The sequence below is a fragment of the Lethenteron reissneri genome, chromosome 24 (genome assembly GCF_015708825.2).
Source record: "Lethenteron reissneri isolate LAM-NWPU_2019-01 chromosome 24, ASM1570882v1, whole genome shotgun sequence".
Classification (NCBI taxonomy): Eukaryota; Metazoa; Chordata; class Hyperoartia; order Petromyzontiformes; family Petromyzontidae; genus Lethenteron; species Lethenteron reissneri.
In genome coordinates, this window is record NC_083802.1 from 6,191,795 (window position 1) to 6,335,973 (window position 144,179).

The following is a 144,179-nucleotide window of genomic DNA, read 5'->3' on the forward strand; positions in this document are numbered from 1 at the left end:
GAGCGGGAAACCTCTGACCTTTGACCTGGAAACGTTGGCCAATAGCAACTATTCCTGGGGGGTCCTTTGTGCGTGGTGAGAAGATGGACCTGCTGTTTAGTGAACAGCTGACCAGGTTTGTAGGGTAATGTTTCAAAGCGCAAAATTGCACGGTGCACAACCATAGTTATACCCACTATGTGGCGAGATGTTAACTATCTCGCCTGGTATGAAGGAGGTCGTGGGTTCGATCCCAACCCCGACGATGCCTATATATTTGGGGTGTGCATGTTCTCCAGATGCTCGCATGGATTTTCCTCCAGGTCCTCCATTTTCCCTCCACATTTAGAAGCAGCTGTTTAAAGTATTTGGCTGCTATAAATTTCTACGCGATTAACCACTTCGTTGAGCTATCATTTGTGGCCAGGTCGCTTCTGAAAAAGAGCAATATAGCTCAGTGGGCATTACCTGGTAAAATACAAACTTGTTTAGTTTAGTTTTCAATTATTAAAGATTCGCATTTTGTATTTTTACTAAAGTAATGCCAATAATGATACGCCTACTTCAGCATTTTCTTGCTGTGGTTGTTCCACCTGATGAAGATTGCTTGTGTTGCGATCGAAATGTCGTGATTTGTTTTATTTTATTTTATTTCTCCCTACGTGACTTTACCTAAAGAACCAAAGAGTAATGATACAGAGCTTTCTGAATGCACTAACTGCTCGTTGAAGGCCTGCCCCACATCGTGTTGCTTATGGGTGGTTGCTTTCCCATACTTCACCATTGTGGCCGGTGCCGGTTGGTGAATGGGGTTGTGCGGGCCAAGTTCACCGCAGATGTTAGCCAGGGTTGGGTTTCTGCCAGGGTTCATAGCTCTGTGTGCCAACGAATACGCAAGCACATTATGCAATTTGCAAATACAAGCACGGAGTTACTTGTGGACATTGTGTATGCTTTATTACGGGTGTTTTTGAAGTGCATACATTACAACTTCATAGGCCTATGATGATTTGCACCGCTGTGACTTAATACATTTTCCTAATTTTGGGCTCATTATTTAATTAATAATATATTTTTTACATTGTGGTTGAATGTAGCACCTCCTAGTGGCTGCAGGAGTCACGAAAAATACTTACATGCAACATTTACATAAAATAATGCATTTTAATACGGACATTTCAATGAATGTTTTTTTTGTGTGTAGAAATACATATGAATTAATGTGTGTCGCTGCAGCCCAATAATGAGAGATGCGATCACATAGTACGTGGGGTTGGACGGACGTCTGCACATCTGCTCTCTCCAGTATAACTACTTTACATAGTGGGAAAAGTAGAAAATAAGCGGAAAAAATAAGCAATTGGAATATTTGATGTGGAATGCTATCGCAAATAAACTCCAGCTTGGATCGTTACCAACAAGACGATCACTAAAAAATGCTCTAGAGGAGTCGTACAACCATAGCTGCCACTGCTATCCTGTGGCCTGAAATAAAAAATATAGCTGTAGATGACCGACGTATGAACTTATTATGTATTTTTATTATAGTGCGCTGCTACTGCTATTGTTAATCCGGCTGTTATAGATTGACTTATGCAGCTAGCGAAGGATGCTGGGTTCAGTGATGTGTGTTGTGTGTGTCGCTATTGTAAACTTTTAATCGCATTTGTTGGGAAAACTGTTACGTTGTTTACATATCATTGTTTTAGTAAGTTTTAGAGGGGCTTGGTTTGGCCCGATGTTTTGATTTAGTATAGATTCATTTTGATCTGTATTGTATTATGATTGTCATAGGGATCAAACATCGAAATGGAATTTTGTGCACTTTTTGTACGCAGCATGGACAGGTTGTGCTTTTTCTGTAGGAATGTATTTTTTACGTATGTGATGTTTAGATTTGTTTACAATTAATTTTATGTGTTTCTTGTAATTTTGATGTTTGTTGCGGTTGAACCCAAATCAAGAGCCAAATGGCTCACAGGGTAAATCCTAATAAATGAAACTGAAACTGAAATGTGCAAACCTATTCATACACAGTACTGTGTCATTATTCGTAGAGGATGCCCTGTTCAATAATCTACTATTGTAGCAAAAAATCATAAACTGCCCATCTAAATTGAATGTCACTAATTTCAAAGCACTACGTTGTCAGCAGTGGTTAGCCTATGGTGAGAATAATCCTTGCCATAGAAATATGGATTTTTCTACCAGTGTCTCAAGGCACCATATGGAGTTGAGCACCACTGCCGCATGCTTGTCTGAGCAGAGGGCCACTTTGACGCCTCGACTCGACTTTACAACCTTGTCTTCAACAAGTCCTCGGAACCTTCCCCCTCTATCAACGGTGTGCGAGACGACTGTTTGGCAGAACTGTTTTCATGCGCCATCCCACCAAACATTCCAAACCCTACGATTTTGCACGCGCCCCCGCGGCTATTCAATCGTGACAGGTGTATATGTTACAAACGTGGACATTTAAGCTGTCACCGGCCATAAAGTGAATTTCCCGGCGAGCCATCAGGGCCGATACATCACAAGCGCCTGCCGCGCCCCCCACAAAACTCCCCTCCGCCCCCCTCGCCTGCAAGCTTTTGGGCCACCCCCCCCCGTCTCCACCTCCTCCCAGTTGCGAGTCAGACAGCCCTGGGGATGGTCGCCACAGAAACGGGCCGAAAATCGAGACGGCCAGACAGATTAGGCCGCTTAGTGAGTCGGGGATGTGACACACTGAGTGAACATGACCTCCTGACCCCAGACTCAAAAAGGGTCCTTTTACTGCCTCCTTTTTTCTTTACTTCCTGATCCGTTCCGAGCACAGTGGTGGGTCAGCGGGAACTCGCCGGCGAAACCTTCTCATTTCAGTTCAACAACTCAACGCAAAACCTTTGAAATCACTGGGGCTACAGCTTATTCTTCGGCAGGCCTTTGTTGAAGTCTACAGTGTTTTCAAGATCTTTAAAGTGTGTACAGTACCTCTCAAAAGGCATTTAGATCAACCGCATAAGTACAGCGCTTGTATCGTGAAGGCATAGCTCGAAACATTTTATCCTGCCGTTCTTAAAAAAATATATAAGAATTTTCAACTATTTTACGTAAAAAAAAAATACGCGTTATTCATCACGTGCAGTTGTAACGATGGTCCAGTATAACAATGAAAAACACGTTTCTTTTACAAAGTTTGTAAGTTTGAAAGTTTGTTAAAATATTACTGAATAATTGAATGCCCCTCAGTATATAAAATATCAGTTTTTAGGTTTTATCACGTAATTAGTATTTTATTTAGTTGGTTCACTGGCGAAGAGTAGACTCACAATTGGAGGGCTGAAAAAATTAAGTTTGATTGAAGGTCAATTATTTTAAATAAGTCCGGTACTGCTCTGTGCGAGTAGTCCTTAGCGAGACTTCCCCTCCACCGTGGTAATGTGGGATTTCTACCACTCAGGCAGGACCTCCAGCTGAGAAGTGCTGCCCCATTATTGTTAGTTGTTTGAGGAGGGAAACACTTTGTAGAATGATAGAATAATGCAGCTCCTTGTCACTAGCAATTACGAGTATCGGGTGGAGTTCTGGCCCAGTGGTTAGCACACTGCACGGTGAACCCCATGACCTAAGTTCGAATCCTGACCACAGTCAACATCAGTGGTGATATCTGAACCAGTGCTGGGCCCTGATTCACCAAACTGGTACTGACCAGCACGGCGATTGCCATACAAACCCCTTCATTGGCATCCCTACATTAGCACCTCCGATTAGCATGGTTGGCTACGTACGGCATGCGAAAGAAGTTGAACAATACATACCTGAATGGAATGGCGTGGAATTATTTAATTTCATAGAACAGTATTGGAGATGTTTTACCCATGAAGCCCTTTGACACATTCTGACAGTTCAGTTCCCACACCCTTATAGTGGGTCGTGCCACAATATCCACTGCTGTGAGACGTACATCTATGAGTCAGTGAGATATTTTGTAAAGTGTGAGTTGTGTTCTGATGTCATACACAAAAAAACAACATTTGAACATATGCACACACTAAACGCTCGTCCTTGCTGATGTTGCTAATGGGTTTCTTCGCGTTGTTGAGGATAGCAGCGATTTCAGATCTAGAAACGTCTGCCTGGATGTGTCCCAAACCTTTGAGGGCTACGTCACCCTGGGCAATTATATCATCCACGGGGATGTGTTTCTGGGTGACTGTGAAATTCAACTCTTTGGCTAGTACCGAATTTAGGCCGTCGGAAAATGAGGGTGTTACTATGATTGATGACAATCTTGTTAACATCTCACTTTTTAACGTGTGGCTCTGGCTTCTTTTTTGACAGGAGGTTGAATTTATCGATCAAGTTAACTTTACATTTGGTTGACATTGAAGTAGCAGAGGAGACTGTCATGTTATCTACATGGTCCCAATCAGAAATGGACTTCTTATCTGTTAATTTTAAGTGTGATTGTAAGAGAGTCTTGTCCAAATTATCAAGTTCAAATCGGAGCAATGTTATTCTCTCTGAGATTAGTGATAGGCTATCTTTGACCAATATCCGTTTAGCCTTTGTCAGCTGTTATTTACGACTCTCTGTGTCTCTCTCTATGCCTCTCTCTTAGATCTCTCATGCTCACCTGTCCTTTGCATTGCACTCTCATGCTCACATGCCCTTTGGATTGCACTCTCATACTCACAGGCCCTTTGGTTTGCCCCCATTGGGTTGCACTCCCTCGTCAAGGAGGCCGCTCTCCTTCTATCTTACAGTTACATGCTAATTTCTCACATTAACATCACTAGCCCCGGCCACTTCTTTATGACCCTTGGGCTACACCCATTTCAAACCTTTTAAAACAGTTTGCCTCAGCAGCAGATAGACCATGCTTTCCCACCTGATGACGGACGCTTGTTTTGCGCCCGAAACATTGTGATTTATTTTATTTTATAGCTACGTGACTTTTCCGAAAGAACCAAAGAGTATATTAAATTTGTATAAATAAACATACAGACTAAAATAAAAAACCTACTGTAAAAAGTTACATATTTACTGTATTCATAATCAACGTTTTTGGGTTTAGATCGCGTTATTTATAAATGTGTCGTAACCCTCCACCACCCGACACGGCCAATCAGTAAAAAAGTGTCACGTTGACAAAAGACAAATAGTTCACTGCTTTAGCCCACCGGTGTGTTGAAGCGTGAAACCACAACATTTACAATTTGAGTACGACGTTTCGCTGGTAATTGCATCCAGCATCATCGGGCGAATTGCCGAATTGCCCAAAAACGTTGATTATGAATAATATTGGTCGCGAAAGCCTACGTGTTATATTTACTGTACCCTACTTACCACTCCAATATCGAAGACTCTGCACGGGGTAATGTACCGAGTCGTACCACGCTCTTTTTTCAACAACTTGTGTTTAACAATCACCGGACTGATACAGGTTTAGCCGGAGCGGCCCGGCACTGCCAGATAATGTTGGAAGCCGGATAATAGATGATCAACTGTAAATTAGTCCCCGCCATAGGAACGTAGAATTCCCACAACTAGCTCGCAATTAGGAATTGAGATAAGCACCATCTCATGCTTGTTTTAGTTTGGTATCATACTGACTTTTGCTTATATATAAATTTGGTCCCATTCTGCATTTATGGTGAAAAAAATAAGCAAGTTTGGCGCAATTTCGGCGCAATTTCCTGCCCTTAAAAATGTCAGCATAAAATTGCAACTTTGACCACAATCTCCAGCTGCAATACTTCGACAGGTGGCCTGGGGATACATTGGATGGCTGCCAATGAATCTGTCAAAGTGTGCAGCTTAAATGCACAACACCCGGCTTAAAAAGTGCAAAGCGCACAAGACAGCTTAACGCAACTCGTAGTTTGCAAAAATTCAAACTGAACGGCGAGATATCGATAGCGATGTTTGCCACACAATTCAAAGGCCATTGAGTGACGTTTGGTCAGACCTACTCTCCTGGTGCCACACCTGCCATTATTTATCACAATCTTGTTCTGAAATTTAGGCGAACAAAAAAAACTTGCCGTCTTCTAGATGAGGATTACCAGCTCTTGTCATCAACGTGCGTTTAACAGCCCACTTGTATTAACGACGAGTGACAGATCGCCGTCCCCATCCGTCCATCAGCTGAACCCTTTCAGCTTGGTTCTGGTGATAACGGTCTCTCTTCCTGTGCCTCATTGCTCATTCCCAATGTGCCGTGTGACAGATGCCCTCATTGCAGAGAGTTGAACTTCGCCTTCTCAAGAGCAGCGTGGCACTTGGGAGCTCAGCAGAGGGGCAGGGCTCATTAGGGAGAGTTGCCTTGCCATTTGGGTCCAATGACGGGTATCTATTTGCCAAGACACGCCATGCATCAGCGCTGATTACCATCTCACCCTTGCAAAGACCTCTTGCTTGGCAGGATGTCCGGTTAGGGTCATCACCTTGATTTATTTGTGAAACTAAATTACTTTTGACAGCCTTGGAAACACAACATTCGTGCAGACGAGCAGCCACAATGCTAGGTGTATAACTATTGCCGTAATTTTCCTTCAAGGCGTAAACAAAAACGTGATTATGAGAGCCGCGAGAGTGATTGGTAATTTCAGATGGGGTCTTGCGTCGCACTCTCTTGTTACAAAAGTGTTTACGACCTTAGAGGCTGACACACTGCAACGAGATTATAACCAAAATGATCATCAATTGCCACGGTGAATCTACTGCTGGATGAAGGCCTTCCCATGCTACCCATCACCTCTCGCAACCGCGAGCTGTAACAATCCACCTTACACCGGCACACGAGCCAAATCTCATCGCTCCATCTCCCTGGCGGACGTGTTCAATTCTTTAGGACGCCATTTCGTTCGTCATTGTTCTCGACCATCTCTTCTCGCGACGTTTCCCACCCAAGCTGTATCTCGATGTAATTCCAAGCATGCAACTTTTTGTGTTTTTTTGCGTACAACCAGTATAAAGCTTATGAAACATTGATGTCCAAATAAAGTATATAACTACAGAATGTGTTTTCTAAAATTTTTGTTAAGCACGAACACTTAATATTCGTGTCTACACATATTGCACAGTCGAAGTCTATGCTCCCATAATAATGTCACTTATTTACATGAAATGATACAGACAATAAATATAAAACATTTTTTCAGACATTGGAATTTCGGGCCCAATTTCATCTCAAGTAGCACGGTGGGCGACATACGGTGCGAAAAACTTTAAATATACATACATTGTAAATTAAATTAATGTAATAATTATAATAGTTATAAACATCAATCGTCGATAATAGAGGTTTTTGGGTTAATACGCGTAAATTTACACGATTTAACCCAAAAACCTCTATTATGGATGATTTAGTTATGAAAACCTACGTGTTAAACTGATCAATCACTGAATATTTTTTTTTACGTAAAGTTTTAAAAGTAATAACATATTTTTACGTCATTTAAAAACATGTAATTCCATAGTTTAAGCAAAAGGGACATCAAATGATGGCACTTTTGTTAATTATAGGAAGCGAAGTCACAATCCTCCAACGTGAAGTTTTCGGATCAATCCGAATACATTTTTTTTTTGATCATCCAAAAAATCTTGCCCGATTTTTTCCCCTCATCCCTAAAGGCGCCACGGTGGCGAGATGTTAACTACCTTGCCTGGTATACAGGAGTTCGTTTGGATTGGGATCGAACCTCGTGGTACAGAGGAGTTTCTCCCCGTGGTCGTGTCGATTTTTCTCCAAGTCTTCCAGTTGTTTTCCTCCACATTTAGAATCGTGCGTTTAAAGTATTTGACTGTTCTAAATTCCCACGTGATAAGCCACTGCGTTGAGCTATCATTTGTGGCCAGGTAGATTCTCAGTGGGCCTTGCCTGTTTAAAATGAAAATAGCAGTAATAGCTACTAACCAATCCTGCCAGCTTAAAACATCACTCAACGATGTCACACAAAAAAATAAGAATTACATTTTAATCCTGTAAATAGAATAGCCATTTTTGTTTCGTAAAACGTGCAGTTTCTTTTTATTTTATTTTGTGATATACAGTAAGGTCTTATCATGTGACTAATTTGGCTTGGGCATGCCCACCAATCAATCCACTCGTACTTGTGAATGTGTTGTGATTACACGAACACGTTCCCCCCCCCCGCCCCCACAATTTGGAGACTCGGTAAATCTTCATCAGCTTGTGCTTCGAACGAAGCAATCGAAGGGACTGCCTTTGCCCCATGTTCAGAAGATTTCCATTACACACTGCGTATGCTTATTGTGCAGTGCTTGAAGGCATATTTTTGGTTACCATTAAAGACTCGATCCGCCCCACCGCATCTGGCTAACGTGCATAGGTTGTAGGTTTTTTTTTCTCTCTGCATACGGCAATGCCCCATATGTATACATTTTGTTCTGCCTTTCAATAGAAGCCTTCGCTATTCCCATGGCTAATTCATACCCCTCCCCCAACTCTCTCCTCTGCCTTCCCACCCTCCCCCCCTCAAAAGCGTCTGTAAAGCAGCTACAATCGCCGTTTCACCGCATGCAGAAAAAATGTGGGGGAAAAGGTGCTTTTATAAGCTCAATTTTGAACGAACGATGGCCAACCTCGAGGCAAGTGGTCCCACAGGGGCGATCGGGTTTCAATGCCAATGAACCGTGGCTCCTCCAAGACGACAACTCTCCTCCTCCCTCTCTCCGAGTCTTCCCTTGCCACACTTTGATGCCACCTGGTGACTGCATTTCAGCACAGCATGCAGTAAGAATATCTGCGTCAAGTTTACAACCTGAACAGCGGCGGTTAGTACGTGAGTAGGCATGTTTTCGATGACAAAGTGCATATAAGAAAATCACTTTTAAAAAAATCAAGCTCTGGAATTATGGCAGGATTTGTTTTATTCATAATCGGCTGTATGCTGTAGCTCTCCGATGTGTGCTTTTTGAATTGTGCCGCGTGTGTGTTTTTTCGCCACCGATGTCCGACGTTTCGCTCCACGTCCAGGGACCGAAGAAGAAGCTGCCGGCACACGAAGCGCGCGGTACAACCCGATACAGAAAAAAAAATGTCACAGAAGAGCTTCACCGGCACGGCCACGAAATCCAACGCGAGTTTGGGGGGGTGGCACGTTTTTGTTTTGTATTGGAGCAAACACATGCCACCCCTATTCACGCGCTGTCGGTAGGAAGGCGTCACACAAAGCGTCATCGCCAACAATCGCATTCCCAGCCAAGCCGAGCAGCAACAACAGAAAGATGACACGAAAACACAACAACAGCAACAACGCGACAAAAGGAGCCAAAACGAAACGGCGGCGTGTCTGCCACTCAATCGGCTCTTGTTGTGGACATTTAGAGGGGCGCGAAGGCGGCGTTTTTGTACGGCCACCCGTGGGAGTTCTTTGTGAGCTCCTCTCCGCCGCCGCACTGCCTGACCCTCCTGTGTGCGCCGGCCGAGGGCACGGGCGGCCGCCAGTCACAGCCACGAGAATGACGGCTCAATGTGCCCCGGGCCCCCCCCCACCACCCCCCCCCCCACCACCCACCCAGGCGTCAGCTGCAGGGGCTACCCGCCCGGGAGTCTCGGGACCACAGACGGACATCGCGAGCAACGTGCGTCATTTTAGCTGACAAGTAAAAAAGAATTTTTTTTTGGTGAAATGAATTAATGGGATTAATTATGCGGGTCTATCGGGCACGCTTCGAATCACACCAGAGGCACAGAAAGGGTGAGCACTGACGTGGCCAACGCACGTACACAGGTTAGGGATGTCCTGTTTGACTCAGGACGATGGTGGATGGTAGTGAGTGCATCTGCGTGGATATCTGCTCTGTGGGGATGGAGTGATGTGATTCGCTCGCGTGCTAGATATTTAGTCCTATATTATAATTGGTTCTTTACCCTTCTATCTGGCAACAAAACTGACACCTTTTTGCAAGGAGTCATGTTTGCATAGACCGCAATACCTGCAGTCATAATACAAACAAAAGAACATAACTCTGATAATGTGCACTGTCCCTGAAGTTGATTGGTCCACACCCGAGACAGCTTTCCTTCGAGCCTAGTCTCATATGGGTTGGACCAGATGACGCCAAAAGGCGCACAACTCAAGGACAATGCACCATCAGAGTATGAGAGCTCGGGGCAAGCATCTACACTATGGGGACCTCATTTGCCAGTAAAAATAGTGTAGATGCTTGCCCCGAGCTCTCATACTCTGATGGTGCATTGTCCTTGAGTTGTGCGCCTTTTGGCGTCATCTGGTCCAACCCATATGAGACTAGGCTCGAAGGAAAGCTGTCTCGGGTGTGGACCAATCAACTTCAGGGACAGTGCACATTATCAGAGTTATGTTCTTTTGTTTGTATTATGACTGCAGGTATTGCGGTCTATGCAAACATGACTCCTTGCAAAAAGGTGTCAGTTTTGTTGCCAGATAGAAGGGTAAAGAACCAATTATCATATTTTTACTGGCAAATGAGGTCCCCATAGTGTAGTCCTATATTTTTACACAAATGTATACAGTACGTAACAGGGAGGAGGACCCTTGCCCATGAAATGCTGGCAGTTTACCAGCATCGGTTTAAGCAACACTGACTGCTGCTGAGACAATGAATTTATTTAACCAATGCACTAATAGGCTGTATGGTTTATGGGATGTTTAAAAAAAATCCCACTTGTGTTTACCATGGAGAGCCAAATGGGACGGTGTATTATCAACGTATTTAAATTTTCTCCAGAATAATTTAATATGGGCCTGGAGATCTAAGTTGACTCCCAATGGGAATTTCCTTTTGTAAAGTTGGCTTTGAGAGTCGAGTGATATATTCAGAGCTGGGCTCTTCACCCGTTATCAGTTCCATTACACGATTAATTGGAAAACACACAAAAATTTGGCCGAAAAGTTCTCACTGCTCTTCCCATGTGTGCCCTCTGCCGTAGGACGAGAGGTGATGGGGCAAGGCATGCTGATGTTTTTGTCACCATCAGCTGTGTCATACTGGGCCTGACTTGTGGGGATTTCTTGTCTTTAAGGCAGGATATTGTGGCTGATACTGTTCTTAAAGGGGCCTGAATAATTATACAACAAGTAGGTAGTTGATGACAATTTCCAGTCGATTTAATCAACTTCATCGTTGAGTCTCTCCAACTCCAAATCTATCCAAAGCTCCACCCAGCCTTGATGAATATCACGCATAACACACGAATTGTTATTATTCGAAAGCCTGATTCGATTCACTTTATTAAAAACTATTGCACAACTGGAATCATCACCCAATTATAACGCACTTGCCATGTACGGCACCCCACACATACAAACGCCACCAACAGCCGGCTGTACTGACAATTGTAGTGAAGTATGGTAAAACAACCCCCACGAACAACACGGTATGGTCGGGGCATTCCTCCAGCAGTGGATTGACAAATGGCTGTAAATTATTGTTTGTTATTTTTTACGGTTTTAATTTACAGCGTTAGAATTGTCTTACAAATGAAGATGTCATCTTAATAGGTAATGGAACATGATGAAGCAAAGTGAAAGTGAGCCGAATGGCGTTAGCACTCACTATACATTACACACCTCACCGTGCTACGTTTTATCGCATTGTTTATTTATACCTGGACTTACCATGGGTGCTGAATCTTGCATTTCAAAGCACATTGCCGCAAAGCTAAATCGCCAGGTGCGATTACAATAAAAAAAATACAATTTGCATTTGGTAGTAAACAAGAACCAAATGATCTCAAAACTACATAGAAATTAAGCTTCAGTCCTACAGAGATATTACGCTTGCATAAGAGACCAATTGAAATCAAGATTCCTGTTACATGTACGATTATTTAAAAAAGTACCTTTGAAGCACCATTGCAAAATAAAAAGTACGTGCTTATTTCAGTAGGCGCATAGTAGTAGACATTGTAAAGCCACCTCAACATGTTTTGTTTTTACTTTGTAATTCGATCACAATTAATGGCCTCACACTACGACATTCTCTACACCTGTGCATCTTGTGTTTAACTCATTTCAACCGCCTCTCCATTCACTTTCTTTTTGCCAGAATGCTTTTTTCTGAAATATAACACAAGGGGAAGTCACATACACGGTTATTAATTTGCTGCTTAAGCGTTATGCATCAGTAAAAACAAGTTTGTTTATTAAATCCAAAAATTGAACGCATTTAAAGTTATTACTAAGTTTACATTTAAATTCACGAGGATGTTAAGACCAACATTAAATACAATTTCACAAGAACTGTTTAACATGGCAGACGGTGTATACTTTACATATCATCATCACTTGACATTTACACGGTCCCTCCCATGCATTACATCTCCAGGTACCATGTAGCAGGGGACCCCCAGTGGCAGCTGTCTCCGTGTGGCGGCACACGGTGTACAGAGCACTGGCCAGCCAGTGAGCATGAATCTGCCATTAGCGTGGGGTGATGTTATGTTATGCGGCTTCCCAATGTATAACATTTGGATCATATTTGCACCATATACTATACAGTACTCTGATCCTTATATTTCATTCAGCCAGGTCTTAGTACTCAGCAGTTAAGCCGATCTTGCCTGATGGGTGGTCATGAAGGAAAAGCCAAATTTTTTATGAAACTTACAACAGGAACACTTCGTTTTGAGTGTGGCTGTCTGAACTTTAAAGTAGATTCAATAATCTATGTCATCGTAACGTATGTCATCCTCACACTAGAGATTATCATTCAAAAATAACCTATAATGCTTTCTATTTATTCATTCATTCATTAAAAAACAAATTCTGGAGGCCAAACAGGGCCAAGGGTGGGACGGATAACGTATTGATTGTGTGTGATGTCAGTCAGTACACTCTGAGGATACAGTGTCAATGCAACTCGGTGGCACGGCTCAGCTTCTGCGGTAAAAAAACAACCTGGCATCTGCTAAGCCATGCCAGGCTGGCTCGGCACAACCACAATAGAGGTGAATGAGTCCAGACGAGAGAATGTTCTTACCTTTGCAAGAAGAATACAGTTAAGGTGGCGGCCACCGTAGCTGCAAACATACAGCCCAGGACAATCCCAGTGACAGCTCCTGATGCAAAACAATTCCAGCGTGAACGCAATGGAATTCGCGAGTCAGTTTGGTACAATGCGCATTATGTTATCTGTCTCGCCTGGTATGCAGGAGGGTCGTGGGTTCGATCCCGACCCTGATGCCAGCTGTCAATTTGGAGTTTACATTTTCTCCCCGTGGTGGCATGGATTTTTATACGGGCACTCCAGGGTTTCCCTCCACATTTAGAAACATGCGTTTCGATGATTTGGGCTGCTATACATTTCCACGTGATAAGCCACTTCGTTGCGCTATCATTTGTGTCCAGGTCGCTTCTGGAAAAGAGCTACACAGCTCAGTGGGCATTACCTGGTAAAATAAAAATATATAGTTGAACAGTTTACATATATTAATCCCACCACCATCAAATAACGTTGTGAACTACTTCATAAACAAAGTGTGCCGTGTCGTGTAAAGCGGAGATTCAAGACATTACATGCCAGTCGTATTTGTCATGGCTGAATATAACTTCTACGTGTACGGCAAGTCTTCTACAGTATTTACGTTGCTCCTATTTACTTTGTTTCAGGGACGTATCCCTCAAGTAAATGAAGAACTTGCCGTATATTTTTAAAAAAAACGCTTCTTAGCTCGATGAGCCGTACCCTAAAAAGACTGATTGCCCGATCTATGTGCAACACAAGTTAATTGTCTCATGCAGGTATCCTTTTAAAAAGTAGTCAAGTAGTGTGTACTAATGTAACGTAGCACAGCGTGGGGCTTCCATATTTTTTAAAAAGGTAAATTTTTTATGAAAAACAAACGCGATGCAAACGATCCACCAAGTAATGTGCATGACGCAAAAACACCTTGCCACCATCTTCATAAACACTGCCCCACAATTGTACAATAGCTTACGTTTCATGAGGTAAAGTCAAGTCCAATTGCCCACACCCCACCTCTCTCTGATTTTAAATCACCACATTAAGACGCAACTTAAACTGTGAGCTAAATTCATTTGTGAGCAGAGCAGCACGTACAGTGTATGCAATGTAAGCAGGCCCAACACCTGGCATTTTAAGATGCGATTCAGAGCATTGTGAAGAGTGTTCTTGATTGGGAGGTGGGAAGGGGGAGAGCTGCCATACCAAATACCAAAACAGTTGAGAACCATTACCGAGTTCTTCCCGTGAGGTGGCAGTGGTTGAAGTGAAAAAAATTAACCCGTAAAAACAAAGTTTTTCACTATAAATCCTTTATATGCGTGGCGGCTAGAGTCCTCTCGTCCTCTGCCTTGAGATGGCTGCCACCTTTTGGGTCAGATGATTGCCTGCCACCATTAAGCAATTGGTAATTAAATAAAACAAAAATTCCTAAAATGTTGAAAATTTTGGAGAAAAAAAATTCACGAAAATAAATTGTCACGCACAACGAGGCTGTGTGCAAAATGTCAGCTCGAATGGATCACGGGAAGTGGGTTAAAAAACGACCGAAAGATGTGCACGGTCGTAAGCGCGCAAGCAAGCAAGCAAGTGAACTTAATATAAAGGATTTAAAAAGCCCCACCCTGGATTTTCGCACGTGGAGCAAAACAACAACGAACACGGGGCAGAGTTGTTGTCTTTTTCTTCTTCTGTTTCTTCACCACACGGGGACATCGCAACACGAGGACACCTGCTCTTTGTCAGCTGGCCGTGGGTGGGCCCTCACAATCGAGTCGTCAATGAGGCGCGGGCGGTAATCCGAAGCCGGGAGCTTGTGTCAATGTATTGCCAGAAAGGGTAAAAACTATTCTTGTTTTTTTTTCATACTTTGACACCGGCAAAAAGGGTCCCGTTTTTTGTTGGCTTGTGTCAATATTTGCGGTTTGATGGGCGTATGTTGGTTGGGCCCACGTGGCTTTGACGGCGAGAGCTGAGTGGCACCATTATTTACACAGGGCCCACCATGGGTCTCTTACACCTCTCCCCTCCCTCCCGCTTCGAACGTGCACACAATTAACGAGGATTTTGTTCTGCTCACGACATGGCCGTCAACGTTGAAGCATTTGCTTTTCACTCATACGCAGAGTTAGAATGACTCTGACAAAATGTAAGAGTACAAAAAATAAACCGTAATGATATACAATTCGGAAGGATTGCATGTAGCTGCATCTGAAAATGCATTTCAATAAATTACTTGAAAATCAGAGTTTGGAGGGGGGTCAACTCAAACCTTTACACCTTCCAGGTCAATAAAATAGGAACTACTTTGTGGAAAGTCAACAGTGGTTGTTATTTTGTTCACGGGTTTTGTTTGCTTTAATCGCACACGTGATATTTCCCAGTTCATCCTCTTGTTGTGCAATTTGCCTTTTGTAACCCTGATCTCCCAAAAAAAAAGAGATGTGTCGTCTCAGTGGTCTCTCATCAGGCTGAAAATAAATGTACTGTATCTCTCTCTTTCTGTTCAGATATTTGTCACCAATGTTGGCGTTGAGGAGGAATGGAACTCAGGCAGCCAGGTTCAGAGAGCAGAGCGCTAACCACTACACCACCCACTCCCCAACAATGACTACAACAACAACAGACACCATTCGCCAATAAGCTGCAGTGATGTCACCATGGCGCTTGGGCCAGGCTAGGTGCACTTTGAGGCCACGTGACGTTTCAAAAGGCTCGCTGGCAGGAGGTCACAGGACACAGCCAGGTGCCATGGGTTGACTGACTGAGACGAGTGGCAGATGCACCACCTGTGCCCCCCTACTGTGCCAACTTGGCACAGCTGGCACAACGACTACATGTCACACTACCACACGTAGATGACACGTTCGTCATCTGGTCACATGGCCGACCAGCTCTGAACCAATTCCTGAACCACATCAATTCCATACACCCAGCCATCAAATTCACCATGGAGGTGGAACAGGATGGCAAGTTACCATTCTTGGATGTTTTAATTGAAAAGAGACCAGATGGCTCAATGGGACACTGTCTACAGGAAAGCCACCCATACGGATGCCTACCTAAAACCTGACTCCCACCACCATCCATCCCAGAAGAGTTCCCTCATCAAAACTTTACACCATAGAGCTAGATGTATTTACGACCGTCATAACCTAGCCAGTGAACTGGAACACGTACACCAAGCTCTCAAGATTAATGGATATTCAGACCACGCACTCCGTAAAACCATCACCTTGCCATACATAGCAGGGGTCACTAAAACAATTTCCAAAATCATGAGTAAACACAAGATCCAGGTTCGATTTAACACAGTACATAAAATTCGTGATCTGATCCCATCTGTGAAGGATGTGATCCCTGACATGCAATACCCCGGCGTCTACAAACTAAGCTGTGTCTGCGGCAGTAGTTACATTGGGGAAACTAAGCGACATGTCTCGGACCGTTTTCGTGAACATAAGGCAGATCTGAAACACTGCAGGTCCAATACCTCAGCCGTGGCTGATCATTGTTTCAATGCGGTGGGCTCACACGAAATTGATTTTTCTAAGACGAAGGTACTTTGCAAGCCCACTGGCTCTCAACAAAGATTCGTTCAAGAAGCCATCCATATATATAGACACAGACACAATTTCAACCGAGAAGATGGGTACAAACAGCAATCACTGGAAGGACGTTATTAACCAGTTTAAGTCATAACTGGCTGTGATGTTTCCATCCTACCACCTTCCGATGTTAGTAGTTATTTTCGACTCTCTGGTTTTACATTAACAGGTTAATTGTCTCACTAACACAGCCACCGTCGCTCGTGTCCTCGATCTGGCGGTGGCTCTGCGATCTTACATTGACATGCTAATCTCTTACATTGACATGCTAATCTCTTACATTGACATGCTAATCTCTTACATTGACATGCTAATCTCTCACAATACAATGGCCACCTGCGTGCCTTCGTCGTCATGGAGGTAGCTCTTCGATCTTACATCAACATGCAAATTTATCACATTAACATCACGAGCCCAGGCGACTTCGTTTATGACCCTTGGGCTACACCCATTTCAAACCTTTAAAACAGCATGCTTCAGCACCTTTCCCGCTCGATTTTCTCCTGATGACGGTTGCTTGCATTGCGATCGAAACGTCGTAGTTTTTTGTTATTTTTGTGATTTTCTTTTAACCTATCTACGTGACTTTAGCAAAAGACCCAAGAATATGAATTCCTGCAGTCACGAAAGCTTTAAGTCAATACACTCACATAGTCTGGTCATACACGTGTGAATATAAGACGTGCCAGGGTTAACGTTAACGAATTGGAGTGTCACGTATTTTCATCAGATTTAGAGGCATGCATACGATAGAGTCCAAGTGACCCTGGAGGGGTGTGGGCATTTTAATAAACTCTCTGCCACGCCGGGAGATCGAGCGGCGAGACCTCTGGATTGCAAGTCCATTGCGCTGACCAACTTACCAACCACGGCAGCGACCACGGATTTCTTTTTACGATCAGATGCTCGGTTATTCGGCACTTTGCTTTGATCATCATGTCGTTTTTTGTCTTTTTCTTCACTGCTTTGTGTGCCTCCCCTCCCCCCATCTCTCCATACGACGGGAGTACACGATCTGCAGGTGACAGTGAGCGCTCACAGCTGCCAAGAGAGGATCCCCCTCGAGCGAGGAATTTAAATGCTGCATGGAAATTTAGGGCCACGAATTTGGCTGCGACGCTGGGCACGCGGTGGCGGTGGTGGAGGTGGTGGGGGGGGGGGGCGGTGGGGGCGGTGGGGGGGCGGTGGGGGTGGGGGGCGGTGGGGGTGGGGGGGGCGGTGGGGGCGGTGGGGGGGTGGGGGTGGGGGGCGGTGGGGGCGGTGTGGGTGGGGGGCGGTGGGGGGGCGGTGGGGGCGGTGGGGGGGTGGGGGTGGGCGGTGGGGGTGGGGGGCGGTGGGGGGGTGGCAACTCTCGCGATGCTTTTGAATGCCTTTGTTGAAGCAGACGGCGCAAGTTGAAGCAACGCAACGCCCCCTAATTTGTGAGTGCCTGCGCGCATTCCCATTGTGTGGGCTCGAAACGCGTTGTTGACCTTCGCGAAAAAAAGTGAATTTTTTTTTCGCAGACGGAGGGTAGACTCGCCTTGAGACACGAGGTGCTTGACGTTTCATTGGGAAAACACAGGCATTGTCTAGCAACTTGCCTTCAACTTTAATTGGGCCGGGCATGTCACGTTGCCGTGAATACTATTAAGCAATGTAATAACCCGTAACTTATACTCTCATTTGCATTTTCCATGCACTCTATGCCAAACTGACTGCTGTTCAGCTACGCGCGAACGTAACAGAAATGCCAACGCCTCCACTCACCAAGCACCCGTGCATAACGCAGCGTTGCCTAACATCTGGCTTTGTGAAAAACCCTGCGCATTTTACGTCCAATTAAAACCACGCGTGGGACAGTTTCTTAAAAAATTAACCCGTAAAAACAAAGTTTTTCACTATAAATCCTTTATATGCGTGTTCAATGGGACACAACCCAGCCCACATTGGTCTTTGAAACGGGCGGCTAGAGTCCTCTCGTCCTCTGGCTTGAGATGGCTGCCACCTATGGGTCAGATGATTGCCTGCCACCATTAAGCAATTGGTAATTAAATATTTAAAAAAATTTCACGAAAATAAATTGTCACGCACAACGAGTCTGTGTGCAAAATGTCAGCTCGATTGGATCACGGGAAGTGGGTTAAAAAACGACCGAAAGATTTGCACGGTCGTAAGCGCGCAAGCAAGCAAGCAAGTGAACTTAATAAAAAGGATTTAAAAAAAGCAGTCAGCCATGCTTTTGTTGATGATCAAGAAAATACCATGAAGTACAATCACGTGCCTTTGAGCAAATAACCCAGAACGCCACCGATCTCATCAGATCTGGGAAACTAAGCAACATTGAGCCTGGATAGCGCTTGAATGGGTGGCCATCACTCATCGCTGCGTTTGAGTTTCAGCCATCCGTTATTTAAGAAGCTATGTTCTCAGTTTTTAGCAAGTAGATGGTCTCAGCCTGGTCACTGTTGACTTCACAATAAAACAAAGAGATATCGATGCCACGTCATATTTGACCTCGCATTTTCTTTGGCTACAATCAAGCTCGAACAGTGAAAAACATGTTTTGATCGTCATGCAGCAAACACAAATCGGACAGCAGTGTGTGTGAAAGTGCAGCCCCTGCTGCGCATTACAGTGTTTCTCTAACTTTCTTTGCCAGACGACTACCCAGCCGATTAAAATGTTCTATTTTACCAGGTAAGGCCCACTGAGCTGTATAGCTCTTTTTCAGAAGCGACCTGGCCACAAATGATAGTTCAACGAAGTGGCTACTCATGTGGAAATGTAGAGCAGCCAAATGCTCTAGGCGCTTGTTTCTAGATGTGGAGGTAAAAACCGGAGGACCCGAAGAAAAATCCACACCACCACGGGGAGAGAGACACGGAAAACTCCAAATATACAGGCACCAGGGTCGGGATCGAACCCACAACCTCCTCCATACCACCCAGCCCATCCCACTCCTGGTGACAAAACGCATTCACATCTCTCTAAATACCGATAATACAAAATGATTCATATTACCGTAAAAAATATTTTTTTTAAATGATGATATAAGTTTTTTAGGGAGGGAGGGAGGGGGCATTTCGATTTTATGGTTCGGTTTATTTTTACCAAAATTAAGATTTTACCAGGGTAGTTTACCCAACTTCATTTTAAAATAAATTATTATGAATAAAAAATAGTTTAATGTCCGAAATAAAATGTATGAACATTGTCATTATTGTCCACATCAACCTGCGTTTGCATCACAGCCTCGCGGACCACCTGGAGGACCGTCGCAGACCACACTCTGAGAACCACTGCTGTTAAGTTTGTTGTCTTTCCTCCCGCACTACGATTATCACGGTTGGCTGCATACGGTGTGAAATAAGTTCAACATACGTACAAAGGAAAAAAAAGCTGTTCCAAGGGTTTTTTTTCTCTCCCCGAGAAATCCATTCTTAGGCTCACGTGGTACACACTGCACTGTGAGATTTTCCCAAGGCATACATGCCGTATTAGATGTTGTTGCTGATAGCGAACTTATAATAGAATTAAAATGAAAACATCAAGTACCTGTGTCCAATCCAGAAGGGGCCGACGAAGCAGCTGATTTCTCCAGCATGGTTTTCGTCGCTGAAACGCCCACACACAGTCACAATCAGGACTCTGATTAACGCACGTAAGCAGACACACTGCGCTGCAACACTTGGGCCTGCAATGTTTAAGAATGACCCATATCGCTAAGTGGCAATGTTAACGAGTTGCTATTGGTGTTTTTACTCATATGCAGTAGTCAGGTCAACGTATTTCTACTCATCTCCCCTGCTGGGACGGAGCCTGCAAGCAAAACTTCACATTTCTATGCCATGGTCAGTCGTTCCCACGAAGCGGTAATAATTATATCAATCCTTGCTTAGATGGTAGTAGGTTGAGTCAACTTGTGAATGGAATTTGAACTCGTACATTTTGAGTCAAATAATCTAACCACAACTTCATCCAGACTTTGGTGATTATTAATAGAAAACGCGTTGCTTTATGGCCTCATGTTTTTGCAGAGATAGAATGAATACGGGGGCTATAAGTACATAAAGTGAGATGGGTGGTTCAGGGGGCAAAGGTAATTTGTATTTAGCTCGTCAGCACCTCCACGATCACGTATTCATCAGCACTGAGCTCTGTTGTGGATAACACTTTAAAAGTAATGGAGATTTGCCACCTTGATCTGAATCTGTTAAAAAAATGACAAACTAAACTATATTTATTTGACCAGCTGAGGCCCACTGAGCTACTGTATATAGCTCTTTTTCAGAAGCAGCCTGGACAAAAAGAATAGCCCAATGAAGTGGCTTATCATGTGGACATTTATAGCAGCCAAATACTCGGAACGCATGTTGATTCTAAATGTGGAGAGAAAAACCGGGGGTCCTGGAAAAAAAATCCACGCGACCACGGTTAGAACATGCAAACTCTAAATATACAGGAGGTGTAAGGGTTGGGATCGAACCCACGACCTCCTGTATACCAGGTGAGGGAGTTAACATCTAGCCATCGTGACACCTCAATCTGGCCAGGGAGTGCTGTGGCAGAGTGTTTTGGAAGGTGACAGTTACAAATACCTATCAAGTTCTGTTCAAATCCAGCCAGTAAACTGCTCAGGACATGGCCTAGCAGTTGTTGCAGAGGTTTTACGATTAGAATTCGTGCCATCCGCTGCACAGTTCACGTCAAAGATCCCCTTACATTATTCGCAAGAGTAGACTATTGTGTGCTGGCGGCATGGTCCGAATTTCTGTCAAATTAAAACAATTACTCGCAAATCACTCAATTGCGATTATACGTCGCAATCATTGTCGCCTCCTGTGAAACTTCGGCACAATCCTGAAAAAAGAGTCCGACTCGGCGAGGCTTTGCTGGGTAAGCAAGCGTAATTAAATACAAAAGTACAATAAGAGGAATTATAACTACAAGAAAAATGTAACACAAATATGTGGAGAAGCAACAATGGTCACCGTGTGGACAAACCCATTGTGCTTGTCATGTGGATAGGGAATTGCCATGACTGGATAAGGAGCAATTGCCAACAAGGAGCACTGGACAATGCTCAGTGTCTTTCACTCATATTCTTGAATAGAAATTAAAAGCAAAAAACCCACGACATTTCGATCGGAACACGTGCTTTTTTTTTCGTTTTTCTTTTCTTTCCACCTGAAGAAGACCGCTTGTGTGGCGATCGAAACGTCGTGGGTTTTTTTGCTTTGAATCTTGATTTTTGTTTTCTATCTACGTGAAAGAACCAATGATATGAATCCCTGCAGTCACGAAAATTTTAGGTCTGTCTTTCACTCGTTTACCGAAAGGCACTACATCGAAACAAAGATGCGATAAGAATCGTCTCGGTGGTAGGTAGATGTTGCACCACAAGACAATGAAGGATGGTGACGGTTTGGGCAGGCCTTCACTCAGCAGTGGATAGATCATGGCTGATGATAATGATTACGACGACAATCTAGCTTCCATTATAGACCCGCTGCTCTTATAAATCCGACTACTTGAAATCTGTGAAAAAAGAGCGTTATAGCTCATCGGATTCCTCCAGTATGAATACATATTCTGATTCTGAACCTATCCCACTGGGAAAAGTCATCTCCAGCTTCAACAAAGGCCACCATCTATTTATTCTGATGACACTCAGCTCGACGTGTCCATTTTACTTCAGACCCACCCCTCACTGTCCATTTTCACTTCCAGCCTTGACGCAGCCTCGTCTTGCATTGCGTCAAACCTTCTCAAGCGAAGCACATCCCCAGTGTGAAGCCCTCACCAGCAACAATTGTTGTGTCTCGATTTAAAGCGTTCGTGAATGCAGGGATTCATCTTCTTGGTTCTTTCGGTAAAGTCACGTTGTGGCCGAAACGTCGTGAGAATTATTTTATTATGTTTTATTTTTATTATTTTATTATTTCCATTCTACGTGACTTTACCGGAAGAACCAAGAAGAAGAATTCTTGTGTCTGTAAAAGACTGCAGTTTGAGAGGGAAGGCACTCTGAACCATCACGCTGGTGGACAGGATGCACAACCATCAAGTCGTCATTGATACTGAACTCTGATTCTTGTTCCCCCATCTCCAAACTTCGTAGGTTCCCCGAGCTCTACCTGTATGACATCTCCCACACCCGTGAATTCCTCGCTCCAGTTGCTGCTGAGATCCCTATCCACATGCCTTCGTCACTTCTCGACTGGACTTCTGAAACTCTGTTCCACTTTGGCGTCACCGCGTAACCCTCCCATCCAAATAATCTGTTACAAAAAAATGTATTTTAATCATGAAAACTGGACCAGTTTTTTTTGTCTTCCCGAGTTTCATCGGCAGTCAAGTGTAATGTTCCACCAAGAGACTAATGCGTTCGTAAAGTGGCGTCTAGCTCTGTGATTGGGGAATGAACCTTATGGTGGTACCCATAAGGGGTACCATAGCACCTCGGCTCTCGCACAATGTCCGTGATGCAGTCATTTTTAGTGTGTTGATGGTCGGCGATGCGGCAATCGACTCATCTCGACGAGCTGTACACGATGCACCACCACTACGGTGCGTACCGCGAGCGTTCAGGGTTTCAGCGCAATCGTTCTCGCTGCGTTTCGACAGCGCGGAGTGGCACTGATTTCGGATTGATTGGTTACCCCAGTCGCGGAGTGAAGTACACCCCTGGAAAAAATATTGTCCCATAAATAAAATATTTAATTGTCTCGGACATTTTTTACCCCGGGTACCGCCATAAGGATCAAATGTACATCTTGAATGCGAGTTCTACTCCGCACCCACGGTTGCCTCACCTATTGGCACAGACATTGGAAAGAGTGAACAACCATAACGTTTAATGATTAAGCATTACGATCACGCCACGGTTTGAGCAACGTGTGTGTAGATATGGGCAAAGCCATTGGCAAGCTTAACCGGTTCACAGCGTGTCGTTGAAAAGCCATGACAAAGGTTTTAAGAAGCCCTGCTCCTTCGTCTGGACAGACTGGTCCTTGCCATAGTAATGTAGAATTTCCGCCACTGGTTCTGGGCCACCTATGAAGAAGAGTGCACGCTCACGCTCATATAAGCAGGGAGACTCTGACTTCAATTCTAAACAACCTATTATATTGCTAATACTGTGTGCTAAAATAAGTCAATGTTCATCATCATTATGAGTAGCCATGGTCAATCCACTGCTGGATAAATGCATCCCCAAACCTCCACTCTCTCTTCATCCTGCAATGTAATAATCCACCTAGCACCTATTTTTATTCTTAGGTTTTTTTCGGTAAAGTCACGTAGGTAAAAATTTTAAATTAATAAAAGTAAAATAAAAATCACGACGTTTCGGAGGCAACACAAGCTTCCGTCTTCAGGTGGAACAGTCACAGCATGATAGCTGTATCAAGTGAGAGAAATTCCAAGAAAACCGTATTTTTGTATATATACTGGTTGAGGGTGGGAGGAGCCAAGGTAGGCCCTGAATATTATTTTTGTGAGGTTCGGTGCGGCTGAAGCACCGGATTTCATTGCTCCATATAAACTAAACTAAAAAATGTTTTACCAGTTCAGGCCCACTGAGCTGCGTAGCTCTTTTTCAGAAGCGACCTGGCCACAAATGATAGCCCAACGAAGTGGCTTATCACGTGAAAATGTATAGCAGCCAAAGACTCTAAATGCATGTTTCTAAAAGTTGAGGGGAAAAAAAAACGGAGGATCCGGAGAAAAAACCACGGCACCATGGGTATAAAAACATGCAAACTCCAAATATACAGCAGGCGTCAGGGTCGGGATCGAACCCACGTCCTCTTTCATACCAGGGAAGGCAGATAACATCTCGCCACCCTGGTGGATGTCCTCTTGGACGCGTTCAATTCCTTGGCTGCTACTTTAGCACTATTCTTAACCATCGTTTGTAGCCGCGTGTCTTGCCCAAGCCCATTTACTCTTCTGAATGGTTTGAATTGTGTCTTCAACCTGCCTATGTACAATCGACTCCATCACTACATTCAAGTCACAACTAAAAACACATCTCTGTACGCTTGCATACAACACCTAACTTCCAGCCACAATTATCTTTAATGTTTTTAATGTTTATGGGTTTCATGATGCGACGAATGCGCTTTGGGTGGCACATTTGTGTTAGAAAGGTGCCACGTGTTAACCAAAAAGAAATTTACATTCTAGATTTGAGGCTTTCGTGACTGCAAGGATTCATATTCTTAAGTTTTTTCGGTAAAGTCACGTAGGTAAAAAATAAAAATTAATTAAAGTAAAATAAAAATAAAATAAAAATCACGACGTTTCGGAGGCAACACAAGCTTCCGTCTTCAGGTGGAACCGTCACAGCACGATAGCTGTATCAAGTGAGTCACGATAGCTGTATCAAGTGATTTTTATTTTATTTTACTTTGTATTAATTTTCATTTTTTACCTACGTGACTTTACCGAAAAAAACCTACGAATAATAGAAATTGACATGCCTCGACTATGATCTCGAATTGACGCGTTGTTCCTCTTTCTATCTCTCCGTCTAATTCAAAGATTGCATCTCCCCACGCTTCTTTGCACACTTATCGTTTAAGTGCTGTTGCTCCATTGCTATTGTTAACGACCGCGTTTCTGGACCATATGTCATGGGCGGGCAGTGTGCACCGATTAAAAATTACCATATTTTAAAGTAATAAGCCCTAATTGACCATTAAATCCGTGAATAAAGTGCACTCGTCATCTAAGAACACACAAAGCACGCCGAATGGAGATGCACACTCACGTGACTTTTTTCTGCAATGTTTGCTGTCTTTTCTTAGATTTCTGTTTGCAATTAGTCACATATTCACTTTAAGATGTTTTTTGTTCATTTTTTTGTTTTTTGTTTGTTGCGGTTGCACCCGATTCAAGAGCCGAATGGCTCACAGGGCTATACCTAATACATGAACTTGAACTTGTATGCTGCCACTCGAAATGTGCGTGTGTTTTTTTTTAACGCTCTTTTGCAGTAATACGCAGGGTTCTCTCTCTGGCGGTGATTGCGTTGCGTGTTTATCTATATATCTAACATATATATGTCAACATTTTTTTTGCAGCGTTTGCTGCCGTGCTGTGATGGCTCGCGTGGCAGCGATCATCCCGCGTCGGTGCCCATCTCTCTCGCCAGACGAGCCCCCCCCCCCCCCCCCCTAATAAACGGCACGCTCCTTGGGCTCACAAAGGCGCGCACAGCGTGACGGCCTCGCGGTTAATTACGATCACGCGCGCTTATCTCCGAATGCACTTCACTGATGGGGGAATTTTGAATGTGATGAATAAATGATTTGCATCTGCATACATTCTGGCGTCTGCGTAGAAACTTCGCCACCCGCTGCGTTCAGCCCAGCGCAATGTCAAAAACAAAATACGGTGGCGGTGGCGGCGGCTTGGGGGGGCATTGCACACGTTTTCATCTCGCGACGCGGGTGTTTTCTGCTCTGAATTATCGTTACTTTATTGCTCTGCTCTCTTTCTACTTCCATGTTTTTTTGTTTGTTCATTCTGTTGACAGAGGTCACTCGTGCGAATGAGGCTTATCCTGCTGGTCCCTTGAGTTTTCAGCTGGGTAAACAGATGCACGTTTCAATTGCCACAGAAGAAATGAGTGCAGATTCCCAAGCAAGCTAATCTGGCTCTGGCCTAACGCTGTCTCGCTCAACATTACCTTCGCATTGCGAATAAATAATCAGTGAAACACCTGCACGTGTCACCTTCACTCGGGAACACATTCCTGCGGAGGGAGCTGGTAGGAACGTTGGGTTGCTCGGTCAATGGCCAGGGTCAACGGCGGCGTGGTGTATTCCGCAAATTTGCCCGACTGTGAGGGCGGGCACAAGCCGGCGTGAGTAGGTGAAACGTTGAGTTTTATAAGGGCACCACGGGGTGACCAGCCCCTCCCCACCCAGCCCCACCCCTCCCACCCCCCACCCAGCCCCACCCTCCCCACTCAGCCCCTCCCCTCCCCACCCAGCCCCTCCCCACCCTCCCCTCCCCACCCAGCCCCACACTCCCCTCCCCACCCAGCCCCTCCCTCCCCACCCAGCCCCTCCCTGCACGATGGACGGACGGACACAATAATCCCCTGTGGGCTGGTGGAAGCAGTAGATTTCCTACCAGTAAAACCTGAGATGGAGTGTGTGGATGATACACATTGGGGCAATGGTCGGGCCTATTGCATTTCAGACTTTGGCCTTTCCTCAGGGCGCACGTGGAAATGTGGAGGACGGAATATTGTGAATAACAGTGGAATACAGAACCTTCACAATGCGGTGCATCAGACACAGTCACGCTTAAACATATCATATGGCTTGTGAATATTGTGTCTGCCAACGGCAGTCAAATTCAAGTGAAATTGTCTCCGTGGCCGAATGGCAGTTTAATTACTCCCGCGGAGGTTTAAGTGCTTGTGTTGTATAGCTCTCTGATTGATTGCAGAGTACGTTTTTCGGGACGTTTTTCTGCACGTGCCGTGAGCTTCTTTAGGAGCTCAAGAACCTCCAGGAACGGACGAAGCTCCTCGCATGTGGTTGCGAAACGTAGGGCGTCATTCCGGACAACTCAAGGTACAACCAGAAAATGCATCGAAGAACATTTTCCATTGCTGGTTCAAATTACACTTTGCTTCGATATCAACTAAGTCTCTCCATAGCACAACAGCTGTGGAAGCCCCAACCAAATGTTATTGGTTATATAATAAGCCAACACTTTGCTGGTGAAATCGCATGGTTCATGCCCTCCCACCACCAAGAATTAACCGGTTCTGAAAGCAGAAACACAAGGCGGGAATTTTCCATACATAAACCTCCACATTCGTGCCAACAAGCGACCGCTGCAAGCGTCTCTTGACAAGACGTTTTCGAAAATGAAACCCACGTACGTGTGAACATGTGCCACGTGACGTGTGCGGTGCAGACGTGTGGCCTCCTACGTAACGTTACGAAAGGAGACATCGCAAGACTGATCAATGGCACGAAAAATGTGGAGTTTACAGCACTGGCTAAGGGCCACTAACAGAAGGGTCAACTGCTATCACTGTTGGCATACTGATTGCCAGTACTTCCAACGCTTGCTTCTTTGCTAATTGACCCCCCTTTGGCGAAATGTTGCCATCAATTACAATGGGGTGACCCCGCACAGCTGTCCCGGCCGTGGTAGATGCAGTGCGGTGCGTCTGAACGGATGAACCTTATCCGAGCGAGAAGGTGAGGGGAAGAGACGGGAATACCTTCTGGGGTGGAAGCTGCCGGAAGCAAGGCTAATTATTTAATCACGCGGCCCTTCACGATCTCCCTGCTGGAAGAGAGGGTCAACTGTTTGGGAAAAGGCCCCGGATTGAACAAATTATTGCTGGCGATGTACGTGCGCACGTAGAGCCTGTTTTTTTTTATCCACTGCTGGATGACGGCCGCCGCTCGCGTTGAGGGCTGCGAGAGATATTTGACCATACCTCACCTGCGCTGGTCAGCTTGGGTTTGGCGAAGGTGGGCGAAGTGCAGAGGACCGATGTATTTTCCTGCACCGCGGTCTTCTGCTCACAACGTCTCCTACACCTGACTTCTTTTTGTGAATGCCGGTCACCATCGATGCACTATCCAGGCTCAGACCTGCTTGACTTCCGAAATCTGACGAGATCGGGCGCATTCTGGGTGATGTAGTTTCTGAAGGACGCTGATGGAAAAACAAAGCCAGCTTTGTCCAAGTTAAGTATTTGTCTGTGAAATCAAAGTCAAGCGTTGGATTGTTGTAGGTTCATCTTCTTGGTTCTTTCGGTAAAGTCACGTAGAAGGGAAGTAATAAAATAATAAAAATAAAACATAATAAAACAATTCTCACGACGTTTCGGCCACAACGCAAGCAGCCGTCCTCAGGTGAAAACCAGGTCCGTCGAGGCGACAGAGTCTGTTGTAGGTTGTAGTTTTTCATTGGAAAATTCACATTCTAATGGTCGGCCGGGGAAGTCTTCCCATAGGATGGTCAATGTTCACATCCCACAGAGCCATTAACCCAGTGGGGTTTATTTAGTCCTCTGGTGGCAATGAGCATATAGTGGAAATTCCACATCCATATGGCACGCCCAGTCTATCCGCGGACCAGCCACTGTTGACTTCCCCACAAAGCCCCAGTCTGGTTTATTGATTTCAGAGGTAAAATCAGCTGAATGTGTGTGTGCATCGAGTACTTCTAATAATGTAATGGCAATTACTACTCATAAGTACATTGTATGTGGAATCTAAATACAGGAGCAGCTCTGGATGTCATACAGAGTGACACGTATCAACAGCAACAGACGGTCGCCGCATTATCGCATCGCGCGCTTTCGAATGCGCTTCTGTGGCCGTCTGGAGCACTCTTCCTTCAGATATTCGGAAGCCACTGGAGTTCTGCACTTTTAAGTCAAAATTGAAAACTCATTTCTTTACAACTGCTTTTTGTGTTTAGTTTGTCGTCCTTCCCCCGACACCTCCGATTAGCGCGGTTGGTCGCATACGGTGCGAAAGAAGTTCAACATACAGACACACAAGCAAGCAAAACAAGCCGAAATGAATCTCACAACAGCGAGGGTAACCCAGCAACACAGCAGCAGCAGCAGCAGGCTGAGCAGCGGAGCATCGCACCGCCTACCAGCTGTCACGACCATCACAACCCACAACGTTGACGGCAAATCTTAGCGACACACACTCAAGGAATTCAATCACGTCCTGCTGGAATGTTTTTCCCTGCAAAAACGTTGTTTCTTGCTCGAATCAAACGGAACATTTCTTTGTTATCAATTCAATCGCGTTCTACTGTTTTACGTTTTTCCTCGACCTTTGTTAATTTCGAAACGCGTGACGAGGGAGACGTCGCATGGAAATGCCCGTGGAGCACGCGGCCACGTGACGCCACAGACGCTGTCCTCGCCCGTGATCCCCGCATTGCTGTCAATTAGGGGCCGTCCATAAATGACGTCACGCGACCTCCCCCTCCCCTCTCGTCGCACGGCGTCACAAAAAGTCAGACCATCCCTCAAATATGACGTCACAAAGCTCTGCCCCCTCCCCTCTCCCCCAAAACCATATTTCCATTTTGAAAAGAAAACATGCTTCAAATCCCTTTAAACTATTGTCATTGTAGCGCGTATGTAATGTGGCGCTGCACTCTGATGTTGTCGGAGAAAACATTTATTAAAAAGTATATTTAATAAAGTAGAACGTGTTGTCTATATTTATTTAAAGTTGCGCATTTTGATGTGACGTCCCATTTCTCAACCCCCCCCCCCCCCCTCGTCACACATCGTCACAAATGTCTGACCCCCCCCCCAGGTGCGTGACGTCATTTATGGACGGCCCCATAGCCAGTAAGGGTTAAGAAGGGATAATGCACTGCATTGTAGTGTGGCTTAACGTTGTAAATGTTTGCAATACGCGTTGATGTGTTAATATCGTCTGATGAGACATTCCAGAAATAGTATGCTAATGGCCCGCTCCCTAATCCGCTACCAGCAAATCGGTGTCCGCTACAAAATTATTTAGCATGTAACGAACTGGAGCTTTTGTCTTGAATAAATGTGACAAAAATGTCTGGCTGGCTAGCCCCTTCCCAGTCAATGTGGGATGAGGTCTTTAGCAGAGTGCTCGCCACGCTGTGAAAGGTTCACGAGGTCAAATCCTCGGTAGTGCTTAGCTCAGCCCATCATCCTTCTATTGGTGATCCTGAGCTCGTGGTGGAAATTCCACATTTCCATGGCAAGGGCCAGCCCCTTCGTAAAATGACCTTTGTTTACTTTTCACAAAGTTGCACTTATGTTAGTGAACGCAAAGTTGAGGAGACCCCGAACTCTGATTTAGATTTGTAACATAGCAAATGCGAGTCAATCGGTCTAACAACAGTGCCACTCAGATGGATAGGGGCATTATCTCCATATATATACAAGGCAAAGTTGTGATTATGTGTGTCTGTTCAAAATGTTTAGCGTACTTTCCGACATGCAACTAACTTGAAATTTGCCATGTGGGTACTTTCCAGACTGTACACCATGTGAAAAATTATAAAAATACACTTTTTTAGGGGGGGTGGGGGAGCTCAATAATGCATATATTTTTTGCACGGAAAGTGAGCTGTGACGCCAAATCTGTCACGTGACCCGCGCACGTGGAAGCGTAACGCATTGTAGTGTAGCGGGTAGCGCTACGCTGCGCTACGCTGCGCTACGAACCCGGCGACCCGAGTTCGATTCCCGCTCACAGCCACCACCGGTGACGATTATTTGAACCGGTCCTGGGCCTCCCCAGGTCCACTCAGCCTCAAACGAGTAACTGGTGTGGTGTGTGAACATCGCCACTGGGGAGACAAAGGCGGCTGGGTGTGGTGAATCCAAGTCCCGGGCGACGCCGGGTAGTACAGCTCATTATTATTATTATAAATATATACGATTCTTACCATGAAAGCAAAAATGTACAGCCCTTGGTAAACCCACCGCTGAATGAAGGCTTCCTCATGAAGCGCCTGTCATTGGGGATATTTTAAGGTCGTGCCCATCACACACAAAGCGCTCGCCACAAATGAACCACAATACTTTGCCGATCTCGTCAAGGAGCATAAACAATCACGCAAACTCCGGTCACTTCATCGCGCGCTTTTAGATGTTGGTTACGTACGGTGCAAAATACGTTCAAGATACATTCATACAATACATAGGCAGAGAGCTAGATTTGTGTGGTTCTAGGACTTTGGTTCATGCTGGTGCCTTGTGTATATTAATGCGAATGTTGCTTTGAGGCACTTTCTCCCAGCTGGGGATTTGGCCAACTGTACAATAGCAGCACATTCAGTCTAAACTTAGAGCCGCACTGATTATCCTGGCTCATACCCAGCTCATTACCAAGCGATATTCCATGCGGACCCTCCGTTAAGCTTCACCCGTGTAGTCAAACAGCTGTACATTTCTTTATCGTTTGCCCAATGCTATAGGCTTGATGTAACGTGTTGTTGCGAGTGCTTGTATTCCCGTCCGCCTCGCTTGTTATGCATACTGTATCACCTCGTTATTCTATGTTCCGGAGATGAATAGCAAATTTCACGGATAATGATATTTGCTCACGAAAACCGATCGTTTTAATCAATTACCGCAAATAAAAACATAAATAAGCTATTAAATACATAATAGCACGAACAAAAAATAATAATAAATATAACGTCAATATAAATAAATATTAAGGTATTAAATAGTACTTTATACATGAACTTCACCTCTGAATAGCACGGTTGGCTCTGTATGGTGTGAAAGAAGTTCAACATATAAACATGCTGCACTTGATCGCATTCTCTCCCATCACTTGATCTCATCACTCTCTCTCTCTCTCTCGATGCAGTCGTGGCAGAGTTCCAGATGCGATTCGCGGGCAGCCGAAATCGCGGAGAGCAATTTCGCGAATATGGAGAGAAATTGCCGCATCTCAGTTGAGACGTTTAATCCATTCGCATTGGCCATTGCCTCCTCATTGCTCTCTCGCGTTTACCGGAACGCCCAGGCAGTCTCTCCTCGCCAACCTCTGTGGTGTAGTATGGGATTTGCATGCCACACACACAGACACACAGTGCCGCTCGTCCCGATTCATGACTGCGTCGTCTGTGTACAACCAGGGTCAATCCAACGTACGTATGTTGAACTTCTGTTGCACCGTTCAAAGACAACCGAACTAGTCGGAGGTTGAACCAGAGTGGTGCTGAGCCAGTATTGGAGATTCCACTTTTCTATCGTGGGTGTCAGTCTTCTCCATAGGACTACTATTGTTAATTTTACACAAAATATTCAAATAAAACATTATTCTTACCTCCAATCATGCCCCCCCCACCCCAGTTTGTGCCCAATTGTGCCCTCACCCAGTAGTCAAAATCGAGAACGGTTTACGGAAACAGATATCACATAACTACCTCTGAGATCCATTCAAATGATCTTTGAGCCGCATGGTAGAGGCAGCACTTTCCTATCCGTTCTGGGAAAGTTGCATGGCAGTCACTCCATTATATATATGTAGTGACATAAGAAGGGAGGGGCTGCTGGGGGCTCTGGGACCCTGGGCGGGCCAGGCGCTTAAGCCTCTTGGCGCCAGGCGCCGAGTTCCCAGGCGGGTCAGACGCTTAAGCCTCTTGGCGTCAGGCGTTGGGTTCTCGGGTGGCCCAGGCGCTTAAGCCGCTTGGCGCCGCCAAAGGGGGGGGGGGCTGTGTGTGCTCTGTGGGATATCTGGGGGTGCACACGGCCCCACCCCTCGTTGGGGACTGGGCATAAAAGGGGAGCTCCCTGGACGATCAGGGCCAGTCGTAACTCAAAACCCAAGACCCAAGACCAGCCATCTGAGGACCCTGAGACGCTGTGAGAGCCAGTGGTGGGACTCTGGAACTCCCGACTCTACGACCTTGTGAGGGTGAGTTCCAGAGCGTAGCCAGAGTAGAGTATCTAGGCTGTGTACCTAGGCTGTGTACCTAGGCTGTAACAGAGTATCAGGACTGTTGGAGAGTTGGAGTGTTGGACTGTTGGAGAGTTGGACTGTTGGATTGTAATAAAGAAGTTACCTCTACAAGTGTCTCCGGAACCCGTTACATATATGTAGAGGTGATACGCGCTGGGATTAGGGATCGTATGCACAGTGCGTGATGATTGGCTGTGTAGGTGGTGACGCGCGCTGACGGTGGAGGATCAGGGGTCAGCGCGGGGTCGTGGGTTACGGGGTACCGATTGGCTGTGGGCCGGTGACGCGCTGAGAGGGAGTGATCAGGTGGCAGCGCAGTGTGATTGGTGGAGTAATGTTAACACGCGCTGGGGAAAGCGGATCGTAGAGAGAGTGCGTCGTGATTGGTTCATTAAGGAACGACGCTCACGTCGACGCCGCATCAGCTCCGTCTCTCGTGAGCAGGGGCTATAAAAGGGGATGCACACAGGCGTAAGGGCAGTGTGTAACCAGCGAAGAATGAAGACGGGGATGAAGACCTAGAGCCCTGCGGTACCTAGCCCCGCTGTCCTAAGGGGACCGGGACTCTGTGTAACCCAGAGGCGAGTGTAGTGTGTGTAGCCATAGGTCTACACGAGCCGAATGTATTGTGTGTAGCCAGGGCATAGGGTCTACACGAGTCGAGTGTATTGTGTAGCCAGAGGCATAGGGCTTACACGAGTCGAGTGTAGTGTGTGTAGCCAGAGGCATAGGGCTTACACGAGTCGAGTGTAGTGTGTGTAGCCAGAGGCATAGGGTCTACACGAGTCAAGTGTATCGGGTGTAGCCAGAGGCCTAGAGTTTACACGAGATTAGTGGAGTGTGTCACGGAAGAAGGAAGACCACACGTTGTATTGTGACACGTAAAGATTTAATAAAAGTGTGTTACCCGTCAAGAAGTTCCTGCCGTCAATTCCCATACTTCAACTGGCGTCAGAAGTGAAACGGTCCTCCAAGCATGGATACAAGGAGGAGCCGTCGGACCCACGGGATTGACCACGGGGACAACCTCGACGACGCGGGCCAGCGGGCATCAGGGGGTGAGGAAGAGGAGCTGCCCACGGGGCAGGATCCACCGACGGCGCCGGACGAGCGACGGGGGACTGACACCGTGCTTCGCGAGGCACACTCCCGTCTGGCGGAGCTGCTGCTCGCCGCCGCGTCCATCTTGGCGGAGATCAGCTCGTCGGGAGGAGCGGGGACGGCGGCCGACGTGCTACAGGGTCGCCCTGCAGATTCCCGCCAAAACGATTTGGCGATTCCCGCCATTTCATCCGCTCCAACTTTTGGCGGGAACGGCCATCACCACGTGGCAGCGGTTCTCCATGCGCGCCCGCTGACGTCACCAACGCGCGCGGCGGACCGCCATCACACACCCGCCGATGGGGCCGCCATCTTACACACCGACGGGGGGGCAGAGAGGAAGCACGAGGAGGAGGACGACTTTATCTTTCAGCAGCGCCTTCCCACGTTGTCAGCATTCAAGGCGGAAGGCGGGGATTGGAGCCAATTTCAGCGCAGATTTTTGGCGCATCAAGAGATGTCCGCCTGGTCCGACGCTACGGCACTGCGGGCACTGCCTGCCATGCTGGACGACAACGCGCTCGCGGCCTTCACGTCCGCACGCAGGTCGGACCGCTCCACGCTCAAGGATGCGCTGGCTCTCATGGCAAAGTCTACGGTCCTCCCTCGGCGTGCCGCCATCATTTCTACGCAAGACGGAAGGCGGACACGGAGACCGTGCTCGCCTACCGCACGGCGTTGCTCGCTCTCGCTGACGCCGCGTTCCCTCGTATGGACGAGGAGGGCCAAGATGCGATGGTTTTGGAGCAGCTGCTCAAGTTGGCGCAGGACCTGGGGGTCCCCATCAACACGGCCGACGAGACCGATATTTCTTCATTACGGGTCGCCACGAGCATGCAAGCGCACGAGGTCCTTCAACGAAAGCAGGGGGTCGTCTGCAACGCTGCCGTGGCCTCAACTCCGGGTCCAGTTGACACCGTGCCCCAAGTCGTCAGCCCACGAGAGGACGCGTTCATCGCGGGACGAGCGGGGGACTGGAGGTCGGGGGGTCGTTCGCCTCTGCGAGCGGCCCGCAAGCTGGAGCAACCGAGATCTCCGACTACTGTCATCACCTGCTATAACTGCGGCCTTCGTGGCCACGTGGCCTCCGGTTGCCGCGCCCCACGTCAGCGCGCCATGGGACCTCGGCTGGACGACGACCAAGGCCCCAAGTCATCACTGCAAACCCCGGTGTTTCGGAACTGACTGCTGCCGACCACCGGCGGCCGGATCTTCACGGCGGGGCCGGTCCTTCCAGGCCCGATCCGTGCCGTCTAGAGCTGCCGGAGACACCGGACGGTCGCCAACGTCCCGTTCCATACGACGGACCGGCCAGACGGACTCGCGCTAGGTCGCGCTACTTTGTGTAACCTACCACGTGCGGAGTCGAGGCAGCCGGAGCGCCTCGGCACTGCGTGGGTCACAGTGACACTTGGCGCGTTCGTTTTACGGTGTTCGCTTTTATTGTGTTGTTCGTCGGGCTGTATATTGCTTCGTATTTAAGGTTGTGTTATGTTGTTGTTGTTGTGTTACGGGGCACACTGGGATGTGGAGTTCTTTATTACTGCGTTGCGTTATGTTGTGTTGTAGGTTAACAGCCGGGCCGGCTGCAAGCTATGTGGGAGGGGGTGATGTAGAGGTGATACGCGCTGGGATTAGGGATCGTATGCACAGTGCGTGATGATTGGCTGTGTAGGTGGTGACGCGCGCTGACGGTGGAGGATCAGGGGTCAGCGCGGGGTCGTGGGTTACGGGGTACCGATTGGCTGTGGGCCGGTGACGCGCTGAGAGGGAGTGATCAGGTGGCAGCGCAGTGTGATTGGTGGAGTAATGTTAACACGCGCTGGGGAAAGCGGATCGTAGAGAGAGTGCGTCGTGATTGGTTCATTAAGGAACGACGCTCACGTCGACGCCGCATCAGCTCCGTCTCTCGTGAGCAGGGGCTATAAAAGGGGATGCACACAGGCGTAAGGGCAGTGTGTAACCAGCGAAGAATGAAGACGGGGATGAAGACCTAGAGCCCTGCGGTACCTAGCCCCGCTGTCCTAAGGGGACCGGGACTCTGTGTAACCCAGAGGCGAGTGTAGTGTGTGTAGCCATAGGTCTACACGAGCCGAATGTATTGTGTGTAGCCAGGGCATAGGGTCTACACGAGTCGAGTGTATTGTGTAGCCAGAGGCATAGGGCTTACACGAGTCGAGTGTAGTGTGTGTAGCCAGAGGCATAGGGCTTACACGAGTCGAGTGTAGTGTGTGTAGCCAGAGGCATAGGGTCTACACGAGTCAAGTGTATCGGGTGTAGCCAGAGGCCTAGAGTTTACACGAGATTAGTGGAGTGTGTCACGGAAGAAGGAAGACCACACGTTGTATTGTGACACGTAAAGATTTAATAAAAGTGTGTTACCCGTCAAGAAGTTCCTGCCGTCAATTCCCATACTTCATATACATTAAATATTTAAAAGTCTCAGAGCTGGAATTTGGCCAAATCAAGTGAAGAACCAAATGTAATGTGGTGGGTTTTATTTGCACAATTATTGGTGTCTAGGCTGAAAACATCAACTCACTAAACGTGAGAACCATGTTTTAAGTCATGGGTGTCTGTCTGGATTTTTAACCCCAGAGTCTCAATCGTGTCGGCTCAGTGATCTCACTTCTGACCCACCTGGCCATCAAAGGACAAGAACAATTTTTCACCGAAAGTTGATGACTTTAGTTCACCCCAACCTGGTTTCAAACTCGAGTATTCATTCTCAGGTGCTTGGAAGGTTTAGGTGCTCTGTTATCAGTGCTGCCAATTCCGTGGTGGGTCACCCTCCTGGGTGCAGAGGCATTCCACCTCTTGTATCTATAATTTGCATGTGAGTGGGTTAAATCAGTCAGGTTTGTCTCGTATAATTGATTGTCCGGCTGCTTCTATAATCAGTTCGTCACGCGATTAATTAGTTTCATGGGTAAGAGAAAGCATCCCACAAAAAAGAACACAATCAGGTTGATACAAAAAAATACACATAATTGCGTATCTAGACCAACCTGCAGTTTTTTTGGTTTTTAGATCTGCAAAGTATAAGCGGAACAAGATTAAGCAATTACGTGGTCATGAATAAGTAAATGCAGTCCTCGCTCAATGCGTGCGACGAACGAATTTGCGCTCACTTCATTCATCACGCCTGGCTCGTGGTGGCGGCGGTTTGCAAAACCTGGAACGGGTGGTCCGCTTGTGTGTGGGACCGGACCACATTGGGGCCCCTCTCAGAAAACTGATTGAGACGATGAAGACGTCTTCACTGCGATCACTTACGGAAAGATGGAAAAAAAACTGGCAGAAAGAGGAGGACTAACAGCTCACACAGGGCGGTGTCCATTGAATCGATCTAAGTTTTACTATTTAACGGTGTGCTTGCTACCCAATGTTTGGTGATAGAAAACATTGTACATATCAACTGCCTCCGAATGTTTCAGTGTTTGCAAAGTGCCATATTACAAGGTGATTTATACAGATATAAGTTATTCAGAACGTTATGGTTACCCTCTCACTCTATATTGATATGCATCTCCTGAATAAAGTGACTCAGAGAGAATGGGTGCTGACAGGACTTGTGCTAACAGAGGCAAGCAGGGCAATGTTCTTCAATAATATTATGGAAGGTCAAATTGAAGAGGTGGATCCTCTGAGGTGGGTCTGATGTAGATGGATTGACATTGCAGTGTCGGAGGCACTGCAGGTGATTATCACAAAATAGAGAGATGCACCAACGACGTGAAGAATAAGTAAGCGTGGCTGCCGACGTTTGGATCGAAGAAGAAAAGAGATGATGATGATGGCAATAATGATGACGGCCATATTCTTGACAATGGTGGTGGTGCTGCTTTAATCGCTGTGCTCGTTCCACCACTGCCGCTGTGATGTCCTTACATATGATTACAATTTTCCAGCTAATAAACGGGTGCTTTGAGGCAGGAGTGACATCTATTAATGTACGGAACAAGAAAACGAACTGGACTTTAACAACAAAAAGCGGCAAGAAAATAACATTCTGGCCATTGAATTCAGGTGCATGCCGCAGAGGGTGGTCGTATTTACGTAAAAAAAGACAGAGAAAACAACTTGCGCGTAGGGAATAGAGCATATTGACAAATGCAATGTAGCCAACAAGAAGAAGAGATTGCGATGACTGGGAACGCGTTGTGGCCGGATGGAGTGGGGCAGGTTACAGGAAAATGAAAAGGGCACCAAGAGGTCAGCGATGAATTTTGACTCTTTCGGCAAAGTCACGTAGATAGAAAAAATAAAGTGAATAAATAAATTAACATCAAATAATAAACAACAACAAAAAGCACTAATATACTACAATCTACATTAGTGGTTTACTGCAGTCCACATTAGTGTTTTGTTGTTGTTTATCATTTGATTTAGATTTTTTATTCACTTTATTTTTTATTCTTATTTTTCTATCTACGTGACTTTACCGAAAGAGCCAAAGAATATGAATAGGTCAGCGACGAAGCAGAAGACCCTGAAGGCAACTGGCAGTGAAGCGACGAAGATGGTGTGGAGCTCGCAGCTCACGTGTCCATGGCACAACAGCAGAAGGTAGCGACGGCGTGGCGTGTGCACTGGTCATCGGTAATATTGACCGCGACGATGCTCGACGTTTCGTTTTGAATCTAACAGACACGTACCACGTCAGCATCGTGTGAACGATTGTTTAACAACAACACAAACAACCACAACACAAACAACAACAAAAGCTTTTTTGTGGACAACGACTCACAGAGAGGCGAGCACATCTTCTGGCACTCCTCCCGAGACTGGAAGCGGTTCCCGTTGCCACCGCAGCCGCCGTAGAGAAACACGTCGCACCCCCTCTGCGTGCTGTTGTAGTGCCACCTGAGCAGGTGAGCCAGGCAGACGCCTTTGTCCGGGGAAAGGATGCACACCTTGCCTGCACGCGACAGGGACGTGTGTGTGTGAGAGACAGAGAGAGAGAGAGAGGCAAGGGTCACGTCCAATTCACATCCAGGCGGTCAAGCCAGACAACCGCGGAGTTGTAATATTGCTGTGATGTCTCCTTCCTATTTGTGGATTGGGCATCGCGTCGTTCTATGATGTCCGGTCTGTTCTGGATGACCACGGTCGCACACTGGGCAGTTTTTTTGATTTGTACATCAGATTCTCGTGGTAGTTGCTTTTTGTTTAAAGTCAAGAGCCAAAGTATCTCCCCGTTTAAACATGCCTGGAGTGGAACTCGTCTATTTTGATGGCCAAAGTCCAATTGTGGCTTTTCCACAAAGTGGTACAACTTTCAATGAGCCCAGAGGGATGATAGGCTTATTCGACTCCCCGCCAGAATTTGAGCGTGCACGCTCCCGAATGCAATCGTTCTACCCGCAATGCGATATGTCCGGAGATTTATTTCCATTTGCCAGAGCCACAAAGCAGTAACAATGTCACGTCAATCAGGGCATCATCTTGAGAGAATATGCAGGGAGAGCTAAGCCAAAGCCTCTCACCAAAGAGGGTGAGCATAATCTAATCACCAGCCCGATAAGTGTTGCATTTTTTTTTATTTGCTGCACTTTCCAATAAATTACTTTCCCAGCGGGAGAGGGGGAATTTTGTGTCAAGCGCAGGTTAATGCTATAAAAGACGTAAATATTTACTTGTGATCAGTGCAAGTACTTTAAAACGAGCCACCACCCATTTAAAAGCGGGTCCACAAGGTGAGCAGAAGTGTGATTAAAAGATGAGCATTTTAACATGATATGCAATTACGGTCATCACCATCACCGTGAGACATGTTCTATCCACTGCTAGATGAAGGCACCCCCACAGGCATCTAATCACATCGTGAGGGTGCCTTCATCTGGTGCCACCGTCCATCTCGCTCCTGCGCATGAGCTGATGTCCTCGCTTTATCTCCGTCACGGCCGTCCTCTCGGCTGCGTTCTCCGCTTTGGCCGCCATTCCATCACAAAGTTCCGCCCATCGATCATCATCCCTTCTGGACACGTGCCCTGCCAAAGCCCACTTGCTTTCCTCGAATACAGGCGTTGTTCTGTCTCAGTGTAGCTTCACGTTCAGTGTGATGGGTGGGTTTACGGGATTTCCTCTCTCCGTGCTTTATTTTGCACACGGTTCAGATTGTGTCCACGTTTCTGATCCACGTCATCGTGGGTCACGTGCACCGGTTGAAACATTTCTCCTTCAGGTACGTTGATATATTGCTTTTAATTCTCGCAGTGAGGTACATTCATTAGTTAATCTAACAAGTTTAATTATACATTTCTAGATTTGAAGCTTTCGTGACTGCAAAGATTCATATTCTTAGGTTTTTTCGGTTAAGTCACGTAAGTACTTACGTGACTTAACCGAAAAAAACTAATTTTAATTATACACACCAAGCTTTGTCAATATATGGGTGGATTTTTTTTTGCTTTATCCCGAAAAATTATACTCAGCTGTGCTATTGGCATCATGCTATGAGACGAAGACGTTTCCCAGCGAGCAGTGCACCACATTCTGTCAGAGATTGACCCCAGAAGACAATACTTTGGAACTACTTCTGAAGTCCATTCAATACGCTTCGTTGTCCACGATAGAGACACAGCTTTTGTGAGCCCTGTAAAGAGTGTTCATCACATGTCAATCACAATTCTGTTTGTACAGTCCGACTGTGTGCACCCCCAAGTATGGAGCAAGTGGATAAGCAGAAGTTATATTCTTGGTTCTTTCGGTAAGGTCACGTAGAAGGGAAGTAATAAAATAATAAAAATAAAACATAATAAAATAATTCTCACGACGTTTCGGCCACAACGCAAGCAGCCGTCCTCAGGTGAAACCAGGTCTGTCGAGGCGACAGCGTTCAGACTTCCCTTCTGCGTGACTTTACCGAAAAAACCAAGAAGAAGAATCCCTGCAGTCACGAAAGCTTTAAATCGAAATTTAACCGCATTTGTATTGATGGGGTGTTTGCGCATTGGTAGCTGGGCAGAGGCCTGCGCTCAAACCATCGACTTGCTACGTTTATCACAAGTGGCTGAAAATAAAATATCGGAACTCAGTATTCTGACATAATATAAGCCACCTGAGCCAATCAGTCATCTACATTGTTATATATATATTTGTGTGTATGCAGAACTTCTTTTGTGCCGTATGTAACCAACCGTGCTAATTGGAAGTGCGAGATTTACCACTGAACTTTGCCAGTTCAGCACTAATTTACCACTGATCCTGGAATTATTTTTAAGGCACAGAGTGTCTGGGCTCATATCATTCGACTTATTGGGCTGTACAAATGATTGTCATGATGGAGGCCTTGTGGTTTAGGGGCCAGAGAATTAAGCCTGCACGACTTAGATTCTGTGATTGAATACGTGGGTTTTAGCCACTGGAATTCTCTCAAGTGTAGCGAGATGATGGTCTTCACGCGGTAAACGATCAATGCGTTAATGTAGATTTTCAATTCGTTTGGTTAAATGCCAGCTCTAAGAATCTAAAAAAACACATTGGTAGAACTTGCATGGGATAAACATTCCTGTTTGAAGGGTGTGTGGGAAAGCACTCTCTCACGCAGGTGCATAAACAAGGTCACTTAAAGGGAATTTCATAAACAGTTCTAAATTAAAATTCATTCCAGCCATTCTCAATCCACCAATTGGCGAGATGTTAACTACCTCGCATGGTATGCAGGAGGCTGTGGGTCCGATCCCGTCACTGACGCCTGTTTGTTTGGAGTTTGCAAGTTCTCCCCGTGGTCGCGTGGATTTTTCTCCGGGTCCTCCGGTTTTCCTCTCCACATTTAGAATCAACATCACGCGTTTAGAGTATTTGGCTGCCATACATTACCACACGCCGAGTCACTTAGTTAAGCTGTCATTTATGGCTAGGTCACTTCTGAAAAAAGAGCTGTATAGCTCAGTGGGCCTTACCTGGTAAAGAAAAAAATTGTTTAATTGGCCTCCCAAAGCAGTTGCCCTTTTTTTCAAAGTACTTCTCTGGCACATGTTGGCCGCTGTGCTCTGCGAGCATTCTAAATTGTTTCTTCATCTCACGACACGATGGAATTTGGTGGTGGCTGGGGAGGCGATAAATAATGGAACAGTGCAAAGACGCTTGTTACGGATGCTGTAGAATGCCAAAAGGACACTCACCTCCGGCAGGGTACAGCTGGCTCACTCGCTTAGAACACGTCTTCATGCAGTCGCGAAACCGAGTGAAGCGATTGGCATTTCCGCCGTTGCCCTTGTAGAAGAAGGGCAGGCAAATGTCATCCTGTGCCTCGTAGTAGAACTTCAGCGCCCGCTCTACGTATTCGACGGCCGTTCCTTCATCGGCCAAATGATTGCAGCTGGGATCTGCGATCGGAAATCGGGGGGGGGAGCGATCGATTAAAAAGAAAGGGAATGAAAGACGATGATGAGATAACGACAAGCCGATGTGTTTGCAGCGCGCAACGTGATTCATTGTCATGGCCACATGATGTTTTTCACGATATGGCTTCCTCCAACAAGATCTGCTCACTTAGCCAGCATTTATATACTGTAGCTCGTTTCAGGTCGACCTAATGGCTCAGTTGATGAAAGGGATTGTCGCTCTGAGACAAAAAAAAGTGTCGAGGCAGTCTCTGCGTCCTAAAACGAGCCAAGGGAGAGGTACACATCGCCACTGTAAGGTTGTAAGAACTTGGGATAGCGGAAGATGTGAGGAGGATTACAAAGTGGAGCAGTGCCAGGGAAGGGGCAGAAAGGACACGTTTTGATCTGCAACTGTGGTGGTAGTGGTGGTGGACACGTCGTGGAAGAGGCAAAATAGTCAGTCTGGTGAACCCGAGTCCACATCGCGCGCGTAGGAATCAACGGGTGAAGTTCACGGGGCCAGCAACCGTGGCAGTAGCGATAGAAGAGTGACGGGGAGGTGAGCGAGTGACCCAAGTGAATCAGTGAATGGTGCCTCTGCAGCCGGTGCAGCCCACAAACTCCAACCAACTGGGATTTGAACTGGCGCCCTTCCGATTGTCAATCGAGTGCCCCAGTGGGAATTGTAGGTGGATGAAACGACGCAAATCAATCACGCGTGGGAAACGTCGCTGCGGGTCGGGGGGGGGGAAGATTCGCCACTGGCACCGCACACGGAAGCCCCCCGAGACGACGAGTGGCGTCGGAGATCGTCGCCACGACGCCCGCTCAAAGGCAGCTCAATTAAATCTTAATTTTGGAGCTTTCGTGACTGCAGGAATTATTCTTTGGTTCTTTCGGTTAAGTCGCGTCTAAAGATAAAATAATAAATTAAAATACTAGCATATTACGACGTTTCGATTGCAACACAAGCAATCATCATCAGGCATAAAAGAAATAGCAACAAAAATCTAACTAGAAGCTCATTTACTTCACCGAGACAGCGGAGTCATTCAATTACACCCAACTTTCATCTTCACGAGGTTTTGCTAAGGGTTCGGCGGCAGCCGCGTTATGTAACCGCGTCTTTTATTGTTGTTGTTGTTGACAAAGATTAACCCGAGCTGACGAGCGGTGGCAGTGATGGACGAACCAAAAAAAAAACAACAACAACCACAGCAACAAAAGATTTGTCAGAAAGGAAACAAAAGCGACACTGAGCGTTCGCCGTCACGGAGGACCAACGAGGCTTGCATCGCGAGCGGCACAGTCCGGCAGAGGTCGCAAACGGGTTTTGATTCCTTACCCGTACCCGGCCGCACCAGGGTCGCAAACGGCTACACGTACCCGGCCGGGTACGTGTAGCCGGGTATCGGGTAGGGTACGGGTATCGGGTACCCGGTTGCGACCTCTGCAGTCCGGGTCCCAAGATTGTGTAGGTCCCTGGGCTCCAGGTACCGTGAGGGCCCCTTCAGCAGTTTTCTCTTGCGGTGGTTGTCCCACCTGATGACGATTGCTTGTGTTGTGATCGAAACGTCGTGATCTATTAGTTTTCTACCCCACGTGACGTTACCGAAGGAACCAAGGAGTATGGATTCCTGCAGTCACAAAAGCTTGAAATCAAGATTGAGGAAAACAAAGTTAAAGAAAAATTTAATTAAATTTCGATTTAAAGCTTTCGTGACTGCAGGGATTCATCTTCTTGGTTCTTTCGGTAAAGTCACGTAGAAGGGAAATAATAAAATAATAAAAATAAAACATAATAAAATAATTCTCACGACGTTCCGGCCACAACGCAAGCAGCCGTCCTCAGGTGAAGACCAGGTCTGTCGGGGAGACAGCGTCTGAATGAAGTTGTATTTTTTTACAAGGCTAACAACAAATAAAATTCGGCATTCACGAGTGAAATAACTTTTCACTTCATCTCTGGAGGCCCTCCAGCTGGCGGAGGCCCCTGGGCTGCGGCCACCTAAAAGCCCCGTTGCCTTAATCCGGCCCTGCCCGTCACACGCGCGGCTGAATAGACCGGGGGGGTCATTCCGCTTGCAGCTGGGTCACCCGCGCGGCGGAGCGGGGCGGTTCAATTCCTAGGAGCAGCCGCTCGATAATTTCTGTGGGGAATTAACGGAACGCGCTGTCCGCGAGGCGTGCGAGCTCTGTCGAACGTGCGTCAGCATCGCTGCGTCGTCGTGGACTGCATATCAAAATGGCACGTTGGAGAAAATGCCACGTTGTTTATACCTCCCGAGTGGCTACACATTAGCACAAAGACGCCAGAGCCTCGGTGCACGTGGGAGGGATGGGTGAGATCACGGCTTCTCATGGTGGAACCGCTTAACCTCTCATTCATCCCACCCCCCCCCCCCGGCAACAGCTCCACTCCTCGCCCCTGCCACGCACGCCACCTTCACACGGTAACATACTCGGTGGTGTAACAGTTAATAAACTACCCACACGTATTTTCTCGTTTTACTTTTTTTTTTAAAATGTCCATGCACAAAAGAAAGATCTTTGTGATGGCCATTCGGTCAAAACATTGCTTATTTTCCCGTTTGAGATGTGCTTTTTCATGATTCATAATATATTTTTATATTTAACTTTGTTTTTAAAACCGGGATATCCGATTATTCTAAGAGTCTACCAATTATCAGTTCCATTGCTCGACAAATCGTAAGACACAAACATCGTTGGGGTAATCAAATATCGTCTCCGCTTTCACGTGCAGATGCGATATCCACCGTAGCCTTCAAGATGTTCCTTAGACCTGTCTCCACCTCCATCTCCCTTTTCATTTCCCTCGACTTCAACTCACTTGCGCGCTGCTCCAATAACCAAGACCTTCTCTCCAAACACCCCTCGCTAAATTGGGGGTCTGTAATTTTGTCTGTTGCCCCCATGGTCTGGAACTGCCTTGCTCCTGCCCATCCATGCTGCTGATTCCCGACTGGTGTTTAAGTCGAGGCTCAAGGCATTTCTCTTCTCTTGAGCTCTTGATACCATTTAAATAAACAGGATGCAGAATATCCCAGGCATTTGGTTGTTTCTCCTGGATGTTCATGTCCTGATTTTTTCGCGTAACGTTTCGAGCTGCAGCTGTATTTAGAAGTTATACAACATCTCCATTGTACTAAGTGCATTTAAAAACATATATGACTAAACAAATAGATTGTAAATAGATTTTTGGACATGGAAGAAAAGTGTTTAAGAGTGAAATTACAATACTTTTACTGTGGACTCAGTAACATTGATTTTGTTTCCAATACAACATTTTGATAAGCCTGGTGTTTGCACAACATGCAGGCTGTATAACGATGACAATCTCTATATATGACGCACACTCACATTTCACCCTTTGCATAAGGCTGCCTACTGAATGTCAGCAAGATTAGATATGGTTAGTTTTGCACTAAGGATACCGTATTAAACGACGTAGACATGGTATAGCAGTGGAATATGTGCATACATTTAAAATAGGTTCATCAAAAGCAATAATAGGGTTTCTACTGTCTGTGAATGTCCTTCAAAAATGTTTTCAATTATTATCAATACAAATTTGAGCCAAATACAATCGACACATGGATTAAAGTTCCCCTATGCCATATCGTTCATGGCTTTTTTTTACCATTCTTCACCACGAGCAGTGCTGGTTGCTCCTGGGCGGGAGGAGAATAATTATAATGTTTGTTTTTAATCCAAATGCGTGACGCACACAGGAATGTATTTCTTTTAAATGACTATTGCGCTGTCGCGGGCCACACGTGGTGTGTCACGTGGCATCAGGCGACGTCACTTTTAATAGAAAAGAGAGGATGCTCCAAATATCTGAACGTCCACAAAAAAAACTTCTGAGAGTGTCCTAAAAAATGCCATCATCCAAAATCCATCCCCAAATGCATACATATATAATAATAATAAATTGACAGCCCTTTGTCAAACCATTGATGTATGAAGGCGTCGCATGCTGTATCTGTCTTAGGGGTTGATGGACCATACTTCACTATACTGGTGAATGGGGGTTGGTGAAAGAAAAACCCAAGACAAGTTTAGACGCTACTCACAGATGATTTGTAGCTGGGAATTGAACCCAGATCACGGAGTTCATAACGCGGTACGCAAACCACTACGCAATGAATCCACGTGGTACATCGCCTTGTATTAAATGTGCGCTCTATAAAGTATGAATAGTCGTGTTTTATGTAAGTTGTAATGACCACTAACTCTTGTCTCCTACCTGATATGAAATAAAATGCAAGTAAATTCCACGCTTCTGTTTACTTAAACGAAATGTTATAAACCCATGAATAAATCGGCAATTTTAAACAGTTGTTCCTTAGCTACACGTACGCTCCCATTACATTAAACATAAACAGTAATGTTGAGATTACCACCTCATTTAGTATTTTTAAGTAAAAGTTGTATATGCCATAAACGTGTTCCAAAGACGTTCATGTGATGAAGAGAATACAACTTAACAAAACAAGGCACGTCGTAGAATGTCACCATGCAGACTTGTCAGACATTTTATGCTATCTATGAACACACTGTGTACCGTATAAGCACTTTAATCATGTGCATATATTGTTGTGTAACGAGGCGTCAGGATTACGATTATTTAAATGTATCCTGCGAAGTAACTGTTTTAGACACCAGTACCACCCACAAATCAACATCATGGATGCATTTTAATGCTCGCTATAATTACTGTACTAGAGTGTTGAACGATCTTAATTAATGTTTAATTTCGTTTCTCTCTTACATTTTATTGTTTTCTATTCAGCATCATAAATATTCTATGTCAAAACGCGAAGTCATTAAAATATAATAAGACCAAACTAAAATGCTTACGCAATCGTGGCTTTTCAATTCTCCTTGGGATATTACACAATGCATTTGCTGGAAACAAAACGTTTGCTTTCAATGCTTGAAATACTGGCTGAGAAAATTGCAACGGCACTTCAACGGAGCGCACGCGTTCTTGTAAGAAGCAAAACTTCTTGGGTGCATTCGACATTTATTTTTAAACTTGCCCGATGAGAGAGTTGCGTCTAGCCCTGCGACGTGTGTGTGTGTTGGGGTTGTGCCGCGTGTCGTCGTGGCATGGTGTCCGACGTTGCGCTCAATGACCGAGGAAGTGAGCCTGGCCCACTGTAGTCAGTTCATGAAGAAGCTCCCGCCACGTGGAGCGAAACGTCAGAGACCATGCCGAGTAGCACGCAGTGCCAGCAAGACACACACTTCGGACATATGTGCAGCGCAACCGCAAAACCTCACAATAACAAAAAAACATGATCTTGAAGGGAGTCCAGAGAAATATAATATACTAGCAGAAGTACCCGGCGTTGCCCGGGTGAAAAATATATTTCTTAATAACCTTACATATATACACAGATACTAAGGTATTGTCAAAGCCCGGTGGGCTTTGACAATACCTTTCACCACTCACAACTCACCACTCATCGTCACCACTCCCACTCACTACTCACCCTCACCATTCACCATCACAACTCACCACTCACCAATCTCCCTCACCCTCACCACTCACCCTCACCACTCACCACACACCCTCACCACTCACTCTCACCACTAACCCTCACCACTCACTCTCACCATTGACCCTGACCATTCAGCCTCACCACTCACCACTCACTCTCACCATTCACCCTGACCATTCAGCCTCACGACTCACCCTCACCACTCACCCTCTGCCTCACCACTCACGCTTACCACTCACCCTCACCACCACCACTCACCCTCACCACTCACGCTCACCACTCACTCTCTCCCTCTCCACTCACCCTCACCACTCACCCTCACTACTCACTAATCACCCTCACCCTCACCACTCACCCTCACTACTCACTAATCACCTTCACCACTCACCACTCATCCTCACTACTTACTACTCACCTTCACCACTGACCCTCACCACTCACCCTAACCACTCATCCCCACCACTCACCCCTAACCACTCACCCTCACTACTCACCATCACCACTTACCCTCACCACTCACCATTCAACACTCACCCTCACCACTCACCCTCACCACTCATCCTCACCACTCACCATCACCATAAACCCTAACCACTCACCCTCACCACTAACCCTCACCCTCACCACTCACCCTTACTACTCACCACTCAACGTCACCACTCTTCGTCACCACTCACCCTCACCACTCACCCCTCACCATCACCACTCACCCTCACCACTCACCGTCACTACTCACCATCACCACTCACCCTCACCACTCACCCTCACCGCTCACGCTCACCACTCACCCTCACCACTCACCCTCACCACTCACCCTCACCACCACCAATCACCCCTCACCACTCACCCTCACCACGCACAATGACCACTAACCCTGACCCCTCACCACTGACCACTCACCCTCCCCACTCACCCTTCCTACTCACCACTCAACCTCACCACTAACCCTCACCCCTGACCACTCACCCTCCCCAATCACCACTCACCCTTCCTACTCACCACTCAACCTCACCACTCACCCTCACCACCCACCACTCACCCTTCCTACTCACCACTCAACCTCACCACTGACCACTCACCCTTACCCTCACCACTCACCCTCAACATCAACACTCACCCAAACCACTCACCATCATCACAAATCCTAACCATTCACCCTCACCACTCACCCTCACCACTCACCCTCACCACTCATCCTCACCACTCACCATCACCATAAACCCTAACCACTCACCCTCACCACTAACCCTCACCACTCACCCTCACCACTAACCCTCACCCTCACCACTCACCCTTACTACTCACCACTCAACGTCACCACTCTTCGTCACCACTCACCCTCACCACTCACCCCTCACCATCACCACTCATCCTCACCACTCACCGTCACTACTCACCATCACCACTCACCCTCACCACTCACCCTCACCGCTCACGCTCACCACTCACCCTCACCACTCACCCTCACCACTCACCACCACCAATCACCCCTCACCACTCACCCTCACCACTCACAATGACCACTAACCCTGACCCCTCACCACTGACCACTCACCCTCCCCACTCACCCTTCCTACTCACCACTCAACCTCACCACTAACCCTCACCCCTGACCACTCACCTTCCCCAATCACCACTCACCCTTCCTACTCACCACTCAACCTCACCACTCACCCTCACCACCCACCACTCACCCTTCCTACTCACCACTCAACCTCACCACTGACCACTCACCCTTACCCTCACCACTCACCCTCAACATCAACACTCACCCAAACCACTCACCATCATCACAAATCCTAACCACTCACCCTCACCACTCACCCTCACCACTCACCCTCACCACTCACTCTCACCACACCCTCAGCACTCACCCTCCCCACTCACCCTCACCACACACCCTCACCACTTAACCTCACCACTCAACCTCACCACTCACCCTCACCACTCACCCTCACCATTCACCCTCACCACTTAACCTCACCACTCAACCTCACCACTCACCCTCACCACTCACCCTCACCACACACCCTAACCACTTAACCTCACCACTCAACCTCAGCACTCACCCTCCCCACTCACCCTCACCACACACCCTCACCACTTAACCTCACCACTCAACCTCACCACTCACCCTCACCACTCACCCTCACCACTCTCCCTCACCACTCACCACTCACCCTCACCACTCACCCTCACCACTCACCACTCACCCTCACCACTCACCCTCACCACTCACCACTCACCCTCACCACTCACCCTCACCACTCACCCTCACCACTCACCACTCACCCTCACCACTCACCCTAACCCCTTTCCCTCACCACTCTCCCTCACCACTCACCGTCACCACTCACCACTCACCCTCACCACTCACCCCTCACTATCACCACTCACCCTCACCACTAACCCTGACCCCTCACCACTGACCACTCACCACTCACCCTCACCACTCACCATCACCACTCACCCTTACTACTCACCACTCAACCTCACCACTCTTCGTCATCACTCACCCTCACCACTCACCCCTCACCACTCACCCTCACCACTCACCCTCACCACTCACCCCTCACCATCACCACTCACCCTCACCACTCTCCCTCACCACTCACCCTCACCATTCACCCTCACCACTCACCCTCACCACTCACCCTCACCACTCAACCTCACCACTCCACCTCACCCTCACTACTCACCATTCATCCTGACCAATCACCACTGACCAATCACCACTCACCACTCTCCACTAACCCTCACCACTCACCCTCAAAACTAACGACTCTCTCACCACTCACCCTCACCACTCAGCACTCACCCTCACCACTCACGCTCACCACTCACCACTCACCCATCACCACTCACAACTGCCACTCACCCTCACAACAACCACTCACCCTCACCGCTCACCACTCACCCTCACCACTCACCCTCACCACTCACCCTGACCACTCACCCTCACCACTAACCCTCACCACTCACCCTTACCACTCACCCTCATCACTAACCCTCACCACTCACCCTTACTACTCACCACTCAACCTCTCCACTATTCGTCAGCACTCACCCTCACCACTCACCCCTCACCACTCACCCCTCACCCTCACCACTCACCCTCACCACTCACCCCTCACCATCACCACTCACCCTCACCACTCTCCCTCACCACTCACCACTCACTCTCACAATTCACCCTCACCATTCAGCCTCACCACTCACCCTCACCACTCACCCTCACCACTCACCACTCACCGTCACAACCACCTCTCACCCTCAACACTCACCCTCACCACTCAACCTCACCACTCAACCTCACCCTCACTATTCACCATTCATCCTGACCAATTACCACTGACCAATCACCACTCACCACTCTCCACTAACCCTCACCACTCAACCTTACCACTCACCCTCAAAACTAACGACTCTCTCACCACTCACCCTCAGCACTCACCCTCACGACTCACCCTCACCACTCACGCTCACCACTCACCACTCACCCATCACCACTCACAACTGCCACTCACCCTCACAACAACCACTCACCCTCACCGCTCACCACTCACCCTCACCCTCACCACTCACCCTCACCACTCACCCTGACCACTCACCCTCACCACTAACCCTCACCACTCACCCTTACCACTCACCACTAACCCTCACCATCACCACTCACCCTTACTACTCACCACTCAACCTCACCCTCACCACTCACCCTCACCATTCACCCTCAACACTCACCCTAACCCCTCTTTCTCACCACTCTCCCTCACCTCTCACCGTCACCACTCACCACTCACCCTCACCACTCACCCCTCACCATCACCACTCACCCTCACCACTAACCCTGACCCCTCACCACTGACCACTCACCCTCACCACTAACCCTCACCATCACCACTCACCCTTACTACTCACCACTCAACCTCACCACTCTTCGTCATCACTCACCCTCACCACTCACCCCTCACCCCTCACCCTCACGACTCACCCTCACCACTCACCACTCACCCTCACCACTCACCCTCACCACTCAACTTCACCACTCAACCTCACCCTCACTACTCACCATTCATCCTGACCAATCACCACTGAACAATCACCACTCACCACTCTCCACTAACCCTTACCACTCAACCTCACCACTCACCCTCAACACTCACCCTTAAAACTAACCACTCTCTCACCCTCACCACTCAGCACTCACCCTCACCACTCACCCTCAGCACTCACGCTCACCACTCACCACTCACCCCTAACCACTCACCTATCACCACTCACAACTGCCACTCACCCTCACCACTGACCCTCACCACTCACCCTCACAACAACCACTCATCCTCACCGCTCACCACTCACACTCACCCTCACTACTCACCACTCATCCTCACCAATCACACCCTCACCAATCACCACTCACCCTCACTGCTCACCCTCACCACTCACCACTCACGCTCACCCTCACCCCTGACTAATCACCACTCACAACTGCCACTCTCTCTCACCACTCACCCTCACCACTCACCCTCACTACTCACCACTCATCCTCACCAATCACACCCTCAACAATCACCACTGACCCTCACCACTTACCACTCACCCTCCCACTCACTACTCACCCTCACCACTCACCCTCACCATTCACCCTCACCACTCACCCTCACCACTCTGCCTCACCACTCTCCCTCACCACTCACCCTCACCACTCACCAGTCACGCTCACCACTGATGCTCACCACTCACCCTCACTACTCACCCTGCCCACTCACCCTCACTCACCTAATCGCTCACCACTCACCCTCACCCTGACCACTCACCACTCATCCTCACCAATCACACCCTCACCAATCACCAATCAGCACTCACCCTCACCTTCACCACTCACCCTAACCACTCACCCTCACCACCACCACTCACCCTATTCCCGTTTTAAAAAAAACTTGCTTACGTGTCGCCAAGTATGCTTAACATTTCACTAATTTAGACCTGACATGGTGCTCTGGTCCCGTTCGCTCAAGAAGGTCTTCATCATTGAGCTCACAGTACCCTGGGAGGACTCAGTAGATGAGGCTTATGAGCGAAAACATCTGCGCTATGCCGATCTAGCTGCCGAAGCACGGCATCATGGCTGTAACACAGAAGTCCGACCAGTGGAGGTGGGCTGCAGAGGTTTTGTGGCAACATCTACAACCAGACTGCTTAGAGACCTGGGAATTAAGGGCCAGAGCCAGCGTTCGGCAATCAAAGCTGTATCGGAGGCGGCAGAAGGCAGCAGTCAGTGGCTCTGGATGAAGAGGAAAGACCCCAGCTGGGCCCCAAAGTGAGAGGGCCAGGAGGTATGCAGTCAACAATGCTTGACTCAGGGAGGAGGACGCCCCTGCCATGCATAGTCCCATGGGATGTTGGCTACCAACAACAAGGCAACTCCTATGACTAATTGGGAATGGGACGCAAGCGTAGGATTGATCACCCTGTCGCTGGCCGCCTTTGGGGAGGGTGTATAGTATGAAAGGCCGAAACACCCTAGGAACCAAAGGGTCACTACTGACGATGCGCTCCCCAAATTTCACCAGGCTCACTGTTCATGAACTCTTGGAAGTGCTTGCACAAAGGATAGTAACATCTCATCCTGTGTTCTTTGGAATCTTGACATTACACATACAAAACGTCAGCTTGTACTACTGTCATGATAGCAGGTACCACCACCACAGTGATGGTGAGTGGTGAGGGTGAGCGGTGAGGGTGAGTGGTGAGGGAGAGCGGTGAGTGGTGAGGGTGTATGGTGAGTGGTGAGGGTGAGTGGTCAGGGTGAGTGGTGAATGGTGAGGGTGAGTGCTGAGGGTGAGTTGTGAGAGTGGTGAGTGGTGAGGGTGAGTGGTGAAGGTGAGTGCTGAGGGTGAGTGGAGAGGGTGAGTGGTTAAGGTGAGGGTGAGTGGTGAGGGAGAGTGGTGGTGGTAAGGGTGAGGATGGTTGGTGATTGTCAGTGGTGAGCGTGAGTGGTAAGGGAAAGGGGTGAATGGTGAGGGTGAGTGGTGAGGGAGAGTGGTGAGGGTGAGTAGTGGTGGTGAGGGTGAGTAGTGAGTGATGAGGGTGAGGGTGATTAGTGAGTGGTGAGGGTGAGCGTGAGTGGTGAGGAGTGAGGGTGAGTGGTGGTGAGTGGTGGTGGTGAGGGTGAGTGGTGAGGATGAGTGGTGGTGGTGAGGGCGAGGATGATTGGTGAGGGTGAGCGTGAGTGTTGAGGGAGAAGGGTGAGTGGTGAGTGATGGTGAGTGTGAGTGGTGATAGTAAGTGGTGAGTGGTGAGGGTGAGTGAGGAAGAGTGGTGAGGGAGAGTGGTGAGGGTGTATATATTTTTGCCTATGATGACAGCAGTACATGCTGACGTTTTGTATGTTAAATGTAAAAGCAAAATGTGTGAATGTGTGTGTCTGCGAGACACAGTTTGTTATAAAGGGAACAGGGCGATTCGAAATGAATCAACAACCATCGATTCCTTTGCGCAAATCAGAGAATCGATTCTTGGCGCGTCGGGTTTAAAAGTAATTACAGAGTTTTATTTTCATTGGTATGTAATGTTTTAAAGTTTTCAGAAGATTTTAAATGTATTTTCCCCCCGGGCAACGCTGGGTATATCGAGTTTATACCACAAAGTCGTCGCCTGACACGTATGGGGTGTGGAGGCCTAGTACCGTGCAGAGCCTCCGGCCTCGCCTAGATTGCCCACCCGGCCGAGGCTGGGTGCTGTGGCTGTCACCCCCCCCCCCCCCCCCGCGCTACAATAATACTGTCTAATCGCTATTATTTTATTATCTACCGACCCTATGATAGTGATTGCACACATTGGGGTGGGTGGGGAGTGAAGAGGACGTGAAACTTTGATGAATTTACCTCAGCGTCGCGTGTTAATGCGTGCGCATATTTTAACGGGAATTAAAAATGGCGTCCACCTCGAAGCGGCGTTGCTAACCGTTGCCAGGGGCCAACCGCCCGTTGCCAGGGGCAACCGCCTTCACTCATGCGCAACGGCGTGCTTCGTTACGTGCTGGTCGGCAATAATAAATAAATAAAGAGAAATCGCACTAAATCGATAATCGGTCCGATTTAAAGTTTAGAGACGAAAAATCGGAAATGCCTAAGTTTACCGCGGGGCCGGGGGCGTGCCCACCTGCAAAATTTAATCTCGGCGAACCCCACGGTCCGAGAGCTAAATCCCCCGGAAGGGAGCGTACGCAGACTGACAGACAGACAGACAGACGGACAGACAGACAGACGGACAGACAGACAAAAAGTGACGTTTATAGGTAAGATATGGGTACAACTGTATGGAATAAAAACAAATTAAAATCTTCTTCTTCTTCTCCTAGCATATGGCAAGGATGTGTAAATGACACATTCAGGTTTAAGTTCGTGAGTCACGTGATAGCTTCGGGAGCAGCGCGGCCAATACTGTCCGGTGTGCCAGAGAGTGGGCGAACAATGCAGTGGTTCACTGCATGGTCCCATTGTTTCGTTTGGGTGGCCACGATCACTGCACTATGGGTCATCTTTCATTTCCCACTCGTGGAAGATTACCGCACAGCAGCGAACGGTCGCAGTTCTGTATGTAAGTTGCACTTCTTTAGCACCGTACATTGCCAACTATGCTAATCGGAGGTGCAGGGGAAGGACAACAAATTAAACCAAAAAGCAGCTCTAAAGAGGTTTTTTAAATTTAAATCTAGACTTAAAAGTGTATAATCTCCGGTGGCTTCTTAATATCGGAAGGAAGAGCGTTTTAGACGGCCACAGAAGCGCATCTAAAAGAGCGCGATGCTTTGACCGTCTTTGTTCAATGGTTAGCCAAAAGCCGCTGCGAGAATGACCGGAGTTTTCGTGATGGTTTATGCTCCTTGACGAGATCTGCAAGGTATTTTGGCTCATTTGTGGCAAGTACTTTGTGTGCGATGAGTTCGACCTCGTAATGTATTCGTTCGGCAAGCCAATGCAGCTCAGCGAGCACTGGACTGACATGGTCGGATCCTGTAGCACCCGTCACGACACGCGCCAAAGAATGTTGTACACGCTGCAGCTTGGTAATGTCTTTTTTTTGCCAGACCTCTCGTAGAGTAGCGAGTTGCAATAATAGAGGCTTGTCCATACTATACTACACGCCACCGTGTTGGCTATGTTACGGCTCTATATTAAATTTCGATTTAAAGCTTTCGTGACTGCAGGGATTCATATTCTTGGTTCTTTCTGTAAAGTCACGTAGAAGGGAAGTAATAAAATAATAAAAATAAAGCCCAGCTTAAATATACGCTCCAAGCTTGGTGGTGTTTCATTTTTCACCTGAGGACGGCTGCTTGCGTTGTGGCCGAAACGTCGTGAGAATTATTTTATTATGTTTTATTTTTATTATTTTATTACTTCCCTTCTAAGTGACTTTACCGAAAGAACCAAGAATATGACTCTATATTAGTCAAACGTGTCGTAGATCTCAGATACGAAAACTATATTTTGCACCTGGTGATCAAACCACATTTTTGTCGAGTATGGGGCCAAGGCGGTTTGGTTGATGGAGGCGCCCGGTTTTTTTGGCAGAACAAAGCCACGTGGAGCAGTGGTGGAGTCCTCGATGATGCTTTTATTAAAATGGCACGAATAAAAAAACACATCTACCGACCTGTCGTTAATAAACTCCCACATGGTTACAAATACAGTTCATTGATCGAGAGTGAGAAAATATCGTGCAACACCGCAAGTATTTGGTGGAGCGGTTACGTGTTGGGTTGCGCGCTGCAATATTAAACTATGCAACTACAGTATATATATATTTTATTTTACCAGGTAAGGCCCATTGAGCTAATATAGCTCTTTTTCAGAAATTATAGCACAACGAAGTGGCTTAGCACGTGGACATTTATAGCAGTCAAGGCTCTAAATGCATGCGGAGGGAAAAACCGGAGGAGCGGGAGAAGAATCCACACGACCACGGGGAGAACATGCAATCTCTAAATACACAGGCGTCGGGGTCGGGATTGAACCCACGACCTCTTGCTATAGAAGGCGACGCGATGAAATCGACGAGAAGACACCTCCAATGATTGACTGGCGTTTAAGCGCTCACAAAGCACTCGCGATCAACACTGGCCCCAAAGTAACTCAGACCACTTGTTACTATGTCATAAAGCAAACCAGTTCTGTTAAATGATATCCCATGAGCCGCCACTTGCCATCTTCACACAGGTCTGTCAAACTCTAAGACCTGCGGGGGAGAGGTTTCTAATCAGTTTAGAGTTATGTCGTGTGTGTGTGTAAAGGCACAGCAAGTTGTACTGAAGGAGGCCTTCTCGCACTTACTGAGGGCTTCAGAACTCTGCAGAAGGTCCATGAGGATGGAAAGTACCACCACCACCACCACATTGAGAACCCCACGAGACGAGTACGCCATGCCTTGAAGTTCTGATCGAGAAATCCCTGTCGATGGTTTCACCACCTCACCCCCAGAGGTGGTATGAAACACACCGGGGTGCAGAGGCATGCAGAAATTTATATTGCGTTTGCACACGCACTTTTGCCTCGGAAAGAATGTATGTGTTATGCATTACTCACGTCAGCAAGCGAGAGATCTTTGAACCGCACGGTAGAGATAGAAGGTATAATTTGATGGGCTGGGTTAATAATTCTCCATGTTTATATCGCTGGCTTGAGTATACTGAAGATATTTACAGAATGGGGCATGCTTCAGGTTGTAAACATTTAAAAACATATATTTAGCTTGAACTACATTTTTACTTTCTTACCATTAAGTCAGCATAATTATCTATGTACCCATAGATGCCAGGGAAATTTTTTCACATTTTGTTTATTTAGCGACCAATGGAACTGCGGTGAAAGTGATTGACCCCATCGTTCATTTGCCAACTTTCAGAAGCCAGGAGTTTATTTCCCGCTTGAAGCCCATTAAACATCACAGCTCTTACATCCTTTGCCAGTACCAAAATATGAAAACAGGTTTTTCCCATTATTTCTGGCATATATTATCAGAGGATGTTTTTTGTTTGCATTCTGACCACTAGCATTGTGGTTGATGCAGACATGATTCCTCGTAAAAGGTTTGGTGTTTAATAATTTAACACCTAAACTAGATTCGAAGCTTTCGTGACTGCAGAAACTACTCTTTGGTTCTTTCGGTAAAGTCACGTAGAAATAAATTAAATGAAATAATAACATAATACGACGTTTCGGTTGCAACACAAGCAACACTCATCAGGTATAAATTAATGAGAAAACAAACATAGTAAACTTGGAAATATAATGCAATACAACACCCTACCTGGTTTATTACGTTGTGTCTAAACATAGACACGGAGACACACAGACAGACACACAAGCAGACCACCTCTGCGGGAAGGGTTTGCTGTGCTTGTTTGTTTCACACTTAACTTCTAATTTAGCAATCTTTGGAAGAACGCACTCAACCAGGCTATGCGTTAACTGTGTGCTAACCGAATCTCTGTGTTGCATTGCATTACACTTCCTAATTTTACTAAATTTTGCTTTCTACCGTGCTTGTTTATGGGTCCATTCTCTCATCTGGCCGCTATGGGCAGTAATTCCACACAACTCCCCCTCTGCCCCCCCCCCTCTCTCTCTATTTAAGGCCTCGACACAGAGACGTCTTTCTGTGTGCCTATGTGTGTGTCGTTTATTGTGAAAATTCGGTCACAGTTCCTATGACCACCGTTTCATTGCTTTTATGGCTTTATTTTGGTGATTTTCGAAAAGTTTTTTGGTTTGGCCATGTTTGTTTGTTGTAGTACAGAGTTAGACTGATGGCCTTAATCTAAGTTGTCTTGTGGTTGTTGTTGTTTGACTTGCATACCACTGGGATATTTGCACAGGGTTGGTGTACGGTGATTTTTTCTGCAATATTTTGCTGTCTTTTCTTGGATTTTCTGTTTGCACATAGTCACTTTAAGATGTTTTCTTGTTCATGTTTTTGTTTTTTGTTTGTTGCGGTTGCACCCGATTCAAGAGCCGAATGGCTCACAGGGCTATACCTAATAAATGAACTTTGTGTCTCTCTCTGTTTGTCTCTGTGTGAGTCTCTCTCTCTGCTTGTGTGTCTGTCTGTGCGTCTCCGTGTCTATGTTTTGTCTCTCTGTCTCAAGTTTAGTAATTTTTGGAAGAACGTAATCAACCAGGTGGGGTGTTGACTGCTGTGTTGGCAGCCTCTCTGTGTTGTACTGCATTATATTTCCAAGTTTACTATGTTTGTTTCTCATTCATTTTTACCTGATGGTTGCTTGTGTTGCAACCGAAACGTCGTATTCTATTATTATTTTATTTAATTTATTTCCACGTGACTTTACTGAAAGAACCAAAGAGGAACTTAACACCTGTTTTTTTGCCAGAAGAAAGGGGAACGACCTATTTTCATCACAGCTCTTTTTTGCTGCATGCAGAAGGTCATTGTTTGAATCCTGTTTCGAGAGGAGTGAAGCCTGCCATCTATGAGGAGTTAATACATCAGTACCATTTGTGTGAAGATTTAGCAGTGTGTTGTCCTAGATTAGCCCATGTCATAATTTCGTGGATATTTGTTTTTTTTTCTCTCAGGACTATGCACGTGTATGCACACGCGTGTTGTAAGCACATGTCCGATTCTGTTTGTTAATCTCCTGCCGGATGAGGGCCTTCTCACCTGTTGCAAGCGATGAGTATCGGTTAGATCATAGTTCACGGGGCTGTACCGTGCTGGTTTGTGAAAGCAGGAAGCATTGGGCACGGATGCATAGAAGTAATGTACAACAATGTGTTGTTCTGCACTGCCCTCTGCTGTCCACCACGTGGTCTGATGTTTAGCAGGAATAATGTAATTGCAAAAAAAAGTAGTTTGTTTAATGTTTGGCCAAGAGGCATTACCAATACTTCCCAATTCAAATACAGTCTTGTAAACCTTACATTTTGACAATGTGTTTGTTTCCACAAAATCTTGTTCTTTAAAAAATGTGAATAAGTCCTGTCAAGTTCATATCGGGTGATAAAGCACTGTGGGTTTGTGTGCAGTGATTGTAAAATCTGGGTTGGATTAAGGGAGTGAACAAAACAATCCTGGGATCCCCGGGGAGATGATAAATTGCTTAAATATCGCATTTCAAGCCACAAGTGTGAAAGTAAAATATGCTTCAAAACTCAGAGGAAATGCGTCAATACTAGTACAGTATTAGCTCAGTGGCATATCGGTTTTAAATTTCCTTTTTTCCTTTTTACTTTAATGTACGCTTAAGCATCAATATGTGACCGTGTTGGGGTTGAGGTGGTGTGGCTAGCATTCCGCATCCTGCTGTGCCACATTTCCTTTCTTACAGGAGTTGATTCAATGGTCTAACCAGAAATAAGACAAAATACCTGTTTATCAACAACTTATCTCCATTGCCTGCCTTGTAAAAAGGTCTGGAGTTCAATCCCTACCCTCAAGTTTGTATACTCTGAGTTGGCATGTTTTCTCTCCCCGTGCTCACGTGGATTTTTCTCCAGGTTTGCCCTCCGCTATTTACAAAAACATGCGCTAAGATTATTTGGCTGCTCCTATAAATCCACCACGTGTGATGATAAGCCACTTTGACGAGCTATCATGTGTGGCCAGGTCACCTCTGAAAAAGATCTCGTAGCTGAGCGGGATTGACCTGGTAAACAAGACAGAACCGTAGTTTAGTTTCATGAAATAGGTCCGGGTTAATAGCAGAGTTTTGGCAGTATTGGTAAATTTCCGCCAGGTGGCGATATTTTACACAAAAAAATACTTTAAAATTTCTTGAGTCCAGAAATTCATATTCATTGGTTCTTTCGGTAAAGTCACGTATATAGAAAATTAAAATAAAATAATAATAAAATAAAAGCAAATTATTTAAGTTGTATTTATAGTTTTATTTTTTATCTACGTGACTTTACCGAAAGAACCAAAGAATATTTTACATTAAGCTGAGACCACGCCATCCTATTGTGAATTGATGCCTGTGTTGAAAGCATTGTTGCTGGAAGCATGTCTCAGGATTGAGACCAATGCTAACGTTATGGATATCGTTTAACAGGCAAACAGGCTTGTAAGAACGATCTAACGCAAACAAAAATAAAACCCACTGTGATTATTATTCTGTAATCTTTTATTTATAACTCTCTCATGAAGCCTGTCTTCGCCAGGCAACAGTTTCCAATAAATTTAATAATTAACCTGATGTGATTTTTTTTTCAATTTCTATCTATGATCAGACCAAATAAAGGAAGACATGAAGACGGTCAACGCATCCCCTGAAGATGCCCTGGACCGAGCCAAATGGAGAAGACAATGCCGAAAAGCGGACCCTGCGCCACAGCGGGAACAACGCTAGGAAAAGAAGAAAGATCAGACACTAACAACGACTACAAAAAATTTTATTTTTCCGCAAAAACAAAACACACACGTTTTTGACGACTTCAACCTCTTATCTTTAAAGACGTACCCATCGGCAATTGCTCAATTTAAAGAATCAGTTTTTTTTGTTAAGTGTTTCTCTGCCCTTTGACATTGTGTTGTGCAATTGATGCACTGCTTGCTTTCCGCTGTACCGCACCTGATTTTGTAATCTTTCGCAAAACAGTCTCCGATGAAGAGACACTTGAAGTCTTAGTGGCCTTTCACATGATCACCGATACAAATTGCTGTCGGCCTGGTTGATTAAAGATGAATGATTCACTTGTTTTTGTTTAGTGTGTTGTCTCCCACCCCATCCCGCACCTCCGATAAGCACGGTTAGGCTACGTACGGTGCGAACAAAGTTCAACATACGATGATTAGTCATGTAATAGCAATGTTACACCGGGGTGAATTTGCCTCTGACCAACTCACTCTAAATGTTCCCTATCTCGTCAAATCTCCGAAACCAAGCAGAGGCGAGCCTGGATGCTGCTTGGACGGATCACTGCCATGCATAACAGGTGTTATAGGCTAGGGGGGTTACGTGATGGCCAGGAGAGAGCAATGCAGCAAAACCCAAAGTTGTACTGTACTACGTTCAGACATCTATGTACCCCGCCGATTCTGGGCTCCAACAAATGTTGACCATTGTGTGACTGATGAACGGCGATCGGACCAAGTACCGTACACACACTGGCCCTTGCCATGAGGCAAACAAAGACCGGTGGGATCATTGTCTGAGCGCTGACAGCAGAGATGCGACACCATTCCCAGTTCTCGTTCAAACGTCGAGACGCGTTCAGCTGAAGTGCTACCCGCCCTTGGTAATCTGATTAATGAGCTACCCTAATTCCCTTTTCGCAGGGGCAGTGGACCAATGGGCGAAGGGTCGGTTTAGTCCGGTCCGGTTTAGTCGGGTCCGGTTTAGTCCGGTCCGGTTTAGTCGGGTCCGGTTTAGTCGGGTCCGGTTTAATCCGGTCCGGTTTAGTCCGGTCCGGTTTAGTCGGGTCCGGTTTAATCCGGTCCGGTTTAGTCGGGTCCGGTTTAGTCCGGTCCGGTTTAGTCCGGTCCGGTTTAGTCGGGTCCGGTTTAATCCGGTCCGGTTTAGTCCGGTCCGGTTTAGTCGGGTCCGGTTTAGTCGGGTCCGGTTTAGTCCGGTCCGGTTTAGTCCGGTCCGGTTTAGTCCGGTCCGGTTTAATCCGGTCCGGTTTAGTCGGGTCCGGTTTAGTCGGGTTCGGTTTAGTCCGGTCCGGTGTAGTCCAGTCCGGTTTAATCCGGTCAGGTTTAGTCCGGTTCGGTTAAATCCGGTCCTGGTTTAGTCCGGTCAGGCTTAGTCTGGTTCGGTTTAGTGCGGTTCGGTTTAGTCCGGTCCAGTTAAGTCCGGTCCGGTTTAGTCGGGTTCGACGGACTTTGAGAGATGTGAGGCCCATTACGTCACGCCAAGTGTTTCCATGTCATCCATAATGCAGGGGTTTTTTGGGGGATTAGATCACGTAAATATATAAATGTGTCGTAAAACCCACCACCACCCGACACAGCCAACTAGTGAGGGTTGTCACGTAAACAGAACGTGGCCAATTCGTCACTAGTACAGCACACCGGTGTGTTGGAGAACCAAGCCACAACATTTACAATCTGAGTACGGCGTTTGGCCAGTAATTACAACTAGCTTCATCAGGCGACAGCCAGATTTGTGGAGAAGTCCACCTGTTTCGTTCCTTATATAGAAGCTAGTTGTACTTACTGGCGAAACACTGCACTCAGATTGTTGTTCTTTGTGCACGATGTCGGGGCTTTTCCCTCTGCACGCTGAGAACATCTTCAGCGTTCATTCTTTCTTGGGTGTCTTCAAGGAAGAAACGAGTTCAATAAAAGTGCGTGAAAAAATGTTCCCAGCACAATTGATAAGAGACGTCGGACGGATGTAGTGCCCACCAACGCGTGCAGTCCAAACCAGACAAAACAACAAACCACACCACTGCTGCTTCTCGGGCCAGTAAACACGGGGCTGGTCGTGCTATCGCTCTAAGCAGGGCCGGTTTATCGCCACCGTAAATTAATGACGCATTGTACACGCTCCGTTAATTGGCAGACACTGTGGAGCAGGACTGTGGTGGGGTCAGGAGGGCCGTGTTTGTCAATTGTCAAATTGACGGTGGCAAATCAAGCGTCGGGGTACAAACTACAAAGGGCAAGGGTTCATCATTCCCACGGCTATTTGAAAGGGTTGAATGAACAACACTTAATTCACCCCCGTGGTGACGAATAACAACTGTAATTAGGATAACAAAACTAATAATTAATCAGACAATAGGTCTCCACGTATTCGTCTCAACATTCCAAAAAAAATATCAAAATATGTATGACGCGACCCAACTGCACAGCCTTCTGGGAGTGTGGTCGAGAAGTTTTGAAATTCTAAAAAATGTATGACAGCCTGAACATTCAAAAAGAAAACAAGTCTTCAAATAGAGTGGAGCAAATGCTGTCAGCAAGAATCTGTCGGAGCTCGCATGACTCTGCCTCTGTCCCTCCAGCACTGATGTTCACACAGCACACCAGCTACTCATTTTAGACTCGGCCAGTTTCAGATACCAATTGGTCAGAAATCAGACCTGGGTCTCCAGGCCTTTTAGCGCGTTGCAATAACCACCGCCTCTCTTCTCACGTTTTCCTCTGAGGTGCGTGGTCGCCCTGTGCTCGTCCCCTTACATAAACAGCCCGTTTCCTCAAATTATCGGTACCAACGACGAATGCTCTTAGACATTGGCGGATCAATGCCAAAACGCCATTGAAACGCACGCTGCACCGCAATTACGGATTCAGTCTTGTTGAACTGCAGAACGCAAAACGCCCCTTGTGTATTGTGGGGTAACCATCTTGAGAATGACTGAGGCTCGGGGCTGTTTGTGCGCTGGGAGAGGCATCCAGCAGTAATCATTTGAAACGCTATGCCCCGCCCTTTCAAGTGGTAAGAGTTTCATTCATGGGCGGTTCGTAGTTGCAGAGATATAGCGATTTCAAATCGGGTCCATTTTTTTAAACACGCTGTGTAATTAGGCGTATAACTTTATCGAATCGTGCCACATGCTATGGGCACATGCTCACAGTTGCATTTTAACAGGATGTAATAATTAACTCCTACCCAATACAAGATTCAATTTTTGAGTAGAGCCTTAATTTTTTTCAAATAATTCCATCACTCACCAACTTGCAGTGACTGTGGACAATTTAAATTTTGGCTTTTAGAAGCCAGTTTTATTTTATTGATTCGCATTTTAAGCTAATATATAATTGCGGATTCACAGCACAGAGAGTGTGTTTGGTAGTCATTTGCAAGTGAGTAGTGCTGCTGACCAATAGATACCAAGGCTCTTTACTTACCAACTTATTACCTGTGAGTGATGTGCACAGGTGCGCAGCGAACCAGTTGGTAGACAACTATCATAGTTAAAGTGACTCCCTGTGCAAGGGGTGGCAAGCATTTATTTCCACCGGGGCCCCCGTCACAAGTGGCGAATATTCCACATTCCTATGACGGTCGGAGCCCTCGCCTTCATTGGATGCCCACCGTTTGACTTCACAAAGTGGCACATTTTATTCAGGCCCAGAGATGAGGAACTGAGTCAACCTCTAACCGTAATTTTGAGCCAAAATGTTCTGATTGCGATTCGTGCTTTCCGCAAAAATGTAGGAAAAGCAAACGAGTGTATGGGCTGAAGCATATTTATGAAAAAATGGGAAAAGGTTTGACCGTTTCCGACAATAAAACAGGTGACACTGGTGAGACTAGGCCATGAATAAGGCTGTCTCTAGTGTAGGCCAATCCGTTTTCGAAGACAATGCCATGTTTTATTATCACAGCATGTTCGTTTGCATGTTCACCACAAGTACGTGTGGTTAATGCAGACTTGGTTACTTGCAAAAAACGTATCTATTTGGTGTTTGAACATCTTAACACATCCTGTTTTATTGGCAGAGAGGGTAAAACCTATTCTTATTTGTCATACTTTGATACTGGCAACAACAACAAAAAATCCCATAATATGAAGCATATTTGTTGATGTTTTAGTTGATTGGATGGGTTTGTAGCCATGTCAGTTGAAAGATGCAGCAGCAGAGAGAAGAGTACTGCAATGAGATATGGTCATACCCCGGAGACCATTAAAGATCAAGGGACGAGAAAAATAATTTATTGGCAGGGCCGCATTGTATTTATGATGGGTAATAACGATGAAGGCAATATACAGTCATGCAAGTTGATTGCCATCAAATCTAAATATTGCACATAGAGCTCTAGTGGTATTTGAAAATAGGCTTACAATAAAACGAAATTGAAGGAATTTTCAGCGTACAATGATGATTACGCGTAGGCTTTGTGTTTTTTCGCTCCATGCCCGTGCGGTCCGGTTGCAAATGTAACCCCTTCACGCTCATTGTTGCTCGGCGCACAAAACGCCGCAAGGATTACTTACAAAACACCACGAATCTTAATAAATCTAAATGTACACGAGATCGTGTAGAACGAGGCGGGGGGGGGGGCAAAGGAGCACAACCCCCCACTACGGGAGACTGAACCCGAGCACCAAACACACGCACAAAAGACAAAGATCCCCCGTGTAGCCTTAACAGACTGTTGGGGCAAGTGCTGTTAGCGAGCACCTATGAAGGCCGGCACGGCACACGAGGGGATGGGTGGCCAGCACCACGCCCGACCGCCTTTATCTCCCCAGTGGCGATGTTTGCACATCGCACCAGGTACTCAATTGAGGTCCGTCTAGGGGAGGCCCATGACCGGTTCAGATAATCGTCACCGGTGTTGGCCGTGAGCGGGAACCCTGGTCGCCGGGTTTGTATCGCAGCGTAGCGCTAACCACTGGACAACCGCTCCCCACACACTATCCAAACAACCCACCACCCCCCCTAACAGACAGAGACTCCCACACAAAGCCACGATAAACACATCACACAGGCCAGTGAGCCACACACTGCTCCAAATGTTGGCACGGGATCCACAAGTGATTTCCGTAACGGTGCTCTCACTTGCTGAAGCAGGGTCGGTCCCAGGATTTCGCTCCCCCCGCTGCTTACCCACCCCCCGGTAAATGAATCACAAAGCAGGCGCTTTCTAGCGACTGCTCTCCACGCACGGTACACTGTGTTGTTGCAGGTGTCTGTGTCCCTGTGTGCGCGCGCGCGGTGTTCTATTTAAAGAACGCCTCGTATCGCCGGCACTCCGATCTCGCGACTAGCGGTGATGGCTGTCCGGGGGTGCGTGACGGGCCTTCCCCTAGGTCGACTCAGCCTCAAGTGTTTTCAGCTGGTGCGATGTGTAAGGGGCCGTCCATAAATGACGTCACGCACATTTGTGACGATTTGTGACGAGGGGGGGGGGGGTTGAGAAATGGGACGTCACATCAAAATGCGCAACTTTAAATAAATATAGACAACACGTTCTACTTGATTAAATAGACTTTTTAATAAATGTTTTCTTCTACAGCATCAGAGTGCAGCGCCACGTTAAATACGCACTACAATGACAAAAGTTTAAAGCGATTTGAAGCATTTTTTATTTTTGTTTTGGGGGGAAGGGGCAGAGCTTTGTGACGCCGTGTGACGAGGGAGGGGGGGAGTCAAAAATCATCCAAAATCACGTGACGTAATTTATGGACGGGCCCCTAAACATCGCCACTGGGGAGACAAAGACGGCCGGGCGTGGTGCTGGCCACCCACCCCCTCGTGTGCCGTGCCGGCCTTCATAGGTGCTACTCGCTAACAGCACTTGCCCCGACAGTCTGGCGACACGGGGGGGGTCTTGGGTCTTGGTCTGCACCGTGATGGACGCGCACGTGGAGGCGTGGAGCGGTGGCGCCACGCGCTACCATCCCGGCGACGACGACGATGATGATGATCTGAACCCGGTCCTGGGCCATCCCCTAGGTCGACTCGGCCTCGAATGAGTAACCCGGTGCGGCGCGTGACCATCGCCACTGGGTGGAGAGACAAAGGGCGACCGGGCGTGGTTGTTGACCCACGCGCCCGCCCGCCCGCCCACTCGTGTGTCGATGCTACTCGCTAACAGCACTTGCCCTCGCAGTCCGTCGAGGCTACACGGGGGGGAGGGGGGGAATCTTTATCTTTGGTGTGGCGTTTAAAGAGCGTGCGTGTTGCCGGCGGGCTCGGGGAGCGCAGCAGTAGCTCCTGTTGCTCCTGCTACAGCTGCTGATACAGCTGCTGCTGCTACAGCTACAGCAGCTCCTGCTACAGCTGCTACAGCTGATACAGCTGCTGTTGCTACAGCTACAGCAGCTCCTACTACTGCAGCTACAGCTGCTACAGCTGCTGCTGCTACAGCTGCTGCCGAATGCTGCTGCTGCTGCCCGTGGCGAGCAAGGTGGTGCTGATGCGGCTGTGGCTGCTGCCGCTGCTGCTGCTGGTGGCGGCGGTGGCTCCGCTCAGCCTCGCTGCGCACGGCAGCGATAACGGTGATGATGATGGTGATGATGATGGTGGTGATGATGATGGTGATGATGATGGTGGTGATGATGATGATGACGATGATGGTGGTGATGATGGTGATGATGATGATGGTGATGATGATGGTGATGATGATGGTGGTGATGATGGTGGTGATGGTGGTAATGATGGTGATGATGGTGATGATGATGGTGGTAATGATGGTGATGATGGTGGTGATGATGGTGATGATGATAATGGTGATGATGATGATGACGGTGATGATGATGGTGATGATGGTGATGATGATGATGGTGGTGATGATGGTGATGATGATGATGGTGGTGATGATGATGGTGGTGATGATGGTGATGATGATGATAATGGTGGTGATGATGGTGATGATGGTGATGATGGTGATGATGATAATGGTGGTGATGATGATGGTGATGATGATGATAGTGATGATGATGATAATGGTGGTGATGGTGATGATGATGGTGGTGATGATGGTGATGATGATAATGGTGGTGATGATGATGGTGATGATGGTGATGATGGTGATGGTGGTGATGATGATGGTGATGATGATGATGGTGATGATGATGATGATGGTGGTGATGATGATGGTGATGATGATAATGGTGGTGATGATGATGGTGATGATGATGATGGTGATGATGATGATGATGGTGGTGATGGTGATGATGATGATGATAGTGGTGATGATGATGGTGATGATGGTGATGATGGTGGTGATGGTGATGTGATGATGGTGATGTGATGGTGGTGATGATGGTGATGATGATGGTGATGATGATGATGGTGATGATGGTGGTGATGATGATGATGATGATAATGGTGATGATGATGGTGATGATGATGGTGATGATGATGATGGTGATGATGATGGTGATGATGATGGTGATGATGATGGTGATGATGATGGTGATGATGGTGGTGATGATGGTGATGATGATGGTGATGATGATGGTGGTGGTGATGATGGTGATGATGATGGGGTTGATGATGATGGTGGTGATGATGATGATAGTGATGATGGTGATGATGATGGTGATGATGATGGTGGTAGTGATGATGATGGTGGTGATGATGGTGATGATGATGGTGATGATGATAACGGTGATGATGATGGTGGTGATGATGATGATGGTGATGATGATGGTGGTGATGATGATAACGGTGATGATGATGGTGGTGATGATGATGGTGATGATGATAACGGTGATGATGATGGTGGTGATGATGATGATGGTGATGATGATGGTGGTGATGATGATAACGGTGATGATGATGATGGTGATGATGATGGTGGTGATGATGATAACGGTGATGATGATGGTGATGATGGTGATGATGATGGTGGTGATGATGATGGTGATGATGGTGATGATGATGGTGTGAACGCGTCGCTCGCTCGTCAACATCGCTTCACGCACGTCGCTGTCGGCACTTTGAGCGCTGCTCTCGTTCTCTCTCTCGCGCTGTCTGTGGCCGTGCTTGTGCATGTTACTTGCTGTTTGTGTGTCTGCGTGCCGTTTAGCCGATTGCACCGCTGCACACGTCCTTTTGGAACTGTGATTATGAGTTTGCGTGGAGATACTCATTTGTTTTAATCTGTGTGCGCGGTCGCGTGAGCTTTTTAAAAAATATATATCTTTGGTTGCATGTGTTAGCTAATGTGTGTAGTTGCATGAGTTAGTTAATGTGTGTGTCGGGTCAGTGTGGGGAGCGGTAGTGTAGTCGTTAGCGCGCTGCGCTACAAACCCGGCGACCCAGGTTCAATTCCCGCTCCACGGCCACCACCGGTGATGATTATGTGAACCCTGTCTTGGGCCTCCTTTAGGTCGACTCAGCCTCAAATGAGTACCTAGTGCGTTGTGCAAACATCGCCGCAAGGGAGATAAAGACATCCGGGCGTTCCCGGCCTTCATAGGTGCTCGCTAACAGCACTTTCCCCAAAAGTCTGTTCAGGCCAATATGGGTACCCGTTGCGGTGTGTACATATTCTGTGTGTGTACATGTCAGTGTACATGTCAGTGTACATGTCAGTGTACACGTCAGTGTACATGTCAGTGTACATGTCAGTGTACATGTCAGTGTACATGTCAGCATTGGGGAGCAATGGAAGGCGGGCAGCATCAGCCCCAACAGTCTGTTATGTGTGAGAGCTTCGTCTTTGACATGGCCTGCATCTGTCTTCTCTAAGGATCGTCGAGCGAGCACTGGACACACCGCGGTATGTGACATTGCACGACACGACGCTACTTTCAACAAGTGTGTGTGTGTACACGTTTTCCCGTGCAGCAATAACCACATTGCTGCGTTATCAAGCCAAGCGTGAATGCACCGCTGCACGATACGAGTGGCACTGATAAGGCAATTCGGGGCGTTTGTGTGAATGTTTGCACGCAGGTAGTTTCCACGTGGTCCACTGGGTTCTTATCCCCAGCCTGACGCATGCTCATGCTGAAATGCTTTGTAGAACAACACGCGTGATGCAGCGCACGTGCTGTTTTTAGTTACTTGCAATTATGCATCAAATGCCGTCTGTGGCCTTTATTATTTGTAACTGTGGGTCACTATTGAAAGAGTGGAAAATAATAAAATGAAGCTGCGTGAGATCCCACCAAGACACCCATCTCTTTCGCGAGGGAGACACTTTGTGTCAAGCCAACAAATTGCCGTTATGTTGGAGAAACGGGCATCTGCCGTTAGAGTGTGGACTTTCCGCCACCGACTCACGAGCCACCAACAGCTCCCGAGTGACAGGGCAGGGATTGTTTGAACAGTGAGACATCGCCTCATGCACGGATGTGTACACTGCATACACTGTGTATATATATTTACATTTCGTAACGAAAACCCAACACCAACACTTCAATGTTGAACTCTCCTCCATTCAAGTTAAGACCAATACAAATATAAGAATAGGTTTTACCCTTTATGGCAATGAAACTGGTGTTAAGATGTTCAAACACCAAACGGATAAGAGGTTCATATTATTGGTTCTTTCGGTAAAGTCACGTAGAAGGGAAATAATAAAATAAAATAAAACATATAAACCAATTAACAATATTTTATTATTTCCCTTCTACGTGACTTTACCAAAAGAACAAAGGACATGAATCCCTGCAGTCACGAAAGCTTTAAATCAAAATTTAAGGATAAGAGGTTTTTTGGGTTGGATCACGTAAATACGCGATCTATTTACGAGATCGAACACAAAAAAACCTCTTATGGATGGTATTGGTCGCGAAAGCTACGTGTTAAACTGACCAAATGGATACCTTTCGCGAGGAATGAATTCTGCATTAACCAAACGTACTTGTGTTGAACATGCAAACAAACACGCTCTGATTACGTATGCATCGTCTTTGAAACTGATTGGCCTACACCAGAGACAGCAGCCTTCTTAATGACCTCGTCTCACCAGTGTCAGATCAGGGAACGCCAAAAGACGAACAGTACAACGACAATGCAAGTATCAGATCATTTATAGCTCGAGGTGAGCAGCTATATCATGGGACCTTTTCGCCAATACGAAAGGATAAAAAAGAACATCGGTTTTACCCTCTCCGACAATAACAATATTCACATTCATAAAACAGGTGTTAAGATGTTTAAACGCCAACTAGATACCTTTCGCGAGCAATCAAGTCTGTGTTATTGCCAACAAGGGTAAAACCTATTCTCACTTTTCATCATTTGATATGGGGCAACAACAACAAAAAGGTCCCATGATATAAAGTCAAGATCGCATACAAATGTCAAAATCTGCGGTTGGCTGCCTCTGCGTGGTCTAAACTGCCTTAGGGCGTCGACAGTGAACGCGGTCAGGCGAGCACCGCAAAAAATCCTTGGAAACAAAAGTCCCCGAATTATGGGGATGAAGTCCACCGATGCTGACTCATGTCCATTGAGGCGGCCAGGAGCCCCGGGCTCACATTGATGTTAACCTGACCACGCTTGTGTGCCCCGAACACACACGGGTAGAAAGCAGTTGTCGTTGGGTTTCTTTTTAGCCGAACCAGTGAGGCTCTCTCTCTCTCTCTGTGGTTGAGATCCCTGTCCTTCGTTGCGCAAATCTTGCTTTGCGTTTTCGTTTAGAGTAGTCGACACCGCGGAACTGTGAGGTGTATGGCCGAGAATAAATAACATTTTTGAAAGCGAGGGAGTTGACTGGGCTCAACATGCACACCGGTTGAGTAAACTTGGCACATGGGCTAAAGGTCACTTTGCGGTAAACTTTTGGTTATTTATACATCTCATCGAGCTGCACTACAATAAAAAAAACACACAATTCCGCATCCATGAGCCACGTTGCAGAGACTTTTTCGAGAGGTAATGCATCTCGATCGACCAGCATTCACTAATTTTCAGAGGGGGGGGGGGGGCAACTTTCGCCGGTAAGACATCAGTGTGAGGGCTGCCACACATTTGAAACCGTTGGGGTTAGACAGCAAGACGATGGGGGGGGGGGGGTGGTGTTTTCACTCGTTGTCAGAGGTCGCAACCGGGTACCCAATACCCGTACCCTACCCGATACCCGGCTACCCGTACCCGGCCGGGTACGGGTAGCCGTTTGCGACCCTGGTGCAGCCGGGTATGGGTAGGCCGTGAGTCACTGGTGAGTAACCGTTTGCCACTCATTTCGGGTAGGGTACGGGTAGGGAACGGGTACCCGTATACCAATTTGCGACCCTGGTGCGGCCGGGTACGGGTAAGGAATCAAAACCCGTGTGCGACCTCTGCTCGTTGTGTATTGTCGAGGGCCGCACGGCGGGGGCTGAACTAAAGGCCACCAGGGGGCGCCAGTGGGCCGCGGGCCTTGCAATGAAGCACACTGCAAGAGACTAACGCTTTGTTAAACTAGGGCCGATGAACTGTGTACACATCTTCTTGGTTCTTTCGGTAAAGTCACGTAGAAGGGAAATAATAAAAATAAAACATAAAAATACAATTCTCACGACGTTTCGGCCACAACGCAAGCAGCCGTCCTCAGGTGACTTTACCGAAAGAACCAAGAAGATTAATCCCTGCAGTCACGAAAGCTTGAAATCGAAACGTGTACAAATGGTCGATGTTCCGCAGGTGATGGCGGTCAGGCGACGTGGCCCACCACGATTCCACAGTGTGGAGGCTCCTCCCAGTCTCCTGTCAACATCGACAGTCGATTGGCCAACGCGGACAACACCCTGCAGCCCATCGTTCTCCACGGATTTGAAAGTCTCAGTGCCGCCTACAGGATGAGAAACAATGGACACACGGGTATGGCGAACGCCAAACCGGTCGACGCATTTATCATGTTTTGCAGCTGGGTAGTGGTATTGGTAGGGCCCTTGTTCGCTCAAGGATTCAAGTTGTAAATCTCAATTGTAGATTGATGGTCATTCTCTCAGAGTAACACAAAACAAAACGGGTACCGAATTCTGCACGAGATTATTTCACACCTTGAGAAAGACCTGGACGTAACATTGACCAAGGGAGTAACATTTACACACGAAACACATCACACCCAGAACGTAAACATTTGCAATACAGGGCAGCCACAGTTTAATAGTTTACAGATGCCCTTGAAGCCAGACCTTTGCCCGTGTAGCTCAGGAGATGGCTGGGCTGCTGTATGGGTAAAGGTTTGTTGATCTCATAGCAAAAGGTTATGTATCAATGCTTTTCTGCCAGTTAGTTGTACAATATTTGATGTCCATTTATCACGTTTTGGGACAGTTAACAGTGGTTGTCCTAGTACAGATCACCACCATCAACATACTGAATTTCATCAGCTGGTTCAGGGTCCATTTAACGATATGCACACTTCCCACTTCTTTGAGCAGGGAAAAATGAAACTCAATTACAAATTTCAGGCTATAATTTTGGCATGGAGGTCATGGAAATTACAAATTTGATTCAAGCGCATGGAAGTTTGGAAACGGCCTTTGGACATTAGATTAGGAACGTCCAGGTTTGGACTGGGGCAAAATAAACAGCCCTGGCAACCACGAGCATAGGGCCTGCGAAAAGAGTGTGATAGTGGCACAGAGGTAGAGACACGCTTACAAAATAACCACCACACTTCCTTAATTTATTCTCAAAAATGCTGTACATCAGAAAGGGGCACCGCCAACCTTATTCTTACTGTCAAGTTCACGAAATATGGCCGTGTCGAATAGTAGCCTGTTTAATGATAATTGCATCTGTACTTACTCACAGATGCCTCACTGGGTGTTCACTCTTTTCAGGAGTGTCCTATTTGAGATATTTGGAAAACTATATTTGGAAAGTTTATGTGATTCTCTGAGGATATCCACACATCCTCGCAGCGGCTTTTGGCTGGCCATCGAACAGAGACGGTCACTGCATCGCACGCTCTCAGATGCGCTTCTGCTCTTCCTTCCTATATTAGGACGCCACTGGAGCTATTCACTTTTAAATCTAGATTGAAAACTAATTTATTTAGAACTGATTTTTGTGTTTAGTTTGTTGTCCTTCCCCCGCACCTCTGATTAGCACGGTTGACTACGTACAGTGCGAAAGAAGTTCAACATACATACATGTAGAGAAGTTCAACTTCTAGTAATAGGTTTTTACCCTTTTAACTGGTACAAAATCTGACACCTTTATACAAGGCATCATGTTTGCAATAACCTCAACACAAGAAGTCAAAATGCAAACAAAAAGAAACAACTCTGATGATGATAATGATATGCACTGTCCTTTGTACCAGTTAAAAGGGTAAAAACCTATTACTATATTTTGCCACTGGTAAAGGAGATCTCAAAGTTCAACTTCCATACACTATACACACACGAGCGATTGACGTTCACACTCTGTGGATAGATAGCCAGCAAGTCATTGCAATGCAGCTGGGTATGAAATGCATACCCCGTCTCAACCTGTGTGTTCAACCAACCCCATGTCCAAGTCGCTGGATCACAAGCTGCGCCTTTGAATGCAGCGGTGTTGCACCGTATGTCCCCCCCCCCCCATCAAAGCAAGAATTGTCGATTGGGGTCACCTGTTCCAGCTCATAGCAAGGAGGGCAGCCACCTGGCCGAGCGGTAGCACATTTACCACTTGTTGCTGAGGTTCACAGTATGAAGCCAGCAGCTCTCCTGGTTGGGTGCATTAACAGTGGATGTTAAAGATCCTGCAATGTTATACTGTGTGCCAGAATCAGCCTCCAAATTTGAATTATTACGTGCAAATTTCTTAATCGGGTTAAACCACGTAACATCGTCCCCCCCTTTCTGGCAGACTATCCATCTGTAAAAAAAAAAAGATTGAGCTTTCGGAATAAACTTGCACTCTAATGACGGCGAGAATACCGCATGCACTAAATTATCGTTGCGTTAAACCCTTTCCCGTTCCGAGACGTCTGCAAGTTGCATGGTGGGTATCCCGTTCACCGCTGGATCTCAGAACGCGGAAGCGGTTCGCGTTAATTTTATTTAGAGAGGCGTAGCGCCGTTGTTCTTAAAGACATTGTACTCTCTGCAGAAAACCAAAGCGACACGACCGCACTCTACAAAAGCGGCCGCCAAACTGTAGCACACACCCTCCTGCATGGCCTTGTGGGAGCCTCGGTTCCGATGACGTTTCATTTTCGTTTTTCTGTCGGTTGCGACGTACGTCATCGGAACGGGAAAGGGTCAGAAAACAGATACTGTGGGCATTGGCTGCTCTCGTCGTGTTCCCACAGTCAAGGTGTACTTGCCCGAGTCGATGAGCGTCACCACCGGGCTCCCGTCCGAGCACACGGCCGCCCAGCTCCACCTGCACTGGGGCGCGCGCGACGAGGAGCCTGGCGGCTCGGAGCACACGGTGGACGGGAAGCGTTATGACGCCGAGGTGGGCGCAAGGAAAACCACGTCGCGCGATCTTGCGCAGCGTTTGTGGGCAATAACACGGGCGGGAACCTCCGTCCTGTGCTTTCGCCTCCAAATAAAAAGCGTTTCAGTTCTTTGACCTTACTGGCTTTCCAGAAGCAATATTGCCCAGCGAGCATTTATTTCAGAAAGCACACTCTTGATTTGTTCCAACCTCCTGAGTCTCATCAGCAGTCCAGGCTTGTTAACTAAGTGCTGTTCGGTTGCCAGATATTATTGGTAAGAGCACAGTCTCAACGACAGGGGCCTGTTCAAGAGGTGGGAGTATGTGAACCGTTAATCATTAACAGGGGTATCTCAAGGGCAAAGCTTAAGGGACCGAGGCAAAGGAAACTGCAGAATGAAAAATGTTCATATCTGTAGTGGAAATGTAACATCATCACCACCACTAGCAAATGTCTCATTTCCATGGCACGTTAAATGTGCACCTTACCATGCTGTTCCTGGGCTGTCTCCATCCTGTGGAATCCACACGATTGAAATAGGCGACGGCGTAACGATACCCTGCACGCAATTGTCAGTCGACTTGTATCTGGAACAACCTTTAAACCAGCCACCACGTCATGAGATCAACATGGCGATTAGACCGTGCCATGAGATGCATACACATATTAACTCAGCAGTGTAGAGCTGTATTAATCAAGCAAATAATTGCATGAAGTATGAATTGCCTTCATAAAAAACAAGGTTATGTTGCTATTAAAACTTTTCCAATTGAAAAGCAGCCAAATAAATTAAAGGGTTATCCAAAACTTGGTGATAAAAAACTGCACTAAAAGTATTTTTCCTTGCAAGGCAATGCTATTGTTACCATGTTACATTGACCCCCCCTCCCAATGATGCCGTTACGTGCAACATATTGAAATTTTACATGCCACATTGCACGTGACATCCCATCATGTGACTTGGATCATTAAACGTATTGATAATTCAACACTTCTCATGACAAATGCAAGTTGAAAAGCATTACAGAACCCATGCATACACACGGTGTCCTCCTTGTTTAAACCAAGGGCCGGTTACAATTGAAAAGCCAAGTGCCTCTCTGCTCTAGGCAGAATGAACTGGCACGCAATTCTATTGGCAGCCCTAAGCCAGCATTTAAAATTCCACATTCCTCTTTTCTCTGGTGTGGGTCACTCTTCCCATAGAACAACCACTGATGACATACTATTACTATTTACTATATTTATTTTACCAGGTAAGGCCAACTCTACCCACTAAGCTATACATAGCTCTTTTTCAGAAGTGACCTGGCCACAAATGATTGCTCAACAAAGTGGCTTATCATGTCTAAATGCATGTTTCTAAATGTGGAGGGAAAAATCCACGTGACCACGGGGAGAACGTGCAAACTCCAAATATACGGGCATCAAGGTCGGAATTGAACCCACGACCTCCTGTATACCAGGTGAGGTAGTTAGCATCTGATACAGTCACATCTCTGAAACGTATTTATATCTGTACAGCTGGTTTAAGTCAAACCGGCAAAGAGAATGGGACTTTTTGCAGGTGGTTGGATCTGGTACAAATTATTGTTTTGGCTGTGCCAACTACAGAACTTTTAGGCAGACTCCCTACTTAGCCTTTCATGGACACCCTAATAACAACTACGGTCCCCTGGACGTTGTGACCCTCGTGACCCCTACTATGGCTCGTGGAGAAACGAGCCATGGTAGGGTCACGAGGTTTAGAGTAGAAAGCGCTTCGACGCGTCTTCCTAGCCTTTCATGGACACCCTAATAACAACTACGGTCCCCTGGACGTTGTGACCCTCGTGACCCCTACTATGGCTCGTGGAGAAACGAGCCATGGTAGGGTCACGAGGTTTAGAGTAGAAAGCGCTTCGACGCGTCTTCCCTTGCCTGCTCACTGATGAAACACACACACACGTGGTCCCGTTGCAGATGCACGTGGTACTTTACAACTCGGAGAGCTATGCGAGTGTGGCCGAGGCTTTGGGAAAGCCCCAAGGGCTGGCTGTGCTTGGTGTCCTGCTCCAGGTAACGCTATCAGTAATACCAACACCACTGCTATCATCTTTACCACCTACCACCACCACCAAAAACAAAGACCCCCCCCCGTATAAACTGAACAGACTGTCAGGGCAAGTGCTGTTATCGAGTAGCACCTTATAAAGGCCGACACGTCACTAGTACAGCACACCGGTGTGTTGGAGAGCCAAGCAAGAACATTTACCATCTGAGTACGACGTTTGGCCAGTAATTACAACTAGCTTCGTCAGGCGACAGCCAGATTTTAACCACATTATCACCATCATGGATGATATTGGTCTTGAGAGCCAACGTCTTATACTAGTGACGAATTGGCATGTTCAGTTTACGTGACAACCCTTACTAGTTGGCTGTGTCGGGTGGTGGCGGGTTTAACGACACATATTTACGTGATTTAACCCAAAAAAACTCTATTATGAGCAACACATGTTATGAATTGATAACCGGGTTCCTTAGCCATTCGACGGTGTTGCTCGTGACCTGATGATTTGCTTCGGTGCCACCGACTCGATGGTGTTGGCGAGCGGCAGGTGACGATACTTGAACGCGCAATTTTACCGCGAGCGATAAACATTTGCCGTTGTGTGAACAGGTCGGCTCACAGGAGCACCCAGCCTTCCAGAAGATTGTCGATGGACTTAGAAATATCAAGTACAGCAGTGAGTTCTAGTGGATGTTGTCTTGAGAAGCGCCCTGTGGAACACACCCGTGGGTCTCTGCAGGCCAACTTCCCCTCCTCGATTCTCTCTGCCTTATGGACAGTTTCTTCGCCGCCCATCCTTTCCAATCTTGCGCTTACATCTTAATGTATCCATACAGTCTCTTCATCAGCCGAGCTATTGCTGTAGTTGTCTTCCTTTTTCTACCTATTGGGTTTTTTAAATTGTATTTTATAGTGTCCGTTAAATAGCTAGCTGGTTCAGTGGTAGAGGGAGTGGCTCGCAATCGACAGGTTGCGATTTCAAATCCTTGGTTGAGGGTTGACTCAGCCCATCGTCCATCTGGGATAGGTAAAATGAGTACCACTTTATGGGGGAGTCAACAGCGGTTGTCTTGTGCTATTGATCACTCGCTCCCGCCACAGGAATGTGACATTTCCACCACTGGCTCTGGGCCCCCGATGGTGATTAACGCTTTCCTGCTACTCACTTGAGCAGTGTGGCACCTTGTATTTGCTGCTGATGAGATTTGTGTTTTTGTGCACAAACAACATACGCGCGTTTTTTAGTTCTCAAAGCAGTTGCCGAGGCCCCGCACATAAAGCGGCAACCAGCAAACTACACCAACTAAGTGTTTTGTTATTGTTGTTTTTGTTTAACGGATTAAGAGTTCAATGTCTTGAATTAAGTGGGGTTCTGAGAACTCGCGGGAAACCGCGTGCTTTCCCGTGCGAGCAGATCAGGCTACAGACGTGGGCCCCTTCGAGGTGCGGTCGCTGCTGCCCCCCGACCTGGGACGATACTTTCGCTACGACGGCTCCCTCACGACGCCTCCTTGCACCGAGGGCGTCAGCTGGATCGTCTTCAACCAGACCGTCAGAGTCGGCGTCCAGCAGGTCCGCCGCACACTCACGGCCATCGCGGCCACCGCGGTGAAGAGTCAGGTCACCGCATCATGTCGGAGTGGATTAACCCGAAAGGCTAATCAGGCCCGTCGGCCCTCGTACTTTGTGAGCGTGTGGAATTTTTCTTCAGAAAGCCCTTACTGAAGTCTCATTTATTGTATTTTTAAAGTGTCCCATATTTAGACTGTTCGATCAATTCCTTCGTATGCTTTGCTGGAGTACTCGGAGAAATCCCCACGTGTTAAAAGGAACAAATGCCCAAAGTATGGGCATAAAGAGTATTTGGCTGCTACAAATTTCCACGTGACGATAAGCCACTTCATCGAGCTATCATTTGTGGCCAGGTCGTTTCTAAAAAAAGAGCGATATGGCTCAGTGGGCCTTACCTGGTAAAATGAGAATAAAACCTAGTTTAGTTTATTAGATCAAGATCCCATCAGCTGTACTACCACCTCCTTGCCAGTGCATAGCTAAGCAGGCTGGAAGTGCCAGGCCCTTGATGACATCCGCACGATCCATCAACCCCACATCGAGTAAGCGGTGCACCTCCCATACAGAGCGAGTTATCTTTCTCCACCAAAGCCACTTTCCTGCCAGGGTGGTTTTACTAGGAACTGGCAGTGATCAACCATTAATGACTAGAATCGACGACGGCTGACTGGAACCGATGGAGACGTCTCTGTGGCACGCAATCGGCCAGTAAGGCTGAACAAGCAGCGGTGGCTGTGCGTGCCTTTAATCGAGCAATGTGGCGGCAATGAGAGTTGGTGGATAGCACAAACTCCCTTTCTGTGGGTGTCGAGGTGCCATTCCCTGGCTCACCGGGAGAAAGCAGAACAGCAAGTGGACAAATCGGTAGCTGTTTCCATCTGTACGGGGATTTATCGTTCCGACCTCGTGCACGTGGCTTTTATCCGGGTTCTCTGGTTTCCTCCCACTTATATAAACACTCATCATGAAATTTGTCTGAAAACCCAATGCAGGACCCTCCTGAAAGAAGAGTCAAATGACTCAGTGTGGCTCTGCTGGATGAATAAGTAAAATTAAATTAAAGGTTGTACCACATATTGTTGGGCACGATATGTGTGTGTGCGTGTTGTTACACATGAGGTCTATCTAGTACACCGAACAATCTTATAAACACATCAGAGAGCTGTTCAGTAGGGCTGAACGATTTTAACAGATATTGCGACTGCAATTTAATTTGCGATTATATTTTTTTAAAGTCAAGCTTCAGTTCAATATTCACTGTGTAATAGATTTAAAACATGTGATGGAGCATTACCACATGATACCATCAAAATATGAACTGCTCTACAGTATATATTCTAATGCAAGGATGAGAACTTAAAATATATTAATTGCCTCCAACATGTATTTATAAAAAAAAGAAATATTGAAATAGAACAATCAAACATAGAACAATTGTTAAGTTAAATAAATAACGTTATTATAATAATACTAAAAATAAACCAATTACAATTAGAAAGTAAAAGGACTTTTCAAATCGCAAAAAATCGCAGCCTTTGCGATTTGCTAAACGCATTGTTTCAAATTGTGATTTCTATTTGAAATTGATTAATCGTTCAACCCTACTCTACAGCACAACCAAAGGTGAGGCTGTGACTCGACTGACCGACTGAGTCTGCAATGGAATTACTGTTGGCTCTGGGTTTGCTCTGTCGCCGTGCCCTGACCCAGCTGGAGGCCCTCCAAACGGGCATAATGAGCACCCAGCAGAACGACACCCAGCCGGAGCTCCTGGACGCCAACTACCGCCTGCCACAGGCGCTCAACAGGCGATCCGTGCGCGCCTCGTTCACAACGTCCATCGCCGTGCGCGGCAAGCCGGGCACAGGTGAGCGTGTGTACGTGTGTGTGTGCGTGTGTGTACGTGTGCGTACGGAGCGGTGGTGCAGCGGTTAGCGCGCTGCGCTATGAACCTGGCGACCCGGGTTCGATTCCCGCTCACGGCTAACACCAGTGACGATTATCTGAACCGGTCCTGGGCCTCCCCTAGGTCGACTCAGCCTTAAATGAGTACCTGGTGCGGTGTGTAAACATCGCCACTGGGGAGACAAAGGCGGTCGGGCGTGGTGCTGGCCACCCACCCCCTCGTGTACCGTTCCGGCCTTCATAGGTGCTTGCTAACAGCACTTGCCCCTACAGTCTGTTAAGGCTATACGGGGGATCTTTGATCTTTGTACGGAGCGGTGGTGCAGCGGTTAGCGCTGCGCTGTGCTACAAACCCGGTGACCCGAGTTCGATTCCCGCTCACGCCCAACACCAGCGTCGTTATTTGAACCGGTCCTGGGCCTCCCCTAGGTCGACTCAGCCTCAAATTAGTACCTGGTGTGGTGTGTAAACATCGCCATTAGGAAGACAAAGGCGGTCGGGCGTGGTGCTGGCCACACCACTCTCTCATGTACCGTTCCGGCCTTCACAGGTGCTCGGGAGCAGCACTTGCCCCAACAGTCTGTTAAGGCTATATGGGGGATCTTTGTCTTTGTGCGTGTGCGACGAAGCGAGCATTTGGATGTGATGACACGTTCTCATGTCAAGTACACCTACAGTTGACACCATCTGCTTGTGACGTCCTGACGGACCAGAGTTTGTGAAAGATAAATGCTTCAGATCCTTCTGGTGAAAATGCATGCCGATGCATCACTTTCATTTGAAGGCAACCAAACGGGGTGCTTTGTTGAAACGTCAAAAGAAAATGATGTTATCTAGAGTATTTATAACATTATTGGTGGCATTTCTATTTTCCAGCCTGCTGGCACTTGTGGTGTGAGCACTTCAATCACCCTGAGCCAATGGTGGACTCACACATTCCAATGATAGAGCCAATTTATATGAGAGTCAATTTGACAACATCTAAGCAGTTGCATTAGTATTACTATTATTGTTGTTGTTGTTTGGTTAAATACTGCAGTGGGCAATGCCCCTACCGTTGGGCCAGGTTTCAAAGAATCGACATTTCAATTCTCTGCCTCTGGGTCTGTGATTTCTACAAAAAATTACTACAATGTGGGCATTGCAGGTCCTTGAACACAATTCTCAAGGGTAGGATATTGTTTGCAGGTTTCATAGCTCCTCGCTGCTACAGCTCAAGCATGGACTATTTATAACCACATAAAAATAACAACTTAACACTTTAAAATAAAATGCATTAAAATAACTACAGTTCCCATAAGTCACAATCATATGTTTCCTTTCCTGTGCTGTACCAAAGTGACAACACGAATTGCAGTTATTCCAGCCATTTGACGGTGTTACTGACAAGTCAAAGCCAACATTCAAAGTACAGGCGAAGCTGGATATATGCACATCTCTTGGGAGCAAGTCAGGTTGTGCTTATATCCAAAGTATGCCTGCATCAGAAGTTGCAGTCGCCTTCCGCCAATACAAGTGTAATGTAAGGGTGTTTTACTTATGTCAGATAAAAGGTGTGCTCAAAAAACCGTTTCCATCTCGCAGCTTACGCAAGTCTGAACCCTTGTTATCACACACTCGTGTGAGTCCAGTCCATCACGAATGCGCCCTGCTGATCACACAGGGTAAGCTATTCGGAGTAACAAAACTCTGTTAAGTCTGTTGCCAAACTGGCTCAGACTCAAGGACGGATCCCGAATATCTGCCACCGGTAACCGGGTCCCGGTCCTCGGGCGAGAGACCCCGGCAACAGCTTGGGGTTGACCTTCATGCAGCAGTGAGATGGTCATGGCTGTCATACATCGCGCGCTTTCAGATGCGCTTCTGTGGCCGTCTGTAACGCTCTTCCTTCCGTTATTAGGAAGTCTAAAGAGCTATGCACTTTTAATCTTAGATTGAACACTCGTTTATTTCGATTTAAAGCTTTCGTGACTGCAGGGATTCATCTTCTTGGTTCTTTCGGTAAAGTCACGTCGAAGGGAAATAATAAAATAAGAAAAATAAAGCATAATATTTTTATTATTTTATTATTTCCCTTCTACTCGTTTATTTAGAACTGCTTTTGTGTTTAGATTGTTGTCCTTCCCCCGCACCTCCGATTAGCACGCTTGGCTACGTTTGCTGCGAAAAAAGTTCAACACGCATGCATGATTGACGGTGACGATGACGCTGATGCCCAGACGGAGCCGCTCCGTGCCAGCAGCCGCTGGAGCGCGGCGGCGAGCGTGGTGAGCGACGCTGGGGGTTCGACGGCGCGAGGGGCGTGTGCGTGCCCTTCCTGCGCGAGGGCCAGGCCGGCAACGCCAACAGCTTCCCCGACGTGGTGGCGTGCTCACGCTCATGCCTGCCCAATGGAGCCACGCTATTCCCCGAGAGAGGTGGCGCGTGCGCGTGATTTTTCTGCGCTAAGCGGTAGGTTAGCGCGCTGCGCGAGTTTGATTCCCGCTGACGGCCAACACCGGTGACGATTGTTTGAACTAGGCCGGGGCCTCCCCTAGGTCGACTCAGCCTCAAATGAGTACCCGGCGCAGTGTGTAAACGTCACCACTAGGGAGACTAATAATGACGTGGTATCCCAATCGCACGATCGGCGTCACATCACGAGACGAACAACACATTGGGATCTTTCGCAGAGCAGTGGAAACCCTTGGTGGCAGAGAACGGCCCACGGAAGCGGATTTCACAGAGTGACCTCTGAGGTCCCCGCAGCTGACCTCTGGCCCACACCGAGCAGGGCAGCACCTCCCCTTGCGTTCTGCGTTATGAGGCTAATCTTCGTTGCACGACGAGTCAGATCGATAAATGTCAAAGCTGGAAATTAGTCAAATCCAGAGCTCCCGTAAACAGATACAGACAATTGTGTTTTACAGTTGTAAACTTCGAAGCAAACGTTTGCTGTAGAATCTGCATTTAATTTCCATTTTGGCTATCAGCAGTGGTGCTGCTGGGCCATTTGGGGCCTTAAGGATAAATTCATTTGGGGGCCATATTTTTTTCTGTAAAATCCGAGTAATATGACAGATGAGATGTCAACAATAGGTCCAGATGTAGTGAGGTGAGAGATATGTAGATCAAAGCACAGGTATAGTGAGATGAGAGCAGAGAGGTGCAGACGATATACGCTATGTATATGAGAGAGATTAATTGGCTTTTTATTTTAATTAGCGCATGTTTTTATAATTGTAATTTGTGTTGATATATGGATGCACACCTGTATATATTTTTTTATGAATCCGCGGTCCCTTGAGCTGTTTGGGGCCCTAAACGTATGCTTGGTTTGCTTACACTTTGTATGTACGTTGAACTTATTTCGCACCGTACATAGCTAACCGCAATGAGCCATGACGGAGAGTGAATTTCATTTGGTGTTTCGTCTGGAGGTCTCGAGCAGTGATCAGACAGACCCAGGTGTTATGTGTGCAGCAGTAAATACATTAGTACGCAGGACTAGGTGTTTTACAAAATAGTTAGTAAAGATTGTTTTATTGCCAAAATGAAGTAAAATTCAGTCCATTGACCAATGAGCTCTCTCAATTAATATAACCAAAACACAATTGTTTAATCGGGGAATACACTGAACAAGACAATTTGTTAAGTACATGTGTATTTAGTTAAGTATACTGTACAGTAAAACTTATTTTTCTAAATTGGATTATTTGCGATTTTATATACACACAGACCTGGCGTGCAAGCTGCCTGCCGATTCGGGGCCTTGCCAGGAGGCCACCTACCGGATCCATTTCAACGCCAGCAATGGGCTCTGCGAGTCCTTCCCGTACTCGGGCTGCGGTGGCAATGGCAACTCGTTCCCCAGCACGCAGGCATGCCAACGCCTATGCGGCGCCCGGTCCATCACGCGCCAATCCTCAAACAATGCCGGTCAGTCCGTCTGTGCTCTAGCTCAGGGGTGGGAAAGCTTTTTCAAAGAATAAAATAAATTTTTTTAAATTGTATTTGTCTTTGACAAAAAATGCTCGAGAGCCGCATGTGATGCGGAGCTACTTGTACACACACACACACAACTAGAGCAGCAGGTATACGGCAGATGACAAACACATTCTGACTTAAACAAACTAAATAGGTGATGGAATAAACTGAGGCTATTTAACGTCCCCCCCCCCCTTAGTTATTCTTTAACAATACAGTTTGACAGTTGTACATTTTGTTGTCACCAAGACATTCCACGGTGACCCATTCCCTACCATATTCAATCAGATATTTGACGTTAAATTATGTCTTAAGATTTGAGAATGTTATTAATGTTTCCAAGCTAATGTTACATTTAGACTCACGGAACGAACCCAACGCAACAAATCGGAGTGAATATACACGATGACAATTTCAACCCGTGTCACATCTAAACACTGCCGGCGCTCACGACGATCGACAAACCTTTGCCTGTTGAACACACAGTCGGCCTTCGTGACCAATATCATCCACAATAGAGCTTTTTTTGGGTTAGATCGTGTAAATATGTAAATGTGTCGTTAAAACCCGCTACAGCCAACTAGTAAGGGTTGTCACGTAAACAGAACGTGCCAATTCGTCACTAGTACAGCACACCGGTGTGTTGGAGAGGAAATACACAAAATTTACAACCAGCTTCATCAGGCGAGAGACAGGTTTGGCTATTAAGCTAGTTGTAATTCCTGGCGAAACGTCGTACTCAGATTGTAAATGTTGTGGCTTGGCTCTCGTTCTGTTTACGTGACAACCCTTACTAGTTGGCTGTGTCGGGTGGTGGTGGGTTTTAACGATACATTTATATATTTACGCGATCTTACCCAAAAAAAACCTCTTACAAGCCTTTTCCCCGCGCGAAACAATTGAAACGAGACGGTAAAATCTCGGCAAAAAAGAAATCCCCTTCTCGCAGCACATCGCAGAAATCGCAACCGGGTACCCGATACCCGTACCCTACCCGATACCCGGGTAGCCGTTTGCGACCCTGGTGCGGCCGGGTACGGGTAGGCCGTGAATGACTGGTGAGTAACCGTTTGTCACTCATTTCGGGTAGGGTACGGGTAGGGAACGGGTACCCGTACCCGGCCGGCTACGGGTACGGGTACCCATTTGCGACCCTGGTGCGGCCGGGTACGAGTAAGGAATCAAAACCCGTTTGCGACCTCTGGCACATCGTGACTCCGAATCGTGACAATTCATCACAGCGCTGGTCGGACGAGCACGAGCCCCATCCATCGACTGCAGCGCGCGCGGGCATGGTGAATGACTGTCAATGTACGGCAGCGTTTCTCGGATGAGCAACCAGTCAGTTATGTTGAGCGCGGTTATGATTTGCTTTGCTCAGTCGGTGTTAGCCGCTGCGGGTGGTGACACGTTTCTTTCTTCGTTCCTGTTGCTCCGTGCCCCGTGGACCGTTCCCGTTCCGTTGCAATGTGCACTCGTGCCGACTTTATCGAGGGCAATATTGGCACGTAAAATGAAGATTTATTGATTGATTGATTTAAAAGAGACCCGCCAATGTTAATCGTCAACACCTGCCCACTTTTAGCATCCATAAAAGCAACAATAAAATTGTAAATCCTTTCACTGCTCGAGCTAAGCTGATTCTCTTGCCTCAAGGCAAAGTAATTTGTTTCTGTTCTTCAACGCTACACTATCTGTAAATCTGAGAGTAAATGGTCTTTCAAAACGAGGCATTTCCATAAAGACTAGCAGCTGCTTCATGTAGTCCTGGGCATTAACACAAACACATTTCAGACTATCTCAGACATTGCACATAAGATTGTCGACGATGTTTCCATCTATGTCCATATTCGGATCATTCTGTTTTGCAATTGCAAACTCTGAACCAAACATTTGGCGTATTATCTGCATATAAGTTCTGATGTGGATTTAATTTAGAAATGTGCAACTGAATTCGTTACTTTGTCCAGCATATTCACTTCTGAAGCTTGGCTAAAGAAAGTTATAAGACGCGGGTGGTTTGGGATACACGATCTGAACAATTTATACCTTCAGTAATATTAAGGTCAAGATCAACACGATTCTTGCAAACCAACGCTGCCGATGTTGATATTAGTACATGAATGAATCAATCAATCAATATCACCTGTGGAGGAAGAACAGAAATAAAATTTTCATCAGCTGTGCAAGCAATGGTGGAGCCAGGATTTTCAAGTAGGGGGGGGGGCAACCCCTCCAGCAATGAAACATGATAGAGGAGTTGTTAGTAAGTAAGGACTTGTCCCTTGCTTTTATTTCGACGCATGTGCGGCGATGGCGCAGACATCGATCGAGGGTCGAATTCGAACCGCGTTGTGTGATCGGCATCGCGCTCGCTGAAGGTGTTTGCCTTCAGGGAAGTGACTCAGAATTGCGCACAATTCTGTGAGTCACTTATAACTGCTTTGCCGTTACGTATTGCCAATTACGGAATCAGACTATTGTCCTATCATCTCATAGAGTCCCTGGCACGTAATAATATGCTACACAGTGGCAGTGGGGGTGGCAAAATGCCGATGTATTACTAATAAACCCCAATGATCCGATCTAAATTAGAGATTTCGACTTAGCGTTACCTCTGGGGAGACAAAGGTGGTCGGGCGTGGTGCTGGCCACCCACCGCCTCGCATACTGTGCCAGCCTTCATAGGTGCTCGCTAACAGCACTTGCCCCAACAGCCTGTTAAGGCTACACGGGGGAGCTTTTGTCTTTGTCTTTTTTTTGCCAACCATTCGCGACTGGGCTGGCATCCAGCTTTAATCATGGGCGGCTGCCTTGAATCAACCCAGCATCTCAGCAGTGCCAAACCCTGATGCTCTGAACCCTGAGCCATCCGACTGCCTCTGTATTTTTTTTTTATAACTTTTAATTGTACTCGAGCGGGAGAGTATACTTCGTTATTGCCGTCATTGCTGTGTATCAGCCGCCGTGAAAGGTCGACGGTGATGTGCTCTGTTTTCCTGTCATCCCCGCAGCTTCCGAACCAGCGTGCGAATGTGCGGGTGAGTGACGTGGACATCCGCTCGCATTACCTTGGCAGCTTGGTGGCATTCATCCAAAGCGCGAGCACTCTTAGAGTTAACACCTCCACGCCAACGTATTTGTTGGAAGCGTTAAAGGTAGATTACAGTCACTCTACTAAGCTACTTCATATAATTTTTTATGAGCTCCGAGTGAGAACTTAAACAATGACAACCAAGTAAATTTTGATACTACCCAGAGGCTGGAAAGTTCCTACCCCCTCTCATCACCATGAACAATGCCTTCCTTCAAAAACTATAAACAGTATATACATTAGGCTCGCAGTTTGGACAATAGTCCCCATTCAAAGCTGCGACGGGGCCATTGCCTGATACTTTAAGCTACGACTGTAAATGTATATTTTTCAGTTAAAATAAAGCCTTAACAACAGTGTCAAATCTTCTTGGTTCTTTCGGTAAAGTCACGTAGAAGGGAAATAATAAAATAATAAAAATAAAACATAATAAAATACAATTCTCACGACGTTTCGGCCACAACGCAAGCAGCCGTCCTCAGGTGAAGAACAGGTCTGTCGGAAAGACAGCGTCAAATTTGGACTTAAAACTTTCGTGACTGCAGGAATTAATATTCTATGGTTCTTTCGGTAAAGTAACGTAGATAGGAAAAATAATAAGAAAAAATAAAGTGATTAAAAATATCATACTCTTTGGTTCTTTCAGTAAAGTCACGTAGGTATAAAATAAAATAAATCACGACCTTTCGGGCGCAACACAAGCGTCCATCATCAAGTGGGAAAGTATGGTCTGCTGCTGAGGCAGACACTTTATTTTATTTTTTTCTATCTACTTGACTTTACCGAAAGAACCATAGACTAACAATATGTCACACTGTGATTTGCCCCATGTAATTGTCCCATGTAATTAGTGCCTCGAATAGAATACAATTCGGACACGGTTTACTTGTGACCCATTTAATACAACAAAACCCCTGCAGTGTAATGCAGGCAGGTGTCGGTTCAAGTGTTGGTGTCGGGGTACAATAGCATGGTCGCTTTCCAACACTCAGGCTGTGTAGCCAAGGGCGATGTTTTCAGCGCCTCCTGCGATCACACGTTCACTGAGACACGTCCCAACAACTCTCCTTCTTATCGCCAGACTACTCACGGCATGGGGCTGCTGTAGCAATCATCTCATAGGGTAATCGCACTCCAATGTGTTTATATGCATCTGTGTCAATATACGTAAATGTGCTTCATTGTGAATGCTGTTTTACTTTTTTATTCAAATAATAGATGGGAATTTTTTTTTGTCTAAATTAGTGTCTGGAAGTGCAGCAGTGACAGACAGTGGTGAGTTCACTGCACTATGAGCCCAGCCACCTGAGTTCGAATCTCAGGCATGGCTAATACCCGTTCTGGGAACCCCTCCCTCTTTCACCAACCCGCACTTACCAGAGTGGTGAAGTATGGTCAAACAACTCCCCTTAGACCCACGCAGCATAGGGAGGCCTTCATCTAGTGGAAGACTGACACATTGCAAAAAATATTATTTGAGTATTTCATGTTTTGGCAGAGACAACATTTACTCTTCATCCCCAAATGCTTTGCCATTTGGTTCTTGAAGGGCTGAAAGAATATCGGACGCCAGCACGAAAACGCACGCAAGATGCACCGTCTCGATGTCTCCCTCCCTCCTTCCCTCGCTCAGGAAACACAACGGCGATCATTCTGGGGCTGCTTCTCGCCGTGACGGTGTTGACTTTCTTCATCTACTTCTACCGCCAGCAAAAGAGGTGTGGCTCGTCACAGAATGCGCGCAACGCGGGTACCCCTCTTGATGCCATCTCAGAAAAATGCAGAAATGTATCCACTTAGGCAACTGGAACTAAACTGAACTGGTGGGCTTAAGGCTCCTGTATTTATACTACTATTTATATTACTGGAAAGTTCTATAATGTTCTAGAAGTTATTCCAAGTTTACTCAGCACTGAATATATCTGGAATGTTCTGGAAAATAGGTAAATGTCAAAATATTACTGTCCTGGTCACAAAAGCAAAGTTTGTGGGGAATAATAGCCAAATTCTGTACTTTTGAGGCATAAGCAATTAGGAAATAACACTTACTACCCAGGAACATTTTTTTTTGTTACACAGTGTTTTTAGCCCAAGTATCCAAATAATATACATCGACAATCATATTTATTTATTTTTCTTGCATACCTGCCGCTCTTAACTGTTCGACAGTCACGTGTAAAAGCATTTGCGAAATAAATAAATTGCTCGCTAAAAAAATGTAAACAGAAATGCTGCCATAGTGCGATGGTCGGAACCACGGGGACTTGCGATCCAGATGTCGCCGGTTCGACCTCCTGGCAGCAGTTGAAATGACGGACAAAGTTCCCTCTCCGCCTCTGTCCACGCAACGGTATAAATGGTTACACCACAGTTGGTCAATCGGTAGGTCTTGCGCGATGGGATAAATTGTTGGTACAGTACCTCCAACTCTTACAAGCCTTCAGGCCGATGTGGAAGAGTAGGCCGAGCAGGGCTCAGCAACCAACATAACAGGATGAGAATGATTTTTTCCGAATTCGGTAAAAAAACGTACCATTTCAAGATCTGCAATGCTTGCGAATACAAAACGGTGATCCTGTATAAACGACTGTCACGAAGCGGTCCTTAAAGAGCCGCATGGCGTATTCATCCTGAACATGTGCGCATGGACAAAACCACACGATTTCGGAGCCTGACTATTCGGCTGTGGTTACACGTCATTCACAGTCAGTCCTATTGGCAGGTCGGATGGTGGCGGAAAGTGTGGGTACTCCTATCTCTTTCAAGATGTCTGGCCAGCATGCAAGAGTCAGGCCGAATATCTTCTAGAGGGAGAGCACCAGAGCAACCTTCCGTCAGCAGTGGCTTGAGCAAGCAATTGCAGAGCTGCACCTTTACCTTTAAACAAACGACACAACTATTGGGCGTAAGCTGAGGGCAGCTGAGCTTTTTTTATCTGCGGCGCTTGACAATAAACCACTCGGCCGCATTGGACGAGAAGGCTGCTGTTGGGAGGGGGGGGTGGGAAGAAAATGCAGCCGCTTCAGGCTGACGGCTAAAGATTGCCTTGAAATGTATCCGGCACGTAGCACCTGCTCGGACCTTGTGGCGGTGTCACATGGCACGACGACAATAAGGGCCTTGTTCCGGAGGTCATGTCCGTCCATGGGAAAACGTGCTCAGCCTTTGTTGCGAGAGGCTTTCGGCGGCCCAAGTGTTGTCTTTCAATTGAGGGGAAATTTTGCCTGCAATAAAGCAGCACCCAATGCTTCGTGCTGAACTCGGGTTCAAAGTGAAAGGAGCCAGTGCATAAATCCTTTTTGTACAAGCACGGTTTTGTCTCATTCGATCCGTTTACATCATTGTCTCTGTCCGCAATCAAGTCGTTGAGGTGGTGCTCATCCCCATCGGCAAACCTGAGCCAGTGCTAGGGAATTCCACATCCCGATGGTGGGCGTCAGTCTGCCCACAATGTAACTCGTGTTTGATGTTGCACAACATCGAAGTCGTTGAATTGACCACGGAGCTATAATAGGTTGAGTCAAACCCCCAACTGGGAGTGGAACTCACACATTTTTGTTTAAATTTTGAATCCAGCACAATAACCTCAGGGAATGCTGCCATAGCTTCATGGTTAGCATGCTGGACTTACAATCCGGAGGTCACCGGTTAAATCTCCCAACGCAGCAATTACAACAATGGGGCAAGTTTATGTACTCCCTCCCACTTCAAAAGTATAAATGGGAAAACTGATGTTCGTCAATCGGCAAGTTACGTGTGATGGGGGTGAAGTGTGGCTATTCCTACCTCTTCCGAGACATCTATCCAGCATGGAAGAGGAGCTTCCTCTAGTGGAGGCCCTTCCTCTAGCAGAGGAGTGAGTAAGGTTCGTACAGGGCTGCATATTTAACTTTTACGCTCTCCCCAGTGCCATAGCGGCGACGACGACGATGATGATGATATTCTTGACTGTAAATATATATTGTGTGACTTTGTATTCCTGTATACGGAGGGTTGAGTGTCTCCGGTGTGTTTGGCAGGAAACAGAAGGCAGCCACGGAAAACGCAGCCATGTACACACCGGCTACGACCAAGGAAACCATCTGAACTTGCCAGAAGTCCCCTCCAGTTGTCAGAAACACGGCTCTAGATCTCCTCATTAGTGCGTTGTGGAGTATCTGCTGCCCTCTTTATGCAGCAGGAAACGGTTGAGTGTCTCTACTGAATTAATGGAGCGATGTGGTCGTATTTTTCGTTGCCGTTAATTGAATGTATGAGATGTGGTGAAGGGACCTTATGTCTTCGCAGCCTTGATGTTATCGTTGTGACGCGATCGACCGAGTGACAACGTTTATGAATCTTCTTGGTTCTTTCGGTAAAGTCACGTATGTTTTATTTTTATTATTTTATTACTTCCCTTCTACGTGACTTTACCGAAAGAACCAAGAAGATGAATCCCTGCAGTCACGAAAGCTTTAAATGTTTTATTTTTATTATTTTATTACTTCCCTTCTACGTGACTTTACCGAAAGAACCAAGAAGATGAATCCCTGCAGTCACGAACGCTTTAAATCGAAATTTAACGTTTATGAAGCCCAATTAGACAAGTTGTCACTAAGGTTTCCCATTCACACTCACGGATTTGCCATTTCCTAAACACAAAAGTTGTCTAATTGCAATAACTGTCGTGCAACTGTGTTCACACTTTTATAGGGGAAAAAATCATGGCGCCGTATGCACGAAACCAAGGCCAAAACTACTTCATTATTCACGGCTCATTCTATGATTTATTTTGTTTTACCAGAACAGACTATTCCAATAATTGCAGATTACTTATATCCTTGAAATAATTCAGCCTTATGATAAACACATATCATTAACAACGGATTCTACACACTGAATATGTTTACAAATCTACATCATGGGACCTCCTTTGCCAGTACCAAAATATGATAATAGGGTTTTCCCCTTTTATCTGGCAACAAAACAGGTGTTAAGTTGTTAAAACACCAAACTGAAACCTTTTGCAAGGAATCATGTCTGTATTAACCACAATACTTGCGGTCCAAATGCAATCAAAAACATACTCTGATAATATATGCATTGTCCTTGAAACTGATTGGTACGCCGTGCGCAAACGACAACGCCGAACCATTGCTTGAGTCGAGGCGTGCTGACGGATAATGTGCTGGCAATATAAACTCATCACCCCGTAACCTCTGAGCAGGCGAGACGTCGCTGCGATCGTCATCAAGCAGCACAAGCGGCAGCAAGGACGTGTGGCGCGTGCGTGCGCATCGGGGGAGTTCAAGTTTATGCACGAGTGGGGACGGGGGGGGGGGGAACGCCTTTTTGTTAGATGAGCCACTTGCAAATGAAGTGCTGTATATTCGCCAAACGAAGTCAGTGTCTCCCCAACTCCTCCTGTGGCAGTGCTCATCTCTTGAAGCCCCCCCTCCCCCCCCCCCCGGAGCTCGTGGTGGAAATTCCACATTGCGATGGTGGGGACCAGTCCATCCAAGGGAAAACTAAAGTTGATTTCCCACAAAATGGTACTTATTTCTCACGGAAATGATGTTGGGCGAAGCTGACCTCTGGCTGAGATTTTGAACTCGCAGCTTTCTGACTGTTCAAGTAAATTTTGTCGAACCAGCTCTCAGACTGAGATACTCGGTTGGTCGCATTTTCACGAGTCACCTGGGTCGCCAAAACGACAAAGGCAAAAGAAATAAAATCTAAATATTTACATCAGGACAAAGACAGCCGACTGTGATTAGGGTTTTCTATCCCAGCTCCATTCAGCCAATATAATTGCAAATAACGCCCCATATGTATTGTCGTTGATGATGCCTTGAAATCAAAACATGGCTACCAAATGCCAATGCCAATTTTTACACCTTCGCATATACTGTAAACCATTGATTATTTTTTCTATTGGGATATTGTTTTTTATAGGATAGTCATTGATACGTGCATAAATTTAAATTCTAAATTTCAATGTACGGTGGTGAATGTTAATTGTGATGTCAATACTGAAATTATATTTGCCATGAGAAGTGCAGTGTGTCTGTATTCCCTTTCTCACCATGCACCATTCACTCCGTGATCCGTAACTTGTCTCGTTTCAGTTTCACTTGTTTTGCACGCTCCTTCCCACTGGCAGCCATCGGCGGGAAATTCAACATCGATGGTCCCAAGATACAAAGTCGATGCATGTCTATAGCGTTTCAGATTGCTCAGTTCCTCGAGTCCTGCTGTCACCATTGAATGCCTTGCAAAAGAGATGCACGGACTCAGTAGTCTGTCACCTGGTGATACAGATCATCCGTATAACCAGGTGAATTCCATCTAACATGTGACGGGTCTCTTTTTTTGCCAAAGGAGACTTAAAACCTTCCAATTTTTTTTCAGAGCACAATATTTAAATATTTGCTCCCTGAGGTAATCTGCCTCCTCTCTCAATCTGCCACCTCTGTCGCGAGAAGGGCAAAGGGTCAAAAACCTCAGCCTCCTTTGTGTTTCCTGTTACAATGCGGCGCTAATGAAAAGGCATGTGACGATTAATCAATTCATAGATCCATCTAAATTACAGTGTCATCCTCACTTCGTTACATTTGGGCTATCGAAAATGAAGGAGTATCAGTAAGCGCACTGTGCTACGAAACGTAGCGAGCCGAAGTCTTCTTCCTGCTCGTGGCCAACACCAGTGACGATTATCTGAACCGGTCCTGCGCCTCCCCTAGGTCAACTCAGCCGCACATGAGTACATGGTGGGATGTGTACATGTCGCAGTTAGGGAGACAAAGGCGGCCAGGTGTGGTGCTGGCCACCCACCCCTCATGTGCCGTGCCGGCCTTCATAGGTGCTCGCTAACAGCACTTTCACCGACAGTTCGTTAAAGCTATCCGGGGGGTCTTTATCTGTTGGGGGTGGCGGGTGTGGAAGTGATACGGGTGACATAGCGACAGTCGCAGCCACGTGGCAGATGGTGACGGCTCAGGGAAGATCTTCATCCAGCGGTGGACTCACCATGGCTGACTCTGATGAGCGGCGAGGGTGTGAGGTGTATTAGCCCGAGGCCAGCCGAAGGGGCCGACATTTGTGACGATGTGTGACGAGGGGGGTGGGGGGGGGGTGAGAAATGTGACGTCACATCAAAACGCGCAGCTTCAAATAAATATATATTTGTTATAACAACACTAATTGTTATAACAACACTCCTACAACATCAGAGTGCAGCGCCACATTAAATACGCACTACAATGACAATAGTTTAAAGCGATTTGAAGCATGTTTTAATTTCAAAATGGAAATATGGTTTTGGGGGGGAGGGGCAGAGCTTTGTGACGTCATATTTGAGGGGGGGGGGGTCTGACTTTTTGTGACGCCGTGTGACGAGGGGGGGGGGTCAAAAATCGTCTAAAATCGCGTGACGTCATTTATGGACGGCCCCTAAATACGTTTGAGATTCATAGAGTGCAGTGCAAGGGTGAGTTATGACCTGGAGAGAGAGAAATAAAACCCCGCTGCTGGTTTACCGCCTTGGTGAAGGTCTGCCTGCAGGTGGAGGCACACCACGCAGTGAACACAAACAGAGACTGAAAGTAATCCACGCAAATCGATGTTCATTATTTAGCCGGCAGCCAGCTTACTCGGGGGCCCGCACTCAATAATCGGCGAGCGAGGCACGAAATCGTGCCCATGTGGGCTCAGTGCTTAATTGCAGCCAGGTTCAATTGCCCTCAATGAATGGGTAATAATTACTTGCAACAAAGCAGGGTGCCGTGATAAACAAGCTGTACAACAACCTTCCATCGTAATTTTTTTTAAACGACGTTGTTTTATGGAGGTAAACTGTAACACATTTTGAAATGGTACATTTCTGTGCTGTTAAAATGCAGTCGCATATGACCAAATCACAGGTAACACACGTGTGTTTAAATTTCGATTTAAAGCTTTCGTGACTGCAGGGATTCATCTTCTTGGTTCTTTCGGTAAAGTCACGTAGAAGGGAAATAATAAAATAATAAAAATAAAACATAATAAAATAATTCTCACGACGTTTCGGCCACAACGCCAGCAGCCGTCCTCAGGTGGAGAACAGGTCCGTCAAGTAGACAGAGGGCAGTGCAGCCTGATGTGGCCGAAACGTCGTGAGAATTATTGTATTATGTTTTATTTTTATTATTTTATTACTTCCCTTCTACGTGACACTACCGAAAGAACCAAGAAGATGAACACCCGTGTGTGTTGTGCTGTTACACAGGTAACACACGTGTGTTACGTGTTACACAGGTAAAACACGTGTGTGTGTGTTGTAGGCTGCCGCTGCTGCTGGACTACGTTGTCAGCAGAGGGCAGTGCAGCCAGATGACGGCCGCTTGTGTTGCGATCGAAACGTCGTGATTTAATTTATTTTATACCTACCTGACTTTACCGAAAGAATCAAAGAGTATGGATCCCTGCAGTCACGAAAACTTCAAATCTCGATATCCATGGTCCTTTAGCGCCACCCTATGACTCTGTATGAGAACTTCCATTTAAGGATGAAGTTCAATGTTTGTTTTTTCTCGAGTCACCTGCAATCTCATCGTCATCATCATTTGTGGGCTTGACGTAACAAATCGGATCACTACTGTTATTCTTGAAAATCCATATATTCTCTAGTGCAACATGCATCTTTTGTTTTTCAATGTGAAGTTAAGTTTTTCATCTTTTATGGGTTAAAGTTGTAAAGGTTTCCTACAAATGTTTAAATATAATTCTAAACAAAGCATCAATATGTTCATAACGTTTTGTATTGCATTAGATCGCGTTAATGTGTCGTAAACCCACCTCCATCCAACACAGACAATGAATAAGGTTCGTCACGTGAACAAAATGCGTGCCCAATTAGTGACTACTTCAGCACACCGGTGTGTTGGAAAGTAAACCCACAACATTTACCATTTGAGCACGACATTTCGCTGATGATTACAACCAGCTTCATCAGGCAATCGCCTTCAGTACTAAATCATTGGCACGTTCTGTTCATGTGACAAACTGTACTAATTGGCTGTGTCCGGTAGAGGTGGGTTTACGACACGTTTACGCGACATGACACAACAAACTTTATCAACAATATTGGTCACGAAAAGCCTTTTGTGGTAAATCATCAATGTCGCCACATTATCATTAATTATTGTTCCAGGCAAGTTTCCATACAGAAAAGAGATACAAATCACAGCAATTACTATGCAACGAGAAGCACCACGTGATGTGCCTCTGATAAGCACGGTTGGTTACGTGCGGAGTGAAATAAATTCAACAGTCAGTCCTCGACTTACGAGCACTCGTACTTATGAACCAGCTTCCATGAAACATAAAAACATTGACTTAGAAAGCGAACTCGCACTTGAAAACTGAACGGCGTAACTATTTTGTACTTTTTTTTTAACCGTCACACATTTCATAACACTGACCATATGGGCATTTAAATGCAGTGCATTATTGTGCTCCTACTTACGAACGGGCCCCATGAACGAATTACGTTCGTAAGTCGTCGAGGACTGCCCGACATACGCGCAACACAAACAAAACCCACGTATACCACATTGCGCTTTGTTCTCAAATTTATTGAAAATCACAGGTTGCTTTTAGAATTCAAAGGGTCATTGGTATAGCAAAGCCACGTGTACAGCTGTAACATTCCAACGTAATTCCACGGCTGCGGGTAGGCACGACTCGAGATGGTGACACATGGAGGTGGCTCATTTCTCTGCAGCTTCATGATATTTTAACACGGAGGCTTTCACGACCAATATTATTCATTATAAAGGTTTTTTTAAGTTTAGATCGCGTAAGTATGTGTCGAAACTCTCCACCACCCGACACAGCCAATTAGTAAGGGATTTGTCACGTAAACAAAACGCCAAATAGTTACTACTTCAGCCAACCGGTGTGTTGGAGAATATCCACAACATTTACAATTTTAGTACGACGTTTCGCTGGTAATTACATCCAGCATCATCGGGCGATTTGCCGGAATGGTGAAGCCATCCACCTGCTTCCGGTCTTAAATCGAACAGGATGACGTCATCACCTGAACCCATTAATTGATTTTCTCGAAGTGAAGCGGCTACCATCAAATATGTTAAAGTATACATTAGCTAAATATCAATAAAGGCTACACCATAATTTATCCAGTCTCTTAAACACATTCGTACATTGCCTTAACTTACTGTTTCCTATATACAGTAAATTTGCTACAAAAAACTTTGATTTTTCGAAATTTGCCCTTCATTGACAAACACGCTTGGAAACACTGTACAAAAGTAATAGAATTCAACTTAAAACTTAAAAAAAAATTACCAACGCAATGCAAGACATTTTTAAACAGTAAGCGATGCGTTTTGGCATTGGGTATTTTTCAAAATGACGGTGTTGGTGCAACGACATAGCAAAAGAAAGCGCTGCACATACAAAAAAGATAAATTCACACCCCTACTCTCTGCAAAAGAAATATCACACCAATTAATTCCGAAATGGGAGTCAATATGACAGTTTTTGTTCAAGTGAAGACCAAGGCTACTCACGTATTTGTCTGTATGAAAACTCATACATCGACTATTACCAGTATACACCACAGTACACATAAGGATGATTGATACATGCTTGGGCTCTCAAGTAACCCAGTCAATGTACAGCAGCCTGATTTAGCCACTGGCTTAAAAACCAGCCACAAATGTAGCCAATTTCAATTGTGGAGCAGTTTTAAAAAACCACGATAGCAATTAAGTGCGTAAATGCACCCCGCCCCCCCTCCCTTTCTCACACACAAGCTTTGATTGTCGCGTGATATGGGTCACGATTCGATTAACCTCTCAACCTGCACGAAGCAGTGCGGTGAAGTATGGTAACAAAAAATCAACACGACCAACAAAGCATGGGGAGGTCTTCATGCAGAAGTGGATTGAAAAAATGGGGTGGTGGGGGGGGGGTGTACGTGGATTTGATTTAAGAATCGATAATGTTTTATATTGTGGTGAATGTAAGCAAGCCACAAGCAGCTGCAGGAATCAAGTGAACTCATTACATAGAACATTAGGCATCGAAAAACAAATTGCTGCACACGCGATCGGATGCCTGATTCGTAAGCACAATCATCTATTTTAATCGATTCATAGTTACATCCCTTGTAACTATGGATTGTTTTGTTATTTATACAAGAGCATGGCTACACAAAGCACTATTCATCTTTTAACCCTGTGTTTTGTTACGCAACACAGCTTTGCCCTTTAACCTATAGCCACAGTGGGCTGGCATAACCTAAAAAGGTTTATTTAATAGGACACGTGCCCTTATCTGACAAATCTTTTTTTTACACATTTTTCTTTCCCAGCTGATGGGGTTTTTCATCAGCTAAGGCAGATGTTACCTTGTAGAGATTACTGTATTAATATCTGTACAGTACCATCATGACAATATGGAGGGAAACAGTTTAAGGAAACTATCGAGAGGAGTAAAAAAAACAAGGAACATGGAAAATACAGTCCGTACGTTGCATTATATTATAATTATCAGCATCACACAGATCGCCAGCATGATTCATGTAATGATGGGCCGCGATTGGTTTACATGCGGTATACCAGCCTGCATTTATGCAGTGTCAGCATACAGTTAATCTGTATGGTTATTCAAATATTGGCATTTAGTATGCTCATAAATCCTGCATAAGCCAACCAAACAAAGACCAATGCCAGACAGTAGCAGACGTCCAGTGCTTGGACCAATAGGAATTAATGCTAATGACGCATTTTGACAATGTAAAAATCTAAATATTTAACTTGGTCGTCTGGCTTGTGCTACAACATAAAACCACCGTGCACATCATATAGAGGCTGACCGAGACATAATTTCTGGTTTCAGCCGAAAACGAAACCAGACCGAAAGTTAAAAAAATTGATTTCGGACAAAACCGAAAGTAAAAAAAACTTTCGGCCGAAACAGAAAGAATGCCGAAAGAGGCCATTTGCCACCTTTCGGCGCCGAAACCGAATTTCGACCGGCCTCTGACATCATACTATATTAGAACAAAAAAGTTTTGCTGGCTGGCTGGCTGGCTTGCGCACGGGTGGAGAACTGCGCGATGACATCACGCGCATCGCACGGCGTTGAGTGGGGCTAGTGCGTGATGACGTCACGCCCCCACGACCCCTCCCCCCAATCCCCCACCCACCCACCTCCCAGTGCTCTGTCATGCTGCACTCTGTTCATAGTGCAAATTATGTTCAATGGCAACACACCAAAATCTTACTCTTACACGTGTGCCCTTTGCCCCGTATCAACAAACAGCAGTGATGTTCTGTGCAGACATGTTCCTTTAACTGAACACTTAATTTTATAACTTCCACGTTCCATAATTTTAGCTGCCATAGTACAAATATTTGGATATGCAGTACACAAAGGGTCACAATGCAACGTTTAACGTATGCCACCGCACCTTCTCTGGAATTTGTGTAGTCAAAATCTGTGATTTTTTTTTTACAATTTGAAGTATTTCTAATGCTGTCAATGGGAGAAAACATACATACGTTCCAAACCACCAATATCATTATCTTACATATGACATTAGATTTCAAAAAGGACATTACTTAAAATACTACAAATTGTCTTAGTATTGTGAGGCTTCTTGTCAGCAGGGGCATCTGTTGCATGTGTAATTACAGTGCCAGGAGAACCCAAATTTATGTGCCAATTGCGATCCAACAATTGGGATACTCGCAGGAGAAACATCAATGTCAGATCGTTGATAAAGTGAGAGGGGGTTCTCTCTTCATTACTTTATTTTATTACAAGGTCGGCAAGTGGCAACTCTACGGTGATGCACAAATCTGTCGGTTTAAAGCGGTGTGATTAAACAATAACTGCACTTCACACCTTTTGACATACTGTCCCAACGTGAATCAAAACATGCAAGCAGCAGCCCGGCAGCATTACTTTGACTTTTTTTTGCAGCTGATCAACATGAAAGCACAAAACAAGATTAAATAGTTCGTTTTTGCGGAGTTATAAACAATGATTTCTCATGATTACCATTGTAGCGATCTTAAATATTTTTCTTCCAGTTATGTCAAACAAATATCTACTCAGAAAAAAACACATCTTAAAGGCAACATCTTGGCAAACTTTTTTTTCAAAGTCTGATTTATAATGCGCATCTGTATTTAAGAAAATTAGTATCTATGAAATCAGTAAGTGCAAAGTGACGTTCACCTGCACAAAACACGCACCTTCTAATGCAAATGTCACACATGCTGCTGCCAAGACCAAAAATAAATAACACGTGCTACGCGATTGGAAATGTCGTCACTGTGCTCTTGAGCACTCCCAACGCGTGACAATCCATCAGCCCTTCCACGATGAAACGTCAAGTGATATTCGGCATGCCAGCATTGGACCATCAGCACAAGACGTGGACAAAGTGTCTCGGCACGCACGACCATTGTTTTAACAGTGACAGTATTATCGTGTTGGCAGGAACTATTTTTGCTACATGTTTGCCAAGTCATGAATTGTACAGACACATTTCGATTTAAAGCTTTCGTGACTGCAGGAATTCATCTTCTTGGTTCTTTCGGTAAAGTCACGTAGAATGGAAATAATAAAATAATAAAAATAAAACATAATAAAATAATTCTCACGACGTTTCGGCCACAACGCAAGCAGCCGTCCTCAGGTGGAGAACAGGTCTGACGAGAAGAGAAGACAGACCTGTTCTACACCTGAGGACGGCTGCTTGCGTTGTGGCCGAAACGTCGTGAGAAATATTGTTTTATTTTTATTATTTTAATTTTACGTGACTTTACCGAAAGAACCAAGAAGATGTACAGACACACTTTATACGTATGCATCCATAACTATGTTTTTTTGCGTGAGTTTTTTTTATAGCGAGTAATCAACTGCATATCTGATTTCTCTGGAAGCGCTATTTTTGGTGTTCCAGGGTGGAGACATGTTTATGTGTGACAGTACTCTGCGTGTGGTAAGACAAATAATTAATGCTTTAATACCAAGTGTCACTCATTAAAGCAACATGCAGCATGTTTCCGTCATAGCCCAAATCTTTTTAGTTAACGATCTTCTATCTGGCACCACACGGTGCACCTATTCGTCGAAGCATGCACGTGTGAAAGATGTGGCGTATGACTGCCTCCTTCCTTCATAATAAAGGTGTTTGGGTTTGATCGCGTTATATAAATGTGTCGCAACCCTCCACCACTCGACACGGCCAATCAGTAAAAAAATGTCACGTTAACAAAACGCCAATTAGTTACTTCTTCAGCCCACCGGTGTGTTTCAAGAGTGAATCCACAACATTTAGAATTTGAGTACGTTTCGCTGGTAATTACATCCAGCATCTTCGGGCGATTTGTGCAAAGATGCTGAACAAATTGCAGAATGTATACCTACACGTGTATCAAGAGAATTGAAGACGTTTGCTTAGTGATGTCGCACGCCTATCCATCCAAATGTCCAACACTGCAATAATGAGATGCCTTTAAAAAAATAAACAAAATAATGTTCATTCAATTCTAAATCCTCTGCGTTCTGTGTTCAAATATATGGAGAGATATTATCCTCGAAAGCGAGTGCAAGTCTGTGCATATGAATTAGCTCATTATTGAAAGTTTCCCACTTGTCAAAGACACAAAAAAATAATAAACACTTTAGACAATCAGTGGGGTATTATACAAGTAAAATCAGACAAACATTATTACCTCGCATGCCAAACATTATTAAAAATGCATTGTCACGGACGTTATAGCTCGATTTTGCTTTAACTTTTTCATGTTGTTGTTAAACTAATTCTATCATCCACAATTTTATGCGACTCGCATTATTTTGTCCGTGAAAGTGAAAAACTGTAGAGCAAAACCAAAAAAAAATGTTTGGAGTTTCAACATGAAGGAAAGGATAAATGAATACATGCGCTATGTAAATTCCTCTTAAAATGCCTAAAATTTACATTTGCTATGTCGGTTGGAAACATGACATCATTTGTAAAGGTCTGTTCTGCAGACTTCCTCTCACTCCCACAGGAATGTTTTCATCTTTTTTATTTTTTATCTCACTGTGAAAAAAACATGAAGTGCGTGGAGCCATGAGCCTCCTCAGCTAATCTGCCACGGACATACAAAGCAGAGCTAACCCATCGTAACAGTCTCTTCTATGCGTCAATCTGTGGTGTTTCCCCTTAACCCACCAAGTTGCGGACAACAGGAGGAGTCAATGAGGACATCCAGCGCGATTGCAGATTGGCCGGACCTGTAAATAAAGAGTCGTGATCACAGCAACGCGGATATTGTTTACATGCATTTATTTTGAACACGCGTGTTCATTGGCAGATTGCAACAGGGTGAAAGGTGGTCATCGTCTAATTACAGGGGTGGGGAACCTTTTTTCTGCCAAGGACCATTTGGACATTTATAACATCATTCGCGGGCCATACAAAATTATCAACTTAAAAAAAAGTAGTCTGCTATATTTGGTCAAACATTTAATTAACTCACCCCTAATGTGATGGCTGGAACTGCTTCTCTTTGGTGAGGCGTGTGATGTTAGCTGGTATTGATGATGTTGCTATTCGCAACTGCTTTTCCAGGTTTGCTCCTAGATTTATTGAATTTCGAGTCCCGCCTGCAGTTGCCTCGGCAGGGCCAGACCCAAATGATTTCGCAGGCCGGACGTTCCCCACCCCTGGACTCTAACACAATACTCTATTTCACTCTACATCGTAAACCTATGCTTTCACTTGTTTGAAAGGAAATCAATTTACCTGATAAAATAAGTATGCTAATGCTGTCGCAGTGAAGTTGTGTACAGTATATAAAATATAAAAAATGCTAGGTTTTATACAAATACAGCCCTTTTTGTCAATTCACTGCTGCATGATGGCCTCCCCACTTCTGATGCGGGTATTTTGGCCATACTTCACCACACCGGTCAGTGCACGTTGAAGGTGGCGAGCGTAGTAGACGTAGGAGCATCGTACAATGCAATAATGGATTCTGCTTCTCACACGCGCAGCCCCAGTGGGTTTTACTCAGTGATAGTTAACTAAATATTTTCGTAGATAGACCTTAATGAAAGGCATTACGGGCAACCTCCCAATGGAGACGCAAAACACATGTTCGAAATGATAGCTTTTCCCTGGTGTACCAATTGGCCATCAGCCGACGCACCCCATAAACTGCCACAGCACACATGTGACACGTCAGTGCAAATCACAGCATAAATAATGTAATTATGCGTATTATTGTTGCCAGGATATAAACGAGGTGAACCACTTGCTAGATGTTTTATTGCTAGATTACAGAAGTGATACTGCAGTGGCACGCACACTATCACTCAAAAAACACACAAGTGCCTTGTGCCAACATATCACATAAGCAAAGCGAAATGGGTCACCTACACAATCGGTATCCTTCATCTTGAAGTTTAATGTTTAATCAAGTCACCTGCCGCAGGCCTTGTGTTGTACGAAAGCATCTTTCGGTCCAATTTGTGTAAAACTCGAAATCCTTCACTGGCATGGCAACTTCAAACAAGACAGTGAGATGACATCGAGGCGTTATCTATGCACGCAAAAAAATGGCAAAAATCCCTCGTATAGCCTCCAACAGACTGTTGGGGCCAGTGCTGTTAGCGAGCACACTTATGAAGGCCGACACGGCACACGAGGGGGTGGGTGGCCAACACCACGCCCGGCCGCCTGTGTCTCGCTAGTGGCGATGTTTACACACTGCACCAGGTACTAATTTGAGGATGAGTCGACCTAGGGGAGGCCCAGGACCGGTTCAGATAATCGTCAATGGTGTTGGCCGTGAGCGGGAATCGAACCCGGGTCGCTGGGTTCGTAGCGCAGCGTAGCGCTAACCACTACACTACCGCTCCCCACATGTATGCACGTACACACTCACATAGACACATGTGGAGGAGGTTGACCATTTCTCTTCTCATGTCTCATATTAGTCAAAGACGTTAACTCCTCAGTCCCCCACAAGTTTACCAGTCCGTCACACTTAATGCAACTTCATCAATACACATGACGCACGTGTTGACTGATACAATGCAGAATGATCGTTCACTGGAAATAATGGCAGTTAAGAAGGGCAGAATTGGGTAAATCTAATAAATACCAAAATAATATTGCTCCATGGGGAAAGAGGGATTTACATATAAATGTATCCGACACACATTCACAAACACACACATACATGCAAGCACACAGTACCAGGCGAAACATCCTTTTGGGGCACACCCAAAATCCCATTGTGAGTGACAAAGAGAGATGTGGGCGGACAGAATGAGGGAGATTGCTTTCTCCTCCATTACTTCTCCCTTAACCCCCCCGCCCCCCGCCCCACTAATCAAACGATGCGGGACATGCACTTCCAAGAAATTGCCATTGAGTGCACCTCTAAGATGTATTGCTCGGCGTCCTGTTAAACATCATAATCAGCATCAAGAGCAGCGCTTAACACACTCGACCAACGACAACCTTGTCACTCAACCAGGGTACAGGTATTTTCTAGTAACAAAAAAAAAGAATGATTATTGAAGAATAAGCTGCTGCAGCTTCTTTGCACTGGACTTCAAAGTTATTTCTCGAATGTGCGTCAAGACCAGAAGATGACAAGTGGCCAGGAGACACACAAATTGTAAAAGTTTGTTGATTTTTCATGCACTTCCAAAGAAAAATGTAACCTAAAAACAATGAGTGGTATTTCACGACATTTTCAAAACAATATTTAACAGAAACGTGCGCAGATTAATTTGGCTTCTTTGAATGAAATTTTTTTTTATCCCTGAAATCCCAGCTCCCGGCTGCAAGCCGTTGTACTGCCATTGTGGCTTCAGATACCGAGCTCTTTATGCGAAGATGAAGAGACGCTCACCATGCAGTGCACAACGTGAAGTAGCCGAGTAACAGGAACCTCGCCGTTGAAAAAACAAACGTGGTGGGGACATCACAAGAGGCCGACACGGCGGTGCATCTGCAAGTCACGCAGCTGCAATTTTTCAAATATTTCCTCTCATTCATGAACCTTTAAAATAGAATTGGAGCGCTTGTGACACCGTATGACCTACGTGTGTAGCTACACAATAACCTCAAATTAATAAATGTAAAGACAACATGAGCAGCTACTGCTATGGCAATGTCCACATGCAGTTCTATTTGGATTATTATGACTGAGAGGCAAAGCCTCGGTGGGATGAGTTGCAGCTCCCCGTGCTCCACACACACTCCTGGATTGACAGCACTTCACCCCAAAATACACGCATATTTGCACGTCCACGAACACAGACACGCATGCTGAATCGCACACCGAGGGGCAGGCAGCCCTATCTTTGGCGGTGGCTGGCCAGCAGATACTCAGAGCTCTTGCATGTCACAAAGCTCTTGATGTTCCTCAGCGAGCCGCCGGACGTGAAGTAAGCCCACGTGCCGAAGGCGGCCATCATGAGGTAGGCCGGTATCAAGCTCGCCTCGTAATTGGGATTCGCGAACGTCTGCAGGCAACAACAACGCCACCGTTGTGAACGCGGCGTTTGCACAAGTCACCATATTTACAATACACAGACAAAAAGACAAAGATCCCCCTTATAGCCTTAACAAAATGTTGGGGCAAGTGCTGTGAGCGAGCACCTATGAAGGCCGGCACAGCACACGAGGGGGTGGGTGGCCAGCATCACGCCTGACCATGTTTGTCTTCCTAGTGGCGATGCTTACGCACAACACCAAGTACGCATTTGAGGCTGAGGCCACCGAGGGGAGGCCCAGGACCGGTTCAGATAATCATCACTGGTGTTGACTGCGAGCGGGAATCGAACCTGGGACGCCGGATTCGTAGCGCATTGCGCCAACCACAACACGACCGCTCTCCACAAAATACAGCGCGGACAATGGGATCTGCGTTTGGCTAATGTACAGCTAGATATTGATATTTCTCATAGAGGTGACAAAACTGAACAAACACACAGAATACGAATCTAATCATAGCCTGGAGGTTAAAGAATCACTGGCATTAAACGATATATAAGTACCAACATCGTCTTGTAAGACGTCTTGTAAGACGATGTTGGTAAAGCCCTCAAATTCCATTTGGAGGATTGTGAGATCATTACTTGATCAGCTGTGGGGTCAATACAATGTGATGTTAACAATGGTCATGATTTAAGACTGGCCCCCATTACAGCAATGTGGAATTACCAAACTGGGAAAGGGCTGCTAGTGATAAGCATTCATACAATGCTCATTTTAGCAAGGAGATGTTTCACTGCACATTAAATGTTACAAATTGGACTCTTCAATAGCATCAAGTTAAAACGTCTCTTGAGATTGATCATCAGACACAGCGACATGCTCAGACACGATCTGACCGTTCACTGCCACACAGTCATGTCATCAATTGCAGATCAGTTTGTTCCCACATTACATTACAGCTGATGAGGCAAAACACCAGGCCGTTATATTGCAAAAAGGAATTGTCAAACAAGTCGCAGTAACAATTAACTGTATAATAAGGCATGTTCACACCAACGGTACATTTTTGGGTTTTAATGACAGTAGAAATAAATGCCTCATACATGGAAGAATGTTCACATTAATTTGGCTATGTTAATTTTTTCAGGCGTGCTTACAACAAAAAAAACTCACTTAATTTTATTATGCCTCTGAACACACTGGTTTTGTCTGGTCCTCACTTTTGCCACATTGAAGCAATTAAAACAACGTGAAGTAACACATTGGGGGCACTGCGGGCCACTCGTCAAAAATGACCATGGTAGCCACAGTGGGGGTGTGGCTAGAAGAAGGAATAATTAGAGGACTGGGGCTGTGACAGGAGAAGCAGCACATTGTCAGGGAGAGTGATTAGACACACAGAGCAAGAAATAAATACAGCAAAACAGAGACACCGTGAAAGAGACACAGACCGATACATAAAGACAGATAAAGACACACGGATGTCCACACAGACAGATTGAGAAGCAAACATGAAGACAGGGAGTTAGAATCAAGGACAGGGAAAAAGATAGACGAAGATACTTCAAGATACTAGATAAGGAGTATGAAGATACTTGCCGACATATTGAAAATGTACGTCAACAGAAGTCAGGTAAGCCAATTCGTAAAAAGTGCTATTCGCTGCACCTCCAGTTAATGATAATGCACTCAGGATGTAGACGCACTCTGCTGACAATGCTAAAAAATCAAGTGCTCTAATATTTGCCTTGTTAAAACAAAGGGCTATAGGGAAACATTTGTCTGGAATACTCGTTCAGTCACAGGAATGAATTATTTTATATCGACAAGCAAACAGATGGCTTTCTCGTTGATGTATGTATTATCCACAGTGTGTCGAGGTATAAAACGAGCAGTTGTACCTTTGACAACTCATCTCCCCCTCGCTCTCCTTGCAAAATAAAGTTTACAATGCATGTTACAGGCCTCTCACCGCGGCGGGTAATTGACGAGGAGCCGAATGAAATTGGCTCTACACATTTCACACTCACCAGTGAGGACACGAAGACGTGGCTTAAAACAACCGCAGCCACTCCCCACCAGTGTTTCCTGTCACAGGACTGGAAGAAGACCACACCCCAGGCAGTGTGCAGGAGCACCATGGCCATGGTCATGAAGGCTGCAGGAGGAGACACGCATGTGTGACACGAGACTCAAGTGCAGGGAATGAGCAGTGAGTAAGATTTTGATTTAAAGCTTTCGTGACTGTAGGGATTCATCTTCTTGGTTCTTTCGGTAAAGTCACGTAGAATGGAAATAATAAAATATTATATTATTTTATTATGTTTTTTATTTTTTATTTTATTCTTTCCATTCTACGTGACTTTACATTGAGTAAGAGTGCATGTTTTCCGCCGTGTCCGGTGATCAATTTTTAAGATTTGTCAACCACGTGCGAGTCGGTCGAGTTGACCGTAAGTCCGGTAACTCATTCCAGCGCTCTGAAGTCAAACGGCTCGGTTCAAAGGCATAAAATGGTACTTCGTGCAGGAAATTGCCAATTTACGTTGCATCCTGAACAGTGGACGTTTTAGACCGTGTGACATTGTGTGCTGGTGTCATATCACCGTATTAAAACATGACCTGCAACTAAATTGTACGAAAATAATAACTCACCTTTCTTCATAAAATTAATCCTGTGTCTCTCTTGAGATTGTATGGTATTATTACACAGCTAACATATAAACTCAGAACTGAACATGAAATGTGTACATGCCACTTGTTTATAATTCAAGTTAATGCCCTGTGAAGCAAATCATAATTCTCCATAACGCTGTTGTGCATAAACATGTGCTCTTGTGAAGCTTACGAATAATATTTTTTCCCATAAAACCATAGCAGCTTAGATAGTTTTCACAACAGCACAGAAAATTAGATTTTTGGGTTGAGTCTCTAAAAGTGTAAATTTACAAACCGGTAATACAAGTGTGAAAAGCAAGTCAGGAAACATTTTGAATTTAATAGTTTCATTTTCAACTCTTGTTTACTGAACTTTTCAAATAGCATGCATTTTAATGTTTTTTTATAGTCTAAACACCATGAGCCAAATTTAATTGTTGGTGAATGTCAAGTTTCATCAGATATTTGGCTAAAATGTGGCAATGCCACCTTTATCAATAATCCATATAATTGCCATGGCAATGTGACTCATTTGCACTATCCACATCTTGGCAGACAGTTAAGCATTTCTCTTTTAGAAAATCCACAAAATTATAAGCATCACAATAGAAAGTATCTTAACAGTAATGTCATTGGATTTCATTCACTAACTCAGAAGTGGTATTAGGGACCTTCATTGGAAACAATATTGAGTATATTTTTATACATCCGAGTGCTGTTTAGATGTGTTTGTCAAACACATCACATATGGCAAAGTAAATGTAAGTGCACACCGAAGTCATAAAATGTATTTAAAATTAAACAAAATTAAGATGAGTTTCACAATTTTATACACAAGAACCTGGTTTTACCTCGGAAAGTTGATTGCAATTTAACCCAGGAAGGTAATGCCATTTAACACGCCTCTATTTGTTTAGAAATCTTCCAGAGTCAACACTTGAATAACCAGCAAAAATACACAATCAGATCAAGAACAAAGACTGCAGTAGTTAAAAAAAACTTAACACAGCAACAAGTAAGGCCAACCTGATGAGAGGAAGTAGTGTGCAGAGTCCCCGTGGATTCCTACCGTCCCGGGTCCCAGAGACTCGGCAAGGATGTTCACGCCAGAAAACGCACCGCTCATCATGCCGAAGCCCAGACCAGACACTGTGGAGGGACAAGGCAGACAAAACAAGTGACAACGAGTACTGCACGAGCCAACACTGGAGTCGAGGCTCGGTGCCAACCTGTTAAAACAAACAATGGGACAATGCTCAATCTGAGCCATTCGTGGAAATTCCACATTCTCATGGCATGGGGCCAGTCTATTAAAAGAATAACAACTTTTGCGGTTGTCATTTTGTTGACCACGAATGAAATATAGGCACACCTCGATTTAACGTATAACCTTCAGATTGTCAAAGCCCTCCAATTAGCATAGTTGGCTACGTACGATGCAAACAAAGTTCGAGGGATAAAAAGTTCCAATGGTTAATTCGAAGGCCAAATAGGGGATGTATGAAAACAACAAACATCGTGAGGCCTTTGCTGTAAAAATGCCAGCCCCCCAACTTGTCGTAGAAGCTTGTAATCCAGATCTTTAGATGCACATTGGTGGATCATACAGATTTTAGCATACACGCAAAACTCCCAACCTACAAGATGACCAGTCGATAGCAGTGCACAAAATTGAGTCAAACCAACATTTCTTAACTTTTGATTGGTATCATTTCATACTTGGGTATCCTCTGGGATACATAACACTCCTTAGGGAATTTGCCAAACATACCAATGCAAAACTCCTCCCGCAACACGTTCAACACTTAGTAAAGCGTTCCTGGAAATATAACATTATACAATTAGAGCCAATGATGTCAGATAATTATGAAGGCTTCAGAGCATTTATGACCATACCGGTTGCATTTGAATCTAGGAACATGCTCATCAGCAGTACTCCAAAGAGTTATTGTTGTGTCTGAACTGCTTACTGCATCCTGAAGGCACGTTTCTATAGGATACCAGACGTTGGAATGGTATAGCTATTGGCAAGGCAGCAAGCTCTTGCTTGGCTGATTGAGGGCATCACAGTGACGAGATGTTAACTATCTCGCCCGGTATACAAGAGGATGTGGGTTTCATTCCATCCCGGACGCCTGTATATTTGGACTTTGTATGGTGATCTCATCACTCCAGCCCTGCAGAGTCTGTTTTCTTGGCCGTGTGCTCTACTTTGGCTGCCATTCCATCACTACTCTCATCCATCAACCATCATCCACTCTCATGACATTACCTGCCCAATGGATTCATATTATGTTCCTGAACAGCTGATATGATGGAACTAATTCACATTTGTTCCCCGATTCATGTGTTCCACTTTCTTATTCTCGGTCTAATACCAAGCATACATCACCCCCACTCTCCATGCTTCTTTATGAAATTTTCAACTTTTGCTGATTTTTTTTAAATTAATGTCCATATTTCTGATCCACACCATTATAGGCAATACATGGCAATTGCAGAAAATGCTCAAGCACACAGGCAAATTGTTTTCATTTATAAATTGCAGTTTAATTAAAGCACTCCATCCTGATCTCACTGACCTCTTTATTTCATGATTTTGATCCCCACTGATAACTCAACATTTCTTAATGATGCATATTATATTGCTTTCCAGTTGTGTGTTCGTGTCAAAGTATTATTTTCTTTTGTTCAGCGACATTTTCACCACACACCACATTAGTTTAATTAGTTGCATTTGTAGAAATCTCCAAATAACGCTCTCCGCTGCACAATGCCTTGTCTACAGCGGCCATATGCTGTGCACCTAGCGATCACATTGCAGTACGCTAGAGACAAAAACAAGCTCTGGATGCAGACGCAGCCATTCAGTGTCCTAATTACCGAGTCTTAAAGACACGCAAGGGCAAATAGCCATACGTACAGCAGCAGCCATGTGTGGCTCTCACACAGTGTTGAATAACCAAGCACAAACTGGAGTTCTGTGGAAAGAAGTATTCAAGGAGCTGATAACCAATTTCAACATTTTCAGGAAATATAAGTACCAATTTTCCCATTTCTAAAAGAATGCATAAAGGCTACCTTGCATAAAAACACCCAAGCTCCTCTAAGGACTAGGGACCCTTTAAAAAACCAAAGATGCGTACTATTTGACAAGATGGATGACCTATATCACAATTAGAGCAAGTCAGATTGTGTCCTTGCTCAAGCAAGAATTAAGTTCAAAGTTCAAAGTTCATTTATTAGGTAAAGCCCTGTGAGCCATTCGGCTCTTGAATCGGGTGCAACCGCAACAAACAAAAAACAAAAACATGAACAAGAAAAGATCTTAAAGTGACTATCTGCAAACAGAAAATCCAAGAAAAGACAGCAAAATATTACAGAAAAAATCACCGTACACCAACCCTGTGCAAATATCCCAGTGGGATGCAAGTCAAACAACAACAACAACAACCACAAGACAACAAGACAACGTGGTGTTCATCTCTGTTGGTGGTCCTGAGCTAGCAATGGAAATTCCGCATTCTCATGGCAGGTGTGAGTCTTTCCAGAGTGGTGTTGAAGTTATATATAAAAGTAAGCTATTTAAATTTTACCAGGTACGGCCCATTGAGCTGTACAGCAATTTTTCAGAAGCGATCGGGCCACAAATGATAGTCCAATGGGAGTGGCTTATCATGTGGAAATTTATAGCAGCCATATATTTTCAACGCATGTTTCTAAATGTGGAGTGAAAACCCAGAGTACCCGGAGAAAAATCCACGTAAGCACGGGAAATAGATGAAAACTCCAAATATATAGACTTCAGTGTTGGGATCGAACCCACGACCTCCTGTATACCAGGCAAGGTAGTTAACATCTCGCCACCGTGTCACCCCTATAGATGATATAGAGCAAAACTATTTATTGACAAGCTGTTTTTAACCCCCTTGGATTTTAACGTAAAATCTTCTAATTGCTAGACAAGCATTCCAACCACAGCTCCACCTGGCTGGATATGCCAGGCTACGTGATGTATAGAAAAGAAACAAACACTTCATATCCTCAGGTTAAGTATTAAATGAGTTGGATTGGGAAAATATATTGGCACTTAAAAATAGACACATCTACCGCATGCGTTTTTTTGCACAATTTTGGCATATTGATTTCACCTGGTAATCGGAACACATCAAGCTTCTTTCAATGTAAGTGCAAACCTTGAATTAAAATTTAAAAGCCAATACGATTTCAATCAAATAGACTCACTATGATGCTCAAATAATGGGCTGTTTAGCCATCGAGTTGATTTCATTTTTTTTCATTATGAAATGGCTACTGTGCAATTAATTGATGCAGATCCTAGACCTGTGTACTGATGGGGGGAAATGTCAATGTGTCTGCAGATTCAAAACCTGTTAAAAAATCAGGTCGAAGCTCAAGGCCACTCATCAGGCAAATATGACGCAAACGTTATGATTATGTTAACTAGATTACTAAACCACAGGCAGGCAAAAGCGCTCATTACAACACAACATTTAAGGCGGAAAACTAACCACCTATGTCAATAAAAAAATTTTTCTTCAAAAAGGTTCAAAAGCTTAAGAAGGCTGCTCTGAAGGATAATTTCCCAAAACATGAGCCCGCGACATTTATTTTCTCTCGAATAATGCAGTTGTCACGATGAAAATTGTGAGTATTTTTAAACAGTAATTTTCAATTGCTTGCTCAACCCACGACTGGGAGAAGGGCCTCGAGGGAGCTGCAGAGAAAAACTCAAGAGGGAATCCAGGCCTTCACTTTCATGCTGGCCACACATTTTTAATAGAACTTAAACTTCTTTCACACCGTACTTGACCAACCGTGCCAATCAGTTGGATACTCCCACTTGACCCCTGCACACATGACCTGACCAATGGAGCAACTGTGGTGTACCCATTCATACCGATAGGTGGAGAGGCAGGGGGGATTTACCTGCGTCATTGTTTCAACTGTGTCACGACGAGATCGAACCTGCGACCTCTGGATTGCAAGTCCTGTCTGCGAAGCATTACGTCACAGCAGCTTCCAGCTACAATGCCCTCACGTGCATTTTAACTAAAGCTGTGCAAAGCAATAAAATATTGGATCAAGCACACGTCTTCTGTTCATGACAATGAGCAATGCCCGCGTATTTGCGCGGGATACATGGCCGGGGTAGAGGGTGCGTGAGCGGGCGGAGGCACTAGCGGCTCAACGCTGTGGGATGCAAGTGACATCACAACCGCACACTTGCCATCGCACCAGCCAGCCAGAGAAACGTCGTTATTATAACATAGTATGACGCTTTGTCCGACTTGAGCATCACGCGGCAGGTTACATTTTAAGTCTGTTATTGCATAGAAGCATCGTGTATCGCGTGATATTTTGAGTATGTTATTACATACACGGTTTACATGTATAGGGAAAACAATAACAAAACACTGTTGGATTCTGGTGTGCGAAGAAAGAGAGAGAACGCTACAGATTGACAGAGTGCAAACCTTTTCTATTACGGAGGGAGGAGTTGCCTAGTTAAAAAGAAACTGGATTTACAGAGCGTTCAAATGCTTGAGTGTCTTAGATAACATTGACCAAATGTACAGAGTGAAAAATAAACTATCCCTAACCCCCGTGGGTTGACAAATCTTTGCATCCAATGAAACACAGCATGCCATGAGATAGTCCACTCATCCAATAAATCGCCGTTTGAGTCTCTTACGCATATTCTTGCCGAGATTTTACGTTCTTCATAATCATTCCTTTGATCTTGAAAATTACAATTGTGCATTCCAAACGGACGTCTGATATATGATCACTGAGAGAACACAGCTAAACTCTGCTGCTCCAGACACAGTGATCTGGCTTGACCGACTGAGTGTCAAATTGTAGTTGCTGCTCTGTATCTACTACATCAGTCAGACGAAAGAAGAAGACCATAGAGAAACACATTCCTGCGGAGGGAGCTGGTAGGAACGTTGGGTTGCTCGGTCAATGGCCAGGGTCAACGGCGGCGTGGTGTATTCTGCAAATATGCCCGACTGTGAGGACGGGCACAAGCCGGAGTGAGTAGGTTAAACGTTGAGTTTTATAAGGGCACCACTGGGTGACCAGCCCCTCCCCACCCAGCCCCTCCCCACCCAGCCCCTCCCCACCCAGCCCCTCCCCACCCAGCCCCTCCCCACCCAGCCCCTCCCCACCCAGCCCCTCCCTCCCCACCCAGCCCCTCCCTGCACGATGAACTGACACAATAATCCCCTGTGGGCTGGTGTAACCAGGAGGTTCCTACCAGTATAATGTTTCGTTCAGTGCGGTCAGTTGTTCAGTTTTCACTGTCAATGACCGTGTGAGAACCCGCTGCACAACAACGCACGTCTCTTTTGCAGGGGACCAAGTAGAGATACACAAACCGAGGACAAATTACAGACGTGTGTTGCTCTCTTTCTCAAGGTTTTCCTAGAACAATGACTGCTAGTCTCAATAGGCTCTAACCTGGTTATGAAGAGTATCCATTAATGTACATTAATCCTTCCTTAGTTCAGATCAGTGGAGTCTGTGTTAAGTCGCCCTCCCTTAAATTGTAATTCTTTAATAACTGAAAGCCAAACAATTCTGAAGGACGTATATACATATATATACACGTAGATATGTATCGCTAAGATTACATTTCCAGACTAGCAACACAATGGGGAGCAGGGAAAAAAATCAATGAAATACCACTGTAAATGCAGAGAATTGAATCACAGGCTCCTGCTGATGGATTTCTAGTTTTAACTACAATTTATGTATTCTTTTAAAATGTCCAAAGAGATTAAAGGAAGTGCTGTTTTTTCTTTTTCGCAAGGTAGCAAGCCATTAATGTATTATGAAGGATGAACAAGAGCTAAATTGGAGATGTATGCATTACCACAAGAGATCAAACGGAAAGATTGAATCGTACAGCCATGTACACCACACGCAGTGGGCAAGTGGTTGTGATATTCATGCGAGTGACAAATGGTCGTTGCCTGGTTATTTAAACACCACGAGCATAATTTAGTTTGTTAAAGGGCAAAATACAATAAAAGGAATCAAACCAGGATGATGGATCAATACGTTGCTGATGACTCATTGCGTGTCAGCTGGAGGGAGCTACAGTGCTCAGTGGGAGGAAAAAATCTAAAAGAAAAATCAGCGCAGCGGTTTCCAGCCACATTGGTTTACTCCACAGGCACTGCAGTTAAGCAGCAGAATTATCTACACTCAACATTAGAAGCCGAATTCACAAGTTGCTGGAATCCATTATTCCACCATTTAGCAGAAAATAGCTTGATAACGTGTAACTTAATTATCCAGTTTCCACCAAATGCAAAGCGATTCTTCCACAATTGCTAAATTCTGCCAAAACGGAGGAGTAATCTCGGAGGGCTGGGACAGAAATGCAATGGCACGAAAAAAGGAGTTGAACATCCCCACAGAAATGTGGCATTTCACCTGTAAAGGGGCATGGATAGAATATTGGGTGCGGTAAAGGCATGGCGCCGCCCATTCCAAACAATTCAAGGTGCCAAGCAAGACACACTTTGCCAAAATGTGGGAGAATTGCCATAATTGTGCCCACCTGGAGTTGCTGAACTACAGACTAATGTCTACCTCCCTGCAGAAAAGCCATTTGCAGCATTTGAGACGTAACTGAAAATGGCTCAGTACTCAAGAGGCTTTGATGTGCAAATTGTAAATATTTACATTCAATCACAGGAGAAAGGCAATCTATCCAAACGGTAAGCAATGCTGGAAAGTGCATTAAAGTTTGCTTAAGAATGGTTACAGCCCTGCAATTACTTGCTCACACCAGTGTTGGTGGAAGGGCCTCCACTAGAGGGAGTTCTACTGACCCTTTCAACACGGTGTTCTTGACCTACTCTTCGTATTGGAGGAAGTGTGAGTACTCACCTCACCCAACATGGGGGGGAATCTGCCGATCTACATCTGACGCTAACCTAAGTTTGTTGAAAAAGTCAACTTGTAGCACTGCTCAAATGAAGCGGCCTGGCCACAAATGATAGCTCAACGAAGTGGCTTATCACGTGGAAATATATAGCAGCCAAATACTCTAAACGCGTGTTTCTAAATGTTGAGGAGAAACCCCAGAGGAACCAAAGGAGAGAAATCCACATGACCACGGGGACAACGTGCAAACCCCAAATATACAGGCATCAGGGTCAGGATCGAACAATTCGCCACCGTGGCACTTAATCAATTCTTACAAGCAAAAGGGGGTCTAATAAAAGTCAGGACAGAAGATGTTTTCTTAAAAAAAAAACTCCAGAATTCCATCTACAAGACACTGTCCTTGTCTCCTTTAGCATTTCAAGGGCAGCATGAACCAAACGACACATCTACGTTGGAACAACTCAATATACAAAGCCATAAAGCATTTCATTTTCTCACTGTGAGAGTTATTTCTGTTAATAAAATATCGCTGACATGTGTCCCTTTGGTCTTGTAGAATGTGGCATGCTTCCCACACCCCACCCATTCCACACAATACTGACGCATAGTCTGACCTTCATGAATATTCACTCAAAATATTTTTTGAGTGGTGGTGGGAGAAGGGGCTCTGAAAACAAAAAAACATCAACCCTTATGCCCTCTAAACCCACAGCGAGAGCTTGTTTTTGCTTACGCCTTGCAGTTCTCCTGCAACATAATGCACGCTGATGTTTTGTTTCCCAAACAATGCATTCACCATGGAAGAGGATGCATGTCCCCAAGGATGTCCAACATTTACAAAGAGTGGTACATTTTATTGAATATTTTTTTCAATGTCTAAAATGTAAAACGGCAAATTCACACTTCAATATGAAGGAAACAGAAACGCTTTTATATGAAAAAAATCATGATGCTGATGTTCTGGACTGGCTCAACAAAATGTAAAACGTAATCAACTGAGCACTGGGGTGGAGTTGATATCTCTGTTGGTGGTTCAAAACTGGCAGTAAACATTCTACATTCGCTGGTGTGGACAAGTCTATTTGACGACCATTCTTAGCTGCTCAAAAGTGGTACTTTTGATTATGATTGTAAGGCAAGTACTGAAGCCACAGTGCTGCCTGGTCACATTGCTGACCAACAATATCCTTCCAAATTCCAAGATGAAAAATCTACAAGTGTTCTTTACTACAATTGCATATTGCACAACATTTATTATATTAATTACGAGTGCAATTGCCCTTTGTACGCAGCCTTATTCACATTCTTACTCAATTGTCGAAGTTGGTTTAGATTTTTATTAATTTAATGTTGTTAAACTCTTGTGCACTTCAATTTTCTAGATGCAACTCAGATCACCCTTGCATAAGAGGCAATGTTTCATGCGTCTCAATACGTTAATTTCATCTCCTGGTTAAAAGAATACTGACCGATACCAAAATCCTTCATAACACATTATGGTTTAAGTGTTAATGAACAACTGCTTCCATTTGCAAAGCATGGAAAGTTTTAGGTGGATGAAACAACTAATTCGGTACGCAAGGGCAATCCATTACACAAATGGAAATTACCAAGCATCGTACAAGAGAAGGCTCATGAAATAGCTAATGATGGTAACCAGGTCACGCTATTAAAATACAGGGCATGCAAGCACCTAATGAGCTATTAAGACAGAAGCATTACAGAAAAAAGACCGGCTGCAGGATTGTGTTGCAAAGCTATCCATTTGCATACACATGTGATTGTCCCCAACTGACAGGTAAAGAGTCGATCCATTTTTAACCCCCCGAGAGCTTCCATCACACTATGTCGAACGCTCATCAATGTCCAAGCTCAAGGTGCATGACCTTTTCCAAATGCAGCTTGCTGTACCGTGTACTATCCTTGTTTTTAGGCGAGGCGTGGTAGTTTTCTGCCAAAATCCTTGTCATTTAACCCCTCCACTACCCAACTAGACCGTTACATTTACATAGATGGTATTAATGTGCCAAAGTATTGATCAAGTTCTCAGCAATACATCTTCTCACCAGTCGCTTACCAACGTCATTCCCATTTTTTATGAATTGGGCTTGGCTACTTAATGCACAATTATTTCTAAAGAAACACATTTCAACAGCAATTGCATCCGAGCTGGAGGGTGTTGTTGACCACCATGCTAATAACCTGTCTTGCAGGTTAAGCCTACCCTAGCCGTCCACTTGTCAGTCTGCTCCTCCACTGAACAAGCCGAGCAATTTGAAAAGCGATTTGCCGATTACAAATGAAGTATTGGGATTATTGAACACAGAAAAAGAAAGCGGCAACAGTAATTGCTTTGAGAACCTGGGTAAGAATTAATGCAGTCATCCATGGCTAAAATGGGTTCTTCTCAAGTGCGGCGAGTTGATGGATCTCAGCCTGGTTACCAATAAATGCACCATAAAAGAAAATAATGTATTTTGTTAAACTCTGGCTATGACAAATTCAGTATAATTGACATTCAGCAGACAATCATTTCAAGGGCATATACCAGCTGTGTGCCCCTCCTGTAGAAATATGTCTATGGAGTGAATTCAGAAATAATTCTGTGATTTAATCGACCAGATGCATGCTCTGCACCGATAGCTGACAGTGTTCTCAGGAGTTGTATTAATTTTGCAATCGGACAGCAACAGCACAACTGGAATATAATTCGGGGGGGGGGGGGGGGGAGTAAAACCTATAAGTACAGTATTCCACATTGGGCATCATAATAATTGTCAAGGGCCATGATGCCCCAGATAGATAGTGTAATGTTGATGTATTCAATATTTGCTCTCGAGCAATATAATAAACTAGCTGCACCCGCCGCAACATATGCCGACCTATCACAGCTCACGTGTTGCAGCAGCTATTTCTGTTCTCCTGCTGTTTGTCTCGTCTGATGACGGTTGCTTGTGTTGCGATCAAAACGTCGTGATCTATTAGTTTTCTATCTATGTGACTTTACCGAAAGAACCAAAGAGTATGGATTCCTGCAGTCAGGAAAGCTTCAAATCAAGATAGCTGTACTTATAAATGGGTCTATTGCATTTTTGTTATATTTCTCAAAAAGGTATTGTACTAAGTTGCTACCAAAAAACTATTTTGAATCCGTGACGCATCAGACGAGGATTCATACTTTTATGCAGATTTAAAGGTTGCTGGACCCAGTTGTATAGTGGAAAGTGAGACCTCCTTTACCAGTGGCAAAATATAGTAATAGGTTTTTACCCTTTCAACTGGTACAAAAACTGACACCTTTATACAAGGGATCATGTTTGCAATAACCACAACACAAGCAGTCAAAAATTTTGTTGCAAACATGATCCCTTGTATAAAGGTGTCAGTTTTTGTACCATTTGAAAGGGTAAAAACCTATTACTGTACTATATTCTGTCACTGGTAAAGGAGGTCTCAGTGTAAATGCTTACCCCGAGCTCTCAATACTCTGACAGTGCGCTGTCTTTGAGTTGTACGCATTTTGGCGTCATCTGGTCCAACACCAATGGAGACTAGGCTCTAAGAAAGGCTGTTCCGGGTGTGGACCACTCAACTTCAAGGACAGTACATATCATTATCATAATCAGTTGTTTCTTTTTGTTTGCATTTTGACTGGTTGTGTTGTGGTTATAGCAAACATGATCCCTTGTATAAAGGTGTCAGTTATTGTACCAGTTGCTATATTTTTCCACTGGTAAAGGAGGTCTCAGTGGATGGCAAATGTGTCCGAGTACAGAAGGTACAAGACCTGCTTTCAAATTAGCTGTAATAATAAGGTAATCCTCTACAACCATTCATTTGTTTAGTGCACTGTTATGTCATGAAGGCGTTTCCCTCTTTATTCAAGAAAGGAATGCCGATCATCTCGATTTAAACAACCAACTGTTAGGTTTTTGAAAGTGATACTAATTAAAAAAAAAGAATGAATAGATATCCAATCAGTATATACACTACCAACCTTCAAATTGTATGTTGAGCACTCTAAAAACAGTCATACTGCCCTAGACTTCATGCAGACATGTGAAACCTGGTTGTGTGATAACATGAAAGTGATTAAAAAAAAATTACTCATCTTGCTATCCCACCTATTTATGAAAGTCACCCGTTAAGGAAGCAACTCCATGTGTGGGATGTTCTCAACTCCCTAACCCACCAGCAAAAGATAACACGAAACAAACTGCTTTATTTTACATTGTCGTTAATGTAAATTTCATCACAAACCACGGGAGCATAAAAAAGGGGCCAACACCAAAGAGAAATAATAACAAAACACGATCAATGGTAGTGACCCAAACACATCGTGAACGAGGCGAGGTGACAGTAATATCCCAAACTCCTGACAGCGGCTAAAATCCAGAGAACAACAATAACAACAGTTCCATCCCACATTGTATCAACCATACAAACATCACCCCAAAAAGCACAAAAGCTCTATTAGCCGTAGGCAGCAGCACACAAGATTTTTTTTTCCGTGTGATTTGGAAACTGAAAGGAAGCAGTATTCACAATTACTTTATATCTTTTGCCAATGATCAATTGCTGCTTAAGACAATGAACTAGTCATGAGTAAAACCAATACTTGGAAAATGTCCATATAACGAAAGCCTATACAGAGACTGTATAAGTTTCACAAACAGGTTGAGTTATGCATAATTTATATATGTTTTCACATAAAACCGGATGACTCAAGCAAGATACTGCTGACCTCTGCACAAAAAACCAGCAATCACTGGTTTTGACTGCAACAAGGTAGCATTGCCAAAGGATGCACGTGGACCATGGTGAAGGACGACTCAAATCAAAGCTGTGCGCTATGTAAACAGCAGCTTCGTGTTTCATACTTTGGAAATGGTGTGTAACAGCAGGTATAACTTCCTGCAACAATAAATTGTTAACTCGTACATGATTAGTATGTTTCAGTTAAATTTGCAGGTGTTTTAAAGCTGTTGGTTATTAAGCCATTGCTTTACACTTGCTTTACTTCATTTGTCAGTTTCTATCTAGGCTCATGTGTAATTAATCACGGGGAGATTGGGTCATGTTAATCAAGAACCGCAGAAAAAATATTACATGCATAGACAGTATTTCTTTGCAATTGCCTGTCTACATATTGACAAGCCAAGGGCTTAAAGCCGTTTCATGGTCTCTGTACCTAAATGGTACAATAATAAAAAAAATTCGTTTAAAAATAGTTTACAGAAATCATCACTTAAGTGCAGCCACTGATTTCAGAGCACTTAGCGCAATAAATCAAACATTTATAGTTAAGCACGCACACATTAACATCTGGTCTCTGAAGCAAGCATACAGGGACTGACCCACACTTACCGTAGGCCATCTGTCGGATGGATATGGGGGCCATGCTCTCTTCACCAAGAGATGCTAGCCCTTCATTAGCCTTCCTGCAACACAAAATACAAATTTTAAAATGATAAAACATGCATATCTAAATAATTATACATCCTCTAGCTGACATCATAAATCAGTTAGAATTGTCTCCATACCACAATATTTAGTTTGTTGTAGTTCCCCCGCACCTCCAATTAGCAGTTAGCTACGTACGGTGTGAAAAAAGTTCAACATCGTGTTGACATCCCATAAAGTGGCACCCACTGCATTGGGTCCAGACAGTTCATGGGCTCAGCTGACCCCCCAACGAGAATTTGAATTTGCAACCCTCCAAATACGAGTGAAGACCTCTTCCAACAGTGCTACTCGATTCGCTAATAATAAAAAAATACATGCGAGTAACTGAGCAAGCAAAATATGTCAGCATACTAAGGCGAGAGGCCTCGAAATACAATTGCTGGCATGCTAACAACAGCATGCCACAAGACTGGATAATGTATGTACGTATGTTGAACTTCTTCCACACTGTATGTAGCCAACCATGCGAATCGGAGGTGCGGAAAAAACTATCAAAAATGTTCATTACATTCTAATACCATGTCAACACACTTTATGGGAAACGTTTATGAAATGTACCGTAAAAATAAGAAACAGTAAAGTTATGGTGTAGTGCTCATCTCCATTGGCAGCACTGAGAAAGAGGTGTTAATTCCACGTTACTCTCTGCACAGGACAACTGTTGTTGATTTCCCAGTGTTTTTTTTATTGTATAATATCCCTTTATCCCACAGGGATAAGTATAGGCTGAGTCAACCAGAAAATCGATTTTTAGCTTATGAGCCAATTAGTATAGTCACTGTTCCACCCACACAAATATAAATAATTAACTAGGTCATTTTTATTGTGTAAAAGACGTGCAATGCTTCTTTTGGGTCAGCAAGGAGGAAAAACATCATTAACTGCGAACAAAAACCAGTAAAAATCAACACGTAACTAAATCAAATATAAACATGAAATGCACACATTCTTGAATGATAAGCATGACATTTACAATGGTTTTACCTTGTGCCACAACATTCATGATTATTTTGGAAGACATCATTTGCAATAATTATATTTCAGTTTATCGCATTATCCATAAGTGCATGCAAAAACATGATTTCATACTGTACGGGCTTACAAACGTTTAGCAACCCTAAATGTCAAGCATGGTGTATGGTCAACCAAGTCTCATGACCAACAAGCAAACAGCCAACAAAGGACTGTATATATCCTGTATGTAATTGGCAGTATGTATGTATAACTTCTTTCGCACAGTACAGTAATTGGTAGTCATGTGATAGATCACATTCATACATGCCATGTGGCTTGATTGTTCTCATATTTCAGTCGGTTCGATCGATAATAAAACTGAACTGCATCCCATCATCCTTTTGGAAATAATTAGCGATTTCGTAATAAGTACTTAAAACATTTGATAATTGATCAAGAATCCTAATTGCAACAACCGCATTATCGATATTCTATTCCAACATGCCTTTCTGTACAATTATTTCCTTTCCTAATTCCAGTTCCACAATAAACCATGGTAATTCCTCTTCCCGGCGTGTTTCTCCAATCATGCTTTACATGTGCTACTCTTCCAAGCAAAAGACACTTTTTACACTTTAAAACGATTCTGTCTGTGTTACAGAGTACCACTGTAGTGATTACATCACTTGATAAGACATGGGAGGGGGGGGTGTTTCTACTGATGCCGAAAATGATTACGGCTTACAGGACACGCTCTATTCATCAAAGTAAAATATTATCCATCTGCCAAAGGGAAGGAAAGATAAAACTAATGTTTGACTTCAATGCTTTTATTTCCATATCAACTGCACACTGAGAAGGCAGGGCATGCAGTGCTCAGATTACCAGTTAAATGCATTTACGGCCTGCGACTTGTACTGTGTAAGCACAATTTACTGCAATGGTATGTGAGCACATTATGTTACACCACGTGGATATTATGATATTTTATATGGTCTACCAATTTGTATTGGACTAATCTCTACATGTAGTAGCAGCAAAACTGAAAATCAAACCAAATTTTCAGCTGTTTAAAATTATGTCTATTACTCCCTTCCATACATTTCATGAGTCAATAGCCAGACAGGCGAGTGATTCGTGTTTAGAGTGCATGACTCACAATTTTAAGTTTGGGGGTTGACTTAGCCCATCCTACCTCTGGAGTTGTAAAATGAGGTTAACATTGTGGTACAAGTGATTGTCCAGTGTCGTGAACAACCCCCAGTGTAGAAACATGAAATCTCCTCCATCAGCTCAAGGCTGTAAAGGAACTAGAGTAAGACTTTAGAAATCGCAAAAGGGGCAATCAATGAGGTGAGACAAAAACAAACTCGTTAACTAAAGAAAGTACACTTTATAGCGTCCCACCATTTGCAACCAAAACACAATGTCTGCCATTCCTCTTAAAACACGATGCTCCAGAATGCTCTGATTGTGCAACCAGACAAGACGGAGCCACATTAACTGCTGGTTCTCCGTGCATAGCTTTACACCGCAAGGATCAGTTGCAATCAGCAAACCTATTTAGCTTTGCCAATCGGTTAAGTGTGAGAAATACGATGCTGTGAATACTTGGCCCCTGCTGCTACACACCTGTGTGGACAATTATTGATTCAAACAGTCTTCAGAAGCAGTCAGAAGCAACCAATGCTTTTCTCAAAATGCAGATAAATTAACTGCTGTGGGAGTAAAATAAAAACTCAGCACGCCTAGTCATAATGTTTTCTGCACAAATGAGTTTATGTGGCAACTTGTGAGACTAATGCACTATACTGTATTCACAAATTTTACAAATCATTTCAGTCTTGCATTGTACTGTTACAGCCGAATAAATTTTAACAATGAAGATCAATACTCTTTGGTTCTTTCTGTAAAGTATTTTCTACCTACGTCACTTTACCGAAAGAACCAAAGAGTATGGATTCCCGCAGTCACGAAAGCTTCAAATCAAGTATGAAGATCAATTAATGTTTCATGTTGCTTTATAGCAATTTGTTGATGGGCGCCAGGGTACATTTGTTGGCAGGGGTAGAGGTGTTTACAACGAGGATCAAAACAAAATTCAACAGGTGGCAGTTAAGTACTTTATCGCATTTAATATTTCACGCTCACATACTTGAAGTCTCCCAGAACTTAGACAAATATGGTGACACTGCAGGAATTTGCATACTGCCATTCACAATCGCCCCTCCAACATCACAATATAAATGGTCGTTATTTCAAGACATCTTGCCACATGCTGGTGGCATTGAACAAAGGACTGTTATCAACATTCTTATGGCTAACACCACCCAATTGAAGGCCGTCAATTAGGCTTGGAAGTGATGCTTAATGACAGCACAACCAAGTTCGAGCAATAACATGGCCTCGTGGTAGCTCGTTTGCCACTTGTCGCAGAGGTTCACAATTCGAATCCAGTGGCCGCCACGAATAATACTGCAGGTGTATTGACCATAAAAATAAAACATTCTGTGACATTGCTCGTAATAGTAGGCCAATATATGTTTGTTATAATTCTAATTACTAATTTGTAACAAACATAGCAATCATCACCTACAACTGTGAAATCTAGGCAGGACCATTCTGAAAAGGCTTTCCTGCGTAAGCAAGCATAATAATTACTTTTTGGTTCTTTCGGTAAAGTTGCGTAGAAAGGAAATAAATTAAATAATAAAACTACAATTAGTTCTACCTAATGACGACTGCTTGTGTTGCAATCGCAACGTCGTATTCTATTATTTAATTTATTTTATTTCTACGTGACTTTACCAAAAGAACCAAAGAGTAATTCATGCAGTCACGAAAAGCTTCAAATCATCACAATAATGTTTCTGTGACTCACTTCAGCAGACGGAAGTACCCGTAGCGGAAAGTTTCCTGCATGGCGATGGAAAAAAGGACGCCCATAATCAGCAGGCCTCGCTGTAGCCCCTCATTGGTCTTGTCACTGAGCTGGTAAGCGATGAACCACAGCAGGGAGGACATCAGGAGCGACACCAACCAAAAAAACGCCCTGCAAAGTGGACAGGCCACGTTCAACAAACACACGCAGTCACAATTATTGTGATATAATTCATGATTTTAAATTGTCCGACCAGTGTTGTCTCTAGTGTGGACCAATCAGTTTCAAAGACAATGCATAAATTATCAGAGTATTGTTTTTTTTTGCATTTGACTGCAAGTACTGTGGTTAATGTAAGCATGATTCCTTGCAAAAGGTGTCAGTTTTGTTGCCAGAAAAAAGGGGAAAAACCCTATTAGTAGATTCCGCTGTAGTTTATTACCAGTTCCTGACTTTTCAAATTGAGTTCAATTCCCATTAAAGGTGGATATCTGAACCGATCTTGAGTCCCCTCCCTCACCCAAATGCCCCATCACCAACCCACATTGACAAGCATGGTTAACATTGGTCAAAAACATCACAAACAGCATAACTGTGGATTGAAAATGGTAATTTTTATTCTCTATCGGCTACATACTTCCACATTTATATCAACATTCATGGAATTTATATAGCACATCTGGTTAATGGGGAAGAATAGGCTATGAACTTGGTTTCCTGAGTTCGACTTCCATTAAATGGGAAATTATATCTGAATGGTTCACCCCCACCCCTATCACCAACCCACACTGACCAATTGCTAAACTTCCATGATCAACACAGCATGGAGAGGCTTTCATCATGCAGCAGATTCATGAGCTGAACATTGTTATTGTCAAGCACATTCTTCAGAGCGAACAATTGTATTACAAGTTTCCAAACACAGCAGTTATAACATCCCATTGCTGTTCAGATTTTTCACTTATATCATTTATTGGGGCTGTTTCATTCCTAATATTTATCTTACCCCACGTGATATAAGCCGAGTCAAGAATAAATAGTTTCCAAACGTAAACGGTAATAAGTGGGTTTTGCCAGTGTTACTTTGTCCAAGTTAATATTTAACTAGGCCGAGTACCCGTACATGTTTTATGACATGACAGGTTACAATTCATGGAACAAATCAATAAGCAGTTGCCATACTGTCTCAACAAGGTTGCTCTCCACAAAGGTCCAGAAACAGACAACACTGTCGACCAGCTGTTGAATACAAGTGGTCTTCAACACTTGCATAATTTGCCAAACATATGCAGACCACGTATCGAATTACGTGTCGAATTAGTTACACCGTAGCACTGTGATTATAATGTGTGTATGCATACACTATAAACAGGCGACTAGCAGGGCTGACAAGTGCTTGATTTGAAATCAGAAAGTAACAAGACAAAATCCCAGTCGGTGATCAACATTTCGCATAATTCCTCTGAGATTGATTAAATAATTTTAAAAATGTGGGCAGCTATCAGTGGTCGACTTATGGAGAACCTCGCATGGAAGGAAACACTTTTCCACCATAAATATGGTTCATATCCAGTCAGACTGAGACCTTGGGCGAACGATATACCGCACACTGACAACAGCTGATTTACTCGTACCACATGCACAGCGTTTGGATCAGCTCACTTCGTCCCCTTCTCATTGCCCATGCATAGTAAGGCATGGACCAGAAATCACACACATTGACAAGAAGATGCAAGTGTCATTAAGCATGATATAGCAACATGCAGCAGCTGCCAAATACCCAAGGCAATTCTCCGCTCACCGAGGGCGCTAAGCCCAAGCGGACACACGTTTCAATGTGCAACCCCGGGGACAACGTTATGGTAAGGGGGGCAATAATGAAATCCATTTGAAAGTCACAAATTACAAACGTGTTTATTTGCACTGGTGGTGGTGTTTGGTGTGGTATTTGTTATGATAGTGACTAGTTTTAGTGATTATGTTTGTGGTGCCGTGCGAAACACGTGGGCGATGTGCTTCTGTAATTTATAATTGATCGCAGACGTTTGCTGTTGGTGGTGTTAGCCGAGAATGCTCGCAATGCTTATGGTAGTTTACATTTAAACACGATAGACTAAATTCGCGGCACATGTCCCACACGTATCGTGCACGACACGGGTCCCCTCGTATCCCACACGTCCCGTCTCTCACACATCACACGTGTGAGCTCTAGTGCCCCGCGTCTCGCACACACACACACACGTGTCCAACAAGTCTCGCCACCCGTGCCCCGCGTCTCGCACACACACACACACACGTGTCCCGTGTCCAACACGTCTCGCACACACACACACGTGTCCCGTGTCCAACACGTCTCGCACACACACACACGTGTCCCGTGTCCAACACGTCTCGCCACCCGTGCCCCGCGGCTCGCACACACACACACACGTGTCCCGTGTCCAACACGTCTCGCACACACACACACACACGTGTCCCGTGTCCAACACGTCTCGCACACACACACACACACGTGTCCCGTGTCCAACACGTCTCGCACACACACACACACACGTGTCCCGTGTCCAACACGTCTCGCACACACACACACACACACGTGTCCCGTGTCCAACACGTCTCGCACACACACACACACGTGTCCCGTGTCCACACGTCTCGCACACACACACCGTGTCCCGTGTCCAACACGTCTCGCCACCCGTGCCCCGCGGCTCGCACACACACACACGTGTCCAACACGTCTCGCACACACACACACACGTGTCCCGTGTCCAACACGTCTCGCACACACACACACACACGTGTCCCGTGTCCAACACGTCTCGCACACACACACACACGTGTCCCGTGTCCAACACGTCTCACACACACACACACGTGTCCCGTGTCCAACACGTCTCGCCACCCGTGCCCCGCGTCTCACGTATCGCCCATGTGCCTCGTGTATCCCCCACCCGCCCACCACCCCCATCACACTTGTGCGTCGCCAAGTCCCACGAGCCGCGCTCACCCTGCGATGAGGACGATGACTCGGAGCGGGTCTCTGGCTATCGTGAACACGAAGAGCGCGAACGCCGGCCCGAACGCGATGAAGGTGCACCCGAAGAACACAGTCGCCGTCATGACGAGCAAAGCGGCGGTGGTGGGGACGACGACGACGACGAAGACGAAGAGGGGGGAAGAGAGAGACGGAGGCGAAAGTTGTAGGGAGTGGCAGCGGCCACGACTTCGCCTGCCGGCCCACGAGTCGCTAATCCCCGCGGGGAATCTAGGCAACGCCTAAAGCTCCACTAGGCCGCGGGAAGACCCACACGCTCGCTTCCAGCAGCTCATAGTAGTCAACCTCAAACAACAAAAACATGAATCTAAGTAAGGACACGCGACGCTTCCCGCGGGAGCTATGGACCCGACGCTCGCAGTGTTAGAGTTTCATAATTATTATTTTTATTTTTTTATAAATTTATCGGCAAATCGCTCCCCACCCCAACCTCGACTGACTCCGCACCGCCAACCGGTCGCAGAGCGGGGCCGACATTGCCGCTGTATTCCCCAGCGCGGATAGGCGATCGCCGGCCTCTGATTGGTCGAGGCTGAGCGAGCGGACCAATCGCACGCGTCGCAGTCGGCCGCTGCCGCTAATGCGCGATAGGGAATGTAACGAGCGGTCGAGTGGGGGGGGGTCCTCTCCACACCCCACATTCGGATTAACCAACGAGGGCGGGTATCGATCCATCGATTCCGCGTCGATTCCTCCGCTGTATATATCAGTCCACGCGACGAATCCTGTTTGGACGAATCGATTAATTACGATTAATTACGTTCAGGCGTGTCTCGCTTAACGAGCCGAGATGCGTTCCGCGAAAATTGCTCGGTAAGCGAAAACTCTTTAAACGATCATCGTTTTCCTATTGACTCACTCTCCGTTTCAGTCCCAATATTTTCCACTCTTACCCAACTTTTTTTTACGTGAGAAATACAAATTGTATTTGTAACGTAAAATAAGGCAACATCAAATATAACACCCCACATAAAGAAGCACATTGATTGCCTGTACTCAGCGTCTGCAATTAATTAGTGCCTCCCATCACCCATCCCTCCCCCATTGCCCGAAACGTCGGATATTATAATGTATATACTGTATTTGTTTCCATGTTAGGCAGTGTTATTGATGAATGTGTTGCGCTTCATGAATTGAACAGGGACATTGGAATCGCAATGAGGGGTGTGATTGATTAGCATTGATTGCATAGCCATTGGAGAGGGTGATCCGATTAGAGATATTGTAACCCATTAAACGCATTGCGATCAATTATAGAGAAAACATTTAATTAAAGCCTCTACATGTCTCGCACCAATTAGCAATAGACCATTGCTTTCACAATATTCAATCACCCAGAATTTGCTGTTGAAAAGAAAGCAGGAGGGTCATTATAGATCAATGGGGTATGAATAGAAAAAGTAAAAAATGAAAATCCCTAATAAAACTGACGATTCATGGCCAATCTTACCATGTTTACAATGGGCTAGAAGCATGCATATTTACACATGGGTGTGTTTCTTTGGGAGGTGACTGATGACTTTGGAGTACCAACCTTTCTTGGGATAAAAATGTAGGATAACATGTTCTCAAGTTTATTACATTGTTAAACAAACGCCATAATGTCTTTATGCTCAAATTAGCATTGGGTGTTCATCAAGATTGAGGGTTATCAGCTAGTTGTGGTAATTCCACATTCTAATAGAGGAAAACCAGCATCTTACCGAAAATGGTCAAAAATGTATCAACCCCAGAAGGACGAGTGGCTGAGTCAACCCTGGACCAGCATTCAAACTTTACTATTACTATTTCTAAATCACTATTTTTTATTTAGTGATTAAATTTAGTTATTTTCATTTTAATTATTTTCACCTACGTGACTTTACCGAAAGAACCAAAGAGCAATTCCATGAGCGTTAAGCAAAATGCAATTATGGAGCAGGCAGAAAAATAATATTCCAAAATCACTTAAAATTGTAAAAAAGTTGAGTGCAGTATAAATTTAAAATATACAGGCCTTTGTCAATCCACTTCTGGATAAAGACCTCTGAATGCCATGTCAGAATGTATTTTTTAATACCATACTTCATGCTGGTCAATGTGGGTTTCTGACAATGCGGTCTGGGATAGACCTCAGACTGGTTCAGATATCACTCGTCAATGATGTTAATCACGAGCAGGAAGTGAATTCGGGTTGCCGGGTTCATAGCACAGTATGATAACCTGTGCCACCACTCAACCCCGCAGCATAAAAAAGATATAATATAAAGGCATATTAACATAATAATTCAAATAAAACATACATGTCAGGGAGACAATGTGACTAGTTTAATTTATTTGTCTAATTGAGAGAAAATATCCTGAATATCATTAAAAAAACATTAAATTTGTAACTTGCCAATTTGTGTTTTTGTCATTCTTTGTTAATTTGCTATTTTTTGTAGAATCCTCAAATACATTTTGACAGCCACCCACAGTGTTAATTCTATAACACAGCAACACATGGGAGGCACCAAAGTGTGCACCGCTTAATATAGAGACACCGATATCCACACCGTCAATGTAAAACTCCATGAGTGGGAGACCACGAGCAGACCTTGGAGATTGGGTGTCGTCAACTGTGCAAGTCCTGCGAGATCTGACTTCGAGAAGGACGCGATGGTGAGGTGTGGTGCAATCAACAGCACTGGATGTGATGACCTCTTTAACATTATAATGTATCATGTTGTTTAGCCAGGATTTCATATGAACTTTGATTTCCTGTTTGAGATGAACTCGAATGTCTCCCGAGCCATTTGGAGAAGCTGCCTCTGAATGGGGACCATATCGGAGGCCAAATGCAGGGAAAATGGCCCTCAGATCACCGACTCAATTGCCAACACGAGTACCCATGCAAATGTGACAAATCGCATCGTTCTACTTCCCACTGCTGGGTAAAGGCATCCCCCATTTTAAATCCTTTATATTAAGTTGACTTGCTTGCGCGCTTACGACCGTGCAAATCTTTCGGTCGTTTTTAACCCACTTCCCGTGATCCAATCGAGCTGACATTTTGCACACAGACTCGTTGTGCGTGACAATTTATTTCTGTGAAATTTTTTTCCAAAATGTTACACTTTTTAGGAAAAAATAAATTATATTTAATTACCAATTGCTTAATGGTGGCAGGCAATCATCTGACCCATAGGTGGCAGCCATCTCAAGCCAGAGGACGAGAGGACTCTAGCCGCCACGCATATAAAGCATTTATAGTGAAAAACTTTGTTTTTACGGGTTAATTTTTTTCCATTCCTTTCCTTAGTTTCAGTACAGTAGTGGCCTCCAAACGGTTTGCTTTAATCTCGCGATCTTTCACGCTATCTTCTGCCTTCTCTCGGTATCCAGCCTCAAGTACATTTTACCCATGTATCAACAGTTGTTCCGATGGCATAAGATAGCCCATTTCAATTTAAAGCTTTCGTGACTACAGTGATTCATCTTCTTGGTTCTTTCGGTAAAGTCACGTAGAAGGGAAATAATAAAAATAAAACATACGCTGCATCTGCCCGACAGACTTGGTCTTCACCTGAGGACGGCTGCTTGCGTTGTGGCCGAAACGTCGTGAGAATTATTTTATTATGTTTTATTTTTATTATTTTATTATTTCCCTTCTCCGTGACTTTACCGAAAGAACCAAGAAGAAGATAGCTCATGTTCACCTGATTTATTTTGCACAAGTGACACGCCTACATGTCGAACCAGGCAGAGCTACACGATAGGTGGATGAAACAGGGACTTGTTCGCATAAGCTGGCCCTGGACTGGTGTCTTAGCAGCATCCACCGGTCTGGGTGAGATCTGATACAAGGGCAGAGAGTCCTCGGGGGAAGCTTCAATAATAGCCACAATGTAAGCATTCAAAAGTAAACATTACCTATTTGCCTTAGCTCAAAAAACGTTGTGCTAGTGCTCATGTAGATTTGAAGCTTTCGTGACTGCAAGGATTCATACTGTTAGGTTTTTTTCGGTAAAGTCACGTAGGTAAAAAAATAAAATTAAAAGTTAATCAAAGTAAAAATGGAAATAAAATAAAACAATAAATCACGACGTTTCAGAGGCAACACAAGTCTCCGTCATCAGGTGGGACCGTCACACCTAAAATTTGAACCTAACAGTATAGTGCTCATGTGTTTTTCAAACCCGAAGCCAGTGGTGGAAATTGCACCATGGCCTACCTTTGTGAAGGACTTTCAGGGATGTTTAATGTCTGCTGTGGAGCAGGCGATTATTTTTTATAGTGAACCATAATAATAACCAGGGTTGCCACTGGATTCGAACCGTGAACCTCTGCAAAATCAGCAAACGCACTCCGGCTGGGCCAAATCACAATCAGTATTTATTATCCCTCAATTACGTAATATTTACATCTATAACAATTTGGCACCACTAAAGTTACGTGGACTAGCCTGTTCACATACATTTTAAAATGTACTCCTGTCCCCATTGTAACACTGCATGCAAAGTGCTAAACAATTACAAATGATGATTATGTATCTGAAGATTAGGATAAAGCCAGAACACTCTGGTATGTACTGTATGTATTTTTCGATTTAAAGCTTTCGTGACTACAGGGATTCATATTCTTGGTTCTTTCGGTAAAGTCACGTAGAAGGGAAATAATAAAATAATTAAAAAATAACTATAAAATTCTCACGACGTTTCGATTGCAACACACAGAAAGAAAATGTTTCACACCTGATGATGATTGCTTGTGTTGCAATCGAAACGTCGTGAGGATGTTATAATGTTCTATTTTTATTATTTTATTATTTCCCTTCTACGTGACTTTACCGAAAGAACCAAGAACACTGTATGTATGTTTAACTCTTTCGCACCGCATGTAGCCAACCGTGCTAATCGGAGATGCGGGGGAAGGACAACAAACTAAACACGAAAAGCAGTTTAAGCAAGTATCATCGCCACATTTAATACACAGCCTATCCAGGTTATGTGAACAAGGTGTTGCTGTGTATATACATATTTATTTGCTGCAGTGATCATCCATCATGAAAATATACAGAGATTAACTGCCTAGGCTACCTCGAACTAGTAGGGATCTACTAAGAGTGGGGAGGAGTGAGTTAAGGTCAAGATGGCATCAAAGCCAATGCCATTGATGCCACCACACCTCGCCATTGCCTCCTTTCATTCAACTATATCACTCAAATGTTACACAATCAATATCAGACCTCCAAGCGTGGTTGGAATATTACAGTATAATCCTCATCTTCTGTTCTTAGACAACCCAAACCCATCATTGGACCGATTTGTGACCTGATGTAATAAAAGTGTGATTTGTAGTGTCAGGGTGAAAAGTTAATGTCTTTTTTTTGCCCGTGATGATTCATTTCTCTGTAAGAACGTTAATCCTGGGGAGTAGGCTTAGCTTTGTGGGTGGGGTGAAGGAAGTAAAGAATGGGTGCCAGATTAAAATGAAATACATTCAGCGTTAGATTAACTGTGGTGTGTCATTATATCTGGAGTTGAATATAACCGCATCGTACTTGGTGCATTTTAATGCCCACAATTGAATACCTTCAATACATGAGATCCCAGCAAAATCACCATATGATTTACTATGAATAAGATATATGTTACACCGAAGCCAAAAGTGAAAAGTCTCCCGACCTAAAAAAATTACAGGATTTATTTGTACTGCTATTTAGAGAATCATAATATATTGATGTTTTAGCCAACTGCTCTTCTTAAATAATATTGGTAGATGAAGTTGGGTGGTGAGTGGTGTCTGATTATGGTCTTGCTGCAGTGCAATGAGTCATCTGCATTTGATAAAATAACACACAATACTCTCTGCAGATTGTCTAACTGAAGTCTAATGAGTTTTCTTATTGTGTGGGCACCAAAGCTGGCAAAATTTTATAGTTTTATTAAACCTGCTGTAAACAATAGGGTCGTGAATGAGATTCTTCTCTTTGAAACAACATTTCTGCTCGGATGCATGTTTGTTGAACTTCGTTCACACCGTACGTAGCCAACCGTGCTCATCGGAGGTGGGGAGGAAGGACAACCACCCGGCACAAAAAGCAGTTTAAAAAAATGAGTTTTCAACCGAGATATAAAAGTGCAAAGCGTGGTATCTGCTGATCTAAAACAGTTTTGATACCAAATGTGTAGACATGAGTCATCAAACATATGTGTAGTGGTGATACGCGCTGGCAGTAGGGATCGTGTGGCAGCGCGTTGTGATTGGCTATGTAGTGGTGATACGCGCTGGCAAAAGGGATCGTGTTGGCAGCGCGTGGTGATTGGTCAACTAGAGTGGGTGCTCACATCGCGGTCCGCATAGGCTCCGCCCCCTCGGGAGCAGAGGACTATAAAAGGCGATGCGCGCGGGCGCTCGGGGAGTTGGTGACCAGTGAAGACGGAAGACGGAGGAGGAAGAGATAGGGCCCTGAGACCCCTAGCCCCGCTGTCCTTGTAAGGGCCGGGACCCTGTGTGGCTCAGAGGCGGGATAGAGTCACGTAGGTAAAAACATTAAAAAGTAAAATAAAATAAAAATCACGACGTTTCGGAGGCAACACAAGCTTCCGTCTTCAGGTGGTACCGTCACAGCCACGAAAGCTGTATCAAGTAATTGATACAGCTGTCGTGATACAGCTGTCGTGGCTGTGACGGTACCACTTGAAGACGGAAGCTTGTGTTGCCTCCGAAACGTCGTGATTTTATTTTACTTTTTAATGTTTTTACCTACGTGACTTTACCGAAAAAACCTAAGAACATCCGCTTAGTCTCTGCACCAAGTTGAGGATGATGATGATAAGGATGCAGATGTTGCAGCTATCGCGCTGGAATTGGTACTGCTGCTCCAGGATCTGTAAGCAGTGTGAAACAAGGGCCTTCACAGGTCAGGTGGGTGACGGAAGGAATGGGAACGTGTTCTTAGTTGCCACATTGTTCTGTAGGAGAGCGAAGTTGTTATTGATGCACTTAGCGGACCGCAGTGCACACTGGGTGGGATGGTAGGGTGACTGAAATACTGTTACATTTGGTACGTTTGGTACGTTCGCTTGTGGACTAGCTGGACGATACTGTCTGGATATTCTCTGTTTGATAAAAAAATAATTTCATTAGTTACATAATTTAGACAAGCATAGAAATTGTGAGTGGATATGTGTGTTTTATATGATTGGAATGTGACTAGTTATACGATAGCTGTGTGAATAGTTTTCTTTGAAATGAACCTGTGCGGCTGTACGATTCTCCTGTGAAAGATTAATTTAACACGTACGGAACACATTTTACTGATCCGTTCTGTCCCAAAATCTATTGTGGGAAGATGTATCCTTGAAAGAAGCCGCGGCTTCTTGTCCGATATCAATGCTGTAAATCCCAATGAGCGGCGACAGTGATTTCACTGATTCGTGGAGCTCGTTCCACGTGAGGAATGTGCCCCGAACACCGCGAGTGGAGCGCTTGTCGAGTTCAACTTTGGGGCCCGTGCTGCCACGAAAAATATCTGCGAAAACTCTGAACCGTCCTTTATTCACACGGTGATTCCGTTGAACTGCTGGTAAAACGGCCGATTAAACTCGAACGTTTTCCACCGTTGAGTTGTTTAATGGCTTAAATAGACGCTCCAAGCCTGGGGGGTGTGTCATTCAGACTCTGTCTTCTCGACAGACCTGTTCTCCACCTGAGGACGGCTGCTTGCGTTGTGGCCGAAACGTCGTGAGAATTATTTTATTATGTTCTATTTTTATTATTTTATTATTTCCCTTCTACGTGACTGTACCGAAAGAACCAAGAAGATGAATCCCTGCAGTCACGAAAACTTTAAATCGAAATTTGTTTAATGGCCTTCAGGACTGGCCAAGAGAATGGGCACGTGATTTGGAGGAATTTGCTCAAGCTCTCCTGTTGAGAAAGTGCTGCAGTGCTGTCTTCACCTGGTCTCCTCCACACGACCACGAACGCCCATGCTTTCCTTGTTCATGGCTTTGCTGCTGCGAGTAAGTTATTTGCGACACCGCACTAAACGTGCAACGTTCCCCCAACAATTGCCCAACCTTCCTTATTTACTGGGACGCAGCCATGGAGCGGCTAAGTGCAACAGCCAAGCTAGATCTCTGCGTTTACAATTTCATCCTGACTTTATTTGATTAGTTTTGTTATCAATATAATTGCAATCAGTACACAGTATTTTTTAAATATATATAATATGGCCTGCAGGGGGATGTGATTCATAGTGTTGGACTCGTATGCATGCGTTTGGAGTTCAAATACATTTCAGCGGGGTGGACTCATACCATCACTTGTCCCAGGGTCGATAACACACGCACGCATACCACGTTGTGGGACGTTGCCAGTGGGCGTCCTGTCCCCTGCTGTGATCATGTGGAACTTTCATGGCTGGCTTCGGGCTACCACCACCACCGAAGACCGATAGTTTTCTGACATTCAACGCCGCCACCACTTGATGGCAGTCGCGGATCACCTGCGCCGCATCACGGGTTGCATGCTAAAGCAGCAGAAGAAGAAACGTAACGATGCATGTTAATAGATTTATTATTTTTCGATTTAAAGCTGTCGTGACTGCAGGGATTCATCTTCTTGGTTCTTTCGGTAAAGTCACGTAGAAAGGAAGTAATAAAATAATGAAAATAAAACATAATAAAATAACAACTTCCCTTCTACTGTGACTTTACCGAAAGAACCAAGAAGAGATGTATTATTACATGTGTAATATGTTGTTAAGTAGTATTTTTTAGCATTTACCGTTAACCGCACATATATAAGCGTCTTTTAATAAGCGTAACACGTTAAGCCCTTTGAAACTCGGAAACATGGGGAAGCCGGTGATGTGCTGCTTGGGAAACTGGACGAGCTTGGAATCCAGAGGTCACCGGTGCGACTCTCATCGGCGCTGCAGTTGAAGTACCGGTGCAAGTTTCTTAATGAAGTCCCGCTGGTCCTGCCCAACTCGCAAATGTGAACACCGAATTTTCCACAGTCGATCGACAGGTCGCGCGCGGTGAGGTCAAGTGTGAGTACGCCCACCACCTTGAAACACCTCTTCCAACACGTCGATTGAGAAAACAAAAAAGTTTACCGAATTCCCGGTAACTATACATTCTCACGGCTCACAATGCACGTATTGAATTGCAAATCATATGCGACCAGTTCTTGCCTTGCTGCAAAGCGAACAGGTTGGTTGCTTAATCCAACACTCAATCATTTTCTCCAGTCATCCACTCACTCACCGGAAGGCATTCGCCTCCTTATCACTATTCCATCGCTACTTCCAGGGTTACTGTTCCCATGAGCTTCGCTCATTGATTCCTCCACTCACGTTGAGAACTCAATTTGCCAGGCCGATGGTTTTGTTTCATCAATGCGGCACTGTGTTCACCCACCTCCCTGATGGCTTCTTTGTAAGCGCCGTGATCCTTTTGTAATTCCCTCCCTGGCTTCTTTCCCCGAGGCCTTTAAAACCTTTCTCAAATCAAGAAACATTAACTATTCGTATTTTCTTCTCTTACACCTTCAACGGTGTTGTTTGTTGCAAGCTGCTGGGTGTTTCGGAGATTTTGGGCCTGCGCTCTGCATCCACGATTATATAAAAAAAATATATATTGACATTTCGATTTAAAGCTTTCGTGACTGCAAGGATTCATCTTCTTGATTCTTTCTGTAAAGTCACGTAGAAGAGGAAATATTACAATAATACAAATTATTCTTATTTTTTGGTGAGAATTGTATTTTATTATGGTTTATTAATTATCATTTTATTATTTCCCTTCTACGTGACTTTACCGAAAGAAACAACAAGATATATATTGACAGACAGAGGAGGCTTGGGTGGGACACGTTACAAAGGAATGATGGCCGATGCTTGAGAATTGTGATAGAATAGCACCCAATCGTATCAAGGTGGTGGACACGAGTTATGTTTGGTAAACAGAAACAGTCCATTTGTATCTTTCTGTATTGTAGGAAAACCATAAAACATTGTTTCAAAAAATTCAGGTTAGAAAGTAACGTGCAATTCAAAAATATCTTCAAGTGTGTCGTAATTTTTGATAGATCAAAAATGGTGAAGGTGGGTGGCATATTTTGGTTACAATAGAAATAACGACAGTTATTATTTAGCACTGTGGTGTAATTTTTTTATTGCTGTGTCAAAATGTGCATGTTGATAATTTTAAATTTAGACTTTTATTAGTTGTTGAATATGACGTACGATTTCGTTTTACTACTCACTCTAAAATCCTTGACAATGCATACGTTTTATATTAGTCTGTATTTAAATATGTTTTAGATCTCTACATAAAGAATTCATGGCAATATGAATTTTAATCATGTAGAAATTTCTTTTTTCATGAAAGATTAACATAAATGCCTTTGTGGTTAAATGAGGAAAGTGTGAAAATTATTTTAGAGGAAAAAAAATGGCAGGATATCATCAGGGCGAGCTGAATTTGTGATATTTAAAGAAGCCTAGACTTTTTCCACTACCTAACGGTTAAACGATTTGAGATTTGTTTTTTAAAAAGAACCCACAATATAATCCAAGCTGTGCAACTTTTTTTCAAGGAAAAAATTTGTGGAAATTAAATTGGCGAAGCTGAACATTCTTCAATGTTTTATTTAATTAAAGCAAATATGAGACGGAGCTTTTTGCAGCCAGGCTCCGCCAATTTAGGAATTCCTTTTCCTCGGTCAATTAGGGAATTTTAGTTTTTACACTTATTAAATCGCCTCTGTAAACTTCACCTGTGTTTTACAGGCTTTCTCCATAACTTAAGCTTCATGTAAAAAATTTGAGGCCTTGTGAAAATTGCACTATAGAAAACTGAGTTTTTATTATTATTTGATTATTCTGGTGGCACATCTTGCATTGTTTCACCCGTGCCCATCAATATAACAGTGTTCGTTTGCGTTAGACTTACCCACTATATATATTTAATTTATCAAAATTGATTCGTCAATGAAATTACGAACTTCGACATTTAAGTTAGCCCCGGGGGATGTATGCCATTTTTTTCAATCTTTCTCAAAATTTTACACTCGTTTTGTGCGTGGTTTTTAAAAAAATTATTTAAATGTTGACATTTTCACACGTGCCAATGGGACCTTTTTTAGTGTTTCCTGCCTCTCTGGTAGAAATAACATACCAGAACATCCCGACTAACACCCTCCCCTGGTACAAAATAACATACCAAGGCGTGTTCTCATGGTAAGTTGAAAGTCTACGCCCAATAAACACACGTCTCTTTAGAGGTGTTCCATTTAGAAAAGTTTTTCCAGCATCATCGGCTGTGGAAATGCTTATCATGGTCAACAGCCGTGGAAAATGCATTTACATTTTGACTTAAAACTTTCGTGACTGCAGGAATTAATATTCTTTGGTTCTTTCAGTAAAGTCACGTAGATAGAAAACTTAAAATAAAGTGAATAAAAATATAAATGATCAAAATAAAATAAAAATTATAGTTATGTTATCTTTATCATTTTTAAAAATAGAAATTATGACATTTTAATTATTATTTTATTTTCATCATTTTATTCACTTTATTTTTATTATAATTTTGCTATATACGTGACTTTACCGAAAGAACCAAAGAAAAATGCATTTACAGCCCTTTGTCAAACCACTGCTGAAGGAGGGTCTCCCCATGCCATGTGCGTCGAGGGGGTTTATTTCACCATACCTCACCGTGCTGGTCAGTGCGGGTTGGTGAAAGTGGGTTGCATAGATATGGGCGCATAGAAGTACAACACAACAAAGGCGTTGTACTGCCCTCTACTGTCCAACATGCAGTTCTGAAGCCTATAATTTTATGCTATGGCATGGTAGTTGCCTGGCCAAACACTGTCCAGGCTCAAACTTACTTAGCTTTCAGTTCTGATAAGACAGGGTGCATTTCAGTTTATTTGATCGTAGCTTCGGGGAACCAATACGGTTTGACATTAATGTTATGCATCTCTCGTTGTATGCGCAGTGGTTGAGATAAAACATTCAGGGAGCAAAGTTCATTTCCCAGCCAAGATTGATATTGTTTGTTTTTGGTTTATTGCGGTTGCACCCGATTCAAGAGCCGAATGGCTCACAGGGCTATACCAAATAAATGAAATGAAAACTGAAATGATATCAGTTGTGAGCTATTTATGAGCCGGTTCACCCCTTCACAAACCTCCATTGACCAGCATCATGAAGTGTGGATAAACATTCGCCATGACTGACAAATCACGAGTGGTCCTTCATACAAGAGTGGATTGACACAGGTCGGGAAATTTGAATGAATGTCTCTGCTATCGTGACCACAAAGTCCATTTGCATGATAAGGCTCCAGCACATTACGTCCTCGCAATTCGAGAATATTTTAACAAGGAATTCAGTGGACGACGGATTGGTAGAAAATCGAATATGATGTGGCTGCTACGAAGCCCACACGTGGGCTTCCCCTTTTTGGGTAATTATCGAGAATGCGTCACATTTAAGACTGACGAATATTGAGGAACTCTAAACAGCTTTGCGGAACTGCTTTTAGAATGAGCATCTATCACCCACTTGGAAGAATCTGTCCCGGAGAACTCGGGCACGAATCCAGCTCTGTGCTGAGACATAGGATGGCAACATACGGAGCTGTTCGAACAGAGTTTATCTTCTTACATGCAAATGGACTTTGAGGCCACCAAAGCCTCTATAATATTACTGTCAAGGTGTTTTTCAATGAATTTGGATTGTTCCAGTTTTGATGACAAAACATTTATATTTTGTTTGTAAGTAAATAATGCTCTTCCCAGGCCTTGTGGTGTGCTACCAGTGAGGATAAAGATGCCTATTGAAGTGACTTAGAAAGGCATCTGATGTCATATTGTGGAGATAATCTATGGCACAAGGAGGTATATTGCTAGCTAGCAGCGTTTTTCATTTCAAACTTTATTTTATCTGGAGACATGATGATGACAGCACCACGGGGATATCGTTGCTTAAATGTCACGTGTTTCTCTACCAGTCACTGTTAAATGAGAACCCACGCGTAGATTTCCAATGAGACACTCCACTAGATGGCAGAGTAAGCGCACAATTGCAATGTTAAACTAATTATTCGGTGATGCTTCTGCTTTGGCGCTGGTGTACAAGCACAATGAACACAAAAACTTAACGCATTTGGCAATAACACTGTGGTTTTGAGAGAAGAAATAATCTAAAATGGGCAACGTTTTGGACAATGGCTATTTTTCATAGCACATGAATGATCATAACCGTTATCTGGTATGAACGAAGGGCCTTTGCCCAATATTGTCTATTACGGTATCGATTTTTATTATTATTTTACGGCCAGTGTCATTGACGATGGTGTTGAGTTTTAATGTTGTTAATTGCTATGTCATGGATTTACAACACAACTTGGATTCATGCAGGCCTACATACCAATGCGTACTTACTCAAGCTACCAATTAAAGTGGCAGGCTGCCAATTTTAAACCCCTCTTTACAACGTACTGATTTACAAAGCTATAATCATATAGCTTCATGAAACACGTTTTAAAGGAAATTGTTGGCACAATGTTTGCAGAAGTGTGATTTTGCCCCATGTTGGAACCGACTGAGTAACTCCATAGTAATATAAACTACTGAGGCCCCTTGTATGATTGTTAAAGAGGACTTGTTGATTATATCTATTGAAGTCAAGCGAGAGTTGGGACTAGTATGACTGCCAAAGTTATAAAAGGTGACATTTATGCATTCTCAGCATTTGATTTCAAGTAGTAGAAGTTTGTACAGATTTTATTTGAAGAAAGTTGATCGATACAAGGAAACAATTGTGCAAATGGTATTAAAAGCAGTTTTAAATGTTTTATTGTTTTTGTTTTTTTAAAAATACATTTTTGCCGTTCCAGTGCTGGGGCTGGAAGGTAGAAAATATTCAGATATTTACAACATTTATTTAAGTTTTCATTTTGTAATAAATATTTTGCTTTCATTTATTATTTCCTTATCCTAGCATTTTGTATATTTAGCAGGGGAGGCTAGCACATGCCAACCTTTTTGATTTGGCACGTTATAGCTCTGCAGCTAAGGTTGCCAATGTCAAGGTGTCTACCTGCTCAATGCTCAAATGAGTATAGGGTCACGATCATCTTTGTTGGTGGTCATAAGCCAGTGGTGGAAATTCCACATTTCTACGTATGGGACCAGTCTCTTAAAGCAGCAGTCCCCAACCTTTTTGGCACCAGGGACTGGTTTCGTGGAAGACAATTTTTTCACGGACCGGGTGGGAGAGGGTTCATCATTGGGTCTTTCCCCCTTTTCAAAGAAGCTCCATACTATTAACATTCCTTCCCTTTATTAATGCTAACCCTACTCCCTCCCTTTGATGCTGCTAATCCTGCATAATGCACGGGCATAACATGACTTTGAAACCCCCCGCCC

General features: G+C 45.0%; 3 protein-coding genes across 5 annotated transcripts; 1 reads left to right on the forward strand and 2 right to left on the reverse strand.

The window, feature by feature from the left end:
- Positions 1-11,169: 11,169 nt before the first annotated feature.
- LOC133346300 (kunitz-type U19-barytoxin-Tl1a-like) lies at positions 11,170-57,523 on the reverse strand. The gene is made up of 6 exons (XM_061557795.1): positions 57,311-57,523; positions 42,238-42,441; positions 38,859-39,029; positions 20,082-20,141; positions 12,955-13,033; positions 11,170-12,032 (listed from the first exon to the last, which is right to left on the reverse strand). Exons 1-6 carry the CDS (start codon positions 57,489-57,491, stop codon positions 11,978-11,980), a joined length of 750 nt encoding a protein of 249 aa, XP_061413779.1. The 5' UTR covers positions 57,492-57,523; the 3' UTR covers positions 11,170-11,977.
- A 10,002-nt stretch (positions 57,524-67,525) lies between these two features.
- Positions 67,526-94,348, forward strand: LOC133346462 (carbonic anhydrase 14-like). Of its 3 annotated transcripts, none has more exons than XR_009755566.1 (13): positions 67,526-67,894; positions 70,096-70,125; positions 72,981-73,157; positions 75,589-75,737; positions 77,683-77,778; positions 78,383-78,449; positions 79,188-79,345; positions 81,056-81,212; positions 83,470-83,667; positions 84,968-85,168; positions 88,231-88,374; positions 89,944-90,028; positions 92,330-92,356. XR_009755566.1 is itself a non-coding variant. In XM_061558045.1 (13 exons), exons 1-13 carry the CDS (start codon positions 67,774-67,776, stop codon positions 92,394-92,396), a joined length of 1,533 nt encoding a protein of 510 aa, XP_061414029.1. In that variant the 5' UTR covers positions 67,527-67,773; the 3' UTR covers positions 92,397-94,348. The 3 variants fall into 3 exon arrangements, 2 of the variants coding, with proteins under 2 accessions (XP_061414030.1, XP_061414029.1); XM_061558045.1 differs by having other exon boundaries at positions 67,527-67,894; positions 88,231-88,257; positions 92,330-94,348; XM_061558046.1 differs by lacking the exon at positions 83,470-83,667 and having other exon boundaries at positions 88,231-88,257; positions 92,330-94,348.
- Positions 94,349-102,131: 7,783 nt separating this feature from the next.
- On the reverse strand, positions 102,132-130,230 carry LOC133346463 (gamma-secretase subunit Aph-1b-like). Its single transcript, XM_061558047.1, has 6 exons — positions 129,714-130,230; positions 126,704-126,874; positions 122,770-122,843; positions 110,503-110,625; positions 108,849-108,976; positions 102,132-106,844 (listed from the first exon to the last, which is right to left on the reverse strand). Exons 1-6 carry the CDS (start codon positions 129,824-129,826, stop codon positions 106,677-106,679), a joined length of 777 nt encoding a protein of 258 aa, XP_061414031.1. The 5' UTR covers positions 129,827-130,230; the 3' UTR covers positions 102,132-106,676.
- Between the last annotated feature and the right edge of the window lie 13,949 nt (positions 130,231-144,179).

Bases quoted from the DNA above. Each gene is read 5' to 3' on its own strand.
- LOC133346300 (XM_061557795.1), bottom strand. From the start codon at position 57,491: ATGCCTCTGCACCCCGGTGTGTTTCATACCACCTCTGGGGGTGAGGTG. The intron at 39,030-42,237 runs GTGAGTGTCCTT...TGTCGCGTGCAG, and splicing joins CCAGCTGTACCCTGCCGGAG to GCAAGGTGTGCATCCTTTCC. The intron at 13,034-20,081 runs GTACTTGATGTT...GTTTTGCATCAG, and splicing joins CCCTTCTGGATTGGACACAG to GAGCTGTCACTGGGATTGTC.
- LOC133346462 (XM_061558045.1), top strand. From the start codon at position 67,774: ATGCTGCTGCTGCTGCCCGTGGCGAGCAAGGTGGTGCTGATGCGGCTG. The intron at 67,895-70,095 runs GTGATGATGATG...GTCTTCTCTAAG, and splicing joins TGCGCACGGCAGCGATAACG to GATCGTCGAGCGAGCACTGG. The intron at 83,668-84,967 runs GTGGCGCGTGCG...ATATACACACAG, and splicing joins CACGCTATTCCCCGAGAGAG to ACCTGGCGTGCAAGCTGCCT.
- LOC133346463 (XM_061558047.1), bottom strand. From the start codon at position 129,826: ATGACGGCGACTGTGTTCTTCGGGTGCACCTTCATCGCGTTCGGGCCG. The intron at 122,844-126,703 runs GTGAGTCACAGA...TTTGTGTTGCAG, and splicing joins GGGTACTTCCGTCTGCTGAA to GAAGGCTAATGAAGGGCTAG. The intron at 110,626-122,769 runs GTAAGTGTGGGT...GTCCCTCCACAG, and splicing joins CATCCGACAGATGGCCTACG to TGTCTGGTCTGGGCTTCGGC.